At 49.5% G+C, this 141,421-nt stretch overlaps 4 protein-coding genes and 2 long non-coding RNA genes across 9 annotated transcripts; 1 reads left to right on the top strand and 5 right to left on the bottom strand.

Annotated features, from left to right (window-relative positions):
- The first annotated feature begins 274 nt into the window (after window positions 1-274).
- Window positions 275-1,652, top strand: DPM3 (dolichyl-phosphate mannosyltransferase subunit 3, regulatory). The gene is made up of 2 exons (XM_079957864.1): window positions 275-366; window positions 1,263-1,652. Exon 2 carries the CDS (start codon window positions 1,283-1,285, stop codon window positions 1,562-1,564), a length of 282 nt encoding a protein of 93 aa, XP_079813990.1. The 5' UTR covers window positions 275-366; window positions 1,263-1,282; the 3' UTR covers window positions 1,565-1,652.
- Window positions 1,653-1,776: 124 nt separating this feature from the next.
- On the bottom strand, window positions 1,777-3,127 carry LOC307205473. Its single transcript, XR_013834022.1, has 2 exons — window positions 2,469-3,127; window positions 1,777-2,106 (listed from the first exon to the last, which is right to left on the bottom strand). It is a non-coding gene; the product is annotated as an uncharacterized lncRNA (long non-coding RNA).
- Window positions 3,128-8,420: 5,293 nt separating this feature from the next.
- Window positions 8,421-18,278, bottom strand: SLC50A1 (solute carrier family 50 member 1). Of its 2 annotated transcripts, none has more exons than XM_079958478.1 (6): window positions 18,049-18,278; window positions 17,161-17,238; window positions 15,240-15,363; window positions 13,075-13,236; window positions 10,079-10,198; window positions 8,421-9,261 (listed from the first exon to the last, which is right to left on the bottom strand). In XM_079958478.1, exons 1-6 carry the CDS (start codon window positions 18,120-18,122, stop codon window positions 9,160-9,162), a joined length of 660 nt encoding a protein of 219 aa, XP_079814604.1. In that variant the 5' UTR covers window positions 18,123-18,278; the 3' UTR covers window positions 8,421-9,159. The 2 variants fall into 2 exon arrangements, with proteins under 2 accessions (XP_079814604.1, XP_079814605.1); XM_079958479.1 differs by lacking the exon at window positions 18,049-18,278 and adding an exon at window positions 17,768-17,918.
- Window positions 18,279-48,371: 30,093 nt separating this feature from the next.
- Window positions 48,372-60,408, bottom strand: EFNA1 (ephrin A1). Of its 2 annotated transcripts, XM_079957467.1 has the most exons (5): window positions 60,149-60,408; window positions 51,961-52,256; window positions 51,002-51,067; window positions 50,161-50,211; window positions 48,372-49,547 (listed from the first exon to the last, which is right to left on the bottom strand). In XM_079957467.1, exons 1-5 carry the CDS (start codon window positions 60,253-60,255, stop codon window positions 49,432-49,434), a joined length of 636 nt encoding a protein of 211 aa, XP_079813593.1. In that variant the 5' UTR covers window positions 60,256-60,408; the 3' UTR covers window positions 48,372-49,431. The 2 variants fall into 2 exon arrangements, with proteins under 2 accessions (XP_079813593.1, XP_079813594.1); XM_079957468.1 differs by lacking the exon at window positions 50,161-50,211.
- A 19,375-nt stretch (window positions 60,409-79,783) lies between these two features.
- On the bottom strand, window positions 79,784-139,255 carry EFNA3 (ephrin A3). Of its 2 annotated transcripts, XM_079958363.1 has the most exons (5): window positions 138,781-139,255; window positions 87,997-88,286; window positions 83,988-84,053; window positions 82,037-82,114; window positions 79,784-81,205 (listed from the first exon to the last, which is right to left on the bottom strand). In XM_079958363.1, exons 1-5 carry the CDS (start codon window positions 139,215-139,217, stop codon window positions 81,084-81,086), a joined length of 993 nt encoding a protein of 330 aa, XP_079814489.1. In that variant the 5' UTR covers window positions 139,218-139,255; the 3' UTR covers window positions 79,784-81,083. The 2 variants fall into 2 exon arrangements, with proteins under 2 accessions (XP_079814489.1, XP_079814490.1); XM_079958364.1 differs by lacking the exon at window positions 82,037-82,114.
- On the bottom strand, window positions 134,011-137,515 carry LOC307205898. Its single transcript, XR_013834171.1, has 2 exons — window positions 134,944-137,515; window positions 134,011-134,236 (listed from the first exon to the last, which is right to left on the bottom strand). It is a non-coding gene; the product is annotated as an uncharacterized lncRNA (long non-coding RNA).
- Window positions 139,256-141,421: the final 2,166 nt, after the last annotated feature.

Here is a 141,421-nt window from a genome sequence, read left to right as displayed (position 1 = left end):
TGCTGAGAGAGAGAGAGAGATGCTGAGAGAGAGAGAGAGAGATGCTGAAGAGAGAGAGAGAGAGAGAGATGCTGAGAGAGAGAGAGAGAGATGCTGAGAGAGAGAGAGAGAGAGAGAGAGAGAGAGAGAGAGAGAGAGATGCTGAGAGAGAGAGAGAGAGAGAGATGCTGAGAGAGAGAGAGAGAGAGAGAGAGAGAGAACTCCCAGAATGCACCGCGGCGCGCAGCCTGATGTCTATCTCCCGGAGGAGGCGGTGATTGGCTGGAAGGGGAGACGGCGTCACCCCGCGCGCGACGCGCACAGGAACCCAGCGCAAGAACAGAATCCCGAATACAGCGTCGCTGCTGACCAGGAAGGAAATTCCAGGTGGGAATTCCAGCCTAGGAGAGGAAATTGACAGTTGGTGGGGGAGATGGGCAATTGTTGCAGAAATCTGGGAAGATTGCATTGCAGAAATCATAGCATTTACCCCATTCCTTCTTTTAAATGCATAGGAAGCACGCTTGGGACTGCCTGCTTTACTCTCTTGCGGGGCTCCTGTGCCTTTCCTACGAGAGTGGGGAGCCATTAGTGTTCCTCACTTCGTCTCTCCACTGACCATTTGTCACGGATTAATCCTGCGGCCAAATGGATGCCTTGTCTGTGGATTTGAGGCAGTGTGGCATAGTGGGTAGAGTGGGAGGGACCAGGGCTTCCCAGCCAGGCAAAGCAGGGTGCAAAGCGGGATTGGCGAAGGGTGTGGCTTGCAGAAGGTCCCGCAGGGCCAGGCAGAGAAGTCTGGAGGGCTGCACAGCCCAGAGGTCCCCTACTTTTGCTCCCGAGTGGTGATACATCTCTTTTTTTAAAAAAATAATTTTTATTGATTTCCAAATTTTAACATACACAAAAACAACAACATAAAAACAAACACAAAAAATCATATTTTCTTTACCTTATTTCCATAAACCTCTTTTCCCAGACTTCCCCATACCTTCCCCTTTTTGCATCCTTAATTTTAATCAATTGTTCAACAACCCTTTTTAGCCAATTAAATGTAAGTTCATTCTCCTTTTCAATTCCACCCTAAAATCAAACACAATTTACTGCTGCAATTCTACGTCCTCCTTTCCCTCAGCATTTTAGCACTCCTCAATTTTATAATAATTCTTGAGATACGTCTTAAACTTCTTCCAGTCTTCTTCCACAGTCTCTTTCTCTTGGTCGCGGATTCTGCCGGTCATTTCTGCCAGTCCCATAAAGTCGATACATCTCCTCTTCTCTAGGCTCGCTCAGCTGCGCCGCCATGACGAAACTCCTGCAGTGGCTGTGGACTCTGTCTATCCTGGGCGCCGTCTGGGCGGCTCTCACTCTCAACCTTTTGGGGCTCGACCCCCTGCCCCCAGCCTGGCACCAAGTGCTGTGGCCCCTGCCCACCTACCTGCTGGTGGCCTTTGGCTGCTACTCCCTGGGCGTCGTCGGCTACCGTTTGGCCACCTTCAACGACTGCGAGGAGGCGGCGCAAGAGTTGCAGGAGCAGATCCGAGAGGCCCGGGAAGACCTCTCCCGCCGCGGACTGCGGTTCTGACCCTCCCTGCCGCAAGGACTTGAGCACAGCACCCCGGTGGAAAGAAGCACCCCGTCTGGAGCAATAAATAAAATTTCAGAGAACATGACTGAGCTCTTTGGTGGCCTGGTGGTGGATTTTTTAAAGAATCGAATCTGCTGGGAGTGGATTGCCTCGGTGTCGGTGCGAGGCAAGAGATTGTGAACCAGTGTCTACAATATTACACATTTCCCCCCCTGAATTGTTGAATATACACTGCCCTATTTTCAGCATTAGAAGAAGCTGATGGGTTGTCTACTCCCCGGCACTGGCACCTTGGGGCTCCTGAGATGAAGAGAATCTCATTTGTGTTCTTCAACAGGGGCGGTGATGGGTCCCTCAGCCTAGTTGGGGATAGCTGGGCTAGATCGGTTAGCTGAACTGAAGCGGGCGAGAGAAAAGCACTTTGCACATGCTCCGGATAACTCTCAGTGGTGGGTGTGGGTGTTGTTGTTTTTTTTTAAGCACCTTGTGTTTCAGGACTGACATGTAAAGAGAGTCGATGGTGGTGTAGCAATTAGAGACTAGGACCAGGGTAAAGGTAAAGGTACCCCTGCCCGTACGGGCCAGTCTTGACAGACTCTGGGGTTGTGCGCCCATCTCACTCAAGAGGCCGGGGGCCAGCGCTGTCCGGAGACACTTCCGGGTCACGTGGCCAGCGTGACATCGCTGCTCTGGCGAGCCAGAGCCGCACACGGAAACGCCGTTTACCTTCCCGCTGGTAAGCGGTCCCTATTTATCTACTTGCACCCGGGGGTGCTTTCGAACTGCTAGGTTGGCAGGCGCTGGGACCGAGCAGCGGGAGCGCACCCCGCCGCGGGGATTCGAACCGCCGACCTTTCGATCGGCAAGTCCTAGGCGCTGAGGCTTTTACCCACAGCGCCACCCGCATCCCAGGGAGACGGGTTCAAATGCCGACTTGGCCACAAAGCTCACTTGGTTACCTTGGACCAGTCGCTGCCGCTCGGCCTAGCCTACCTTCCAGAGTTGTTTAAGGGATTTGAGGAGGAGGGAAACCATGTATGCCACCTTGAGCTTCTTGGAGGAAAAGGTGGGATATAATAAATGAAATCAATCAATCAATCAATCAATCAAGATATCCCCAACCTGATCTCTGATAAGGATACACACAGTGGCTCCCCATGTGCCTTTAGGTTAGGGTGGTCGTGGAAATTTTCCTTCTGCCTTATAACTGGATCCCAAAATGGCCTAGTTTCCATGCAAACTTAAGGCTTTGTTGTTGGCACCGTAACTTTGGAAGACTGTTCCTGTTGAAATCAGGAAGGTGCTTGAAATCCTGATATTTTGTCACCTGCTGAAAACATTTCTGTTCTGCCAGGTATTTTTAGATAATTAATTTGATTCAGTGTGGGACGTTTGGCCTGCATTTTATGATTTCATAATTCCATGGTCTTTTTAACGCTTTTTTTCATACGCTGCCACGATACAGTTTTGCATGAGTCGTCAGTTCAGAAAGTTTCATAAAAATGAGGCAAATAGAACCTCCTGGTTCAGAGGCAGTATACCCTGCTGAATAGAAAATATCAAGGACACGGAGCAATGGTTCCAAACTACAAGAAAAAAGATTCCACCTAAACATTAGGAAGAACTTCCTGACAGTAAGAGCTGTTCGACAGTGGAATTTGCTGCCAAGGAGTGTGGTGGAGTCTCCTTCTTTGGAGGTCTTTAAGCAGAGGCTTGACAACCATATGTCAGGAGTGCTCTGATGGTGTTTCCTGCTTGGCAGGGGGTTGGACTCGATGGCCCTTGTGGTCTCTTCCAACTCTATGATTCTATGATTCTATGATTCTATTCTATGATTCTAGGAGGGTGAATGGGGAGGCAGGGCTGTTGCTTCTGTGCCTGCTTGTGGGGTTCTTTAGAAGTTTTGGATTGGCTGCTGAAAAGGGATACTGGGCTGTGGAGTAACAGGGAAGGAGGGTCTTGTGAGGGCCAGTGTGGTGTAGTGGTTAAGAGCGGTAGTCTCGTAATCTGGGGAACTGGGTTCACGTCTCCGCTCCTCCACATGCAGCTGCTAGGTGACCTTGGGCTAGTCACACTTCTCTGAAGTCTCTCAGCCCCACTCACCCCACAGAGTGTTTGTTGTGGGGGAGGAAGGGAAAGGAGAATGTTAGCCGCTTTGAGACTCCTTAAAGGGAGTGAAAGGCGGGATATCAAATCCAAACTCTTCTTCTTCTTCTTGACCAGGGGTCAGCAACCTTTTCCAGCCGTGGGCTGGTCTACCATCCCTCAGACCTTGTGGGGGGCCAGACTATATTTTTTTGGGTGGGGGGGAGAACGAATTCCTATGCCCCACAAATAACCCAGAAATGCATATTAAATAAAAGGACACATTCTACTCATGTAAAAACACACTGATTCCTGGACCAACCCCGGGCCATATTGAGAAGGCGATTGGGCCGCATCCGGCCCCCAGGCCTTAGGCTGCCTACCCCTGGTCTTGACTTAAGACCAAACGGAGAGTTTCCTGGAAGCATCTGATTGACCGCTGTGAAAACAGGTTGCTGGTTTGATCCAGCAAGACTTCTTCCTGTGGCTTCACAACCATTTCTCAAGCATCAGGTTGCATCCTAATTTCTACTCAAAAGTTGTTGGCGTCTGTCTGCCTTGAGAGACAATAGGAGTCAAACTGCTGCATTAGCAGACCAAAGCAGCCTCCTTGGGGCGCAAGCCTGGGCCGTGTTTCTGGAGCAGGGGTCAGCAAACTTTTTTAGCACTGTCCACTGTCCCTCAGACCTTGTGGGGGGCCGGACTATAAGCCACCCCCCCCCCCCGATTCTCCCCTCCCTTCTCCACAAGCACTGGATGAGTCACGGTGGCTGCTTACCTGTGTCTAGCGAGCGGCAGGGGCTGGCGGTGGGGGGACAATGAGTGGTGCGTGAAAGGGTTCTGGAGAGGGGCTAGCAGCAACAAAGCCCAAAGTGAGCCTGTTTACAACAAAGCCCAAAGTGAGCTCGAGCGCTGTTGCTGCTGCTGGCACCAACAAAGCCCAGTCCCCTTCCTCCTCTAGGCAGGGCGAGGAGAAGCCAGGAGGAGGGAGGGAGGAGGCGGCAGCGCCAAGGGATGGAGGAAGAGAGAGGAAGAAGAAGAAGAAGAAGAAGAGGAGGAGGAGTTTGGATTTGATATCCCGCTTTATCACTACCCGAAGGAGTCTCAAAGCGGCTAACATTCTCCTTTCCCTTCCTCCCCCACAACAAACACTCTGTAAGGTGAGTGAGGCTGAGAGACTTCAGAGAAGCGTGACTGGCCCAGGGTCACCCAGCAGCTGCATGTGGAGGAGCGGAGATGCGAACCCGGTTCACCAGATTACGAGTCCACTGCTCTTAACCACTACACCACACTGGCTCTCAGTGAGGGAAAGAATGTGTGCGCTGGCGATCCACATGGCGATTCCTGGACCATCCACAGGCCGGATCCAGAAGGCAATTGGCCTGATCCAGCCCGCAGACCTTAGTTTGCCGACCCATGGTCTGGAGGCTCTGGGCTGCCCACACAACAAGACCCCCCCCCCCATCGGCCTCAAAGATGTGGTCCAAAGGTAAGCAGAGCAAGATGTTTGGCACCAGCTTGGGTGCAGGAGATGCCGGACGGAGGCATACAAGGTGCCACCCAACTGTCTTAGGGACTCTGCTCCAGATGTGTGCAGAGTTTACTCCTTAGCCATTTCTTCTCCCGAAGATACCCTGCAAGGCAGCAGAACAACTGTAATCAAGTTTTAAAAATATGGAATGATAGGAATCAAAGAAGGCTTGGAGCAGAAAGGGATCCTTTAAAATTGTGCTGCAGCGAAGGTTTGAAAGCCAAGTTGAAGCTGTTTCAGAGCAGATCCATTGGAATGTTGCCCCCCCCCCCGAGTCAGCCATGCCCATTAACTTCAGTAGGTTTACTCTTGGGTATCCAATGTTCAATACAACCCACTATTTCTTAAACCACAGAGCCTAGGACTTGCTGATCAGAAGTTCGGCGGTTCAAATCCCTGTGACGGGGTGAGCTCCCGTTGCTCGGTCCCTGCTCCTGCCCACCTAGTAGTTCGAAAGCACATCCAAGTGCAAGTAGATAAATAGGTACCACTCCGGCGGGAAGGTAAACAGCATTTCTGTGCGCTGCTCTGGTTCGCCAGAAGCAGCTTAGTCCTGCTGGCCACATGACCCAGAAGCTGTATGCCGGCTCCCTCGGCCAATAAAGCGAGAGGAGCGCTGCAACCCCAGAGTCGGCCACGACTGGACCTAATGGTCAGGGGTCCTTTATCCAATGTTCAATACAACCCACTATTTCTTTCCTGGACTCTGCGAAAGAATCCTGTGACTCAGAAGCTTGCAACCTCTGCCCAAAATGCTAGTTGACCCAATTTCTCTTTAAAGTTATCCTCTCTCCACAGTTGCATTTCTTGTTCCGCGGTGCCAAACACATCCCGAGGCCGCGATCGTCCAGAACAGCCTGCCCTGTGCGTCAGGCAAGCTTCTGCCATAAACCAGGACCTTCCCGCCCTCCTGGTCCTGCCAAGTCTCTCCTTGTTCCAAAGCCAGGATTTCCTAGATTTTTAAAATTAGCACCTGCACAGCTGGCGTGGCAAAGTGAGTTGGATAATTAGCAGGAGCGAACTAATGACTGGCTTCCGGGGATATCGGTGGCTTCGAGGACTGGGAAGGTGTGGTACGTTTTTCCCTAGAGTACAGCACACTTGATATATTCTGAGGAGGCTGGTCACGATGCTTGGCCTTAAAATCTTGGCTCCTGAATCACGAGAACCTGTTGGCGAAGGAGGCACACTCTGCACGTGAACAGAGGCATGGCGCTGCCGTGAACCACAGGACAGCTCTGGGATTAGAAATGGGTTCAGACTCCCAGAGAGAATTACGAACGCTTCTGCAATTAGCCCATTTTGGGGCAGGAGACGGAGACGTTCAAAGGGGGGACTTCCTGCTGGGTGGTGGATGCAAGAGTCCTCATAATGGAACTGTTCTTGAAGGAAGAACTGTGAGGGGAGAGACTCCATCAGGCAAGGCCTCCTTCCACCTGCCTTGCTCTACCCTCTAGTCTCTGCTTCTCAATGTGTATTGTATTGTTTTATGTACTGTGGCTTGCCGTTGTTTTATTGATTATAGTTTAGATATTATTTATTGTAACAAGTGGATTTCTGTTTAACTTTTATATGTTGATATTATTTTACATTATTCTAATGACTGTTGAATGTTACTTTTTTGATGTAGGTTGCCTATTTTAAAGTTATCTTTTATTGTCACATTTTTGTATTGCATTAGATTGTTATAAGATGTACATTTTTTGTTTCTTCAGCTTGTATACCGCCTTGAGTATTGTAAGATAGAAAGACGGTACAGTGGTGCCTCGCAAGAGGAAATTAATCCGTTCCGCGAGTCTCTTCGTCTTGCGGTTTTTTCGTCTTGCAAAGCACCCCTATTAGTGGCTTAGTGGATTAGCGCTATTAGCGGCTTAGCGGCTTAGAAAAAGGGGGGGAAGGGAAAAAACTCGCAAGACGTTTTCGTCTTGCGAAGCAAGCCCATAGGGAAATTCGTCTTGTGAAGCGCCTCGAAAAATGGAAAACCCTTTCGTCTAGCGAGTTTTTCGTCTTGCGAGGCATTCGTCTCGCGGGGCACCACTGTATATAAATTAAAAATGATGATGATGAAGAAGAGAAAAGCAGGGTCGTTCCACCAGCTTTGCCGAAAGGGCACTCCTACCACTGGGCTCTTTCTGTGCCAGCCAGTCATTATGTAAGAACTGCTCTCTGAGAGTTGGCACCTGAGTTTGCTTTCTTTCCCCTTCCCTCCCTGATGCTCTTCCCTCTTTTGCTGTTTTTCAGGTTGTAAGCCTTTGGGGAAGGACTGCCTTGTTTTAATTGATGTAAGCTACTCTGGCAGTCTTTTTGGCCCAGAAGCAGCGTGCCAGATGCACTGAATTGTCAATAAACCAACCAACCAAAGAGCCCTGTTGGACCAGGCCAAAGGCTCGATTAGTCCAGCTTCCTGTTTCTCATAGTGGTCAATTAGATGCATCCAGAGAAGGCAACTGCCCTCTCCGGGATAAGAGAAAGGACTGGGATCTTTCTTTCTAGGGGGCGGTAGCTCCGCGGCAGAGCATCTGCTTTGCATGCAGGAGGTTCCTGGTTTTATCCCCGGCATCTCCTGTGAAAAGACCCCTTGCCTGAAACCCTGGAGAGCTGCTGCCAGTGAAGTAGAAAACACTGAGTTATGTGGACCAATGAGCTAGGCAGCTTCTCATGTTCCTATTTCAATCAACCCATGAGGACTGGAACCTTACTTTATCTCTAGGAAAGAGCCACAGTTCAGTGGCAGAGCACCCGGTTGGCAGAGAGAGACTGCCTTGCCTGAAACCCTGGAGAGCAGCTGCCAGTCAGTGTAGACAATACTGAGCTACATGGACAGCTGGCCTGACTCGGTGTAATGGCAGCTTCCTCAATTCCTACACAGAAAGAAGGAGGATGCAAGGTGCGTTCTCCTCCCAGAAAACAACCTGGTTTATTAAAAGGCACTTCGTGTGGAAAGTCACAGCTTCTTAGGAAAGTTCTCTTGCGGAGCTCAGAGCAGAAGAATCGCTTCAGAGACTGGGGGAAGAAGACAGGGGCGGAGGGGGCGTTTGTGGGGCAATGAGACGAAGGGGAAAGCAGAGGCAGAGAACTTGGTCCAAAGGCATTCTCAGAGGACGGAGGCGGAAACTGTGATGTCCTCGCTGCTCGGGCGGCAGAAACGGTTGTCCGCAGAACGGGGGGAGAAAGTTGCCTTCTGGAAGTAATGCATTAAAGCGAGGAGGCACCCAGCATTTTCTTTTTGGGGAGCGGGGGGGGGGGGTGTGTCTCCACTTTTACACCTCCTAGGCGTAGGGTGAAGAATGTGGGTGGCTGGTTAAGATGCTCCTGGACCCCAACTCCCATCAGCTCCAGCCAATGGTGAGGCATGATGGGAGTTGTAGTTCAACAATGTTCCAGAACTCCAGCTCCCGTCAGCCAGCATAGCCAATGGGCAGGGATGATGGAAGTTGTAGTTCAACAATGTTCCAGGACTCCAGCTCCCATCAGCCAGAACAGCCAATGGGCAAGGGATGATGGGAGTTGTAGTTCAACAATGTTCACAGACTCCAGTTCCCATCAGCCCCTAACCAGCACAGTCAGTGGGCATGGATGATGGAAGTTGCAGTTCAACAATGCTCCAGGACTCCAGCTCCCATCAACCAGCATGGCCAATGGGCAGGGATGATGGGAGTTGTAGTCCAGCAGCACCTGGCGGGCCACTGTTGTACCCTGGAAAAGCAGCAGAGAGAATGGGTTGGTTCCTTCATCCTTTTCCTGCTCTGGGGCAGGACGGGGGGCCTCTGGTTCCCTGGTTTTCAGTCTGCACCATACAGCCCAAGATGGAGGAGGAGGAATTGTTCCTGTCGTGGAGTCCACTTGCACAGTCCGGATGGTCGGGGGGCGGCTCCTGAGGGTGCAAGGAAAGCTGCAGCAGCCACACCCAGCCGAAACTCAGCGCTTCTCCCCCTTCCTTAGCCAAGGGCGGTCATAAAACCCATCCCCTGGGTCCTCAGGCCTGCAGCGACTTGTAGGTTTTGTTGAGGTCCGGAGGGAAGCGCCAAAAGAGCCAGAACCGGATGAGGCTGGTGGCTATGCCTGGTACGTTGGGGACCTGGAAGAGGCAGAAAGGAGGTCAGTAGCAGACCATCTGCTTTCATAGCTGTCAAGCGTCCCTTATTTGGCGGGACAGTCCCTTATACCAGCGCCATGTCCCGCTGCTGTCCCTTATTGATGATGTCCCTTAAATAAGCTACTGAAGGTAATGGGGCCCTTTCTATGTCCAGCTGTGCTTTGCCAACAAGAAATTGTTGCTGGTTTTTTTGTGTTGATTGTATGCTATATGGTAATTTATGGACCTAATAGGTATCTAAAGCCATTTGCACGCAACAAAATATGTATTTTATCAAAGTAATTGTTGACCCCTTATTTTCGAGGCTGCGGGTCCCTTATTTTCAAATCTGTAAGTTGACAGCTATGTCTGCTTTGCTTGCAGAAAGTCCCCAATGGCACTTCTCCAGGCGGGGGGCTGGGAGAGAGACCCCCGCCTGAAACCCTGGAGAGACACTGCCAGTCAGTGCAGACAACACTGCGCTCGGTGGACTCAAAAATCGGACTCTGCATAAGGCAGCATCTTAAAATCTCTTAACCCGGGAGGGAGATATGGGGAGGAATGAGGTGAAGGGCAAACAGGAGAAGGGGGGTGGTGGTGGAGAAAAACCGATTAAAAAAAATCCAATTGCATCACCACCACCCGCTCTCGTGTTCCTCTCTGCCGAGGGTGGTTTCCTGGCCTCTCCGTTTAATTAATTAAAATCAATGCCGCATGATTTATCAGAGGGCAGAGACGGAGGCACAACCGTTCAACGGACACTGCCGTGGCCACCCCCACGTGCACAAAAATCGGGCGCACACAAACGTGCGCTGCTCACCGCAATGTAAACATCCTGAAGCAGAATCCCATACAAGGTCCAGGAGGCCGAAGCCAGGAATGTTGTGACTGTCAGCGGAAAGGAGAGGCACTGTGTGGAGCGGCTCCTCACGATCTTGGCCTGTGAAGACGCAAAGAATTGTCTGGTTCAGAGGTGTCAGAACCAATAATAATAATAATAATAATAATTTATTAGTTATACCCCGCCCATCTGGCTAGGTTCCCCAGCCACTCTGGGTGGCTTCCAACCGAATATTAAAAACAATACAGCGTCAGGCATTAAAAACTTCCCTAAACAGCCTTCAGTTGTCTTTTAAAAGTAAAATACAGTGGTACCTCGGGTTAAGAACTTAATTTGTCCTGGAGGTCCGTTCTTAACCTGAAACTGTTCTTAACCTGAGGTACCACTTTAGCTAATGGGGCCTCCCACTGCCGCTGCGCAATTTCTGTTCTCATCCTGAGGCAAAGTTCTTAACCCAAGGTACTATTTCTGGGTTAGCGGAGTCTGTAACCTGAGGCGTCTGTAACCTGAAGCATCTGTAACCCGAGATACCACTGTAGTTGTTTATTGCCTTGACATCTGCTGGGAGGGCGTTCCACAGGGCAGGTGCCACTACCAAGAAGGCCCTCCGCCTGGTTTCCTCTAACCTCACTTCTCGCAGCGAGGGAACCGCCAGAACGCCCTTGGTGCTGGACCTCAGTGTCCGGGCTGGATGTTGGCGGTGGAGACGCTCCTTCAGGTATACAGGACCGAGGCCGTTTAGGGCTTTAAAGGTCAGCACCAACACTTTGAATTGTGCTCAGACCATAAGGACCGAAGCCGAGCCTGGCTGCTGGACCTGACCCCCAAGCCCACCTGGGTCCCCCATCCCAGTCTCGCAGTGGCCAACCAGATGCCCCAATGGGAAACCTGCCAGCAGGACCTGAAAGTCGCAGGTTCGATCCCTAGGTAGGGCTGGTGCGGAACCTGAAACCCTGGAAAGCTGCTGCCAGTCAGAATATTATTATTATTATTATTATTATTATTATTATTATTATTATTATTATTAACAACACAACAACAACAACAACAATTTATTTATACCCTGCCCATCTGGCTGGGTTTCCCCAGCCATTCAGAGTAGACAATACTGAGCTATATGGACCAATAGACTGTGTATAAGGCAGCTTCTTATGTATCAGGTCTGACTCTTCCCTTTGTGCAGCAGGTGATTTTCTTGTCAGTCACAGACACACACAGGTGCATCCCCCATGCACACAGGCAATTGCTATTTAAGGACACATTTTCGCCAGGAAAAAGCTCTCAAGGAGAGGGTACAGCAAGGAGGAAGAGAAGGGGGAGGAGTTTGGATTTGATATCCCCCTTTATCACTACCCGAAGGAGTCTCAAAGCGGCTAACAATCTCCTTTCCCTTCCTCCCCCACAACAAACACTCTGTGAGGTGAGTGAGGCCGAGAGACTTCAGAGAAGTATGACTGGCCCAAGGTCACCCAGCAGCTGCATGTGGAGGAGCGGGGAATCGAACCCGGTTCACCAGATTACAAGTCCACTGCTCTTAACCACTACACCCAGAGCTAGGTTTTCCCAAACTTGGGTCTCTGGCTTGTTTTTGTACTACAATTCCCATCATCCCTGACCACTAGCTCTGCTAAGCAAGGGGTGATGGGAGTTGTAGTCCAACAACAGCTGGAGCTCTAGTCTAGGAAAAGTCATGCAGGCCAGAAAAAGAAGACGAAAACCTGTTAAAGGCTGAATTTGGCCCGCAGGCCTTAGTTCCTCTCAGATCCCTGCATCAAACCACACTTCCCAGTTCCAAGTGAACTGGGACCAGTGTGTTCGTTCAACAACCTGAGTCCTGCAACTTATCTGGTTTCTCGGGATCACTCTCTCTTTCTCTCTCTCTGAACAAGGACATTTCCTTTTCACCTTAAGAAAACAATAATAATGAAGGACTTGCCACGCCGCCACCTGGCAAGCAGGCCTGGCTTCCGGAAGATTCTGGTCCTGCTGTTGTCTCATCACAGGAAAAGGCACCAGCCTCTCTAGACACCTGAGCTGCGGTGCGCAAATGTTTTGGATGGCTAAGCAGGGTGGGGATGGGATCGGGGCCAAAGCGGAGAGTTACGCAACACAGGATGAAGCCACAGGGATGACTAGGCCTGATAGCGCTATGCCATCTGAGGGCAGGCACTTATTTAGTCGTAAATTCACCTATCTTAATCATTTCCTTTTTAAAAAACCAACAAAACCCTTAATCCGTTTATATCCTAGCCCTTCCAAATAACAGTTTCCAGGATGCTATATTTAATTGGTCAGCTGAATGACCAGAGGGCGGGCACACCTCAGACTTGGGGGTCAAATGCAGCCCTCTAAACCTTCCTATCTGGCCCTTGGAACTCTCACCAGGCCACGCCTGCTTTGCAGCCTCCTGGGGTGTTTTTTTCCCCTGGCAAAAATGTGCCCTTGAAACTCTGTTCATGCCTCTTGGCTTGCCTGGGTAGAAAAAAAACCCAAACACTTGAAAATGTACGCTTGGGAAACATACAGCGTGCCAGCGGCAAACTTGAGTTCCCATTAACAATTTCAAATCAGCCCTTTTTTTATAAACTTGGGGATTTAAAATGATGGCTTTTAATTGCCTCGATTTAAACTGGTTCACCCTGAAAAGCGTAGAGCAATATAACCGCAACGCCCATTGAGGCGCCTGGTCGGCCATCATGTGAGAACTGGACTATTATGGGCCTTGGGCCCAGCCCAGCAACCAATCTCTTTCTTATATGATCTTAGGTTCACATGGTGCCTGTGGAACTCACTCCCACAAGACGGTCGCCCACTTGGATGGCTTGAGAAGGGGCCCGGAAGATTCCAGTAGGAAATGGGAATATCAGTAGCTACTGGCCACAATGGCTGCATCCTGTCTCCTTTGTTGAGAGGGCAATATTACTCCTATATGCTAGTTTATGAGGATGGCAATCTCTTCTTTTTTTGTAGCATACCAGGTCAGCCAGTGGCGAGAGGTACATGGTGATGGTGAAGAGGCTGCAGAAGAGACCCAGGCGCGTCAGGCGCACGGAAACATCCGGAACCAGCAGGTTGAAGTAGCCATAGCCAAGGAGCAGCACTGCCAATAAGCCCATGGTCTTCAACAGCACAGACCGCTAGACAAGGGAGGAGAAAAGGAGGTGGTTATTTGGAATCAACAACACTCACTATTTAAATTCTACTCCATTTATTATTATTTAAATAATTCCTTATTTAAACTAAGGATGGGACACAGATAGCCCTTTGGATGCTGCTGGCTTACAGCTCCCATCATGCCAAACCACGGATCCTACTGGTTGGGGCTGATGAAAACTGGAATCTAACCATTAGGCTGCCCATCCCGGACTTCTACATAAGATCGGGAACCTGTTTTCTGGCTCCCATCTGCACCATGTACTTAAAATATGGATACCAGATGTCCCCATTTCCTGGGGACAGTCCCCAGATTTACAAATCTGTCCCCGGACAAAATCCGTCCCTGGATTCCATTTAATGTCCCCGGATTTATATTTTAAGTGTTGTAGATTTATTAGTAGGGAACGAATGTTGCATGATTGGTTCACCGGCACAAGTCATCATATGGGGACTTCCGGCGAGGCAAAATGGCGGGCGCCATGGCAGCGAGCAGCTCCTGAAGCCAGCCAGAGCCAACTGCGCTACTAGGCTGGCTCCGGGCTGCTGAGGCTGCTGCTGCCGCTGGGGGACCAGGGACACCCGGTGCGCCAACTGGGGGAACCGCTGACACACACACACCCCACGACCCAAATCGAGCCAGGAGCGAGAGTGCCCGGCCACCCAGTCGACTGCCCAGCGGCGCTCCGGGGCCAGGAAAACCTTGGAGCCGACGCAGGGAGAAGGAGGAGAGGAGGAGAAGAAGGAAGAGAGAGAAAGAGGAAGGAGAAAAAAGAGGGGAGCCCTGCTGCCGCTGAGGAGGAGAGGTGGGAGATCACCGGGAGGGCAAGGACACGTGGCCGAGCCCAGGCCCAACCCAAGCTTACTCCACGGCGGCTAGCACTCCAAGAGAGCAGGCTGGGGCCCAGAGGAAGGCCGCGCGACAGAGGAGACCACAGAAGAGAAGATATTACTTCTTTGTTGAAAAAATAACTAATTTTTTTTTCTCTTTTTTTCAAAAAAGTGTCCCCGGATTCTTTGAAAAAAATCTGGTAACCTTAACTTAAAAGCGGTATCATAACAACCTTAAGCAGTCATGGCTCTCCCAAGGGAAGTTATGCTTGGAACCATCACCAGTTATTTTTAAGGATCAGGTCAAAATGTTTCTTTTCAGCCAGGTTTTAAATTAGCAAATTTATACAGTATATCGTGGCGTATTTTAGTATTGTATTAGGCCACCTTTGATGTCTATGCATGTTGTTAGCTTTTATTATCTTTTCATAGAATCATAGAATTGTAGAGTTGGAAGGGACCATTTAGTCCAACACCGCGAAATGCAAGAATATTTTTGCCCAGCTCAAGGTTCAAACCCATGACCTTGAGTCTTCATGCACTACCAGCCAAGCTATATTTTAGCTTGGTTTCAATTTTTCGTATTCTACTGGAAGCTGCTATGAGTTTATTTTTTCACCAGAAAAGTGACTTAAAAAGTGCAATGAATAATAATTATATACATTATGCACATTAAATATACACATTTAAAAAATCATGCAAGGCACTTGGTTGTTAAAATGCTGATTTTGTGTGTGTAATACAGAAGTCTTCCTCCATCCTTCCGCCGTGCCCTGCAAGTGACCCAGGGATAGTAAGTCAGGCGTGGCTGGAGCACTATGGAAAATTTATGGCCCATCAAAACGTGGCCTGTTGTTGATTCAAGATACCAGCCCTCTTGAGTCAACAGCCTCTGAATGTAGGCTTGAGGGTGCCAGGAAAGAGCCAATTGGAGCGCTCGTTACAAAACGGAACATGGTACAGGCATCCTGGGACTGTGCCACTTGAGCAGGTGCCAGGAAAGTCCTCCTTGTATGTAAAAAGCTAGCATCTCAGGGAGAAAGGGTTCAGGCCTTCCAGAAAGCAGGGTGCTGGACCAGATGGGCCTTCCAGTGTGGTGTGCAGGGCTCTTCCAGTGTGGTTAACATGTCTGATTTGAGCCACAATCCCCACCCACCTTCTCGGAGCTGAAGTAGAAGTAGACCAGGATGTAGAGAGTCTGCAACGTCACACCCACTGCGTTGACGAGGATGAGAGTCCAGTCTCCCTTCAGGAAGCCGTAACTCAGCCAGCTCAAATTACTGATGGGGAAAGAGAAGGTAAAAGTTGTTGCTTTTAACGAGGACAGCCATTCCGGTAACTCCAGATCACACAGTGTAGCCGGCACAGGACGTACCTCAGAAGGGGTCTGGGTGCCAAAAGAACTGCATGTCTGCTAATATCCATATCACGATTATGTACACCCAGAGCTCAAGTTAGCCTGCAGCAGAATCATGGCCTAAGCTACCAGGTGCAAGATCTCTGCGTCCCAAGAACCTCAGGCTGCATTTGTAAGATGTCAAGTCTCTAGTCCTTATGGGCAAAGCCGCCCAAACAATCATGCGTACTTGGTAAGAGGGAGGTGGGATTTCTGTCTGCTGCTCTCTTAATTACAGCACAACCCTAACCATGTCTACTCAGATGCAAGACCTGTTGAATTTAATATTATTCCCAATAGTTGGGGTTAGAAATACAGCCGGGGATCATTTTGAGTGCTTGTTGTTTTTAGATGCCCTTAAATATAATGCATTTTTCAGTATTGTTACGTTGCCTCAAGACATTTTTGTAGTAGATATGCAACAAATGAAATTAATAATGATGATGATAATAAAGATAATGTAAGAGGGGAAGAAAAATGTTCATTTCCTATCTTCTGGCAGATTGCTATTATTATTATTATTACAACTACTACTATTATTATTATCACCATCATCAGCATTCAGTGTCTTGCATGGGTAGCAAATCAGAATAAAGTATTTTAAAAAAAAAGTTTTAATGTTACATTTAAAAAAAATACGAGAGACATTGCACATACTTTTGTAAATCAAGAAAATCTTTAATAAAAAAAAAAAGAATAAAGTATGAATCAAGCAAAATAAGAAATCATGCAGCCATAGAAAAATATGCTTTATTCAGGCTGCAGAATCTGGTGCAGAACAATTGCTGGTTTTAGCAGAGCTCACACTACAACCTTGTTTACATCGCCCAGGTTGCAGCTCCAACCCCAAAAGGTAAACCTCTGCACTTGTGCAGACTTGCCCAACGACCACCCGAAGACACGCAGCAGCAGGAGCCCGCTCTGCGCAATCCCAACCACTCAGGGATCACCTATTAAATGCACCTACAGAGGTGTAAAGTAGGGATGGGGAACCTGCAGCCCTCTAGATCATGGGTAGGCACATTAAGGCCCAGGGGCCGGATCTGGCCCAATCGCCTTCTAAATCCGGCCTGCGGACTGTCCGGGAATCAGTGTGTTTTTACATGAGTAGAACATGTCCTTTTATTTAAAATGCACCTCAGGGTTATTTATGGGGCCTGCCTGGTGTTTTTACATGAGTAAAATGTGTGATTTTATTTAAAATGCTCCTCTGGGTTATTAGTGGGGCATAGGAATCCGTTCATTTTTTATTTTATTTTTCAAAATCTAATCCGGCCCCCCACAAGGTCTGAGGGACAGTGGACTGGCCCCCTGCTGAAAAAGCTTGCTGACCCCGGCTTTAGATCGTGTTGGACTCCAATTCCCATCAGCCCCTGCAGCCAGCATGGCGAAAGGTCGGGGTGATGGGAGTCCAGCAGCATTTGGAGGACCAACACACTCCCCACCCTTGTCCTAGAGACACAGGTGGTCCCAACAATCAGGGACCACCTATTAAATGCACCTACATAGGTGTAAAGCAGGGATGGGGAACTTGCGGCCCTCTAGATCGTGTTGGACTCCAATTCCCATCAGCCCCTGCAGCCAGCAGGGATGGTTGGAGGTGGAATCCATCAACGTTTGGAGGGCCACAGGTTCCACAACCACGTTAATCAGAGCTCCCCCCAAAAGTCCCAGGCCATACTTGACATCGGTGGTGAGGAACGGCAGGAACTGGATGTTCTCCACACTCTGGCTTGCAAACATCTGCTTCAGGTCAGACCTGGAGAAGAAGCGAGAGAGGATACCTTGTCGTCATTTGATTACAACCAGGCGCCTGTGTGCCCATAGCTCCATCACCCGTCCCACCTCTCTGCCCCACATCTCTTCACCCCTACGTCGGATCACTCACATACCCAGTTGACCCCGTTTTCGTATTCATATTTAAAGCACCCACGCCTGCACCAAAGCTCCTGGGAAACGTCGTTTCCTCTCACTGCACTACAATTCCCAGCACCCTGAGCAAACTACAGTTCCCAGCATTCTTGGGGGGGGTGTATGTGTGCTCTAACTGTAGTCTGTGTTCCCCATACCATCCTTGGCTCTGCCTGCCCCACATCAAAATACACCCCATGCCTTAACCCACATAAATTATAAGTGTGGCACTGAACCAAAAAGTCGTTGGGAGCGAGAGAAAACACCTAGAATAATAAAGATCTGAACCTGAGCCTCTTGCCCATATATCCTGCTCCATAGCAACCCACTTCCTGGTAGGTCCGCCCCATAAAACTGTTACTGTCAACACCTCTCACCCAGAGACACGTCGCTGGAGCTCTGCCCCACCGCGATACGTGTTACACTCCAAGCCACGTCGCATTCACACGTGAACAGGGCGGTATTTCGCTGGGGGAGCCCCACGTGTCTATCTCGGGGGCTGAGCCTGGCACCTGCTGGGGAAGAAGGGCAGGAGATCCACCTCCCCACCTGCTACAGCCCCACATCCCTGACCCAACCAGAACCCCCACCCCCCACCCCAGGCCTTCACGTGTTTTGCCCCCCACAACCAATGCCCCCCATCAAAAAATGCGCTCACAGGCCAGTCCCGAACATGCCCAGGGAGAAGAGCAGGCAGGCCCCCGAGAGCAGCTGCAGCCCCACCGGACCCATCGCCGAGGCTCCGTCCGAGATCGATCCCCGGGGGAAGCCCTGCGGGGAAGCGCTGCCTGCCTGCCTGCCTGCCTGCCTGCCTCCCGGGCAAACCCCCCGCGATGGGGCGCCCGGCCGCCCTCCTTCCCGCCTCGGCCGGATCCTCCTCGCCCGGACCCGCCTCCCGCTCCGCCTCGGACGGGGCGGACCCGGCGAAAGGGCGCGGCGTTCAAGGCTTCCCTAAGGGGCAGGAAGGATGGGTGCCCGGGCTCAAACCAAAAGGGGATCGCGAATGGTTTGGGACGGGATCTCAGCCCCTGCACCTCTTTTCTTTATTTCTTCCCCATTGGGTTTTGAAAGAGAGAGAAAGGTTCCGGGGCTCACACGTGGAGGGAAATGGGCGCCAGGGCTCAGTCCCTGAACCTATTTTCTTTATTTCTCCCCCCCTCTATTGGATTCTGAAAGGGAGAAAGAGGTTCTGGGGCTCACACATGGAGGGAAATGGGCGCCAGGGCTCAGTCCCAGCACCTGTTTTCTTTATTTCCCCCCCACACACTCTATTGGGTTTTGAAAGGGCAAGAGATAGAGGTTCTGGGGCTCACACATGGAGGGAAATGGGCGCCAGGGCTCAGTCCCAGCACCTATTTTCTTTATTTCCCCCCACTCTATTGGGTTTTGAAAGGGCAAGAGATAGAGGTTCTGGGGCTCACACATGGAGGGAAATGGGCACCAGGGCTCAGTCCCAGCACCAATTTTCTTTATTTCCCCCCACTCTATTGGGTTTTGAAAGGGCAAGAGATAGAGGTTCTGGGGCTCACACATGGAGGGAAATGGGCGCCAGGGCTCAGTCCCAGCACCTATTTTCTTTATTCCCCCCCCCCACACACACTCTATTGGGTTTTGAAAGGGCAAGAGATAGAGGTTCTGGGGCTCACACATGGAGGGAAATGGGCTCCAGGGTTCAGTCCCTGCACCTATATTCTTTATTCCCCCCCCCCCCCGCTCTACTGGGTTTTGAAAGGGAGAGAGATAGAGGTTCTGGGGCTCACACACGGAGGGAAATGGGCCCCAGGGCTCAGCCCCTGCACCTCTTTTCTTTATTTTTCCCCCTATTGGCTTTTGAAAGAGAGGTAGGGGTTCCGGGGCTCACACACAGAGGGAAATGGGCCCCAGGCCTCAGTCCCGGCACCTATTTTATTTTTATTTCCCTATTGGATTTTAAAAGGAAGATGCTCTGGGGCTCAGCCCCTGTACCTATATTCTTGTTCCTGTTGGATTATAAAGCAGCAGGGAAGAGGCGAGGCAACTCAAGAGAAGGAATACCAAGGAGGTCCGGGTGCAAAAGTATGTAGAAACTCCACCCACTTGTGCCACTGGCCCCGCCCATCACAGCATGTGGCCCCTGGAAGGCTGCTGAGAAATGAATGTGGCCCTCAGGATGGAAAAGCTCCCCCACCCCTTGCTTAAGGGGCAGGGGAAAGAGGCGCTGGGGCTCAAACAAGGACTTCATGGCTTCCAAGGCCCAGCACCTATTTTTTTCTATAGGGTTAAAAGAAAGGGAGGGGGTCAGGATGGGTGCTGGGGTTCAACCAAGGGCATAATGGGCTCCAGGATTCAACATCTGCCTTTGTTTTGTTTTTTGAAAAGGAGGAAAGAGGTCCTGGGGCTGTGACGCAGTAGTAATGGGTGATGGAGCTTAGCCCCTGAACCTATTTTCTTTTCCGTGTAAAATGGGTGGGGAGGGGCGCTGGGGCTTAAACAATGGATTCTAGGGTTCAGCCCCAGCATCTGTTTCCTTGTTGTCGTTTAGTCATTTAGTCGTGTCCGACTCTTCGTGACCCCCTGGACCAGAGCACACCAGGCACTCCTGTCTTCCACTGCCTCCCGCAGTTTGGTCAAACTCATGCTGGTAGCTTCGAGAACACTGTCCAACCATCTCGTCCTCTGTCGTCCCCTTCTCCTTGTGCCCTCCATCTTTCCCACCATCAGGGTCTTTTCCAGGGGGTCTTCTCTTCTCACGAGGTGGCCAAAGTCTTGGAGCCTCAGCTTCAGGATCTGTCCTTCCAGTGAGCACTCAGGGCTGATTTCCTTCAGAATGGAGAGGTTTGATCTTCTTGCAGTCCATGGGACTCTCAAGAGTCTCCTCCAGCACCATAATTCAAAAGCATCAATTCTTCGGCAATCAGCCTTCTTTATGGTCCAGCTCTCACTTCCATACATCACTACTGGGAAAAGCATAGCTTTAACTATATGGACCTTTGTTGGCAAGGTGATGTCTCTACTTTTTAAGATGCTATCTAGAGGTTCTGGGGCTGAAACAAGGACTGGGTGGGAAAGGGGTGGGGTGGGGGGAGGATGGGAAAGGGACACAATTCCTGAGGCTTAATGGTAGAGCTTAGCTGGTTGCAAGGCCTACCCTCAAAATCTGTTTCATTTTCCTGCCCATGGGATTTTAAAAAGTGGGGGTGGGGGGGGGAGAGATAGGTGCTGGGGCTTCTGGAGGAATTAATTTGTCCTGGGACTTTGTCATGAAGGCTCCGTCCTGCTGTTCATTTTCTCCTGCCTCCCCTTAAACAAACACGCAGTATTAAGAGTTTTAGCAAGCGAGACAATTGGCTTGAACAAAGCGTTAAGCAGCCTAAGACAACAGATCGATACGGAACACAACCGAACACAATAACAACGGAGAAAAAGGAGAAGGAAAGTTAATTGTTCGTCTTTCTGAGTCATTATTCTTCGGCAGATGCACCCAAACAGTTAGATTGCGTGGGATGAGGGGGGGGGGGGTGTGAGAGAGAGATGTAAATAGAATATTTCCAGAGGGACCCTACACGAGTCGCTATAATTAGAACAATAAAAAAGCAGTATTTATGTTGTGTTAGTGGGTTGTTCAAGGGACGCAGGTGGCGCTGTGGGTTAAAGCCTCAGCGCCTAGGACTTGCCGATCGAAAGGTCGGCGGTTCGAATCCCTGCGGCGGGGTGCGCTCCCGCTGCTCGGTCCCAGCGCCTGCCAACCTAGCAGTTTGAAAGCACCTCCGGGTGCAAGTAGATAAATAGGGACCGCTTACCAGCGGGAAGGTAAACAGCGTTTCCGTGTGCGGCTCTGGCTCGCCAGAGCAGCGATGTCACGCTGGCCACGTGACCCGGAAGTGTCTCCGGACAGCGCTGGCCCATGGCCTCTTAAGTGAGATGGGCGCACAACCCCAGAGTCTGTCAAGACTGGCCCGTACGGGCAGGGGTACCTTTACCTTTTACCTTAGTGGGTTGTTCAACATGTTCCAAGTTGCACCCAGCTAATGCCCCATCTGTACTATGCATTTAAAGCACGACTGTATCACTTTAAGCAGCCGTGCCTTCTCCCAAAGTCTCCTGGGAACTTGCTAGCTCAATTGGCAGAGCATGAGATTAATAATCTCAGGGTTTTGGGGGGTCGAGCCCCACCTCGGGCAAAAGATTCCTTCACTGCCGGGGGTTGGACTAAAGGACCTCTGAAGGTCCCTTCCAACAATATACAATATAAAAGCTGCAAAACGCATAGTAAAAATAAGGAGACCAGCCAGCCAATAACCCACCCCCTTCCCACAACTCATTTAAAAGGGCTTCGGCTGTCATTCAGTACAAGGTCTGGTTGAAAAGGAATGTTTTCACCTGGCGCCTAAAGGTGTATAATGAAGGCGGCAGGCGAACTAATGGTCATTCTGTGAGTGTTCACATTTGGAATTATAAAGCTTTACAATTACACCAACCCATTTTGCTCGTTGATATTTATAATTTTTATTTATGATTTTCAGTTTTATATATATACATTACAATAGTTTTACAATCATTCTAACATTTCAGAACTTGACTTTCTTCCTCTTCCTGCGGTTCCTTAAATTTATTTTTTTATATTTCCTGCATATTTCAAATTAACTTATTCATGTATTTATCTACTTTAAATATATACTAAATATGTATCACAGCAATCCTGCCAATGTTCTTATCTGTTTGCAGTTTGTAAATATTTCAATAAACCATTTCCATTTTTTAATAAAAAGTTTGTTACCTTGAATTCTTATTTTTTTCCAGTAAGTTTTGCCATTTCTGCATATTCCATACGTTTTTGTATCCATTCTTCTTTCATTGTGACGTCTTCTTTCCATTTTTGGACAAATAACATTCTTGTAGTCACATACATGAATACTTTTTTATGCGGTATGGGTAGTTCTGCCTCAATAATTCCCAAAAGGAGAGCTTTTTGTGGAATTTTTTTTACAAATGCTATTTTAAACATCTTTTCCAATTCATTATATATCATTTCCCAGTAAGCTTTGACCTTACCACAAGACCACCAGATAGGATAAAAAGTACTTTCTTTTTGCATTTCCAACACTTATTCGATTTTGATTTCTACATTTTTGCCAGTTTACTCGGTGTTAGATACCATGGATATAACATTTTCATATAGTTTTCTCTTATAAACCATAAGACGCTGTGAATTTTATATCTCTGTTCCACAACCGTTTCCATGCTTCCGTATCAATATTATAACCAATATCTATTACCCATTGTATCATTGAGGATTTTACTTGCTTATCCTTCGTCTCCCATTCCAATAACATCTTATACATTTTAGACAGCACATTAAAATTACATTCCAACAGATCTGTCTCCAATTGTGATGTTTGTTATTGTCATTTACTGTATATACTTTCTTGGGCTCCATGATCACTGCAGATGGTGACAGCAGTCACGAAATTAAAAGACACCTGCTCCTTGGGAGAAAGGCGATGGCAAACCTAGACAGCATCTTAAAAAGCAGAGACATCACTTTGCCAACAAAGGTCCATATAGTTAAAGCTATGCTTTTCCCAGTAGTGATGTATGGAAGTGAGAGCTGGACCATAAAGAAGGATGATCCCCGAAGAACTGATGCTTTTGAATTATGGTGCTGGAGGAGACTCTTGAGAGTCCCATGGACTGCAAGAAGATCAAACCTCTCCATTCTTAAGGAAATCAGCCCTGAGTGCTCACTGGAAGGACAGATCCTGAAGCTGAGGCACCAATACTTTGGCCACCTCATGAGAAGAGAAGACTCCCTGGAGAAGACCCTGATGTTGGGAAAGATGGAGGGCACAAGGAGAAGGGGGCGACAGAGGATGAGATGGTTGGACAGTGTTCTCGAAGCTACCAGCATGAGTTTGACCAAACTGCGGGAGGCAGTGGAAGACAGAAGTGCCTGGCATGCTCTGGTCTAGGGGGTCACGAAGAGGCGGACACGACTAAACGACTAAACAACAACAACAACAACTGTATATACATAGGAACCTAGAAGGCTTCCTTATACAGAATCAGATTATTGGTCCCCCTGAGCTATGGCCCTTTGATTCAATGCAGCATATTCAGTGTACACAGTAACACCCAGGCCGCAGGTCCCTGCCCGCAAGGAGCCTACAGTCTTTAACTGTCCAGATTATTTTGGGCATAACGTGGTGCTCCCTGGACTAGAATTATCTTTAGGCCCGTCGATATTTCTATTACACTGTATGAAAGATGTACCAAATAATCATCAAGATCCCATTTTGAAGACGCCTGCTAGGATCGGCTACGCTAAGCAATGGAGATTGCGAATCGACTGCACTCGATATTGGAGCTGGAAAATAAATTATGAGCACAGAACAGCTGCGTCGAAAAAGTATAGAGAAAGGAAAGACAAAAGAGCCAGTCAGGTGTCTGCTGCTTACCAGCAGCAAAATAAAACCCATCTGTCCACAAAAATGACTTGAAGTCACAAGTTTCCTTTTTCATATGCATTTATTATGTAACCAGGATTCCTTGCGCTATAGTCATTCTGCAAAGATGGTAATATTTTAATACTGTAGTTTCAAAAATAAAACTTACTATGCATAGATATTATATGCCTTAGCTCAAAATTGTAAGATTCCAAGGCAATCAGCAATATTAAAATGGACTTTTATTATATGATTACCCCAACTGCTGGAGCAGGTGTTAGGCCAGGCATAGGCAAACTCGGCCCTCCAGATGTTTTGGGACTACAACTCCCATCATCCCTGACCACTGGTCCTGTTAGCTAGGGATGATGGGAGTTGTAGTCCCAAAACAGCCAGAGGTTAGACCATAGACTTGACACAAGATCTCATCTTTCGATCCTCTTACTCAAAGTGTATGGGCGATTTGGGATGAGAAAATCACTCTGTACGTCCTCAGAGCCTGCATTAGTATATAGCACCTAGCTTTATAAAAGGGAAGCCTTCACTCCAATCTGTAAGCAACTTATATGAAATTAACACACACGAGCTTTTGAATGACACCTGGGTGACAGCAAACAGCATTCCAGGCTTAGGTATGTTGTGAGCCCCGTTTGACAGTTGAGAAACAGGCAGAGAGAAAGTGACTTGCCTGAGCTTAGGGCCGTTGAGGTTGAGCCTGACAGGTTCTGCGTTCGAGTCACGCAGCGACATAGTCGCAAGGTAGAGTCACTTCCAGCCAGGGCTTGTCCTCTGGTCTTTCCAGTCTGGCATCCTGTCTCTTCACACTGCTCATTACGAGATGCTTGGCGGAGAAGCCGTCAGGAATTGGGGCGACTGGGAGAGGGCAGGGGAGCCAAAATTAGCCCACTGCCGTCCACTCCCAGTTCGTGGCAGAAATGGCTTTGATGCGATGGAAGGACAGATTGATTCTCCGTCTCCTGTTTCTGTCGACCCATTCCAAAACGCTTAGGCTGTTTTATCTTTCGCTTATGGACGGTCCGATCCATCCATTCAGCAGTTCTGTTTAGTGAATGCGAGTGGGATCTGCAACCAAACGTTGCAGTGCAGGTGCCGGCCAACCAGTCCTGCCCTTCTCTACGATACTCCATTCCGCCCTACTTTTCCCCCTCTCCACCCCAATTTCCAGCAGTCTGTCAGCATTGCATGACAGACACTGAGCCTGCTCATTCCTCACTGGGCTGTTTTGGGGTTTCTGTCCCCTTCTTAATGTTGGGGAAGGGGGAATATTTGCTGTGTTTCTGGGAACCTTCCTCCAACCTTGCCTGGACAGCGCCATTTTGGCTACATATGGAAAAGCGCTAACCATGAAACGCCAGATATAGAGGGAATGGTGAATGTAGCCCAAACCTCAGCAGTGATAATAATAATAATAATAATAATAATAATAATAATAATTTATTATTTATACCCCACCCATCTGGCTGGGCTTCCCCAGCCACTCTGGGCGGCTTCCAAAAAAATATTAAAATACTGTAATGCATCAAACATTAAAAGCTTCCCTAAACAGGGCTGCCTTCAGATGTCTTCTCAAAGTCTGGTAGTTGTTGTTCTCTTTGACATCTGGTGGGAGGGCGTTCCACAGGGAGGGTGCCACTACTGAGAAGGCCCTCTGCCTGGTTCCCTGTAACTTGGCTTCTCGCAGTGAGGGAACCGCCAGAAGGCCCTCGGTGCTGGACCTCAGTGTCCGGGTAGAATGATGGGGGTGGAGATGTTAAAAAAACCTTGTGATCCCTTAGAAACAAATGAGCTTCTTTATGGAATAAGCAATCCTGGACCCACAATGCCATTATACGTGCATTTACTCAGAAGTAAGGCCCAATTGGTTGAATGATGTCCGCTCCCAGGTAGGGATGGGGAAGAAATTGGGTTCCAGACAAACTAACCTAATCTGCACTTTCTAAATCAATGCACGAACCAAAACACAGAGATGTCTGATGAAATCTGCAATGCTCTGAATTTTGCAAGGCTGTTTTGTAGCCTAGTAATGTGTACAGAAGTGAATCTCACAGGGTAGAGAGTGTACAATATCCATTAGCAACGCTAACATACCAAAAATGCTTTATATTTGGGAAAATGCCTTTTGCAAAAAATGTGTCTGTTAGACAAACTTGTTTCCAAAAACGTGCATCTTTAGGAGAATCCCAAACTAAAATACTGGTGAGGATTTTTTAAAAAATAAATAAATAAATTGCAAAGTGCTTTGGAGATGTGAGGAAATGAATTGAAGCTTGGAGACATGAGAAGCTGAGAGAAAATGAAATGGACAGATTCTCCCTCCCAGGTAAGTATGAATTGGATTGCACCCTAAAGGCCACTTCATATGAAAGGGTTCTAAGAGCTGTTAGGAGACCCCTTCTATTCCACCGAAGGCGCTGCAATTCGCAAATTGGGAAGGGGTTGATTGTTAGGCCATTGTGGGAATTTTAGCTCAGGGGGGCAGGGTTCTCCTAAAAATTCTCAGCTCTTTTAGAAAACTGCCATTCCCAGAATTATTGGGGTGGGGGAGAGAGAAGCCATAAGTGGTATCTTAGCTTTTTAAAAGTGTGTGGATATGGCCAAAGAAGGGGAAGAAATGGAGGCAGTGAGAGATTTCACTTTCTTTCCATGATCACTGCAGATCACTGCAGTCACTGCAGTCACGAAATTAAAAGACGCCTGCTTCTTGGGAGAAAGCAATGACAAACCTAGACAGCAGCTTAAAAAGCAGAGACATCACCTTGCCAACAAAGGTCCGTATAGTTCAAGCTATAGTTTTCCCAGTAGTGATGTATGGAAGTGAGAGCTGGACCATCAAGAAGGCTGATCGCCGAAGAATGGATGCTTTTGAATTATGGTGCTGAAGGAGACTCTTGAGAGTCCCATGGACTGCAAGAAGATCAAACCTCTCCATTCTGAAGGAAATCAGCCCTGAGTGCTCACTAGAAGGACAGATCCTGAAGCTGAGGCACCAATACTTTGGCCACCTCATGAGAAGAGAAGACTCCCTGGAAAAGACCCTGATGCTGGGAAAGATGGATGGCACAAGGAGAAGGGGATGACAGAAGACGAGATGGTTGGACAGTGTTCTCGAAGCTACCAGCATGAGTTTGACCAAACTGCGGGAGGCAGTGGAAGACAGGAGTGTCTGGCATGCTCTGGTCCATGGGGTCACGAAGAGGCGGACACGACTAAATGACTAAACAACAACAACATGGCCAAAGAGTTGTTTTTGGAGATATACTCTTGTTCTCAGGGAGATGTAGCGGACAGGGGCTGGTTGCCTCTGGCCCACTGGATCCCTATGGAGCCTGTGGGGCTGGTTTTTTTTGGTTCACCCCCACTTTCCCCACACCTGACATAATCTGCGATGTCAGGCGTGGAGCTGGTAAGTATGAAGGAACAACAGGAGCTTAAAGGCAGCTACTGGAATTTCCTTTGCAAGCGGGACTCACTGTCATCGCCGACAGTGAGTCCTGCTGGGATCGGCCATTTTAGGAAGTTCCCCATGGGGAACGTGAGTCACTAGAGCCCCCCGCCCAAAAAAATTAGGTCCCAAAGCCTCAGGGTAATCTATTCAGATAGGCAAAAAAAAAAAAAAAAAAATGCCCCTGGTTCAAAACCAATGAAAAAGCTTCCGTTGATTAATCTACAGTGGTACCTCGGTTTACAAACTTAATCCGTTCTGGAAGTCCGTTCTTAAACCGAAACCGTTCTTAAAATGAGGTGTGCTTTCCCTAATGAGGCCTCCCGTCGCTGGTGCCCTTCCACTGTTCCGTTTCTGTTCATTGTTGTTGTTGTTGTTTAGTCGTTTAGTCGTGTCCAACTCTTCATGACCCCATGGACCAGAGCACGCCAGGCACTCCTGTCTTCCACTGCTTCCCGCAGTTTGTTCATAGCTTCAAGAACACTGTCCAACCATCTCGTCCTCTGTCGTCCCCTTCTCCTTGTGCCCTCCATCTTTCCCAACATCAGGGTCTTTTCCAGGGAGTCTTCTCTTCTCATGAGGATCTAGGAGTCTTGGTTGACCACAAATTTGACATGAGCCAACAGTGTGACACGGCAGCTAAAAAAGCCAATGCAATTCTGGGCTGCATCAATAGGAGTATAGCATCTAGATCAAGGGAAGTAATAGTGCCACTGTATTCTGCTCTGGTCAGACCTCACCTGGAGTACTGTGTCCAGTTCTGGGCACCACAGTTCAAGAAGGACACTGACAAACTGGAACGTGTCCAGAGGAGGGCAACCAAAATGGTCAAAGGCCTGGAAACGATGCCTTATGAGGAACGGCTAAGGGAGCTGGGCATGTTTAGCCTGGAGAAGAGGAGGTTAAGGGGTGATATGATAGCCATCTTCAAATATATAAAAGGATGTCACATAGAGGAGGGAGAAAGGTTGTTTTCTGCTGCTCCAGAGAAGCGGACATGGAGCAATGGATCCAAACTACAAGAAAGAAGATTCCACCTAAACATTAGGAAGAACTTCCTGACAGTAAGAGCTGTTCGACAGTGGAATTTGCTGCCAAGGAGTGTGGTGGAGTCTCCTTCTTTGGAGGTCTTTAAGCAGAGGCTTGACAACCATATGTCAGGAGTGCTCTGATGGTGTTTCCTGCTTGGCAGGGGGTTGGACTCGATGGCCCTTGTGGTCTCTTCCAACTCTATGATTCTATGATTCTATGATTCTAGGTGGCCAAAGTATTGGAGCCTCAGCTTCAGGATCTGTCCTTCCAGTCAGCACTCAGGGCTGATTTCCTTGAGAATGGATCGGTTTGATCTTCTTGCAGTCCATGGGACTCTCAAGAGTCTCCCCCAGCACCATAATTCAAAAGCATCCATTCTTCGGCGATCAGCCTTCTTTATGGTCCAGCTCTCACTTCCATACATCACTACTGGGAAAACCATAGCTTTAAGTATATTGGCCTTTGTTGGCAAGGTGATGTCTCTGCTTTTTAAGATGCTGCCTAGGTTTGTCATTGCTGGTAAAGTTTGCAAACCGGGACGCTACTTCCAGTTTTGCAAAGTTCGTAAACCGAATAGTTCGTAAACAGGGCTGTTCTTAAACCGAGGTACCACTGTATCAATCAAAGCTTGTGGCCTGAAATGACCCCGCCAGACTATTTCATCCGCCCCTCTGCTCCTCGCTGTCGCCACTTTTCCCTTCCCGTTTAAAAACAAAAACACAACCCATATGCTTTTACCCTCTGAATAACCCCACGGCCCAGAGTACCACAAGCTAATTATATATTTGGTAAAAGCTAAACTTCCTGGGGTGTAGTTTGGATGGGCAGAGCCCTCCCGACTGCACACATCTTTATAAATATGTGTTTGCTTTCTCCTTCGGCTCCCATGTTGTTTTCTTTCTCAAAGCAAAGATAACGATTCCCAGAATGCCCTGGGAAGAGCGGTTGACTGTTTTGCTGCTCAGAGTAGACCCCCTTGAAGTGAAACAACATGGCTTACTTAGGTCCGTACATTTTAACAAGTCTGTTTTTAGTAGAATCTAGTTGGAGACAAGCCAGGGTTGTTTGTTGTCAAAGAGTACAAGTGTCTGTTCTTCTCAGAGGAAACCCATTCATAATAATGGACAGGACCTAAGTTAGACCCATTCATTCCAATGGAGTGTTAGCTTAGGCCATCATCTGCACTATATTACTTCACTATATATTAAAACAGTCGTGCCTCCCCCCCCCCACTTCAATAATCCTGGGAACTGTAGTTTCTTGAGGGAGCTGAGAACTCCCCCCCCCCACAGAGCTACAATTCTCAGAGACGCGTACAAATCAATCCCTTTTCTCAGGGAACTCTGGGAATTGTAGCTCTCCAAGGGGAATAGCGGGCTCTCCTAACAACTCTCAGCACCCTCAAACTACAGTTCCCAGGAGACTTTGGGGAGAAACAATGCCTTTTTTACAAAAGTGGTATGATTGTACTTTAAATGTGGTATGATATTGCTTTAAATCAAGATGTGACTGTGACCAAAGTCTGGCCTGGACTGACGTACAGAGGGGCTCACCCAAGCAATTCTGATTTTACTTCTCTTCACCTCTTTGCCTCAGCACACATGCAGTCGGTATCCATATCCCTTTTCTGCTCTTGCAGCTCGACGACAGAACCACCAGCCTAGCCTCAGTAGATTGCTTCCGGGCTGTGAAATGCTTTGGAGTTAATTGGGCGACGCTAGAGGAGACTGAAGCACGTGATGATGCAACTATTTCTTAAGCTTTTGGCACACGAAAGCTGTTGCAGCACTATGGAAAGAGGGGAATCTGTCCTTGCAGACAGCTTAAACTGCCCTTGTTTTTGTGAGGACCAGAAAAACCCTTTCCCTGAGGAGGACTTCCGGATCAGGCCAATGGACATTTGCAGGCAAAGCTATTGGTTTTGGGAATAAAGACTTCTAGCTATGCAGTGCCAGTCCTACTCAGAGTAAGACCATCAGAATGAATGGAAACAACTAGCTTAGGTCCGTGAATGTCAACAGGTCTACTCTGAGTAGGGCCTAGCTGGCTACCAACCCCACATGCTGCATCTCCCCCTCATATAAAAGCACATAATACACCTTCCATAATCAAGGCAATCGATTCTCTTCTCTACACTGTGATCTTAAACCTGCAGCCTCTCTTTAGGGATGGGTGTTCCCTGCTGTTTGGAAAATGAGGTAAGGGAAAATATTCCCACTCACTTTCTCCACCACTCATAATCTTGCTGCAGATTAATATTATCATCAAAGGTGTGTTCCCCACTGGCAGTTTTTTTTTCTTTTTCTTAATCGCCGCCGCACACCGCAAAGCTAATAAGTTGTGCTAGCTAAGTAGAACCTCCATGCCCGGTGGGAGTCTACCTCCAAATGCCAGCTGCTAGGGAAAAGATGTGCCCAGTTGTGTAGTGGCAAATTCATAAAAACGGGGTCCCTTTGGGATAATCGCAGCGACACCCCCTTCGAAGATTATACAGCCTTCTAAGGCTGCGCAATAACCTTCTAATTATGCAATAATCGCAACTAGGGAGGCATTGCTGTGATGCATGCAGATCTCCATGTGTGGCCTTTGAGCCAGATCTACTAGTTTACCCGTGCATGTTCATGGGCAAATGATTTGGAGCGCTCCAATATCTTATTTCAGAAGTTGTGTTTTCCTTGAGAGTTCCATTGTCTGTAAAATAACTTTCTTTCTTTTTTTTAATAATATTTATTAAAGTTTCAAAAATGTTACAAAAAAGAAAAAGAAAAAGAAAATAAGAAAAATACAAAATACAGAAAAATAAAAACAATTAAAAACATTTCCATCTTTCCATGTCTTGTCTTTCATTTACTTGTTTCCCTGACCTCCTCACACCTCCCTTTTTTGTATTCTAGTTCAATTAGCAGTTTCAGCAAATCCTTTCCATTTTTGCTTTTATCTTAATAATTTATCTTAATATATTGTAACTTTACATTCTCACCTATTCATAATCCAATTTTACCTTATTCTATAAGAATTCTACTAAGAATTTGCGTTACTTTGTTTAACCTTATCTTGCTGTAAAACACCTTGAAACTTAAAACTTAATGCTTATTTATACATAACTCCTTATATCATTTCTACTAAAGCCAGACAGTTTCATTCCAACATTTTCCCTAATATTCATTAATTTTACACTAATTCCCCAAATAAAAAAATTTTCTTTATAGACTTTCCAATTTTCATCCAACGTCCCTTTTTCCTGGTCTCGGGTTATGTTAGTCCTTACTGCCCATTCCATTTAGTCCATCAACCTGGTAGTCTTATGTCCGAGCTGTAAAATAACTTTCACCCCGTTCTCTTGAAAAGGAAGAACCGTTTGATTGCAATCTTCCTAAAGGCTTCGCTTTGGAGCATAAAACTCCTCCTCAGTGTCCCGTCCCCCCCGAGGTACTACCCTTCCCCTAACACCCCACACATCCTATGATAAATATAATACACACACACAAACACACACACTGTATTCTGTGTATAGAACTAGCAGCCGCATACTCACCATGGCTTGGGAATTCTAAGAAACTGGGGTGGGGCGGGGGAGGGGGAATCAGTGCAGTTTTGAAATCAGGGGTTAAAATCAGTCCAATCTGAAAGATTCAGCCGACCATATTGATTCAAAACAGCATCCGTTTGCATCTAAACGTAGATGAAAAGTTGTGCCTTGATCTCAGGAAATACCATGCAAAAGTTGATGACGGTATTTTAAGAGATGCCCAGGTTTACCAAGGCAGACAAATTTCCCCCTAAAATGTAGGTATACCTACCTACCTACACACACCCACACACCCAAATATAAATAATATAAATAATATAAATAATATAAATAATATAAATAATATAAATAATATAAATATAAATGGGGGATTAGCATCTTTAAATGTTTTGCAAATTTGTGTCCTGGTCTTGTGACCCTGAATCTTCCAAAGATCTTACTAGCAGCCCTGCCGTGTAGGTCTCCTCGTGACAGTTCTGCCTTCCATGGAACATGAAAACAATTCCCTGCGGTGATCCCAGCAGTGGGAAGTTAAAAGTGAAGTTTTGGCAAGGAACTCAAAGGGCCTCTGGGAACAAAGGTAGGATCAAAGGACATTCCTTTCTCTCCCACCTGCGCCTGTTTCAAAGGCACACAGCGCCTTTTCGCTTCATGTTGCGTACACCCTGTGCCAAATTTGTATACTGGCGTTGCAAGCCAAGCTTTAATTTGCCTGGCACAACAGCAAGCAGGTTGCCTGGATATATCGGACCAAATGTTCCACCTAACCCAGGATCCAGTTTCCAACAGTGGTCAGCTGAGGTGAGGGATAAATTAGATTCATTTTGCATTTAGAGGTAGGCTTTTTTGATTTGCACTTTCTGAATCAACAAACACAGCCACCCTTTGAAATTTGGGCTTTGCCACTGTCCCCTCAAATGATCATGGGAACTGTAGTTTGCCCCCCCCCCCACAGAGCTATAATTCCCTGCACCCATAACAAACTACAGTTTCCATAATTCTTCTTCAGGGTGGGTGCATTATGCTTTGAGCGTCTGGTGTGAGAGCACATTAAACCATCATGGCTTCCCCCAAAGGATTCTGGGAGCTGCAATTTGATGTAGTTGCTGAGAGTTACTAGGTGGTTCCTATTCCCCTCACAGAGCTAACAATTTTCAGAGCTGCCTGAGAAAAGGGCTTGATTGTTAAACCCCTTTGGGAAGTGTATATTTTTTTGGGGGGGTGTTGAATAAGGATCTTCTAACAAGTCTCCGCACCCTTAGCAGTCATGGTTTCTCCCAAAGAATCTTGAGAACTGTAGTTTGTTAAGGGTGCAGAGACCTGTTTGGAGACCCCCTGTTCACCTCCCAAAACTACAATTCCCAGAGTGATTTAACAATCAATGTCTCTTCTCAGGGGAATTCTGGGAATTGCATCTCTGTGCGGGGAATAGGGCAGTCTCCTCACAACTTGCAACACCCTTAACAAACTACAGTTTCCGGGAAACGTTGATGAGAAACTGTTTAAAGTGGCACAATAGTGCTTTAAATATATGGCGTGAATGTGGCCTATTGCCTGGTCTTTTTTTTTTTTAGGATTTGTTCTGATTTGTTTGCAGGGAGGGCATAAGACCGCGAGACTTCATCCAATTTTGCTTGTGTCTCAGCTTCTTTCCCATTACCTTCCCTAACCACAAAAAAGTGTTGTTGTTTTTTAAAAGTGGATTTGTTGTGCTGGGCCGGCTGCAAACATTAATCCACTTTAATTGCACAAACCTAAATTTCCAGGCACGTGCTTGACATCTCTCTTGCGAAATACTGATGCTGCTGAGACGACCTTTTTAAAAGCCACATATTTTGTAAGCTTTCTTCACGGGGGGGGGGGAGCTACTGCTCCCCAGGATCATTCTGTTTGGCCTTTCCTTGGAAATTATCATCAGAGGGAGGAAAAACACCCCTCTCTTTCCCCCTGGAAATTATCATCAGAGGGGGGGGAAATGCACACACCCTCTCTCCTCACCCTGCCCTGAAATCTTACCTAATTTTAAAAACCTGAATTAGTGGCAAAGCGCCTCGTCTCTTCCCTTCCGCCCACCGCAACAAGCGGCGCCTCACTTACCTGCGAACAAAATCTCACAACCTTGTCGCTGTGCTAATGAATTTTGAAGGTCTGAATAATTTAGCGTTTGGGAACGGCTGGCTGAGGCGTCAAAAACTGTTCAAAGTTATGATAACATGCATTATGAAAAATAATGTGCATTCTGGGGTGTTTTTTTAAATATATTTTTAAAAGGCCTCATTTGAAGCAAACGCTTTTGAAAATTCTTGGGGGATGTAATTGACAGCCACCAAAGGGAACTAGCTGTGTTGATATGTTCCTTTTATTCAACACCCCCCACCCCAAAATACAAGGCCTGGGTGGGTGGGATTTCAGATAGCTATGCTGATCCACGGCGGCAGGAGGTAGGGGTTTGAAAAGTTTCAAGTTCGTAGAATTGTAAGGCACCACGAGAGTCATCTAGTCCAGCCCCCTGCCACACAATAATCTTTTGCCCAATGCCAGACTCGAACCCACAACCCTGAGGTTAAGAGTCTCATGCTCTTCTAACTGAGCTATCTATGGATAATATCCTTCTTACTAACAGTGAACACAGGCCAATGAGTGCAGAGAGGAGACCAGGCGCCTCTGGGAAAGCCCACAAAACCAGGAGGCGCAATTTGCCTTTCCTGCGCATGCCCACCCCTCTCAGCCATCTGGTAGTCTGCCCTAGACATGGAGGCTCTGCTGAGTTTTCCTAGCACCCTCCATCTCTCTCCACCTCCCTAAATTGTCAGATCCACTTTCATAAGGCATCCGAGCCTGTTTTCCATCGCCACACCTTGTTGAAACAAATTCCACGTTAATTATGCATTGTGTGAAGAAGGCTTTCTCTCCCCCCCCCCTTTTCGCTTATCTTGCCCGACTCTCCTGAGCTGAGTTTCATCTGGTTTGATGAGAGAGAGAGGAATTCTCACTCACTTCTCAGTGCACTTCCTCCACACCAGACATCCTTTTCTTAAACCTCAATCAAGGTGTTCCCCGTAGTCGGAGTTTTCCCCAGACAAAAAAGTAGTCTCAAACGCTTTCATCTTCGCTTGTAGAGAAAATAACTCCGGAGCCCCAATTTCCCACAAACTTTACACGTTCTACAACCCACGTAGAGGCTGAGGATCATCCTCATTTTATTTTGAAGAATAAGTACAGTGGGACCTTGGTTCTCAAACTTAATCCGTTCCAGAAGTCCATTCCAAAACCAAAGCGTTCCAAAACCAAGGCGCGCTTTCCCATAGAAAGTAATGCAAAACGGATCAATCTGTTCCAGACTTTTAAAAACAACCCCTAAAACAGCAATTTAACATGAATTTTACTATCTAACGAGACCATGGATCCATAAAATGAAAGCAATAAACAATGTACTGCAGTCACACAATCAAACAATCAGTAGCTGAAAAGGGATTCCACACAGTCACACACAAAAAAGAGCCACAGAATGCAAAATAAATAGGAAAAACAGACAGACCTCAGCGTAACACTCAAAACAGAAGTGTGGCACTCAAATCGGAAGCGTAACACTCAAAACGGAGCACATTTGACTTCCGAAAAAAGTTCGCAAACCAGAACACTGACTTCCAAGTTTGCAGTGTTTGGGTTCCAAGTTGTTTGAGTACCAAGGCGTTTGAGAACCAAGGCACCACTGTAATATGCATTTTTAAAATCACCTCTCTCGTAGGTCTCATCTGTGACATGAGAAGCTTTTTGTGATCCCAACCCGAAATCTGAGGAGGATGAAAACTCTGGCTAAACCCAGTTTGACATGTGGTCCCCAGGGGGTTAGTTATGGTTCAGTGTGGCCTGTAGCAACCCCAGAATCTATTCAGCTTTCCACTGATAACAAAGTATTAAGGGGAAATATCTTGCTGATTTCTTAAAAAATGTACCCATTGCTCAGTATGACAAAAGGCAGGTGTGCATCCTGGTTGTTGTTATTTATTTTAATGAAAGACTTTCTTGGTTTACAAAAGCACACGCCTTGTCTCTCTTTTTTCAGGTTGCACAGTCTTCCTTACAAATCAGTTACATTTGTTGTGAGACATTATGCTGAGTACAGTACAAGGTTGGGGAAGAAGAGGGGGGAGAGGAGGGGTAGCGAGGCAGGCTTATATTCTTTTATATAGTGTGTGTGTCCTGCTTTTTAACAAGGCTATCCCAATTCTGAGAATGATCACTGCAAAGCAAGCCAAGAACCTAATGTTGCAAGGCAAATATAAAAACATGCCACCAAGGAAACTTGATTTTATTATGGTTTTACGATGATTAACCATTACCTACCAAACTAAAAGGTGAACAAAGGAAATTTAAATCCAGGTGAATATCTGGCTGAGTAGCTGCGCCATTGGCACCGCACTGAAAAATGGGACGTTCTGGGATCCAAGCAGAAGCTGGGATGGCTTCTGTAAATCTGGGATGTCCCGTTTAAAACGGGACAGCTGAGGGGCATGGACCCTTGGCCCACCCACTGCTGATCTGCGGCAGCTAGCCTGACGCCAGTCTTCTAGGTGGGGTGGGAAGGTTAAGAGGGGTTGGGAATTGTTGGGTCGAGGTGATTTGGTTTTTGGACTCGCAAAGGGGTTGAGGTTTCGTGGGTTGGAATATTGCTTTGTCTAGTCTTTGAGTTTCACTAATGTTCTTGGTTACTGCTTATAGGGTTTTCGTTTTTCAATACGTTGCATGTTACATGAAATATTAACGTACAGTGGTGCCTCAGGTTACATACGCTTCAGGTTACATATGCTTCAGGTTACAGACCCCACTAACCCAGAAATAGTGCTTCAGGTTAAGAACTTTGCTTCAGGATGAGAACAGAAATTGTGCTCCGGAGGTGCGGCGGCAGCAGGAGGCCCCATTAGCTAAAGTGGTGCTTCAGGTTAAGAACAGCTTCAGGTTAAGTATGGACCTCCGGAACGAATTAAGTACTTAACCTGAGGTACCACTGTATTATTCTCCCAGCTATCCCCCCCCTTACAGACCCTATTTTCCAGGTTACTGATTTGATCCCGGAATGTCCCATTTTTCCTTAAAGGTAAAGATAAAGGGACCCCTGACCGTTAGGTCCAGTCGTGGCCAACTCTGGGGTTGCGGTGCTCATCTTGCTTTACTGGCTGAGGGAGCCGGTGTACAGCTTCTGGGTCATGTGGCCAGCATGAATAAACTGCTTCCGGCGAACCAGAGCAGCGCACGGAATCGCCGTTTACCTTCCCGTCGGAGCAGTACCTATTTATCTACCGTATTTTTCGCTCTATAAGACGCACCAGACCACAAGACGCACCTAGTTTTTGGAGGAGGGAAACAAGAAAAAAAATATTCTGAATCTCAGAAGCCAGAACAGCAAGAGGGATCGCTGCGCAGTGAAAGCAGCAATCCCTCTTGCTGTTCTGGCTTCTGGGATAGCTGCGCAGCCTGCATTCGCTCCATAAGACGCACACACATTTCCCCTTACTTTTTAGGAGGGAAAAAGTGAGTCTTATACAGCAAAAAATACGGTACTTGCACTTTTGACGTGCTTTCAAACTGCTAGGTTGGCAGGAGCAGGGACCGAGCAACGGGAGCTCACCCTGTCACGGGGATTCGAACCACCAGCCTTCTGATCAGCAAGTCCTAGGCTCTGTGGTTTAACCCACAGCGCCACCCGCGTCCCTTTTCCTTTGGATGTCCCTATTTTCATTGGGAAAATGTTGAAGCATATGTCATCACGGTATTATGTATGGGCCTGTATTTTTCTTTCATGTAAGCTGCATGGAGACCTTTAGGTGACAAATGTCTAGTAGGTTTATTCCATAAAAATACTTAGGTGTTCTGTAAACTGCCTGATTGTCCAAGTCAGCCTAACCGCCACACTCATTCCTCCGCGTCTGTCATGCTCATCTAGTTGCTACTTATGCCATGACATTATAATTGCCGTGCCGGTTAGACCAGTGCTGACACTGACCTGGCTCAGAGCCGGCGCACTGTGGGAACCCAAAAAGTCTACAGGCTTGAGAAGCAGCAATGACAACATTTTGTACACAAAGAACAAGTCAAACATTTGGGCTCCTTGTTTTCTTTTGGTGGTGAGGGAGGAAGGCAGCCGAGGAGGAACATGGCAGAGGTTTGTGACATCATCCGTCTGTGTGAGTGGAGAGAGATATTGCGCTCCATCTCATAGCGCTAGAACTTCAGGGTGGGCCAAATGCAGTCCCTGCAAGTGTCCCTATTTTCCAGAGATTTACAGAAGTCATCCCAGTCGCTGATCTGATCCCTGAATGTCCCGCTTTCCCTTAGGACGTCCCTATTTTTCATCGGAGAAATGTTGGAGGCTGTGGAGTTATGCGACCCTCCGAGCCAAGGAGATCAGTAACTATACAACCATTAGAAGACATCTGAAGACAGCCCTGTATAGGGAAGTTATTAAAATACATATATACAGTGGTACCTCAGGTTATAGACGCTTCAGGTTACAGACTCCACTAACCCAGAAATAAGAACTTTGCTTCAGAATGAGAACAGAAATTGCATGGCAGCGGCACAGCAGCAGCAGGAGGTCCCATTAGCTAAAGTGGTACCTCAGGTTAAGAACAGTTTCAGGTTAAGAACGGACCTCCAGAACAAATTAAGTTCTTAACCCGAGGTACCACTGTATTAATGTTTTATTATGTTTTCATATCAGTTGGAAGCTGCCCGGAGTGGCTGGGGCAATCCAATCAGAGCGGTGAGGTATAAATAATAAAATTATCATCATCATCATCATCATCATGGAATAGCATGTCCCAATTTTCATCGAAGAAATGTTGGAGGTTATGCAAATACGGCCCCCAGACACCTCTCTCTCTGGCCCTTGGAACTCTTCCTCATCCTTTTCTAGAAAACTGAGCAATTCCAATCGCAACCTCTCTTGACTCTGCCGTGCTGTTGACGGAAGGGCTGCCATCTTGGTACAGGAGACGCCGGCCGGCCGGCCTTCACCCAGCTGTGCTTTCCAATCACTGCTTGCAACACACAGGGAGCAGTTGCCTGGGGCCTGGAAAATATAGACAGCAGGACACCTGCACAGCTGTGACTGTGGAACAGAGAGGGGGCAGGATCTTTTGTCATATTTTCTGTGTCATATTTTCCAGCTACACCTTATTTATTGTGAGATGTGCAGGTTAAAATGACGTGGGATGCAGCCTGATACTGGGTCATGACGTTTTTTCCATCTCGTTCAGTATTCAAATGTATACTGCCTCTGAACCTGGAGGCTTTATTTAGCTAATAATGGAAAATGTTAGGCTGCCTGCTTTAAAGTGCCTTTTCCCACCCTCAAAGAATTCTGGGAACTGTAGTTTGTTATAGGTGCCACCGATGGCAGCTCAATGAGGGGTAAACTGCAGTTCCCAGTATTATTTGGGGGAAATAGCGTGCTTTAAATGTATGGTGTGGATCATGAAGCCTTGCTGGGGCTCCTTGGATGAAGGGGAGCAGGGAATACAAATATAATTATTAAAAAACCTCTCCTCCATTATTTTATTTGACTGAATTCAGGGAAAGAATCCCTGAATTCTAGTTTTATGGGAGAAAGCAAAAATAAATAGATACAGGAAGAAAAGAAACAGCTACTTTCTTCAGACCTTGCATCATATATACGTAAACTTTGCGGAAAATGGGAATTGGATGAAGCATGATAATTACAAGTACTGTATTTTTTCCCTCCTAAAAAGTAAGGGGAAATGTGTGTGCGTCTTATGGAGTGAATGCAGGCTGCGCAGCTATCACAGAAGCCAGAACAGCAAGAGAGATTGCTGCTTTCACTGCACAGCGATCCCTCTTGCTGTTCTGGCTTCTGAGATTCAGAATATTTTTTTTCTCGTTTTCCCCCTCCAAAAACTAGGTGCATCTTGTGGTCTGGTGCGTCTTTTAGAGTGAAAAATACGGTACATATAATAACTTGCCATAAGATTGGAACTGTGTTGTAGAAGAGGGTTTGATGGAGCCAGGAATATTGTTGCGGACTTAATCATCCTAGCACAGTTGCCAAGCACATAAACGTTTTTTGTTAGGGGGATTGGCTGACTGTTCTCAATAGCCTGCCTTTTGAATAGCAGGGAAACAAAACACTTATCCCCACCTCCCAGCGAAGGATGATGCAATCTAGGTGTTTTTGGATGTAACAAAGATAGAGGCTGCAGTTTGATCTTGACTGAGATCTGGAACATAGGGAGATACACTGTATTATGCTGAGTTGAGCCCTTGGTTCATCTACCTCCATACTATGTCTGCACAGACTAACCGCAACAGCCCTCTACACAGTAGTTTGAGGCAGGAGGAGGGTTGAAGGAGACATTTTAATTCAGTATGCCTTTAAAACAGGATCTATTAAATTTGCTCCTTCCTTCCAGAAGCGAAAACACAGCAGTCCCTCGAAATTGGCACTTATCCGAATTTCACGACGCAGTTCTCCAAACAAACAACATTAAGAGAAATGCATATATTGGGGAATTTCCTAGTGAAAGCAACATATACGAATGCAAATTTGGGGAAATTGCTTTCTCAAGTTAGTATAAACTACATGTGTTTATTGGGAGAAATTTGCACTAACTGCAGATGAATTTTAATGACAATTAAAAAATAAATTGCTGTGGGATATGGAGGACTGGATTTAAGATTTGAAGAATGAGAAACTGAGGGCTAAAATTTGGGACAAGTTGAATTTATTTGGCTTGAATGGCCATAAAAGTGTCGTCTTCTTTTTTTGCTCTTCAGAATACAGCAACTCTACGACCTCAGCAGGAGACTTTCTGAACACTACCTGGAGAAGTTGATGATTGAAATTGCAGCCTTCTGCATGCAAAGCAGATGCTCTACCCACTGAGCTATACAACCGTTTCCCAGATCCAGAAAAGTGGCTTCCAGATTACCTTATTTCTCAAGCATTTGCCTGCACAGAGTTTGTGGGGAAGTGAGACCATGACAAACTGTTTACTGAGAATCCATGCAGATTTATTTGCAGGAGAGTCATTAGCTGGCTCAAGCAAGCATTTCCCCACCTTTCCAGTGCATTCTTCCCAGCCACTTTTGTTCTTGCAAGAAGTCCAATTGTTTTGGGAAGCAGATCTGTTGCGTAGGAGCACCAAATTGACTTTCATTAGGCCACCTGGACTTGTCAGTATCCCACGCAGAGATAGCAACAGTTTTGGTAAAAGCTCCCAGGATAAAGAGCGCTGAGATTAGCCAGACTCAGTGCAGCACATCCGGAATGACCCTTTTCAGTAGGCGAGTCAATCACATAACTGGAAAATTCAAATTCCTCTACCTTAGGTCACATTCACACCATACATGTAAAGGGAAGTTTTTTCATGGTTGGTGCTTTATTGCGTTCTTAATATTTTGTTGGGAACAAAATATGGCTGGGGCAACCCAGTCAGATGGGAGGCATATAATAATAAAACAGCAGCAAGAACATTTAAAGCACTGTGATAACACTTTTAACCGTCATGGTTTCCCCTCAAAGACGACAGCTCTGGAAACTGTCGTTTGTTATGGGTCCTGAAAATTGTACAAAGTCCACCGTATTTCCTTTCCCTGAGTTCCCCAGAGAAGAAGGATTGATTATTAAACCACTCTGGGAATTGTAGCTCTGGGAGAGGAAATGTTCAGGTCCCTCAAGAAACTACAGTTCCCAGGAACAGTTAACCCAATCAACCCCTCTTCCCAGGGAACTCTGGGAATTGTAGCTTTGGGAGGACAGCGGTCACCTCACAACTCTGGGTACCCCACGCAAACTGCAGCTCCCGGGATTCAGTGGGGGAAGCCATGGCGGTTCAAAGTGGTACCATAGGACCAAAGCCTTATTTCAGACATGTCCAACCGGTCGATCGCGATCTACTGGTCCATCGCGGGGTTGTCCCTGGTCAATGGCCCCCCCCAGCTCAACAACTTTGGTCATAACAAGCCAGTTTTTTTATACTGGGAGTAGATCGCAGTCGCTTGGAAGTTGAATGTGCCTGCCTTATTTGAAACTGGCAAGTGGGGTTGTATATCGTCCATATATCGTCTCTTCTGGAGAAACCCAGCCTAGAGGCATTTCAGTAAGCACAGCTTACTCTCGCCTCCGACCCATCGCCCTCTTTGCTAATTTTCTCTCCCCACCCCTCCCCGGGGTAATTTTCCTCCCTTTGTAAAGCCAGTTAATTAATTAGCTAATCAAAAGAACCCCAGCGGGCAGGGCAGCGAAGGTCAACAGCTCCAGCTCAGAGGGCCTCATCTGCGGAAGGCCTCATCTGCGGAAGGCAGGAGGGACGTTCCAGGCAGCTAGAAAGGGAGACGGCTTTCCAAATGTTCCAGCTGTTCCTATTTGCCATTTGGATAATTTCTTTGGGGGGCGGGTAGGGCGGGACAGAGGTAGAATGTTTCATTTTAAGAAGACCAGAGTGGGGAATCTTAGGCCCTAGGACCAAATGCGGCCCTCTAAGCCTCTCTTGGGGACGCGGGTGGCGCTGTGAGTTAAACCACAGAGCCTAGGACTTGCCGATCAGAAGGTCGGCGGTTCGAATCCCTGCAACGGAGCTCCCGTTGCTCGGTCCCTGCTCCTGCCAACCTAGCAGTTCAAAAGCACAAAGTGCAAGTAGATAAATAGGTACCGCTCCAGCAGGAAGGTAAACGGTGTTTCCGTGCGCTGCTCTGGTTCACCAGAAGCGGCTTAGTCATTTTGGCCACATGACCCAGAAGCTGTACGCCGGCTCCCTTGGCCAGTAAAGCGAGATGAGCGCTGCAACCCCCGAGGCAGCCATGACTGGACCTAATGGCCAGGGGTCCCTTTACCTTTAAGCGTCTCTTATCTGGCCCTCAGGACATTCACCTTGGCCACACCTCTCACAGAAACATGCCCTGCTTTCATCGAGTGCTTTTTCCTGGCCATACCATGTCCCTGAACCATTTTTATACATTTTGTTTCTCTGGAGGACGATGTGTGCACACATAAAATCTAGCCTACGGTAGCAGGATAAAATTTAAATTATTTGCTCTACCCACTTTTGTTTCTGGCCACGCTCACCACAGGATGCTGAACTAGATGGGTCACTGGCTGTATCCCAGCAAGCCCTCATTCTGTACTCTTCACCTTTGTTATTTCCTTTTAACCTCACGGCTTACAATAGCCCCTCAACTTTACACCCAAATATATAAAATTGCCTGCCAAAGGCGAGCATTTGACAAAGCGGATTCGACTAGTCTACAATCTATTTTCTTTTGTGCCATCACCACCTGCTTAAGTTTTTCCCCCCTGGTGCCACAGGACTTTTAGCTGTGCAAAGAGGTTCATCTGTGAGCTAAAGCATTCCTAAGTTTCAAAAGACTCTGAAACCCAGAGGGCCGAGCAGGAGGGCTGACACATTTCAGACATGATATATAAAAATAGAAATTGAGTGCGATCAGCTTGCTATAAGCGCAAGGCAGCTTCTGAAGGCTCTGCAGGACAGATGGATGGAACATTTGCAAGCGTGGCAGAGGTGGTCTGGTTGCAGACCTGAACCCCTGCAAACAACATAGGTTTTTCAAAACCAGTTCCAATCCATTTTGAAAGGTCATGTCTTTCTTCACTCCAAAGGTGTACAGCGTGTGGTTAAGTGAACAAAAAGCTTTGAGCAACATGCAATGGTGTGTGTGTGTGTGTGTGTGTGTGTGTGTGTGTGTGTGTGTGTGTGTTGGTACAAAGGCAAACACCTTTGGAGCAAAAAAAAGGGGATTTTACAAGTACCAAGGACTTTCCAATTTCATCTATCCACAGAGAACAAGGCTATATATATGGCTCTTCCCCTGGCCACCATTTGAGCCTCACAATAACTCTGTGAGGTTCAGTTGAGAAAGCATTTGGCTCAAGATCACCAGGTGAGGTACCAGACCCTCCAACATTTATCCGATGAAAATAGGGACGTCCTAAGGAGAAGCGGGACATTCTGGGATCAAATGAGAAACTGGGACAGCTTCTGTAAATCCAGGACTGCCCCTGGAAAGTAGAGACACTTGGAGGGTCTGAAGTACATGGCAGAGCAGGGATTTGAACCCAGGTCTTGCCCCACCCAATAATGTCCTTGGCTACCTTCACACCGTACATTTAAAGCTGTAGTTTGTTAAGGGTGCTGAGAATTGTTAGGATTCCCCTCCCAGAGCAACAATTTGCAAAGCGGCTTAGCAATCAATCCCTCTTCCCAGGGAACTCAGGGACTTACAGCTTGGGAATTACAGCTTGGGGAGAATAGGGATCTCATAGCAACTCTCAGCACCCTTAAACTACAACTCCCAGAATTCATGGGGGGGGGGAGCCATGGCTGTTTAAAGTGGTATTGTAGTGATTTAAATGTATGGTGTGAATGTGGCCCTTGCTAGACACCACATCAACTCCCAGAGATTCCTCTGTGGAATATTGGGAGGAGGCCCGAAGAATTTTATAACAAGTCCCAGCCAATCCTGAGGCTTCATGCTGACAGGGCAGCCAATGGCCAGGACCGATATTACTGTCTCAATACCTTTCCATACCTATAGGGGGCTCTGTGCCCGAGTCCATACAATCCCCGCACAACCTACTACTAACAGGCCTCACCATCTGCACTAGGCCTTGTCAAGCAAAGTGCAGTCAGATCCACTGCTGTTAATTTCACCCTGCTTTAAGGCAGGAGCATTAAGGGGCTTTATTTTGAGGGGGTGCAAATCCTTTCCCTCCAGGTTATTTCAACAGCCTGTGACTGCTACTGCTTCCATGAAAATCAGCACCTCTCTTCCCTTCTTTGAGGCTGCAGACACAACACACATTTAAAGCGTCTTCCCTTCCACAAAGAATCCTGGGAACTGTAGTTTTTAAAAAGGATGCTGGGAACTGTAGCGCTGCGCAGGGGGGAACTACAGTTCTCTGGATTCTTTGGGCTTAATAATGTGCTTTAAATCTATGATGTGTGTGTAGTGCTTAGAGATTGTCACACTATGGGTGTAAATCCCTACTCGGGCATGAAGCTTAATGGATGGCCTTGGCTGGTCACCATCTTTCCGTCTAACCTACCTCACAGGGCTGTTGTGAGGATAAAATTGGGAGGGGGAAAACTATATGTTGCCACCTTAAGCTCCTTGGACAAAGGTGGAGGTTTATAAATATAATAAACAAACAAACCCTCCATGATTAACAAACGGTGGTTTGTTAAGGGTGCTGGTGGGAATTGTAGTTCTGTGAGGGGTGAATTAGAGTTCCCAGGGTTCTTGAGGCAAGGCTGTGCTGTAAAAGTATGGTGTGTCTGCAGCCCCAGTCTGCTTTAAAGCACAGAAGATGAAAACAGAAGTCACAAGATCAGACCACAGATGATCTGTCTCACACCCGTCTGAGCCTGCGAATCATCAGCCTCTCCCTGATGTGACTGGAGATATGGGAAAGGAATTGTATTCCAGCTAACGAAACAAAACCAAAGGAAGCACAAGAAAACAGTGACCCTAAAACCAACTTTTGACAAAGACCACAAAAGCAGCCGCTGTGGTTCAGCTGAGTAACAGCCGCCTGTCTGGGCCAGGTCACTTTCCCTGACTCCGAATGCGCAACAAAACACAGACAAGTCCACAGCACCAGACAAATTGCTTCCATGACTTGCGCCTGTCTGATAAGCCCCCTGCTGCTGAGGCATCATCAACAAACCAATTACATTTTCACCTTTCTACAGGTTTCCCTGAGAGGTACATGGCAGAGAATCAGTCTGTGATCATCCCAGTTTTGTCTCAAAAGCCTCCTCCAAACCCTTCTCCCCTAAACACTTTGGGCGCAACTATCTTGGTCTGCCAATGGGAAACTGTTTTCACCCCAAGGGCCAAATTCCTGTCTGGGGAAGCTTCCGGGGGCCACATGCCTGTGGAAGTGGTGGGTGGGGGAAATGACTCTTACGTTTTACCTTTCCAAAGTAGGCTAGTTTCTCACACGCCCTTCTCTATCCTCCACCCAGGCAAGGAAAAGGCATGATCCGAGCTCCAAGACACATTCCAGATGGGCAGACGCTCAAGCAGGGGTGTGGCTCAGGAATGGGTATGACCTGGGGAGAATCTTGAGGGCCCAATATTCAGAGCTAGAGGTACGTTTGGCCCCCGAGCCTGCTCCTATCTTAGACCTTGTCCCTTACTAAAAGGCAAAGTTCCTGGTAAGTACAGTACATTTTAACTGAATCTCTATTCTTCCCCAAATTTTCTCTCACTTCCATCCTACCTTGGGGTAAATTTGTGATTGTAAGCTCCATGGGGCAAGGAGCTAATGCCTTCTTGACGATTTACCCTTTAACAATTGCCAGTACAGTGGTACCTCAGGTTACATACGCTTCAGGTTACAGACTCCGCTAACCCAGAAATAGTGCTTCAGGTTAAGAACTTTGCTTCAGGATGAGAACAGAAATCGTGCTCCGGCGGCGTGGCAGCAGCAGGAGGCCCCATTAGCTAAAGTGGTGCTTCAGTTTAAGAACAGTTTCAGGTCAAATACGGACCTCCAGAACGAATTAAGTACTTAACCCTGTACAGTGGGATGCGGGTGGCGCAGTGGTCTAAACCACAGAGCCTAATAGATAAATAGGTACTGCTATTGTCATCTGCAACTGGACTTAATGGTCAGGGGTCCCTAGTACGTATGTATTAAAAATGAATGTAAGCAATGTAATTTTTGCAGAACTGTTCTGGAACTAAGCAAACTCAATGCAGGTGCCCAGATGTCACACATTTCCATTATTTTTCACTCCTTTGAAAACCAAGTTAACTTGCTGCTGCTGCTCACAGCAGAAGTGCGAAACTCTCACCCTCTCCCATTACTGCAAGTCTTTATTCAGCAACTCTTCCATCTGGGGCTTTTAGAAACATAGTCTACACACTGTCAAGTGGATTTGTGCAGCTCTTAAGGACTAGAATCATGGCAGGGGGTTGTTTAAAATGAAAGCAGAGAGTTCTCATATCCACGTGCCCCCACTTGCTAGTGCAATGTAGCAGAGAGATTGGAATCAATGAATACTCTGGTTTCAAACCAGTCCCTGATTAGCATCAACTTGCGACGTTAATCATTCACCAGGTCTCTGGTCCGTAAAATGGAAACGCTCAGCTGCTTTATGGAAAAGAAAGGTTAAATGGCCTCATTGACAAAATTAATAAAAAAAACCCTGTAGAAATACCAAAAAACAGCCATTGTAGCATGCCCAAGGGAGGGGGTCACATGATACACACTGTCCCAAAAGTATATACAAAAGTAGCAAACCAATCCTAAAAGATCAGTAAAATTCCTCAAGTCTCAACATTTGACATTTTGTCCTACTTCCCTGGGTTTTCTGGAATAAAGTAAAAATTCAGGTGACAGAATATTTAACAGCAAAAGCTAGCCAGGCTTCCTCAACCTCAGCCCTCCAGATGTTTTGAGACTAAAATTCCCAGCATCCCTGACCACTGGTCCTGCTAGCTAGGGATCATGGGAGTTGTAGGTCAAAAACTTCTGGAGGGCCAAGGTTGAGGAAGCCTGAGCTAGCCTGACTTGTAGATTTTTGCTATACTTCCGTTGCTACAATTTTCCTTGTTCCAACAGGCATGTTAAGGTGGTGATTGTTTATATGATAATTTTTAAAAAATCTTCCTGTTTTCTGCAATATTTATTTTTACACACTCCACTTTGAAATGCGGATATTTAAGCGGTGCATTAATGTCTCAAATAACTAACTAAATAGTAATTATTATTTCAATCTCTTAGCTGCCCCTTCACCATCAGGTTCCAGGGAGCTGGTTACAGTAATAATAAAAAACCGTATTAAAAATCAGTTTAAAACAGATTACAATTAAGGTAAGAGGGTGGGTCCGAAAATATGTATCTGGTCTCAAAGGCCGGAGTGCATCTTCAGCAAAGGACTGATGCTTTGTAATGAAGGTGGTGGATACATCTTTGTGGAAACTCCACAACTTTCAGGGGTCAGCAAACTTTTTCAGCAGGGGGCCGGTCCACTGTTCCTCAGACCTTTTGGGGGGCCAGATTATATTTTGAAAAATAAAAATAAAAATGAACGAATTCCTATGCCCCACAAATAACCCAGAGATGCATTTTAAATAAAAGCACACATTCTACTCATGTAAAAACACGCTGACCATCCATGGGCCAGATTTAGATTGGCGATTGGGCCGGATACGGCCCCTAGTTTGCCTACCCATGACTTAGGCGCTGCCGTGGACAAAGTTCTTTCCCCCACCATGACACCCTGAACACCTGTGAGTAGTAGATATACCAAGAGGATCTGTAGGGAGAAAAGTGTCTCCAAAATATTCAAGGTCCAAAAGGAGTCTCTGCCACTCAGACTCTGCAAATAGCCCATCTCTCCCACAAAAAACAGCCAATTCCACCACCAGGCCCCACCCCTCAATATTCAAATCACCTCCCATTCCTGGGTTCTGCCCCTACACCAGAGGTGACCTGCAAGTTCATACGGATCGGCACTGCAGCGGAGCACAAACAATGATGTAGCATGTTTCTTCTGGAGTCATTTATTCAGTATAAAAATAGATATATATATATTACAGAGGTAAAAAGCTCTACAACATTATCTCCCCTTCCCCTCCGCACACAGAAATATATATTTTTGCAGTCTGTTCATTTCTCTGTCCTTGTGATTGAATATCACCCTGTGCCAAACAGGGGCATTGCCCTTTGCTGTCCTCAACGGGTTTGCGTACACAAGACACAAAATGTCCGCCATCCTGCCAGACTTGAAAATGAAACCTCCCTGGGCAGAGGCAGTATACCAGAAGCTGATAGTGGCCATGGGTAAGCAGCACGGGGAGGACTGGTAGTGCTTCCTGGAGATAAATGGCTGACCACTGCCAGAAGCAGGATGCTGGACCAGGTGAGCCCCTCAGTCTGATCTATCACATCCTCAACACGACTGGTCTTCAGTTTGATGCTTTCAGGTACAAGGCAGCGGTCTTCTGAACTCTGGGCGCAGGCAGGGGGAAGAGTCGTCGTCAAAGCGGGGCACACAAAACAGGGGATTCCTCCCCACTCCAAAAATTCCAGGGCCTGCCTGTTTGATAGTCACATATATATATTTTGCACTGTACATAGTCCCAAGGTAACTGTGTGTTTCCAGTTTCATGGTGTGCCCAAAAGTCCACAAGCACCACCAACAGGGCGTGATACAAGGTGGCATTCCTGCCCGCAGGAATCTCAGTGCCACAACCTTTGTGGCAGGGCCGGATCCATCCAAGCCTTGTTTGCCGCCGGGGAGCCAAAGCGAGTCCCCCCAATCTGGTCCATGTCTGTCTGCTGGAGGGAGATATCTGTCCACAAGACCCCTCACCAGTCCCAGACCCCACCAGCCACATTCCTCGTAGGGCTGCCAGCGATTTGATCCCGGCGCTCAGCCTGCTATAACTGACTGGTGCACCACCGCATCACACGGAGGCATTGCTGGCGCGTGGAGACTCGCGTCCCCCACACCACACTGTGTTGGGTGTGTGTGTGTGCGTGGCGGCAACAGAACAGGCTCTGCCCCCTTTGCTGATGGTTTCATGCTGGGGAATTGGGTGCCATCAGGGCCCCTGCGGCATCAGCAGCGGCAGCAGGAGGACGACGAAGGTGAAGGGGCTGCAGAGACGGGGGGCCGAATTGTGCCCCACGCTGCGAAGCATCGTTGCATCAGGGTCGTCTGCCGGGGAAAGAGAGACAAGCAGATGAGAAAAGGGTCTGGTAACCAGCAAAGTTGGGCACATAGGACAAGAATAATATGCGGCATGATGAGAGGCAGGATGACGAGGTGCAAAAAGGCTTTGGAATTCAGACCGTGGGAAGTCAAAAAAATTAAGATTACAATTTCCCCCAATGTATTCTGGGAAATCTTATTTGCTAAGGGAGCTGAGAGCTGATATGAGACACCCCTACCCTGAAATTCAGAACTGCAGTTCCCAGGCAAGAGGAACCGATTGTTAAACCACTCTGGGAATTGTAGCTCCGGGAGGGGAATAGGGGTGTGTGTCTCAGCACCTATAACAAACTACAGCTCCCAGAAGTCTTTGAGGGGAACCCACGACTGTTTAAAGTGGTACCGTAATGGTATAAATGCGTGTTGGGGCGTGTGGCCTCATTCTCACCACCCCTGTTGCCTGGGCCTGAGTGCGAGGGGGGTGGAAAAACAGCAAACGCAGGTCCAGAGGGGTCTCTTGTCAATGGGTCCCCCTGCAAATGGCTGATAGTGCCGCCCCTCTTTGCGGCACCTCCACACACCCCACCCCTACAGAACAAACTCTCTCCCATGGACCTACCTGACTGAGGTCTCCCCTTCAGGGTGGGGCTGCGGCTGGGGGGCATCCGACCTAAAAGCGAATGGAGACACACAGTGAAGGCCGGACCCCAGAACACAGCCAACCTAAATATTGAGCCCATAGTTCTCAACCCCAGCTTAAATCTCAACCTGCAGCCCCTGTTCTCTTGATGCGGGGCAATACCACTGGGGCAATACTATTTGCAACTAGGGGGCAATACCCCTTGCAAGGAACATGGAGAGCAGGCTTGCTCAAACTCAGCCCTCCAGATGTTTTTGGCCTACAACTCCCATGATCCCTAGCTAGCAGGACCAGTGGTCAGGGACGATGGGAACTGTAGTCTCAAAACATCTGGAGGGCCGAGGTTGAGGAAGCCTGGTGGAGAGAGTGCAGGCAAACAGTTTTGAATACTGACGTGTGTCAGGTATCATTATTAGGCTCAAGAGCAGTCACATAAAAAAGTGGGGGGTGAGATTAGACATCAGGGAGAGTATAAACCTTCTCCCCCTCTCTCACACATACAGTTATCCCAATTTATATTGCTTCCCACCAAACGGCCAAGTATCTCACCTTCTTTTCATGGGATAGGAAGTGGAGGGGAGACAGGGACTCATATCAGATCTGTCTTGTTTCTCCAAGGCAGCCTTCCCCAAGCTGGTGCCCCCCCCCCCCCCCGATTTCACTGTCATCCCTGGCCCATTGGCCATGCTGGCTGGGGCTGATGGGCACCAGGTTGCAAAAGGCTGTTGCAGAACTTGGCAGATAGCATTTGCAGGCCGGACTAGAGACGGAGAGACAGACAGATGGACAGACAGACAGTGTCAGGCACTAGAAAACTCACCATTCTTTCCAACCACTATGACTTTCAGTTTAAGGCAAGATTCTCCGTGGTGATGGATAGGTTTTGCTAATAGGGAGGAATTGAGAAAGAGATTTTTATTGGCGAGAGTTGAAACAGCCAGGTGGTTTTGTGTAGGTATTGGGGGACATCTAGTCTATATGAATCTGAGACCTGGTAACTTGACACGGACTACAGAAGCTTTTGTTAATTTTTATTTACTGGTGCATCTATTTTGGGTGGGTAGGTGGAGGCTAAAATTATACAACACATAACTTATCTTCAATTCTTCAATTAAACTACACCCCACCACAGATCACCCCAAATCAGCTCCTCTTTCATTCGTTACCCTCCGCCCAAATTAATTCACCAACAAATCCTGTTCCTATCAAGTTTGATTAACCCCAATAACCGCCCCCAAATTTCCAATAGAGAAGTCATTTTAGTTTAGTTCAATCCGCAAAATTTATATCCTACTCAGTAATCCTGATCTATTTCCCTCAAATTCATTACCAGGCCCAAAACAAGAGATCTGGGGGCCCTCAACTCACAAACCCGACCCAATTCCCTGCACTGCTGAAAAATTCAGTCTTGGCCTCTGGCTGAGATGGATTTAAATGAGGGTTAAACACAAACCTTCCTACCCCAGTGGATGTTCTTAACCAACACCACAAACATTAGGAAAAACCCGTGACAGATCTCTCTTATAGGTCAGCCCTTAAAGTCCTATAACCAGGGCCTGTTAGAAATAAAAACCACCATGTAGCTCTTAGGCTAGTTACTCTCGTTCCCAGCCTCCTCTTTCCCCATCTGTAAAATGGGCTTAAATAAGTGACCTTCCACCATCTCAGAACGACACAAGATAAGAAATCTTAGGAGCGCTAAAACGGAAAAATAAACGACAGCCGGTAAGGGTGTGTGTGTGTGTGTGTGTGTGTGGTTTCTCTGCCACGGACACTTACAGATATAATAGTATTCGTGGCCCTCCCGGAACTCTTTGCCCAGCGTGAAGGGAGTGTAGCGCTGGAATTTTTCCGAAAACCGCTCAGGGCCGTGCAGGGCATCTGGCTTGTTGCACTCCCACCGGATCTGCTCCTTCGAGCGCGGTTTGCAGGTCTCGTACTCCTCCTGCTCCACCAGGTATAGTGTGTAGCGTTCCATCGAGTGAGGAGCCACGCTGCTGTCCTCGTAGTGTGGGCAGATGATGTCCAGGTAGTCGTTCAGCCGCACCTCGACGGAATAGCTATCCCACTGAAACCTGTATCAGGAGCAGGGAACGACAGCGACATTAGTGCTTGCAAACTAACGCCTGCGTAAACTTCCTCTAAGAAATCCTTACAAGCAACCCTGTAAAGTAGGCACTTTCAGACAAGGTTGGTGGCGGTGGAACAGGCAGACACAATTTTGAAGCCAATGCTGTTTCGTCTCCATCCTCCAATAAAGTTAACGTTGCGAGAAATGTCTAGGAAATTCTTACAAACTATCTCCTAACCCCTTTGTAGGAGGCTTGTGGGCGGGGGCAGAGCAGACACTGTTTGGAAATCGATACCATTTCAATTGCCCCAGCACCCCAATGAAATAAAAGTGTCACAGTTCCATCGCCTCCCCGCTAATAAAATAAAAGTTACAAGAAATCCTCACAAAACAGCCTTGCAAGATAGGAATCCCTTCGTAACTCCCCCCTCCCCCCAATAGCTTCAACATCCCAGGCTGGAAAAGTAAAATTTACAACAATATGGCTATGACAAGGAACCAGCCAATTCTATTCAGATGAAAAGAGGGGAGAAAACGGACTTTAAAAAAATGGAAACCCATTGATTCAGTCGCTAACAAAGTAACGGCATGCTTTTCTATGGATTCCGTGCATTTCTTTCATACGTTACTCAAAGGGAGCTTTTGTTAAGCTCTTCCTGTATATCTTTGAGATGGATTTTTAAAGAATAGAATAAAAACAATGCATACAAACAACTTCCTCAAAGTGGGAGACTGCTGAAACACCCCTCCCTCGGGTAATTATTTGGGGCTGGCTCTTAACCTAAATCATTGCCACTTTACCTAAGTGTTACTATTTTCTTAAGTTGACCAAATGCATTTAAATAAACCTTTATGCAACTCTCTCTTATAGCTGCAAGGCAGATGCTCCCCTACCCCCCCCCCCGGCCCAAAAGAAAGAACAAACTTCAGCCTGGCCATTTGCTAAAAAATAAAATAAAATCCACTTTTTTTTACAGCGTTTATGAGCCTTGGAACTGCTGCACACATGTTAATCCGGCTGACATCTTTACAACAGCCCCAAGGTAAATCAGTTACATTATACCCATATTGCAGATGGTGGTGGGAGAAACACTGAGGCCAAAGGCTAATCAAGCGAGCCCATCACAGAGGGGAGATTTGAACGGGGGAGTCTGGATGTCACAACTTAGGTTGCAAACCTGCATGTGCTTAGTGTTTTTATTTTTTAAAAAAACAGGTTTTTATTAAGGATTTTGTGATACAAAACAAAGAAAAGTTGTGAGTAAGACCCACTGAAGTCAGCAGGCTTACTTGTAAATTATCTGGAGATAATCTCCAGTGGCATAACCTGGTAGGATGGGGAATTTCTCCCTGCCTGAAATCTGGAAGAACTGCTGCCAGCCCGTGTGGACAATATTGAGCTAGGCGAGTGGTAGAAGGCAGCTTCCTCCATGGGCAAGTTTGCGGCACGAAAGCTCAAGAAAGATTCCAGTCCTCACAGTTCAAAATAGTTTAAACGGGAACGCAGAAAGCTCCCTTATACAGAGTCAGAAAACTGACCCATCTAGCTCAGTGCTGTCCACACTGACTGGCAGCAGTTCGCCAGCACTGGAGACAGGTGATACTCCCAGCCCTACCCGGAGATGCCATTGGGGATTGAACCCAGGATCGAAAGCAAATGCTCTACCCACTGAGCACACGACACAAGAGCACTGCTTCCCCCTTTCAGGGCTGGCCCTGGAAGTTTGCTGGGCTAGCCCACATTCCCAGCAGAGAGCCAAGGTGTTTATTAAAGCCAAGACAGCTGTGGAAAGAGAGACTCCGCCCTGAGTCACAGAAGCCTTTGGAAACCGAAAGACTCCTCAGGAGAACGAACCCACAAACCGGTTTGGCCGCCCGAGGCAGGTGGCAACGAAGGATCCACCTTATCTTGGCCTCAGGTGCAGAGATAGCAGCAGGGTCTGGGTTGGGGGGGGGGGTCGCCCACCCACCCTCCGTCTGTCTCCTCGCCCCAGGGCACCACCCAGAAGTCTTGACCCCCTGGAAGATCCCGAAGCAGCTGGCTGATCCTTGTCAAAACAGTGCAATCAAATGCAACAAGAAGGGCCAGTGGCCCTTCTGAGCCTCATCCATTTATTTCAGGACCTTTATGCACCGCTGGGTTGCCACAAGCCCTCAAGACAACAACAGAAGTATCCTCTTTTAAAAAAGGCAAGTGTTTTTAGACACTCCCAAAAAATAACAACATCAGCTATAAGCGAAAACCAGATTAACAACACACGGCGGTTTCTACATGTCTGAATAGGCTTGACGAAACAAAACAAAAAAAATTCGCTTTTAGCAAGCGCCCCAAAGGGTACAGGGAAGGCGCCTGCCTGATGTCACAAGGCAGCGGGTGCCAATCCTGACAGGTCCAGGGTGCTGTTCTGCAGGGGCACACCAGATGCTTATGGGGAGCCTGCAAGCAGACCCTGAGAACCCCTCCAGCGGTTTCCAGCAACTGGGATTCAGAAAGGCTGCGGGCTGGTGGCAGAAGTTTTAGATGTGGCTGGCACCCCCAAATTCATGATCCAAGGGACAGCAAAGTGTAAAACTGAGTGATGCACTCAGGGACAAATGGTGCCTGGTGACATCAGGTCCGGTGGTGGCGGTTTTCGAAGGGTTTTTGCTTTTTTCTGTTTTTGGCAGGAGGGGTATTTATTGGCATGCAAAGGCTGGGCATTTAATTCTACACAGCAAAGATCTGGCTAAGGTGATCGTTATTTTGCACCAGTGACCCAAAGCCACTTGCCGGGATAGCATAGCACTGATGTGTTGTAGTCAATTGCTTTTTACTTAAACGGTAGGTGTGCTGAAATTAATGGAACCAAGTTAGTCCAGGTCGTGAATGGGTCTGCTCTGAATAAAAGTGGAGTACAACACGGAATGAGAAACTGTAGATCGGGGTGGTGAACGCAGTGTTACAAACTCATGTATATAAGCTAAGCGCCATATAGCACCTTAAACCCTGGTTACTAGTGGCCACAATGGAATGTCTATCCACCAGGGGGTTGATGCCCCATGGTGTCTCTTCCAAAGCTACGATTCTGTGATCTCAACTGCAGCACTTGGCTGTCGCTTGCTCTTACAGCAATTCGCTTCTCCCAGTATGCAAGAAGGAGAAACACACAGGGGAAATGATACTAACTATGCAGAAGTTTCTAAACTGTGGTCGCCAAACCTGGCACCCAGAAATCTCCATGTAGTTGCAATTGGACCCGCACCAGTAGCAAACACACCTGGCTAGTTTAGAACACTGGTCCTCCAGATGTTTCAGGCTACAGATCTTATCATCCCTGACCACTGGGCATGCTGGCTATTTGGGGCTCAGCAGGGCTGGCGTTCAGCAGCTTTCAAACTCCATAATCTGCAGCCAGCATGGGCTAGCGGCTGCTCCAGAGAGTGATGAAGTTGACCGTGAAAGGCAAAGCCATGGTAAGTCCAATAGTTCTTTAAGGAGTCACAGCTGGGGAGCCTGTGTCCCCTCCCAGATGTTTGATTCCAATTTCCATTGCTCCCAGCCTGGGAACTGTAGTTTAAGGGTGCTGGGAACTGTAGCTCCACGAGGGATAGGATCCTTTTGGAAAGGAAGCAATGTGCTTTGAAAGTATGGCATGGATGTGATCACTGCTGTTTTTGACAACCAACAGGCCAACACAAAGCGATTAAGGCTGCCCTTCCTGGAAGGAAACTGCGGCCTCAGGGTTTTCCACCCTGCCAGAGGTGGCCACATCTGGGCCCTGCAATCTCCTCTGCCTGGACTCTCACCCGCCACAGCAACTGCCTCCTCCCTGCAGGGGCAGGAGCTGTACACCCCCCCCCCGCTTCATCCCGCCCCTCCACCCAGGTTGGCATCGGACTTGGCCATCTCTTAAGCCTCCGTGCCAAAAAGACGGTTTCGCCTCCAGCGTCCTGGGCGGAAAAAACACACGTTAAAATATATATCTTAACAACATGTTGGTTTTTTAAAAAAGGAGAAAGATTTCCTGCCCCGCGTGCCCTTGGCGCCTTCCCTTGGGCTCTCGCCAGCGCCGGGCGGGAAGGAAGAGGCCCACGGCTAGCAAGGAAGGGGGGAGATGGACCCTGGGAAAGGAAGGAGCGGCTGGCCAGCTGCGGCTTTGCTCTCTTCCAACTTTCTCCAAGCTGATTCAGCCTTGCTGGCCAAGACCCACCACCTGCTGCCTGCACCGCTTGAGAACTCTGCCCTCTTGGCAGTGCCAGCCGGCGGGTTTAAGGCACCAGTGAAAGGCAGAGAAGAGGCCAGTAATATCTGCAGGGGGCAGACAGGCTCAACTTTGAAATCACCACCCGATTCATCTTCTGCAATGAAGTAAAACTCTGCAGATCATCCTCAAGGGGCCTTTGCCAACTTGGCACTCGCCAGAGGCCAACTCACAGCCAGCCAGCATGTCCAGTGGTCAGTGGCAATGGGAGGTTTTTTTGAACTCTGGAAGCTCCTTTATATTGAGTCGGATCCTTGGTGAATCTAGCCCTTCCCCTAAAAATACACTAAGATTCTAGTCCTCATGGTTCTGAGTCCAATAGGAGCACAGAAAACTGCCTTATACAGAGCCAGCGTCTTCACGCACCTAGTCTGCACAGATTGGCAGCAACTCTCCAGCAGTTTCAGGCCAAAGTTTTCCCCAGCCCCTCCAAGAGATCAGTTGGGGTTGAACCCCAGTATATTCTCCATGCAAAGAAGATGATCTACCTGAGCTATAGTTGTAGTCCAGGGACGTATTTTTTCTAACTCCCCAAAGGATCTCACCACAGGCACGCCCCTCCCTAGGGCTTACAAGGCATCTCTTTTTCAGTGCCAAGCTGGGAACATTCAGTTACAAACAGACTAAAGGAACCTCTGCGCATTTGCGAAGTGCAATTCCTACACCACTTATGCTACTGCAGAGAATCTGACATGCGATGGGGATCATTCCCTCCCCCTCAGTTAACCCCTACAATGACCCTGTGAGGTAGGTTGAGGGTCTGCGACTGACTCCAGCAAGCTTCCCAGTGGGGATCTGAACCCTGATCTCCCAGGTCCTAGCCTGACATTCTAACCCAGGCTTACCTCAACTTCAGCCCTCCAGATGTTTTGAGACTACAATTCCCCTCATCCCTGACCACTGGTGCTGCTAGCTAGGGATCCTGGGAGTTGTAGGCCAAAAACACCTGGAGACCAGAGGTTGAGGAAGCCTGCTCTAACCACTGCACCACACTGTCTTCCTAGAGTAGTTCTGCTATGGGGCAGCTCTACAAATTAAGCAGGTAAATAAATACTGTATGGGAAAAGCCAGATGTCACTTAGAGAAGGATCTGAAATATTTCTCTTGAAGCCTGAATTTGTTTTATTCTGCATTTTTTTAATCTGATGTTTTAATGTGTTGTAAACCACTCTGAGATTTTTTTTTCTTTAGGACATAAAGCAGTATAGAAATGAATAATAATAATAAATTTCATTGCAAAATAAAAATGCTGCCTAGACTTTCCGTTCTGGCAACCATAACCAAGGTTTAAGGTGCCATTTGGCAATCAGATTATATATCTGAATTTCGAACACTGATGCAGAGCTCTGATGGATCACAGTGCCCAACGAGATGCCTCTTCTAAGAATCCCCAAAGCAAGACCTGAGCTCAACCGAAAATCTCCCCACATGCGATTCCCAGCAGATAGCCTCAAAAAACTTGCCCAAATTGCCCAGCGTTCTGCTTTCAGAAATGGCTAACCCAACACCTCTGCTTTGTGCTCCCCAAGCAGGGCAACAGCCCTTCCTCCCTGCTGGCTGCCCCCACCTCCCTGCCAGCAATGTTATTCAGAGGTACACTGCCCCTAGGCGTGGAGGGTTTACTTCTCCAATCACTCAGCCTATTACAAAGACTCAGTGCCAGCATTTACAAAAGCTCTGATTAAAGCAAGATCAGAGCCACCCAAGGCAGCAGCACAGAGCTTACCTGACCCGAGGCCAGGGGGGGCGGGCATGGGGAGGGGGGGGGGAGGAAGGCCACCTGGAAAGGGCCAGCCAGATCCCTGGCCTTGAGGTTTGCACAACAGGACACAGATGTCTGTGCTTCTCACACACAGGCTGAATGAACAAAGGCACCAGAGCTCGCTCTCCCTCCCTCCCTCCCTCCCCTCACCTTACCTTCCAGCATAAAAACAATGGCTTAATGCGATTAACTCTTCAGTCCCCGGGAACTGGCTGGAAACCCTTTGCGCCCACCAATCTCTGGGCCTTTTAACAAATGGGAAAAACCGTGCCGCTATTCAACAGATATGCCAGGGGGCGTACCTGTTGGATTTCAACCTAAGCCCCTACAGCTCTTATTAAAAAACGAAACAAACTGCAACAACTTCTCAAGAAGCAGAGCTTCTTCCTCCTTCCCTAATGCATCTTGTTGTGAGTCTATTTTGAGGGGGGTATTAGCCAAGTTATGTGATCGATTATGTGGGATGAGGCTTACTCCCCCCCCCCCAATATTTTATTCAAGTTGGCACCCCTGGTTGTGGGCCACTTTTAATGCCCCACCCCACCCTCCAATTCCCAGCATGCAAACAAAAGCGTCTCCTACAAGAGATATCTCCTACAAGCGCCATCAGAAGTACAGATCTGTAAGCTCCTTGGGGCAGAGAACCTGTCTTTTTCCTTTTCGGTCCTTTGCGCGTCATACATAAATTATAGCCGGCGTGACATAACTCATTAAAAAACCACGAGCTCCTCAAAAATGCTATAAACTGGACCCGGGAACCCCAAGGGGCAAAGGGGGTGAAGAAGGCGTCCCTCTCCCCACCTCGGCAAGCAAAGGGTCCTTTCCGTCCGCACTGCCCTCTCTTTCCCAGCAAAGACCTGATTCATGCCTCTGTCCCGGTGCCTAGGTACGGGCTGGGTGCCAAGCGCAGGCCTACCGTGTGGATGTTTACGAATTCCAGCTTTTATGCCCAACCAGCTCCTCCTCCTTCCAAAGGTCCAGGAACCCACCCCTCACCCCCATTTTGCAAAGCTAAACCTGCCTCCTTCAAAGAAAGGGTAGCAGCAGAGGCAACCTGAATGAAACATGAGGCTTGGGGGCTGGCAAGGGAAATCTGTGCCAGGCTGCCGGAGGTGGGCAGCCCTGGGTGGCCCTCGCCCCAAATGCAGGCGCAGGAACAGGAGGGGGCGAGCTAAGGCAAAGAGGCGGAGTGGGGGGGGGGAAACAAGGGAGAAAAGAAAGGGAAAAACTTTCATCTGCAGAGCCTTCACGCCAGATTTAAAGGGCCAGCTGCCCCTTTTCCCTTAACAGGGGCAACGACCGAGGCTGGAAGGTCGGAGAGTGCCCAAAATCACACCATCAGGGGGATGGAAGCAGAGTCCTATTTCCCTCCCAACTGTATCCCCACCCCTCAGAATCTCCACGGCCCTTCCCCAGGTGTATTCCAACTTCTAGGGAAAACGACCCCTCCATGGCTAACTTCTAACCGAAGGGGTTTCTAGACGAAACTCATTCTTTCCCTGAACGTCCGCACCCTCTTTCAAGAAGCCTCTGCCCGCAAAAAAGACACGCACACCTATTCAATACACGGCAGATTTTTCAACAACGGGGCGATCGTTGGCCAAGGCTGGCCGCGCTCCCCGCCTGCAAGGCGCCTCCAGTGGAACACCCCCTGAAACCGGACCCCTAAGCGTCCCCTGGGTGCCTGGTTAGAAGGCGGGGATCTCCAAATACGATCCCTCCAACACAAGCCCATTATCACAGGGTGGGGCGGGAGCGACGCCAAAATCAAGGGTCATCCCTTTTATACACGCGCAAAAAGTAAATTCTGGCTGGGCATTGGTGACGACGATAACTCTCCAGGCCCTGGCTACGAAGGCTTGGTTCTCCCCTCCACGCTCCCCCCAAACTCACTTGGGGTTGGTGCTGTTCCAAAAGACGGTGTGCCGCTCTCCCGACGCCACGCACAGCCCGCACCAGAGGCCCACCAGCGGGGCCCACAGCAAAAGCAGCAGCTCCATTGGAGAGGACGCCTGGGGTTCTCTCGTAAAAGAGTAGAAAACCAAAATTGTGCTTGATGCGCCTTTACGCACAGCCGCGGCTGAGTGGCGCCTGCTCGACGGCGCGGACAAGCGCTCTCTCCAAACTGCTCCTCCCTCGCTTCGCGATCTCGCTCTCTCTACAAGCTGGGCAGCTTGCCCAGAGCCGAGCTTTATACACCAGGGAGGCCCCCGCCCCGGGCTGGGCTGGGTGGGGCTGGTTAGGACGGGGAGGGAAGGCGGAGTAAGAGCAACACTCGCTGCGGAGACTTTTGCGCGCAGAGAGAGAGAGATAGACGGGGAAAGAGCGCGGGAGAGACCCGCTGGGAGTCAGCCGCTCACACACCCCACCGCTAACAACAACAGCCGCTGCCACGCCCTGGGTCTTTGCACGTGGGTCAGAAAGCAAAACACAACAGCAAAGCTGTCTGCTTTTTCTTGGCGCCATCTGCGCTACAGTTTTTAAAAGGCATGGTGCCGCTTTTAAAACAGTCTGGTTCCCCCCCCCCCTCGAAAGTCCTGGGAACTGTAGTCTGCTGAGGGGACGAGGAGCTCAGAACTACAGGTCCCAGAGTTCCCCGTGAAGCGGGCTTGGCTGCTAAACTACTCTGAGAATTGTAGTTCTGTGACAACACAGTTCTCCTAACAACTCTCAGTACCCTTCACAACCTGCAGCTCCTATAATTCTTTTGGGGAAGCCATGACAGTTGGAAGTGCTAGCATAGTGATTTAAATGCCCAGCTTTGCATCCTTCTTGAGTGTTTCTGGCAGGGATGTGCCTTGAACCCAGATCTCTTGCTTCCCTGGGTGAGTCTCTGTATGTAGAAACTAGCCTAATGTAGAAACGTATTACAGTATTTGCATTTGTGGCTATACCCACTTTATACTCTGGCACTGCCCACCACTGTGCCCCTGGAAGGCTGCCCAGGAAGGAATATGGGCCTTGGGCTGAAAAAAGTCCCCCAGAACAAGGGTCATAGTTTGTATAATGCAACTTCCCCACAGTGATGGGGATCCCGCGGCCCTCAAATGTTGTTGGACTCCAGTTCCCATCATCCATGACTGTTGGGCCAGTGCTGGCTGGGGCTGATGGGAGTTGGAGTCCAGCAACCTCTGGAGGGCCACAGGCTCCCCATTCCTGCTTTACACCAGGGTCGCCCAAACTCGGGTCTCCAGCTGTTTTCAGACAACAATTCCCACCATCTCTGCCCACTGGTCTTGCTAGCTAGGGATGATGGGAGTTGTAGTCAGCTGGAGACCCAAGTTTGGGGAACAATGCTTTACACCATCGTAGGGAAATTCGGTATGTGATCCCTGAATGGTTAGGACCTGTGTCTAGATCAGGGAAGGGGGAACCTGTGGCCCTCTAGATGTAATGTTGAACTCCAGCTCCCATCATCCCTGACCATTGGGCTTTGCTGCCAGGGGCTGATGGGAGTTGGAGTCCAGCAATATCTAGAGGGCTCCCCAGACTCTCTTCTCCCTATGCTCAGTTCAGTCTTTTGTTCAGAACCATGAGCACAGGAATCTTTAAAAAGAGATTCTTGGAAAAGATTCAGAAGAGGGTAATCCAAACTGATCAAGGCGATGGAAAAACTCCCTTACGAGGAAAGGTTGCAACATTTGGGGCTTATTGAGTTCCGCAAAATGATGAGTAAGATGTGGACGTGATTGAGGAATATAAGATCATGCACAGCCTGGCTGGTGGGAGTTGTAGTCCCAAACAATTGGACTACGTATTTTGGGCAAGGCTGTTCCAGTAAGTACGTTTTAGAATTGCAGCACCAGCCACTATTTATCTACTTTGTGCTTTTAATATTTCATGAACAATTGCATTAAATAATTGTTTAATAGACAATGATTGTATTTCAGCTTTGTGCTTTATTGCTGCGGACCTATTTGGACAGAAAGCAAAATATTGATATTTTTTAATAAAGGGAAATAAGTAAATATAGCAGCAGTTATAAATCAAACACATGCAATCTTAGAAAAAGACACACAGCAAGACAACATAGCCCTTCATACGGCTGGTCACAGTTTTACATTTCTATTTTTTAAAAACATTTTTATTGATACTCATCAAAAGAAACTTAGGGGTCGCGCCAGAGAAGCAGGGCATGGAGTCACGCGTAGCTTTTGCGGCGACCTCCTTAAACACAAGCAGGCTTGTAAACTCGAGGGACCCAGACACTCATGTGCTGGAAGGGAACGGCAGCAGGAGGTGAGTGGGCAAGCCCAGGCTCGCACTATGCCTACATGCGGCCTCCCATGTGCCACAACAACTTGTTGCACAAGGGCTGATCCAAGCAGTCACACCAGAAAACATGACACGGCAACACCAGCGCAGTCTGACAGGGCCTTTTTTGACCCAGAACAGTTAGGGCCCAGGGAACTTAGATTTAAAGCGCGGTGATACCGCTTTAAACAGTCATGGCTTCCTCCAAAGAATTCTGGGAGCTGTAGTTTTTGACAGATGCCGAGAGTTGTTAGGGAAGTTTGATGTTTTATTGCGCTGTTAATGTTTTGTTGGGAGCCGCCCAGAGTGGCTGGGGCAAAACCAGTCAGATGGGCAGCACATAAATAATAAAATTGTTGTGGTTGGGATACCTCCCCCTTCCCCTCACAGAGCTACGATTTCCACAGTGGTTCAGCAATCAGTGCCCTCTTCCCAGGCAACTCTGAAAACTAGCTCCGCGAGAGGAAGAGAGGAGGGTAGCCTAGGGTGAGTTAAACTAGAGAAGCCGCTTCTACAAGGCAGTAATGGCCACCAACTTGGATGGCTTTAAAAGAGGGTTAGACCAGAGGTCAGCAACCTAAGGCCCATGGCCCAGAAGTGGCCCACAGAGGCCATTTAACCGGCCCATGAGCCACCCCTGAACCGAGCCGCCCGCTTGGTGAGTCCCCGCGCACTGTGCTAAACCAGCGCAGCTTGGCGTGGGGACTCTCTTCCGAGGCTCCGGAAATTGCTTCTGCGCATGCCCAGATGCCAGAAATTGCATGTCTGTGGCACCGGAAAATGCTTCTGCGCATGTCTGTGGCACCGGAAATTGCTTTTGCGCATGCCCAGACACCGAGAATCGCTTCTGCACAGGCACAATTTTCAGCATCTGGGCATGCGCAGAAGTGATTTCTGGTGCTGTGGACATGCGCAGATGAGATTTCTGGCATTGCACTGTGCCAGTCTGGCCCACAGAGGATCCCCACAGGAGTGATCCGGCCCATGCCCAGTAAGCCTTGCTAACCCCTGGGTTAGACAAATCCATGGAGGAGAAGGCTGTTCTCCCTCACAGAGCTACATTTCCCAGAGCTCCCTGGGAAGTGGAATAAAACCACTCTGGGAATTGTAGCACTGTGAGGGGAATGAGGGCAGTGAGGTCCCTAGCAACCCTCAGTGCTCTGAGGATCAATTGTTAAACGACTCTGAGGGTTGTGGCTCTGTGAGAGGAATAGCGGGGTCTCCTAGCAATGCTCTGCACAAACTACAGCTCCCATAATCCTTTGAGGGGGTGTAATGACTGTTTAAAGCAGTATCATAGCACTTTAAATGTAGGCTGTGGATGTGGCCAAAGAGATGCTCACACTGAATAATCCCACAAGGATGTCCTCGCAGCTCTGTCCTTTTTAGCTCAGTGGGGGGATTCAGTTTGGGCCCCTGTGGCTTTAAGTCTTAGGGCACAGTTGGGGAACCTGTGGCCCTCCAGGTGTTGCTGGACTACAACTCCCATGAGCCTTGTCCATTGGCTGTGCTGCTGACTGGAGCTGATGGGAGTTGGAGTCTATCAGCATAGGGGGGAGGGCTCTATAGACATTGTCGGACTCCTGCTCCCATCATCCCCAGCCAGCATGGCTAGTTGTCATGGATGATGGGAGTTGTAGTTCCGCACCGGAAGACACCATGCCAGCTAGCTCTAACCTCAATTAAGTTATTAGATTTGGTGCTTCCATGCTTGAGGTGGTTGCCTTAAATTTCACAGTGACCTGTGTGTTTTCCTCCAAGCTTGACTCCCCCAAACAAAACCCTTCAAAGCTGGGGTCAAAATCCTTATGTTTCTGTTTCCCAATTTTGAACGGGAATTATGAGTTTCCAGCGCTCTCATCTCCTTTCATCTCCTTCCACTTAATCCGAGAACAAATAACCCATGTGAACAGGGCAAGATCAGACCTTGGTCTGAACGTATGGGGAACTGGTAACTAATCTGAGCAGCCCAGTAATAAGCCACCCCCCCCCTCAATAGAGCATCAGGCCTGCCCAGTAAACACAGCAGTTCTGGACAGGCATCACTTGGAAAAACAAACCGCCAACCCAGCAAAGCAAATTTATCCCAGTTCAAGGCTGTGGCATTGATCTCATAATATAGATAGATAGATAGATAGATAGATAGATAGATAGATAGATATAGATATAGATATAGATATAGCAACACTAAACAGTGTTAGAAAATAAAATTAAAGCAAAAATATAATACGAAACCAGTAAAATAGTAGTATAAAAGCATATGAAAATAGGAATTCATATGTGTCTCTGTGTTTATATATGCATATACATATGAATGTGTGTATAAATATACACAATATATGTATATGCATTTATAGATAATATCTGCATTTCGAAAAGTTCTTCTTGTTAATATTTTATTTAAAGGATTTCAGTTCTACAAAATAAAGTGACGAAAGGAAAGGAAAGATAAAAAGTGAAAAAACACATTAAGAAAGAAAGACATAAATATAACCAGTTACATCTCCATAAATTGTTATATAGATATATAAATAATATTATTGTCCGAATGCATATGATTATTAGAAACCTACTATATTCTGAATAATCTTGTCCCAAATGTGAAGATATTTGTCAAAACAATGCCTGTGCTCATAAGTTGCGAGTGTCGTCATGTCGTCAATCCATTGATTAAAGGGGATCCTATTCTTCCAGTTCATCCAGAGTTTCCCAGACTTGGGCCTCCAGCTGTTTTTTTGGACTACAACTCCCATCATCCCTGAGCACTGGCCTTGCTAGCTAGGGATGATGGGAGTTGTAGTCCAAGAAAACAGCTGGTGACCCAAGTTTGGGAAACACTGACAGTCCTTTGCTTGTTTGCATGTGGGCACCTCTCAAGACATCGCAACCAAATTTTGTGCGATGGTTTCCTGAGACCGAGCTTCTTCTTTCTTGCTTGGCTGGACGCCATTTTGAATCAAGATGGCGGATGGACCCTTCCAAACCTATGCTGAAAAGAACCGCTGTTTGGAAAAACTGCTCTTTTTTTGGGGGGGGTGTAGAATTCCCAAGCCTACGAGGATGCTGATATATGTATGTGTGTATGCATGTATAAAACACGAGTTTCATTGATCTATTGGGGAAGAAGCTGCTAAATTTTGTGGTCTACTCAAGGCAGCCCCACCAGCCATCAGCCAAGATAGGCTGCAGCTGAGTCAGGGTGGAAGGGCAGCTGGACTGAGGCAGCAAATCTGATGGGCTCTGATGGCTTCTACACAGAGGAGATGGAAGGGGAGAAGGAGAAGACGGAAGCTGCTTCTAGAAAAGAGGTAGGAAAAATGCGGTGGAGCGCTGGGTAGGTTCAGGGCCAGATTTCGGTTTGATGAGGCCCTGAGCTACTGAAGCTAATGGGGCCCTTTATATGTCCAGCTGTCCTTTGTCAACATCAAATTGTCGCTGTTTTTGTGTGTGGAATATATGCTACATGGTAATTTATGGACCCAATCGGTATCTAAAGCCATTTGCACATAACAAAATATGTATTTTATCAAAGTAATTGTTGAACTGAAATACAGTTAAGAAGAAGTATATTAATAGTGAAATAATTATTAAGCTCTAACTCATGGGTAGGCAAACTAAGGCCTGGGGGCTGGATCCGGCCCAATTGCCTTCTAAATCTGGCCCTCAGACTGCTGTGTTTTTACATGAGTAGAATGTGTCCTTTTATTTAAAATGCATCTCTGGGTTATTTGTGGGGCCTGCCTGGTGTTTCTACATGAGTAGAATGTGTGCTTTTATTTAAAATGCATCTCTGGGTTATTGGTGGGGTACAGGAATTCGTTCATTATTTTTTTTCAAAATATAATCCGGCCCCCCACAAGGTCTGAGGGACAGTGGACCGGCCCCCTGCTGAAAAAGTTTGCTGACCCCTGCTCCAACTTAACATGATTGGAGACCCGTTACTTACATCATAGGAGCCTACACAACACAAAACATTGTTGCTGTATGTAGGTTTTATTTTATGTTTTTTCTCTTATATTTTGGAAATGTACGTCCAGTTTTTTCCCCCTTTACATTTTTTTTGGGGGGGCCCAAGAGAGTGGGGCCCTAAGCTATAGTTTGTTTAGCTTATAGTAAATCTGGCACTGGGTAGGTTTGCTTACTCTCCACCCCTCGCTCAAATGCTAAGCAGGGCTTCTCAAGTCTGACAAGAAGACAAAGGAGAGCTGATAATGGCCCAACTTCTGATGGGGCTTGGACCTCGAGATTGTGACATCCCTAATAGCCTGTTATCTGGATAAGCAAAGGTGTTTCGATGAGATAGGAGCTGCATGATCAGAGGGCTCCAACTGCCCTGTTTCTTAACTGGACAGTTTGTGTTGCTCTTAATTATTGCCATTGCTCTATGGACAAGCAAACAAGGAAGCAGAATTTGAACCGGGCACCGGTAACTGGGGTTTGAACCATACTGTGGCTGCTTCAGCAAAAGTGCTGTGCAGTGCACGCTGCTGGCCTAGAGAGCCCTCTAGTGCCCACTTGGGGTAAGTCTGGCCTAGAGTGGTATATGTTTCCTTCTGCCTGGCTCCCCACCTCTTGACAACAGCAGCTGTGTGTTAATTGACAGCATTGACGTAGCTCATGCAGTGCCCTTCATCCCTGATGTCCGGAGGGCACTGTGTTGGCTGTCTCTGGCAAAGCACCATTCATGAACTTGCACATCCATTCAGGTGCGTACCAGTTTCCTCAGGCCTGCTGTTTTTAATTAGCAACCCATGACATATTTTGGAAAGGTATTTGCTAGCGGTGCATTCAGACACCTTTTAAGATTGGCACAATGGCTCCTGAGATCCTCTATTTCTGGATATGACTGGATGCCATTTTGAATCAAGATGGAGGACAGAAATGTTTGAAGCCGCACTGATTTTAACCATAATTTCACACAATGGTTCCTGAGATCAACAAGTGGGTTTTTGTTTACGTTTTGAGACAGTCGGATGCTATTCGAATCAAGGTGGCTGACTGAGCCTCTGAAATCTGCACTGATTTTAGCTGCTGTTTTCAAAACTTTACTGGGTTTATTGTTGTTGTTCCTTAAAATTCCCAAGCCGTTCCAGGTACAAGACTGCCATTCTGCAATACAGTGGCACCTCGGGTTAAGTACTTAATTCGTTCCGGGGGTCCGTACTTAACCTGAAACTGTTCTTAACCTGAAGCACCACTTTAGCTAATGGGGTCTCCTGCTGCTGCCGCGCCGCTGGAGAACGATTTCTGTTCTCATCCTGAAGCAAAGTTCTTAACCTGAAGCACTATTTCTGGGTTAGCGGAGTCTGTAACCTGAAGCATATGTAACCTGAAGCGTATGTAACCTGAGGTACCACTGTAATTCACTTCTTTCAGAATGTGCTAACGTTTGCAGGACTCTCCTGCTTATTCTGTTGAGTCAGGGCAAAGTTTTATCCTGAGCGCGCCATTTTGGTCGACTTGATCTGATAGTTCAGTTGCAACTTGGGGAAAGTCAATGTTTTTGAGTAATTCCCTCCATACAACAAAAGCTGGAACAGCTCCCTGGCAGTAGAAACATAACCCCTCACAGAGAAAGGTTCTAACTTGCTGTGCTAGCTTTCTGCTTGCTGGGAGTTCGCTTTGTTTTGTTTTGCTTTGTTGTTTTAAGGACATAGAGGAGCACTCCAAGTTATTCCGAGCCGAACAATCCATCCCGACTGTACCACTCCGTTCCGCTGCCTGTGTCGATAGGACCAATAAGTAAGAGCCTCTGGCGGATTCCCCAGAGCACCTAAACATGGCCGTCCGTCAAGCTCTCCTTACCGGCACGGCGGCGCTTGTCGGTCCCGAACGCCGATCCATTCTCGTTTAAACAGCTGCCGGAGAGAGCGAGAGGCAGAGAAAGCGATAACTCCTTGACGTGTCTGCAAAACAACTTTCCTCTTGTTTATCGCATAATGATGCATTGATTGCGGGTAATGTTCCATGCCCAACACGGAGCAGGCAGCGAGCGAGAGAGAGAGAGAGGGAGCAGGAGCTGGCGGCAATCCTGACACGCCAGACAGCAGGCCGCAGTAAGCCGATTCCCCCTTGGCGACACGCTGGAGAGGAGGCTACCTTCGCAAACCTCCCTCTCCTCCTGCCCTTCCAAGTTTCGAACTGCCACAGGGAGCAGCGGCCAGAGCACATGCTTTGCATCTCAGGTGGTAGGACTGAGGGAAGAGGACAGGTCCTGGGTTCGAGGGCCTTCCCGGCAAAGTAGGCTCTGGGAGGGTCCTCCACTACGGTCTTGAGAAGAGCTCCGATGAATCAGGCCAGAGGCCTGTTCTGGTCTTGGCATCTGTTTCCACAATGGCCAACTCATTAGGAGCCCGCAAACAGGACCTGAGCTCCACAGAAACCCCCTTCCTGCAGTTCCCAGCCACTGGCTTCCAGAAGCACATCGCTGCCTCCAAACAGGGTCATTAGAAAACTAGCCGTTGTGGCTACGAGCCATTAATCTAAGTCCAGCATCTTCGCCGGGGGAGGACGTGGGGAAGGCTTCCTCAAAATTTGTGAGCTGGAGGCAGCAATGCTACATCAAGCAGGAACATCTTATGAACATAAGAACATTGAAGGTGGAGCAAGCTTCTTTTCCCCTCTCCTGCTTGAACCCGTGGCTTCAAGTCGCAAGAAAAGAGATTCCGACTAAACATCGGGAAGAGCTTTCTGACAGCAAGAGCTGTTCAGTGGGAATGGTCTCCCTTGGGAGGTGGCGGACGCTCCTTTCTTGGAGGTTTTGAAGCAGAGGTTGGATGGCGTCTGTCACGGATGCCTTAGTTGAGACTCCTGCATTGGACTAGATGAAACATGGGGTCCCTTCCAACTCTACCGTTCTGTGATTCTACGACAGTGGAGGGAGGACATAGCCATTGTTGCTAGTAGCCATTAGCAGCCTGATCCTCAGTGGATTTGTCTAGTACAGTGGTACCTCGGGTTAAGAACTTAATTCATTCTGGAGGTCCGTTCTTAACCTGAAACTGTTCTTAACCTGAAGCACCACTTTAGCTAATGGGGCCTCCTGCTGCCACCACACCACGGCTGCGCAATTTCTGTACTCATCCTGAAGCAAAGTTCTTAACCCGAGGTACTATTTCTGGATTAGTGATGTCTATAACCTGAAGCGTCTGTAACCCGAGGTACCACTGTACTGTAGTCCTTTTTCTATTTCCATGCCCTATTCCGAGGCAAAAACTTTTCCAGACTTTGCAAATCCCAAACACGTGGTGACACTCCTTTCCCTTACTTCCTTCTCTTGTCCAGAAACACACCAGGTCCATCCGCTAGGCCATGGGTAGGCAACTAAGGTCTGGGGGCCAGATCCGACCCAGTCGCCTTCTAAATCCGTCCTGTGCATGGTCCAGGAATCAGTGTGTTTTTACATGAGTAGAATGTGTGCTTTTATTTAAAATGCATCTCTGGGTTATTTGTGGGGCCTGCCTGGTGTTTTTACATGAGTAGAATGTGTCCTTTTATTTAAAACGCATCTCTGGGTTATTTGTGGGGCATAGGAATTCGTTCATTTTTTATTTTATTTTTCAAAATATAATCCCCCCCTCCACAGTCTGAGGGACAGTGGACCGGCCCCCTGCTGAAAAAGTTTGCTGACCCCTGCGCTAGGCATTACAGTCCCAGTTTTGAAATCAAACAAATGTTTTCTCTTTCTGGTGCCACCTTCCTGAACCTAGGCATGTCAACGCCCCCCCCCCCGCACTGGACCCCGTAGCCTCCCCTCCCCTTCCCTTGAGCTGCCAAAAGGCATTCGTGCAACCTCTCTAGAGTTTTCTTCACACAGTGACCTTCTATAAAAGCAAACAGATAACAAGAGTTTATGGCCGGGGTTTTCACTCCCAAGGCTTTTTCCGCACGTCCCGCATGTAAGAAGAAGAAAACACGTAAGGCGGAAGGGGATCACTTTATTCCGGCTAAGTTCCCAGAAATTAAGAGACATAATTTCCCCCTTTGCAGGGCAGAAAGGATTTAACCAGTAGGTCATAATCTAGGGGGTAGGGCCGTGGAGGAGGGAAGCCTTGGAAACCCCCTTCTGTCTCTTCCCCCCAACCCCCAGAACTGTTTTAAATCCCTACACCAGGGATCTGCTGAACCCAGGGCTCACTTGTGTTCTTTGTCCAGGGGCAGGTGAGGGAATAATAGTGCCATGGAGCATGCACAGAATGCTCCCTTGCCAATAAAAACATAGATGTTCTGCAGGGGGGAAAACGATTTTCCCCATGTCTATGGGCATCCAGTGTGGCTTTCTGCAGTCCCAGTTCTGCTTTTATGCCCCCTCGCCTGTCTGTTGCACCAGGTTCAAGGTTTCCGTGCTCATGACCAAAGTTTGACATCGCTCGAGTCCTCTTTCCCCATCTTAAGGGCGTCCAATAAAAGAGATCCAAACTGAGTTTCGATTGGTTAGCTGATGAAATATACTGACTGTCCAACTCTCGCCATTCCTGACCATTGGCCAAGCTGGCTGAGGCTGATGGGAGTTGCAGGGTCCAGCCACATTTGCCCTTTGCTGGACTAAAAGGGGGGGGGGGATTATTTCATTTTAGATTAGACTTTGGTGTGTGGCAGCAGCTGCCATCTTGGAAGAGGCATTCCTCTTTAAAAAGGGCAGAACCAGCTGCAAAATTGGTGGTTCAAGGAACAAGGCCACTGACCTACTGGAGCCACACGCTGGGGTGACCCACATATATCACATCGAAAGCTACCTTTTGAGTAGGTCCCAAGGACCCAGGGATCCATGACAAATAGCTAAAAGTTGCTATTGGAGCTGCTCAGTGGTCACCAAGTAATGTGCCCATTTTACACATGAGGAATGCTGAGGCTGAGAGATGCACAGCCCCAGTTTTTAACCCATAAAAGGCATCAGTCTTTTCTGTCCATCTATCAGATCTCCAACTATTTGTCTCCCAGGCCTAGAACAGCCTCTCTTTGCTCACAATGCTGCCACAAAGGTGCTTTCTGCAGACGAATTGGGATCTGACCGTGTCTGATCTCTCCTGTTTCCTGGCGCTTGTAAACCAAGCAAGATTTAGCACTTTAAAATGCATACAGTTTTAAAGTACTTCTTCTGGTATTGGGAAAGGCATAATAGGATTGGATCTTGTTGCTGGAGTGAGAAAAATGATTTATGGAGAGGTTTGGATCGATGGAGGGGTCAGTTGATGAAAATAATCTGGGCTCCTGTAATTTTTCTCTCCTGTTAACACCTGTGCTTGGCTTCTTTGCGTATCACACAGCAAACCCTGCTCTCCAAATGCTAATTTGGAGAAGTGGAGGAAGGGCAATAGGGAGGGGAACCCCAGCCAGCATAGCCAGTAGTCAGGGATGATGGGAGTTGTAGTTCTGCAACATCTGGAGGGCAACAGAGCCCCCACCCATCTCCTACACTAATCATGTCCTAGCCAATCAGGGATCACATATTAAATGCATGGAAAGCAGGCATGGGGGAGTTGGTGGCCCTTCCAGATGTTCCTGGACGTCCACCTCCCATCAGTCCCAGCCAGCATAGCCAACGGCAGGGGATGATGAGATCGTTGCTCTGCCCAGTATACCTGAAGGAGTGTCTCCACCCCCATCGTTCTGCCTGGACGCTGAGGTCCAGCTCTGAGGGCCTTCTGGCGGTTCCCTCATTGCGAGAAGCAAAGCTACAGGGAACCAGGCAGAGGGCCTTCTCGGTAGTGGCGCCCGCCCTGTGGAACGCCCTCCCATCAGATGTCAAAGAGATAACTACCTGACATTCAGAAGACATCTTAAGGCAGTCCTGTTCAGGGAAGTTTTTAATGTATGACATATTAGTGTATTTTTGGTCTTTGTGGAAGCCGCCCAGAGTGGATGGGGAAACCCAGCCAGATGGGCGGGGTACAAATAATAAATTATTATTATTATTATTATTATTATTATTATTATTATTATTGCTCAGCAATGGTCAGAGGGCTGCAAGTGTCTCACTCCTGTCCTAGACCAACCATGTCCCAACCAATCAGGGATCACATATTAAACACACCTACAGAGGTGTAAAGCAGGGATGAGGAGCACATGGCTCTCGTGATACTGCTGGGCTCCCACTTCCCACCAGCCCCACTCAGGCAGTGTGGCCAATGGCCAGGGATGATGGGAGTTGTAGTTCATCTGTGGCTTGAAGGTCCGGGCAGGTTCCTCCATCCCTGTGCGAAGACCACAGCAGGCCGGCACACACATACCCTAGAGAACAAGGGAGCAGTGCCAGCTTGGAGGCAGAGCAAGGGTGAGGCGAGACTTTACTCTATCGTAGCATTGTCAACAGAGTCACCAGGGGAGGAGTGAGATTTCTGCGTACGTGCACCTGCCCAGAGCAAGTACACACATAGCCAAGGAGTAGTGAGGAGCATGTTTGCGTTGAGCTTGTAGTCGCAAGGGCAAGGATCTCGTGATCAACTTACTTTATAGCTCACAGGGAGTGAGGGCAGTGCCCGGGTGAGTTGGCGGGCACAGGGGTTGTCACGTGGGCAGGTGGCTGGGCAAAGGGCACAGCAGCCCAACAAGAGCACTGGCATGAAGCCAGGGCGCTTTGCAATTGGGTTTGAGTAGCTCTCAGGCTCGGAACATGAGCAAGAGCACCACTGAGCATGTGCAGAGGGTCTCTCCCTTCTCTTGGGGAGAACACAGCCTCCCATTTCCCTAGAGACTGAAGGGAGCTCCTGAGTCCCACTGAACAAACCAGCCTGGGCTCACCTTAATGACTCTCCCTGAATCTCTCCACAATCATGCATGGTCCTGGCTGGAGGTGGAAGGATCATAGAATCATAGAGTTGGAAGAGACCACAAGGGCCATCGAGTCCAACCCCCTGCCAAGCAGGAAACACCATCAGAGCGCTCCTGACATATGGTTGTCAAGCCTCTGCTTAAAGACCTCCAAAGAAGGAGACTCCACCACACTCCTTGGCAGCAAATTCCACTGTCGAACAGCTCTTACTGTCAGGAAGTTCTTCCTAATGTTTAGGTGGAATCTTCTTTCTTGTAGTTTGGAGCCATTGCTCCGTGTCCGCTTCTCTGGAGCAGCAGAAAACAACCTTTCTCCCTCCTCTATGTGACATCCTTTTATATATTTGAAGATGGCTATCATATCACCCCTTAACCTCCTCTTCTCCAGGCTAAACATGCCCAGCTCCCTTAGCCGTTCCTCATAAGGCATCGTTTCCAGGCCTTTGACCATTTTGGTTGCCCTCCTCTGGACACGTTCCAGTTTGTCACTGTCCTTCTTGAACTGTGGTGCCCAGAACTGGACCTTTCCATTTTAGGTTTTCTCAGCTTCTCAGATTTTCCCATTTTAAAGTTAGCTCTGCATATTTCTGCATAAATTAGTGGGTTAAGACAAAATCCTTATGAAAACTCATCAGCGTTTTAATGTGAATTCTTCCTGATAAGCACTTATGTGGTCATGGGTTAGAGTCCCACACTGGGTGAAAGATTCCTGCACTCCAGAGTTGGATTAATTACCCTCATGGTCCCTTCCAACTTGACAAATCTAGGATTCTATTATTTCTATGTGTAGATGCGGTTTTGAATTGGGTACCCATTTTTTTGCAAGCGGTCTTCCGTAATATACCGTATTTTTCGCTCTATAAGACGCACCAGACCACAAGAGGCACCTAGTTTTTGGAGGAGGAAAACAAGAAAAAAATATATTCTGAATCTCAGAAGCCAGAACAGCAAGAGGGATCTGTGCGCAGTGAAAGCAGCAATCCCTCTTGCTGTTCTGGCTTCTGGGATAGCTGCGCAGCCTGCATTCGCCCCATAAGACGCACACACATTTCCCCTTACTTTTTAGGAGGGAAAAAGTGAGTATTGTAGAGGAAAAAATACAGTAATTCAGTCCTGATGTATTATTTTCACAAATAGATTCCTTTTATGTACAATTTTCCCTAATACGATGCATTTTTTTTTGTGTGTGTGTGGGGGGGGGAATGTTGGTTTGAAACCTGTGTCACAAAATCTGGAGAAGTGCAAATCCCGATGGATGCCCGAATTCTGCTTTGCATATTGTTTTGGGAGGTTTGGATTTGGTAGCGTTGCCTTTCATCGAATTAGGTAATTGTAGATGTGGAAGAGACCCAAGGGTCATCTAGCCCAACCCCATGCTGTGGTGCAGGAATCACAGCTTCCACCTTCCCTTAAATGCAGGCCGAACCGATTCACTCCCTGATCCCTTTCCCTGATGACCATTTTTTGCCCAGGATGGAGACTTTCTGGGGCAGAGACTCTGTCTGCATCGCCTTACACCTTAAGGTTCTCTCCTACGCAAATGAGAGAACTCTTTACGGTTGAACCCTAGAGAGTTAAAAGCAGTCCTTTGAGGCCTCTCACATGCAGAGGAGCCACACCCACAGACTCAGACACAGCCAAGTTGGCGGGCACAGACTTTGCCCCATGCCAAGGCTAGGGATTTCCCCCTCTTTTCCAGGTGGGGGATTCTGGGGGAGCCAGGAGAAGATTGGGGGCGGTCCCCTTCCTCTCTGCAAGAGGCTTTCCTTCCCCCCCCCCCCGGCCCCTATCCCCTGCCACCAGGTCTGTGGGAAGGAAGCAGCCTCCTCACCCCCACCTCTGCTGACAAGACCCGTCCAGCCAGTTTGCCAGCTTCTCCCTCCCAGGGCAGGCTCTGACATGGCAGCACCCTGTGCATAAACCCAACAGTGTCACCTGGCGAGGCAGAAAGAGAACACAATGGCGCAGCTTTGCAGCTTAAGTGCATGTGCGGGGAAGTCCCGGGTTCGAATCTTGGTGCTCCTGTGACCTCAAGGCGGGATAAAGCATTTCGTGTAAAGGTAAAGGTAAAGGTACCCCTGCCCGTACGGGCCAGTCTTGACAGACTCTGGGGTTATGCGCCCATCTCACTCAAGAGGCCAGGGGCCAGCGCTGTCCGGAGACACTTCCGGGTCACGTGGCCAGCGTGACATCGCTGCTCTGGCGAGCCAGAGCCGCACACGGAAACGCCGTTTACCTTCCCGCTGGTAAGCGGTCCCTATTTATCTACTTGCACCCGGAGGTGCTTTCGAACTGCTAGGTTGGCAGGCGCTGGGACCGAGCAGCGGGAGCGCACCCCGCCGCAGGGATTCGAACCGCCGACCTTTCGATCGGCAAGCCCTAGGCGCTGAGGCTTTAACCCACAGCGCCACCTGCGTCCCTTTTCGTGTAGCATCCTGCAATCACAGTGGTCAGCAGGGCAAACAAGCAGGACTCGAACCAGAAACTGGCATTCAGGAGGCATCCTGCCTCCAGCAGTGGAGGCAGAACTTAGCCATCCCTCTCCTCCATGAATTTGTCTAATCCTCAGCAATGCTTCTGAATACCAGTTGCAGGAGGAGAAAAGGCTCTTGTGCTCTCATTCTGTTTGCAGGTTTCCCATAGGTATCTGGGTGGCCACTGTGAGAACAGGATGCTTGACCAAATGGGCTGTTGGCCTGATCCAGCAGGCTCTGATGTTGTTGTGTGTGCAGTCAAACCAGCACCCCACACACAGGTAAAGGTAAAGGTACCTCTGACCATTAGGTCCAGTCATGACCGACTCTGGGGTTGCGGCGCTCATCTCGCTTTATTGGCCGAGGGAGCCGGCGTACAGCTTCCGGGTCATGTGGCCAGCATGACTAAGCCGCTTCTGGCGAACCAGAGCAGCGCACGGAAATGCCGTTTACCTTCCCGCCGGAGAGGTACCGATTTATCTACTTGCACTTTGACGTGCTTTCGAACTGCTAGGTTGGCAGGAGCAGGGACCGAGCAACGGGAGCTCACCCCGTTGCGGGGATTCGAACCGCCGACCTTCTGATCGGCAAGTTCTAGGCTCTGTGTTTTAACTCACAGCGCCACCCGCGTCCCTTACCCCACACACAGAGGGAGGGATTTAAGGAGCCAGACATTTCCATCACAGCCAGTACTGCTTCTCTTCTACCTTGGCCAAACCCTACGCTGTCCCCCTTGCTGCCTGTTGGGGCCAAAGCTGATGCAGTTAATTTTGTAGTGAGTTAATAAATTGACTTTGGTGCCTGGAAGGGAAACATCAAAAGTAACACAGGCAGTAACACGATTATTTACGTACGGTTTTTGTTGTAAAGAAGCAGCAGCAGCAATGGTAGTGAATACTGGCTTAGGCAGTTTGTGCTCCTGACCTCGGACCAATGTGTGGGTCACAGCAGTTTCAATTCCTGTTTCTGATGGAGCTTTCCAACACCCCTGCTTGCAAGGGACCCCAAAGTTGGCAGAAATAGGAAGTCTTTATGTTGGGGTGGGGGAATGGGACAAAAATTGTATGGGAACGGGGATACACCCCAAATTTTCTATGAGGAATAAGAGTGTTCAGGAAAAAAACATGGGTGCATGTGGATAACGGTTGGAGAGTGGGAACAGAACAAAGTGTCTGGAAACCTGAACACGGCAACATTTTGTTACAGTTCCGCTTCTAAGGTTCTTTATTATACAGTGGTACCTCAGGTGGCGCTGTGGGTTAAATCACAGAGCCTAGGGCTTGCCAATCATAAGGTCGGCGGTTCGAATCCCCACGACGGGGTGAGCTCCCGTTGCTCGGTCCCTGCTCCTGCCAACCTAGCAGTTCGAAAGCACGTCAAAGTGCAAGTAGATAAATAGGTACCACTCTGGCAGGAAGGTAAACAGCGTTTCCGTGCACTGCTCTGGTTCGCCAGAAGCAGCTTAATCATGCTGGCCACATGACCCGGAAGCTGTACGCCGGCTCCCTCGGGCAATAAAGCGAGATGAACGCCACAACCCCAATCGTTCACGACTGGACCTAATGGTCAGGGGTCCCTTTACCTTTACCTGGGTTACAGACACTTCAGGTTTCAGACTCCACTAACCCAGAAATCCCTGCGGCGGGGTGCGCTCCCGCTGCTCGGTCCCAGCGCCTGCCAACCTAGCAGTTCGAAAGCACCTCCGGGTGCAAGTAGATAAATAGGGACCGCTTACCAGCGGGAAGGTAAACGGCGTTTCCGTGTGCGGCTCTGGCTCGCCAGAGCAGCGATGTCACGCTGGCCACGTGACCCGGAAGTGTCTCTGGACAGCGCTGGCCCCTGGCCTCTTAAGTGAGATGGGCGCACAACCCCAGAGTCTGTCAAGACTGGCCCGTATGGGCAGGGGTACCTTTACCTTTACCTTTAACCCAGAAATAGTACCTCTGGTTAAGAACTTTGCTTTAGGATGAGAACAGAAATTGTGCGGAGGCGGCACGGAGGCGGGAGGCCCCATTAGCTAAAGTGGTACCTCAGGTTAAGAACAGTTTCAGGTTAAGAACGGACCTCTGGAACGAATTAAGTTCTTAATCCAAGGTACCACTGTTTTGCAAACAACAAGGACAGGTCCCTGCCACAAGGAACTTACAATCTAGAAACTGCTTGAGAACATGGGAGTCAAACAGAATAGCTGGGGAGTGTGTGGTGTGTAAAGATCAGAGACTGCGTTTAGGGGTGATTAGCGTATGCCTGCAGATGGTAACAGTTGCCACTGTTTGTGTGGGGGAGCAACTTCACCCCCTAAAGGTTTGAGCAACGATCGTGCAATTAGGTGATTCAAGATGGGCACCTGAGGACTTTCTAGGTTCTCCCCGGCTGTCTGGGCAGCCAGAATCCTTCCAGACTGTGACTCACTCAAGGGGAGGTGGGCGGATGAGGTGTCACTCTGCCCTTTGTGTCTAATCCTTGGAGGAGCACCCTGACCTCTGGCTGAGCCCCAGAAGGAAAGAACTCAGTTCTCTTGTGGGAGCAGCAGTGAGCTGTTGGAAGGAGAGAGTGCTGGGGGTTCCCTGCAGCTGGCGCAGGAGGCTTGGAGCAAGGAAGGGGGGACTCATTTTCTCTTCTGCGCCTCCTGTAGGGTGAAAATCTCACAGGGTCCGCGGAAAACTGGGAAAGTGGGCAGAGCTTGTCCGATCTCTGTCCCCCTCCTCTGCAGGCTGCATGAAATCGAAGCATATGGAATTATTCCAAGCAAAAAACATTTCAGCGGACTGCAAGAAGATCAAACCTCTCCATTCTGAAGGAAATCAGCCCTGAGTGCTCACTGGAAGGACAGATCCTGAAGCTGAGGCTCCAGTACTTTGGCCACCTCATGAGAAGACAAGACTCCCTGGAGAAGACCCTGATGTTGGGAAAGATGGAGGGCACAAGGAGAAGGGGGCGACAGAGGACGAGATGGTTGGATAGTGTTTTCGAGGTTACCAGCATGAGTCTGACCAAGCTGCGGGGGGCAGTGGAGGACAGGAGTGCCTGGCGTTCTCTGGTCCAGGGGGTCACGAAGAGTCGGACACGACTAAACGACTAAACAACAACAACAACAATTTCTTGGGGTCAGAAGGGTACAGCATCATTACAAAGAAGGCTTTCTGACTTCTCTCCCGGCCCTGCCTCCCAAACTTGGATGGCTTTAAGAGGATTATACAAATTTGTGGCAAAGGCTAATGATGGCTACTAGACACGGTGGCTAGGCTCCCTGCTCTCAGAGGCGTTGCACACCTCCGAATACCAGCTGCCGAGAATCAAGGGTGGGGCGAGTTGCTGGGGCCCTCAGGACTTGCCCAATACTGTATTGTTTTAATTAGTGTTTTTATAGTTGTTCTGATTTTGTGTGGAGTGCCCTACCTGGGTGGATGGAGCAGCCAAGTAATTTTCGTTGTCCCCGAGAGGGGGCAATGACAATAAAGATATTATTATTATTATTGTTATTATTATTATTATTATTAATAGAAGCCAGTGGGCTTTCTCGTTGCCCATTTCAAGAAACTGCAGTGGATCGATGGCTACTAGCTAAAATAGCTATGCTTTACCTCTGCTACCCATCACCTCTGGGTAGCGCTTGCTGCCAATCAAAAGAGAAGAGAGCTCAGGTCCTGTTTTCAGGTTTTCTGGAGGCACCTGGCTGGGCACTGTGAAAACAGGATTTTGGACTAGCCAGGCTGTTCTTACAGGATGAGGCAAATTCACGGAGGACCGAGTTATGTTCTGCCTTCTTTGTCAGAGGCAGTGATGGTTCTGAATACTCGTTGCTGGAAGCCACAAGTGGGGAGAGCGCTCGTGTTTGAATTCTGCTTGCAGGTTCCCCACAATTGTCTAGCTGGGAGAACAAGATGCTGGATGTAGAGGAGCCACTGTGTCTGATCCAGCTGGGCTTTTCTGTTCAATGGGTCTCCTCTGAGTAGGAGCAGGAGTAACAGCCTTTGCGAAACCACCGCAAGGTGACGGCGCAGGGAAAAGACAACTATCTTTATATGTAATTTTTTTTTCTCCACCTTTTATTTCATTTTTTTTAATAGACTAAGAGCAAGTATATGAAAATCACCAGCCAAAGCTCTCATGGGGTGGGGGAGGAAGGGGGCACCAAAAAAAAAAAAAAAAAAAAGGAGAACCCTACCCCCACCTCGCCACCCCCAAAGTTCCTTTGCTTGTTTTTTTGTCCGTGTAGTTGGTTGGTTGGTTGTTTTTTTGCCCCCGGGAACGAAAAAAAAGTGTCCGTGCATTTTGCATAGGTTCGGTCTTCACAGAAGACAAAGGGAAGAATCGCGCCCCCACCCAAAAAAACCTAAAAAACAAAACCCCAAAAGACTCTGGCTTAGACAGGCGGGCCGGTGCCCGCCCCGTGCCCACCCCACTACATGATCAGTTTTTTTTAATATAATCTATAGACACAGATAATAGAGCCTCTCTCTCTGTACAGGACACATAAAGAGATATGTACAGGTAACCCCCCCCCTCTTGTTGAGGGCTAGGAGATCACACACCCCCACCCTACACGCACCCTCCAGCTTGAGAGTCACCAGGAAGACAGTGTATTTTGCTGCCGCCGCCACCTATCTCTGGGGTGGGCATTCCTGGGGCACGGTGCCCGCACCCCCTACGCAGGGCGCACAACTCTCCTTTGCAAAAGTTTTCTCAGGCCGTGCAAAACACTCCCCGTGTCCTGACCTGAGCCATTTTTTAAAAGTTCCTGAAGGTGGTTCTGTCTCTCCAGATGCCTTTTTTTCTTTTTTTTTTGCAGTGGGGGCATTGGAAAAGGCGGGCAGGTTGCCTATTGCTGCGGTCCTCAAAAGAGACTGGGAGCCCGGCAGGAGGAGGGAAATGCCATATTCTGGTTTTTTTCCTCTCCGGGACACCAAAACAAAACCCTGGCCGCCCCTCCGAAGTCCGCAGGAGAGCGAGGGCCTGCTCTGAAATACCCGCCATTCCCCTCACACACATGAGCAGCCCCAGCGAGCGGCAGACGAGGGGGGGGGGGGGAGAGAAAAATCAGAAGCGGATAACCCCCCCCCCCAGCTGGTGGGGAGGAGCAGGAGCAGGAAGAAGGAGCAGCACAGCCAGAAAGGTCAGTCGTCCTCCATCTTGGGGCCTTTCCTCCTCTGCATCACCTCAAGCTGCCTCCCTTTGGAATTGTATTTCTTTTGATATATAGATTAAAAAAAGGTCTGGTGTTTTCTCTCTTTTTCTTGTCCTCAGAAACAAACTGGGGAGGGCCGCTGGCACAGGCTGGGTCGGTGAGCTTGAGTCGGGGCCCCTCTCCTGCGGCGACTCGCGGGCGGCTAGGAGGCCAGCAGGGTCATGAGGAAGAGGGCAGCAGCCACCGCCAAGGGTAAGTGTTCCCGCTTCGGACTCGTCCCGCTGATGCTTTTCTCCAGCTTAGGCATCTCGGGGTTAAAATTATCTGCAAGGGGGGAGAAAAAGAGAGAGAAAGAGAGAGAAAAGGGGAAGATTGGACTCTAGCAAGGAGTTGGGCACCCTCTCCCCTCCCCTGGCAAGTGCCTCCTGCTCAAAGCGCCTTCAAGATGGCGGGCAGCAAAGGATTCTGGGTATCAGGGAGGAAGACGGCTGCTACCTCACAGCTCAAGGGTCAGGGACCCTCTTCCTGCGGTGAGTGTCTCCTGCTCAAAGCGCCTTCAAGATGGCGGGCAGCAAAGGATTCTGGGTATCAGGGAGGAAGACAGCTGCTACCTCACAGCTCAAGGGTCAGGGACCCTCTTCCTGCGGTGAGTGCCTCCTGCTGAAAGCACCTTCAAGATGGCAGGCAGCAAAGGATTCTGGGTATCAGGGAGGAAGACGGCTGCTACCTCACAGCTCAAGGGTCAGGGACCCTCTTCCTGCGGTGAGTGCCTCCTGCTGAAAGCACCTTCAAGATGGCAGGCAGCAAAGGATTCTGGGTATCAGGGAGGAAGACAGCTGCTACCTCACAGCTCAAGGGTCAGGGACCCTCTTCCTGCGGTGAGTGTCTCCTGCTCAAAGCGCCTTCAAGATGGCGGGCAGCAAAGGATTCTGGGTATCAGGGAGGAAGACGGCTGCTACGCCACAACTAGAGGGCTTTATTACCCAGTCCAGGACAGATAGAATTCTGGAGAAGTTCTTGCCCTCTTTCCAGCAAGTGGAGGGGGGCACTGCCAACAGGGAGGGGCTGGTGTTTTGCTGAGTCTCCGGGAGAAAAACAAGCGCCCTCTGCCGCCCCCCACCCCAGCAGAGAGAGAGCACTGTGGGCATCACTCACCCAAGTCCTCGATCTTCACCTCGGGCCCTATAGTGAACTGCGGGAGGGTCGGAACCGCTTTCTCCCCAGAATGCGACGCTGTGGGCAGGAGAGGGTGGGGGGGAAGAGGGTTATGCCCAGGGGGGAGAGAGGACGGCGACCAGGCCCCAAACCCCACCGCCCCTATGTTGTGGTTTTCACCCACCCCACCCCAATGAAGCTTGCTGCCCCCCAACCCTGGCACCCTGGAACTCCCAAACAAGCCGGGTGCCCCTTGTATGTGTTGGGGGTGTGTGTGAGATGTCAATTGAGGCCACTGGGTCACGTGAAACACAACGTAGGTTTTTTGGGGGAGAAAATGGAGCATGCACCAGGAGGCCTGTGGGTGTGTCAGAAATGATGAACAGCACCTTGTAGGGAGTGGAGTATTATGGGGTGCACAAAGAGCACAAATCTGTCACTGCGTTGCTTTTTGCTGAGCCTTAGTGTGGATTATCATTAGCGGGCTGTTAAGCCTTAGTGTCCTTTTCAAATTGATGCCATCAGTACATAGGCAGCGGCCCTATTGAGAGTCAGCCCAATTGGTCCACCTGGGTCAATACTGTCTACACTGGCTGGCAGCAGCTCTGCAGCATTTCAGACGGGACATTCCCAGCCCTTCTTGAAGATGCTGAGGACTGAGCCTAGGATCTTCTGCATGCAAGGCAGGTGCTCTACTGCTGACCTCCTCTTAAATATAATAGTATTGTTCTAGTCCTCATGGTTTTGACCAAACAGCTGCTGTAGGAATGTAAGGCACTGCCTTATTCTGATTCTTGGTCCATCTAGCTCAGAGATCTCTGCGCTGACTGGGGCTGATGGGAGTTGCAGTCCAAAAATAGTTGGAAGGCCCCAGATTATGGGATGGAGACACAGAGGCATGGCTGGTGCTGAGTGCCCTCTGGTGCTCACTGCGCCTCTCCCCCACAAAAAAAAATTATTCATGCTGTTCTGTGTCAGAAACGCTTTGGGTATTTTGATAGATAAGCCAGTGTGTAAATACGTAATACAGCAACCGTATCATTGCATGGAAGTATTGGGTAAATGGCATAGGCTGTGTAGAACGCGATTAATAAATTAACGGCGACGATAAATGTTATGAAATATTCAACGGATTTATGCACTTATTTAAACAGCCGGAGGTCAGTCTCACAGGCCACAGGGAAGGAGGGGCTGTTTGTCACTGGAAAGTGAGGAGAGACAACTGCCGCCGGGGTTTGTCTGCTCTCTCCGAACGCGCCCCGTGCGCCGAATGAGAGAAAAGTAAACATTACGAAATCCCCTTTTCATCTGGGCATGCCGGTGACCTTTCCTTCTGTTGCACTTCCATTTCACCACATGGGGGCGTGTTAGCAAGAGAGAGCGCAACCATGAGGACTAGTGGCTTGCTTTTGAAGGGGGGGCGGGAGCAGCAGGTAAAATTTCTAAGAAGTATCTACACAGCGCCCTGTTCAAGAGGGCTTGCAATTCGCTTTGGAAAATAAAAACAGCGCAATGATAATGAAGATTCTCAGCATGCTTTGCTTAGCACCAGGTTCTGTGGTGCAATTGCAGAAAGCATGGAAACACAAACAGAGTGAGAAAAAGTCGGCTGCTTGGAACCTCTGCAGGCTTTTGCACCCCAGATAATCCTTGCTCCCTTTGGTCAGGCACAGATATCTAGAGCAGCACAGAAGAAGAAAAATGAGGGGCTTGTATCCACCTCTCAGAGTAGACCCATTAACTTGAATGAGCATGACCATTTTTCCTAACAGGTCTACACTGAGTCGAACTTGGCTGGATGCAGCGCAGTTGTGTGTTTGCATGGGATGAACGTGCTCAGAGCGTTTGGGACAAGGGATGTGTCTTGCGCACACGGGGGGTGACGGGGGTGCCCCAGGGAGGTGGGGGTGCCAGGTGGGGGTTCAAAAGAGAAAAGGAGCCAGGCACTCACGGGAGGCGCAGCAGACAAAGACCTTCATTCGGAGGCAGGCCCGGCGGTGGTTGTGCGTTGGAGTCGCTGGAAAGGAACAGAAAGCAACGTCAGAAGAGGCCGCTGGATCAGGCCAAAGGCCCATCCAATCCAGGATCCTGTTCCCCCATTGGCCAGCTGGATGCCCCAATGGGAAGCCTGCAATCTACTGTTCGGTGGTAGACTGCCGTAGGACATGGAGGTTCTGCTCTGAACTGCTGTGACATCAGAAGAGCCCTGCTGGATCAGGCCCAGTGGCCCATCCCGTGCAGCATCCTATTCCCCCGGTGGCCAGCCAGTTGGGGGGGGGGCATTTTTTTTACCTGCTTTCTTAAGAAAGAAAGGAAGAGGTATATTTGCAGAATAGGCACCCACACACCCAACAGGGCAGGAGTTCTATTAGATAAGTCAAAAGGAACCTCCTTGGGCAAAGGCAGTCTACCTGAGCCATATGCTAAGTTCCTCCCCAGCACCTAAGATCATTTGAGTTGCAATTGCCAATGATTGCACCTGGGGGCCCTTTTGCAATGAAGGTGCTATGTTTCAGCAGCAGGAGACTGACCCTGCAGGCAGAAATCTCCCTGCCCCTGTTAGGGCAGACAGTACCGACCTGGACAGGCCAACAGTCCAGGCAGCTTCCTATTTAAATCAGCCCTTCGTCCAGAATCTTGAGGACTAGCATCTCGCTTTTATTTCGAGGGGAAGGGCACAGCTCAGCGACAGAGCACTTGCTTTGCATCCAGAAGGTGGAATCCCCAATGGCATCTCCAGTAGGGCTGGAGAGGCACTGCAAGACAACGACTGGACTTAGATGGAGCAATGTTTTGACTCTGTGTCAGCCAGCAGCTCCATGCTGCCCCCACCCCTTGAGGGGGGGGGCGCCTTGGCTGTTGCCCAACAGCCCAGATTTCTGGCACTAGTCCCAGAAACGCACCTTCCACCTGCTGACATTCTGCAGATGAGAATCAGGGCAGCCAGCCTTGTTTACTTGATCCGTATCTGTTTGCACCCCGGAAGGATCACGGCCTGAACTAACCAACCCCCACCTTTGCACGTTCCTCAAGGCTCCCCCCCCCCCGCTCCTTGGCCGCCTTCAGGATCCGGCCCCTTGGCAAGGGACCCCCCCGCCTTTCAACGCAAAGAGGAAGCATTAGCAAATTGATCAACACGGTCCTCCGTCTCTCCTTCCCTTTAAAGAAGGCGAGGAGCGTAATCTCTAGTAAAAGGTTTAATCTCGCGCTCGGATCTGGTTGTACTCATTATAGACGTGCTCAGCAACATTTGCTGGCTGGATAGGCAGGGGGGTTTTTTGAGGGGGGTGGGAGGAGAAGGGAAAGAGTCCACGGGCAAACTTGGGTCTTCTAGTTGGCCCGCTGGCTACAGCTACAAAAGCCAGTGTGTTGCAGAGGTTGAGAAAATGAGAGGGGGAAACAACCTATTTGATTATTCCATTTGCATTCCACTTTTTCTCTTATGTACAGTGGTGCCTCGCAAGATGAAAATAATCCGTTCCGCGATTCTCTTCGTCTAGCGGTTTTTTCGTCTTGCGAAGCAAGCCCATTGACGGCTTAGCGGATTAGCGCTATTAGCGGTTTAGCGGCTTTTAGCGGCTTATCGGATAAGTGGCTTAGCAGCTTAGAAAAAGGGGGGGGGAGGGGGAAAAAGTCGGAAAAACTCGCAAGACATTTCGTCTTGCGAAGCAAGCCCATAGGGAAATTTGTTTTGCGAAGCGCCTCCAAAACGGAAAACCCTTTCGTCTAGTGGGTTGTTCGTCTTGCGAGGCATTCGTCTTGCGGGGCACCACTGTACACACATAAACTGGGATAGCTCTGCTGGTAGAGCACGAGACTCAATCTCACGGTTGCAGGTTCGAGCCCCACGGTGGACAAACGATTCCTGCACTGCAGGCGGTTGGATCCTTGGGGTCCCTCCCACCTCTACAATTCTAATGATTCTTTCCCTTTTCCATTTCATCCTCATTTCCATTTCAACTCTCTGAGGGAGGTTAGAGAGAGAGGGAGTGACTGGCCCCAAGTCGCCCAGTGGGCTTCATAGCCGAGTGGAGATTTGAACCCTGATCTCCCAGGTCCTAGTCCAGCACTCGAACTGGTACTGTTGGCCTCCCAGCAGCCAGCCCAACCAAGCATCAGGGATAATGGGAGTTATAGTCCAAGACTGGACCTTGAGGGCCACAGCGTTCCCATCTCTGTACCAGACACACATCCCAACCAATCAGGGATCACATATTTAATGAACTTAAGAGAGGTGTTAAACAGGGATGGAGAACCTTTGGCCCTCCAGATGTGGCTGGTCTCCAACGCCCATCAGCCCCAGCCAATGTGGCCAATGGTCAGGGACGATGGGAACTGTAGCTCAACAATGTTCTTGGGCTCCAGCTCCCATTAGGCAGCTAACAGATCCTTCCCTCCACCCATTCACGCTGGAGTCACCCTGTCCCGTATCATGTGATTCTTCTCAAGGTGTAGATTGGGCCTGAGCAAAGCTGCGCCAAAGTTTAGCCAGGGCTGCCCCCTGGTGGACCCTAGAAATACATGCGACCACTTAGCCCTGCCAGGTGACACGAGGAGTAAGAGGTGTGGAGGGCAGAGGAAATGTGTGCGCACGCATCTGAAAGGAAGAATTTCCTTTCAAAAATTGGTCAGGTGGAGCAGAGAATCAGCTGTCTTTAACTATCTTGACCTTTCAGCAGCCTTAATGGGAGATAGAGGCCTCATCTGCCCCAGACATTTATAGCACTATGATACCACTTTAGATAGTCATGGCTTCCTTCAAGGACTCCTGGGAACCAAACCTTATTCAAGGTGCTAAGAGTCCTTAGGAGTGCTTTAATTTTAAGGTACAGATGTGGCCAAAGCATTTAAGATTGTTGGATTAGGACTGGGGAGACCCTGGTTTAAATCTCCACTCAGCCACTGAGCTCACTGGGTGACCAGCCACTCTCTCTCAGTCTCAACCCTAACACTCCTTGCCGGGTTGTTGTGAGGATGGGGGAAAAGCAGGGTTGGAAAACTGTGTGCATCCTCAAACTCCTCAGAGGAATGGTGAGATATAAACACAAAGCAATCGATCAGAACTCTACTGTCTACTCAAATCAGGAGCGGGAGATTGGACACAAGACCTTCTGCATGCAAAGCAGGTGCTCTGCTACCAAAGTAAGATTCTAGTCCTCATCGTTCTGGATAAAAGGTTCACTTAAACAGGGACACAGGAAGCTGCCTTATCCTGAGTCGGACCACTGGTGCATCTAGGTCAGAAGATGAAGGGAATTGAACCCAAATCCTTTACCATTGAGTTTATGGGCCCTTTTCCAAAGTCTTGCCCGAGTTCACAAGATGTTTCCCTCTACTGAATAAGCCCGCTGCACCATCAAGCTCATCCTTGTCTAGTCTTCCTGAACCATGGGCCCCCGGCCGATGTTTTGGACCTCAGCTGGCGCTGATGGGACTTGCAACCCAAAACCTCAGCCAGGGCCCAGTGCAAGAAGACTACAGTGGTGCCCCACAAGACGAATGCCTCGCAAGACGGAAAACTCGCTAGACGAAAGAGTTTTCCGTTTTGGAGGTGCTTCGCAAAACGAATTTCCTATGGGCTTGCTTTGCAAGACGAAAATGTCTTGCGAGTTCCTGCGGGTTTTTTCCCCTCCCCCCCTTTTGCTAAGCCGCTAAACCGCTAATAGCGCTAATCCGCTAAGCCGTCAATGGGCTTGCTTCGCAAGACGAAAAAACCGCTAGATGAAGAGAATTGCGGAACGGATTCTTTTCGTCTTGCGAGGCACCACTGTACTTCGGTTCTGACTAGCTGAGTGCTCTCCCAAATCCTTCAAGCCTCAGAAACAGGTCCTTCCGATCACTTGCTAACAGAGACCCTTTTCTCCCTCAACGGATGGTGTCAGGGATGGAACTCAGCCCCATCCCTGCACCCCACCCCTTGCATTTAAGGACTACAGGACGGTTGCATCTCAAAGACTCACAGATGTAGTAATACTCGTGTCCGGCGTGGAACTCGTAGCCCAGCGAGAAGGCGCTATAGCGCTGGAACTTCTCCGAGAACTTGATGGGGCTGTGGGGAGCGTGGGGCCGGTTGCACTCCCAGCGCTTGAAGCCCTGGCTGATGTTGCACGTCCGGTAGCCCTCGTGGTTCACCATGTAGAGGATGTACTGCTCCATGCGCCCCTCGGGCACAGAGGCGTTGTAGTGCGGGCAATAGATGTCCAGGTAGTCGTTGACGTTCACCTGGACCGTGTAGCCTTCGCGGCGCAAGCTGGGAAGGAGAAGGAGAAAGGGGGGGGGGGGAAGACTCAGGATTGGTCCCAAACAAACAAACAAACAAACCGCTACTTCCCAGTTTGTGGAAAGAGCATTCACGCACGTGTGTCATTTTCAGATTTTGCACACAGGCGGAAATATTATTATTAAAATAATAGGAATCCAAAATAGGATATCCAAAATACTCCGAATCAGCAAAACGCAGCCAATATTAGAATTACAGAGTTGGGAGGGACCCCGAGGGTCATCTAGTTCAACTCCCTGCAATGCAGGTATCTTTCGTCCCAACATGGGGCTCAAACCCCAAACCCTGAGATTGAGTCTCACAGCGCTACCTACTGAGCTGTCTTGAATAGATGTGGCTAATTTAGATTCATTCATTTCGACAGGTCTGTGCTGATACAACCCATGGTTGTTGTTGTTATTATTATTATTGGCAATAATAATCTATGAATTATTAATAGTTAATAATGTCACTTTTCCATTGCCTCTCAAATGCCAACAACACAGTGACTAATTAATTATTCAATTTATCTCCTCTTTCCACCCAAAGGAGCCCAGCCCTTGGATAGCTCAGTTGCTACAGTATGAGACTCTTAATCTCAGGGTTGCGGGTTCAAACCCCACATTGGGCGAAAGATTCCTGCATTTGCAGGGGGGTTGGACTAGATGACCCTCGTGGGTGGTCCCTTCCAACTCTGCAATTCTATGATACAGCAAACGCCAAAGCAGCCAATAAACCCAATTAAAAAAAAAGCACACCTTTCAAAATCATGTAAAAATGATTAGGGGTGATGAAGAACATCAGATGTGGTATGCACTTTTTTGGGGGGGCAGGGGGGAGGCGGAGAGGAGAAAGAAAACGCAAGGCTGCTACATGCAGGTTGTGGCTCCCTCCTGAAAGGTACCTGCTGTCTTAGATAACAAAGCACAGTCACAGCCCAAGTTTAAATTAACATAAAAACTGATCAATGTATTAAAAGTGTTAATACATTTGCACAGAGACTACAGTCTGCCTCAATACCTTTGAATGTAAAAGCAAGGAAATGGGTATAAATGCCAGTACTTGACAACTGCACCCCCAGCCCAAAGGACCCCCCCCCAATCAACAGCAAGGAGTTTGGGGTTCTCCCAACGCCCAAGATTGGGATGAAGTTCCAAGAGGCGACCACTAGAGGCCGCAGAACGCAACCTGGCACCTTTTCCACCAGTTCGGGATGAGCTTGCCATTCATTTCAACGAAACACGTCCGCTGGGCCCTCCCAATACAAACATCACCCCCCAGAATCAGAGCTGTGTCTGCCCCAAGTCCCTGCAGGAGCAGAGAATACAGTACTGGGGGTGCAGCGCTCTGAAATCCCTCACCATGTTTGAGGTTGGAAGGGACTCCCAGCCCCATCTAGTCCAACCATCTGCGCTGCAGGAATCACAGCTAAGGAATCCCTGACACACGGCCACCAAGCTCTGCCTATGAAGGAGCACTTTCCGAGCGAGTCCGCTCCAATGTTACATAGTCCCACTCAGAGCAGGGCTAGAATTTGTCCCCCAGGCCCCTCTGTTTGTCCCTTGAATAATGGGGGTGGAGACGCTCCTTCAGGTATACTGGGCAGAGGCTGTTTAGGGCAGGCACAGGCAAACTCCGGCCCTCCAGATGTTTGGGACTACAATTCCCATCACCTCTAGCTAACAGTACCAGTGGTCAGGGATGATGGGAATTGTAGTCCCAAACATCTGGAGAGCCGGCGTTTGCCTATGCCCGGTTTAGGGCTTTAAAGGTCAGCACCAACACTTTGGACTGTGCTCGGAAACGTACTGGGAGCCAATGTAGGTCTCTCAGGACCAGTGTTATGTGGTCTCGGCAGCCACTCCCAGTCACCAGTCTGGCTGCTGCATTCTGGATTAGTTGTAATTCCCGGGTCACCTTCAAAGGTAGCCCCACATAGAGCGCATTGCAGTAGTCCAAGCAGGAGATAACCAGAGCATGCACCACTCTGGCGAGACAGTCGGCGGGCAGGGAGGGTCTCAGCCTGCATACCAGATGGAGATGGTAGACAGCGGCCCTGGACACAGAATTGACCTCTATGGACAGCTGTGAGTCCAAAATAAACCCTAGACTGCACACTTGGGAGGTAACAACAACAACAACAACAACAACAACAAGAAGGAACCTTTGAAGGTAAAATTGAAATCTGTTGCTCCACGTGCTTTTCCCTCTGTCTCCGCCTACCACCAGCATGTGGCCCTCAGGAAGGAAAAGGCCTCCTTTGCTTTCGGACCCTCAGGACTAAAGAGTGTGGGGACGTCATCTGACGAAACAGCAGAGGCCTGATGAGTGGCTGAACAAGCTTCCTGGTGGCTGGGGTTGTGTTTGTGTGTGTGCGCGTGCAGGGTGGAGATTCCGTCTCCCGTACAGCTGGCAAAACCAGAATAAATAATAATGCAACGGCAGGAGTTATGTAAATGCACTCTCATTTGCACGACTGAGACAGGCAAAAAAATTCAGTGCTGTCCTGCTGCGGCAGGGGGGGGGCGAGGAAAGACCCGGGTTCAAATCGCCACTCAGGTGGGTTTCCCTCCAAGCAACTGCTCTCTCTCATTCGGCCTGTCCTACCTTGGAGGGTTGCTGGAAAGCCGAAAAGGGAGAAGGGTTGGGAGACAGAATCATAGAACCGTAGAGATGGAATGGACCCAGGGGTCATCTAGTCCTGCAATGCAGGAATGAAGTACGTCACCCTTGCTTCTCATTTGAAACAGTTACAGTGCTAGAATAAAAATAAAACGGTGCATTGTTTTCACACCCACACCATACAACGCAAAGCATCATTATACACTCTTAACAGTTACAGCTCTCCCCCCTCCCAATGAATCATGGGAACTGTAGTTTGCACCCTCACAGAGCCCCAGCACCCTTAACAAACGACGCTTCCCACGATTCCTTGGGGAAAGCCTTGTGTGCTTTAAATGAGTGGTGCGAACACCAGAGTGGCATCAGGGATGCTTTCCGCTGTGAGTTCTGTATTTCAGGGGGTTGGACTGGATGAACCTAGCGGGGAGGTCCTTTCCAACTCTTAAAACTCTTCTTGTTGTTGTTTAGTCATTTAGTTGTGTCCGACTCTTTGTGACCCCCTGGACCAGAGCATGCCAGGCACTCCTGTCTTCCACTGCCTCCCACAGTTTGGTCAAACTCATGTTTGTAGCTTCGAGAACACTGTCCAACCATCTTGTCCTCTGTCGTCCCCTTCTCCTTGTGCCCTCCATCTTTCCCAGGGTCTTTTCCAGGGAGTCTTCTCTTCTCATGAGGTGGCCAAAGTATTGGTGCCTCAGCTTCAGGATCTGTCCTTCCAGTGAGCACTCAGGGCTGATTTCCTTCAGAATGGAGAGGTTTGATCTTCTTGCAGTCCATGGGACTCTCAAGAGTCTCCTCCAGCACCATAATTCAAAAGCATCGATTCTTTGGCGATCAGCCTTCTTTATGGTCCAGCTCTCACTTCCATAAAGCTCTAGGATGCTACAAATGCGGCCTTAGTTGGACGCCAACTGAACTGAAAGTCTTCCAAATTTTGCTTGAGGCCAGGGGACAAGCAGTGCTGGGCGGTCATTTTGCAGGATGGCTTTGTATCCGTTTTATAATGGATATATTTTTTAATCAAGCCAGACCATGTACCTACCTTCCAACCCCCTCCCCGTCCCCCCCTCGGCCCGCTCCCAGCTCTGCAGGTTGCCCGTGTATAAATGACAGGAGTCAGCCTAACGCCATCGGGCGTCTAGGGCCACGTTGATTGACACCTCGCGAGATCGGTCTGGACAGCAACAGTCATCTCGATGCGCCTGGAACGGACGCGACCTGCAGATGCCGGGCTGGGAAGACTCTGGTGCCCCTTCCTGAGCCACGAGGTCGTCCGTGTCGTCCCCCCACCCCTCTGCCTCCCCCAGACCCTTCCAATCCTCTCGCTCGAACCTGCGCAAGGCACCCTCCCCATGTTCTCCTTTCCCAAGCTTGTGTCAAACGGAGGGCGCCGAACATCAATTGGCCACAGACACACATGCTGTGCAGATGCGCTCTGCAAATTATTTATGTATTTCTAATTTGCAAAACGCAACTTATGTTAAGACTCCTGGGCGGTGCTGGAGGCGGCAAGGGATTGAGGATGAGAGCCGGTAAGCTGTTGGAATAGGACCTGGGAGAGAGCAGGGTTCGAATCCCCACGCAAAAGAGAAGAATGCTGAGTGACAGCTGCTTAGGCTGGAAGTCCAGATTTTGGGGCAGGAGTCAGTAAACTGTGAGTTGCAGCTTTCGTTTAGAAAGAAAGCAAACTTCTCATCTATATAATCGGCATGTTTGTGGCCTCAGCCTAGTCACTGTCTCTTAGCCTAGCCTACCTGTCAAGGTGGTTCTTGGGAGGAGAGAACCATTTATGCCAACTTGGGTTCCTTAGGGTGTGGTAGGGGAAAGCGGTATATAAAATGCAAGAAAAATAAAAATAAAAATGGAGAGCAATGCAATTTTCTTGGCCCACCAAACATATTTGGGGAAAAGTTTCCTGCAATGTAGGGGGTTGAACTAGATGACCCTTGTGGTCCCTTCCAACTGTGTGATTCGAGATGTGCAAAGACGCGTGCATATAACAACAACAACAACAACAACATTTATACCCTGCACGTCTGGGTTTCCCCAGCCACTCTGGGAACGGCATCCAGGAAAATGCACACATTGGTGAAAATAAGATATAAAGTTTCCTTGTATTAGAGAAAGCTGCTTGCAAAATTGTATGAGCCAAAACTGCATGCATAAATGTGTTTATCAGGAGAAAGTTGCGCAAAAGAAATGAATTGCCAATTGCTGTGGAAATGTGGAGAACTGCATATAAGATTGGAAAAATTAAGAAAACAAAGCTAAACTGAAATGGACAAATTCATCCGTCCACCCAGGGTGGGGTGGGGGCTCTCTTTATTCCTCCACCTGTAAAAATGATGCCAACATATCCACATATAATCAGTCAATGTGGACCACAACTCCCATTATCCCTGCCCATTGGCCATACCGGCTGAGGCTGATGGGGGTTGTAGTCTGAGAACGACGTTGTTGTTGTTGTTGTTGATTCAATTTATATACTGCCCTTTATCCAAAAATCTCAGGGCGGCGTACACAGCGTTAGAAACTCCCATTGTTCTAGGCGCATTTTGCAATAGGGAATTTCATTAGCGTGATCTGTTTCTGAGCTCTGGGCGCAGTCCTGTGCCTAAGATTTCCGAAAACTGCAGAGTGGAAGGAAAGGAGGACCTTTTTCTGCCTCCCCACTTCCAGCCACTCTCTGAAGACTGGAGAAAAGACCCTCTTAAGAACATTAGTGGCGGGGGTGGGCAGAGGAAGAACTAGACCATGTGAAAGTTCATTCATTTTCAGCTTCGTATTCTTGTTATGAAAAAAAGCGTGCCTAGTTCCGTTGTTGCACCCATAACCTGGGTTTGTGGTGCCATCTAACACTGGGTGTACACCATTAAGAACATTGTTTTTCACTGCATTGTTGAACTACAACTCCCATCATCCCTGCTTTACACCTCTGCAGGTGCATTTAATATGTGTTCCCTGATTGGTTGGGACACGTGTCAAGGACAGGGGTGAGGAACCTGCGGACCTCTGGATGTTGCTGGACACCCGTGGACACAGGCCACAATGGCTGCAGCTGATGGGAGCAGGAACCCAACAATATCCTGTCTTTCAGGGTTATCACAGGCTGGTATCTTGGGGCCACTGCGTGAAGAGATCAGTCCTAAGCACGGGGAAAACAACATATTCAGGACCACCTTTTGTGTTGTTATGGTGCACAAAACCAGACTGAAGTATGAACCAGGCCAGCCACTAAAAATCAGATCCTTCTCTGTGTCCCATCCCTCCTTCAGGAGGTGGGTGGCAATCAATTACGGGGCCTTTGTGGTGGTGACCCCCCCAAAAAACCCTCTGCTTTATCCCCTCCAGAAAGAGCCACCGGTCTCCTACTCATTTTCCCCTTTCCAATCCCAACGTGCTATTTAAATGCTGCTGAGTGTTCTGTTTATAGCCCCATGTGTGTGATTTTAAAGATGGATTTCATTTTTAGTTTTTTTTAATCCCGTATCTAAATTTTGCCACAAATTCTATAAGTTGTGCAGCCGCCCAAAAGCCTCGCGAAACAGGAGGAGGAAAGTGGGGTGTGGGGTGGTGGTTGGTGGATTCATTATTTACATAAAACGCACTGCCGACTCTTGTGATTTGAAGGCAATCCCAGGAATGATTTTTTTCAAGGGGGGAAAAACACACCCACACACTTTCTGCCAAAAGGGAGAAAATTCCAGCAGCCAGAAGGAAGATGTGCCAAAGAGAAAGGAGTGTGTGTGTGTGTGTGTGTGTGTGTGTGTGTGTTTGGGGGGGGGGGGTTATGAAGAACTTGAAAAGGGATGCTGAGGAGCTGGGAGGGGGAAAAGCCCTTTAAGCCGCTCTCCAATCTGTTGAAAGACAGGGAGGGAACAGTTGCAGTCTAGCTCTAAGATAGCTTCCTTGCAAGGATAATGGCCCTACCCACCCAGAGGGCTAGGCTGCTGATGGGGAGAGGCTAACTGCAAGCAGCTCACTCTGTTGCAGGATGAATCCCAAGCTCAGTTGGTAGAGCATGAATCTTGTAATCACAGGGTTGTGGGTTCGAGCCCCACGTTGGGTAAAATATTCCTGCACTGCAGGGGGTTGGATTAGATGACCCTCAGGGTCCCTCCCAACTCTAGGATTCTGTGAAGCTTAGATCAAACACTCTAAAATGTGGTTAAGGGCTCTTTCCAGGGAGAAGAAAGGTCATCTCTCCCAGCTCACAAGCCCCACTTAAGGTAGCCCCAGAAAGGCTGGAAGGAGAATCTTAATACAGTGGTACCTTGGGTTAAGAACTTAATTTGTTCTGGAGGTCCGATCTTAGCCTGAAACTGCTCTTAACCTGAAGTACCACTTTAGCTAATGGGGCCTCCTGCTGCCACCGTAGCGCAATTTCTGTTCTTATCCTGAAGCAAAGTTCTTAACTCGAGGTACTATTTCTGGGTTAGCGGAGTCTGTAACCTGAAGCGTCTGTAACCCGAGGTACCACTGTACGTTTGTGTGGAAAGAGGAATTATTATGCTCAAGACAATCCGTCCTCTACACAATTATTAAGCTTAATAGACAATTTTATTTATTAGATTGAGGCTTCCTCCAAAGGAAGAAAGGGTATCCATGCTAACACAATTAAAACATATCAATCCTGATTCAATTAAAATGTCCACAAGGCAGTTTAGAACAACGTTCAAAACTTCTAAGAGCAATCACCTAGGTCGCATTCGTGCCATACATTTAATGCGCTGTGATACCACTTTAAACAGCCATTGCTTCCCCCAAAGAATCCTGGGAACTGTAGTTTGTGCAGAGAGTTGCTAGGAGGCCCCCCTATTCTTCTCACAGAGCTACAACCCCCAGAGTGGTTTAACAATCGATCCCTCCTCCCAGGGGGAACCTGGGAATTATGGCACTGTTGTGCTATAGGGCCTCCTAACAACTCCAGCAGCACCCATAGCAAACTACAGTTCCCAGAATTCTTTGGTAGGGGAAGCCATGATGGTTTAAAGTGGTATCGTGGTGCTTTCGATGTGAAGGTGGCCTCGCTTTCCAGTTAAGAATTTCAGGACTGGCAGGGACAGGATGTTCAGTCATCAAACGCCTTGGCAAACAGGAATGTTTTTTACATTTCTCCTCAAAGAAAACAGCGAGGGAGACTGACGCACCTCACCAGGGCAGGTGTTCGTTCCACAAATGGGGCACGGCCACCGAGAAGGCCCCGTCATGGGTCATCGCCAACTGGGGCAAATCATTTCAATAGCAAACTCGTGGAAAAGTGTCAATGTCCCAGGAAGCTAAAGGGGGCCGGGGGGGGGAGGGAGGTCCCATCATGTTTAGGGGATCCTCAAGATTTGCAGAATCATAGAATTGTAGAGTTGGAAGGGACCACGAGTGTCATCTAGTCCAACCCCTGCAATGCAGGAATAAGCAGATGTTCCATACGGGGCTCGAACCTGCAACCTCGGCGTGACCAGCAACAGGCTCTAACTCACTGAGCTATCCAGGCTGACTGTGGCGATCACACAGAGTTCCCGGACATTTAATGGTCTATTGATCCCTGTGCCACCACTGTGATTGCTTTCCTGCTGCCACCAACCCGTTTCTCTCGGGTACACAAGGAGTCCAGACAGTTGTTAACATTAAACCAAATAAACAAGTTTATTTTATAAGCATTAACAAGTTTATGGTTTCAGATAATTTTCCCTTCTCATTTTCTTAATCTTAGTTTCTTTACTGGCCTATACCTTCCTAATAACTTCTAACTGATTATCCCAACTGTCTATCTGACTCCTCTTAACAGATTCTCTCACTCTCTCACGTCAAACTATCCCAACCCACAGACTTAACCTCCCTCTCCCTTCTCTAACACCCTACCGACCACACTAACTCTAACTCCTCCCCTTGGGTCCCCACTTGCCAATCACTTCACACTCATTTAACCCTTTCCTTATGACCCAGCATGATGTCACCTAAGAGGGCAAACGCCACACTGACCAAGTACAATTTTTATTTTAAAAAATCCAAGGGGAAAATTCTCCCCTAAGGAGAAAAAAACACACAATGAGAACGGATAGCTGTGGGCTGTTGCAAAATTTGCCCATTTGCAAAACTGGGGTAGGGATGGAATGGAGTACCCTGGCGTAAGGGCATGGCTGGCACCCTTAGGAGGCGGGAAACAGACCCACTTAATTGCATGTGTGTGTATTTTAGTGATGCATCTGTTCTTAAAAGGAATCGGGCCTCCCCTCTGCTTGATCTCATTTATTTTCCAGGGCAGGAGTTGCAAATCCCAGCCTGGTGCAAACCCAGCCGTTTGCTCAATTTGTAAAGCCGAAGTTGACAAGGGGAAGGCACAGGAATGCCGGCTGCGGCCCATCGTCTGTGTGCCCCCCCCCCGCCCCGCGAAATAAATAAATAAATTCCGGCAGCTTGTTTTGCCAGAGCTGGCTGGCAAGGGGGCAGCTGAGTCTCCCCACACGAGCCTCCTCCTGCCAGTGGCCAAATCTCAGGGGGTCGTGTCGGAGAACGCTCAGCTTCACACACCCCTCCCTGTCTGTTTTGCCCCTCCAGGGTGCCAGCTCCTAACAGGGCAAGAGGGATTTCGGCCTTTGGGCAGGCGCCAGGGAGTGCCCAAGGGGGTTGTGCTGTGCCAAAGCTTTCCCATCAGGGGCTGCTGCTGTTGCTGCTGCCACCCAGCAAGGGGTGAGTGTGTGAAAAGAGGAAAAAAGCTCACATAAGGGCCGCTGAAGCTAATTGCATCCCACTGAGCAATTAAGATAACTTTGCTGAGGAGCAAGAGCAAGGGCAGGCGAGAGCAGAGGTGGAGGTGAAGGGTGGGGTCCCTGGCAAAGAGAGGAGCAGGAAAGTGCTCCTCTACCCTCCTCCTCTCATTTTCCTCTATTGAGGTGTGCTGAGAGAGAGAGAGAGAGAGAGAGAGAGAGAGAGAGAGGGAAACATAAACATCTGTACAGAGGTCTGGGCTGAATGGCCACGTTGACGCACACACCATATCTTGAAAGCATGTTTTCACCTCCAAAGAATCCCGGGAGCTACAATTCCCAGCGTTCCCTGTGAAGAGGGACTGACTGCTAAACCAACTCTGGAAATTGCAGCCCTGTGAGGTTCTCTACCTCCAATAGCCAAGGCATGAGCCCAGAGCAATACTTTCCCCCCCCTCCCACCATTGAGATGGTATTACCCAGAGACATTTGGGACAGAGAAGGATAGAGAAGGCTATTATTTGCATGACAGCTAAAACCAAACCATTGTGTTCAGGGGCAAGTCTAAGACTACGTAACAGTGCAAGAAACTCAGATATATAAGCTGATCACCAAATGGCACCTTAAAACTCGGTTACCATGACCACCACAACAGAATGTTTTTGTCAGTAAGTTGTATTATTATTATTATTGTTATTATTATTTGCATTTCTATACCGCTTTACATTTTAAAGAAAACATCTCAAGGCAGTTTAAAACATCAGATACAACAATCCGGATTAAAACAAATGCAAACTTCCAGGAAAATATTTCAGATCTAAGGGACATTTTGCTTTCCCCATATTTATTTACCTCCTTAATTTATAGAGGTGCCCAATAGCAGAAGTACTCTAGGAAGGAAGTGTGGTGTAGTGGCTAGAGCGCCAAGCAGGGGGTGTGGCCGGGGGACAAGGGGCTGCCTGCAGCGAGTTCAAATCTCCTCCGGTTTTTATGCATTTGGGGAGGCACAAACTGACTCTGGCCATTGCCTTCTCTGCCTCAAGGAAGCTGCCCAAAGCTGGGGGCAACTTGCAGAAGGTGCGGGTGCGAGAGAGAGCCTTAGAAAAAGGGGAAAATCTTGTTTTCTGTGTGTGGAGTGTGGAGGAACGGCAGCCAACCCGCCCTTGACGCCCACCCCTTCTTCCCCACTTTCTCCACCACTGCTGGCACTAATCCTGTTACCCGTTAATGCTCTAAAAGGGCGCCCCTGGGGAGCTTCCATTACGCTGATCCTGCACCGCAAGGCCCCTCTGATGTGCTCAGGGGAGGCCCCAGCACTGCCTAATCCTGCCTGATTGGGAGCCCGAACTTTGATAATCCTGACAGGCCGCACACCAGCACGCATGCACGGCTCCGCCAATTAATTAGCCACGGTCTCCGCGCAGCACTGAACCGGCGGCACGGAGGGACGTAACCCTTTGCGCCTCCAACGGGGGGGGGGGGCGAGATGCAAGGCTGGGGACAGATTCCAGGGGGCGGCTGGGCATGAGACACACGCACCCCAATGTGTGTGTAGGTGTGTCTCATGCCATGGGGGAAAATGGCTACAGGCTGCAATGGGGAAGCAGAACCTCCACAACCAGTGGCAGTGTATCTTTGACGGTCAGGGGAAATGCAACACGGGAAAGGCCTTTGGATGAAAAAAGAGGCTGGATTAAAAGAAGCTTGTCTGGCCAACGCAGCAGAGCAATCCTTCTAAGGAGGGCTGAGATTCTAATTCATAAGCTGCTGAAAAGAGGTGTCTGCCATGGATGCTGAGAATGGAGCTTCCTCGTGCAATGGCAGCCTACCTCCAAATGCCAGCTGCCAGGGCTTGGCTGCTGTCTGTGTGCCTGTTTTGTGAAGTTCTCAAGCGCTGGAGGCCTGGGATCCAAAAGAGAACGAGGCTGTTATATACTTCTGGCATGTCTCCTATTCCCCAGTCTCAGATTCCAAATCTGATGCTCTTATCATGCAATGTAGTTCTGCTCTTGAGAACTTGCACACTGTAGCAGTGGAGACAGTAAGCGGTGAACCTGAAACTCAAGCGATCACATCTCTGCTCTGCTACTGTCTCAGGCCACGAGGCCAGGCCTCCTTACTAAAAAAACCTTGGTATTGATAGCACTCAGAAAGGAGGAAAAGCACTCATTACATGTTCAGGGGACTCCCCCTCTCTTCTTACTGAAGTAGCCGTGTTTGTCCACTGCCCTGCACCCCAGGAACTGAAACTGATGTAGAAGGCTAATGCCAACTGACCTAACAGCATCATTGTAAGGATTATCAAAATCAAGAACACAAAGCACAGTGGAAGCTCAAAACGACAGCAAGCTAAGTCTGGTGGGATATTCTGCACTGTTGAACTACAACTCCCAACACCCCTGACCATTGGCCCTGCTGGCTGGGACTGATGGGATTTAGAGTCACACCTCTGAGTTCATTTAATATGTGATCCCTGATAGGTTGGGATGTGTGTCCAGTATGCAGTGGGGGAGCCTTTGGCCCTCCAGGTATTGCTGGACCCCCATCACCTCTAACCATTGACCATGCTGGCTGGGGGTTGATGGGAGTTGCAGTCCGGCAACATCTGGAGGCCCACAGGCTCCTCGTTGCTGCCCGACAACAATTGTTCCGCATGACGTTCGTACATGGACAGTTCACCACGTCCCCGTTCTGTACCCATGCTAGGAAGCCAAGGGCAGGTTCACACACAAACAGCCTTCAGCAACTCCCTGCTGGCCCATCGCTTTGCCACTGTCATCTCCTCCAGATTTCCAGCCCAACGAGCAAAAGCGCCTTGTGTGCACATCTTGAAATCGGAGGCCTTGACAAGAGTGACAGGCAGCCTCTCTCTCCACCTTCCTTTGATGCATGCGGAGGGTCCGCCACACTGTGGCTGGAGGTGCTGCCATTGTCGCCTCTCCAACAAGTCCCTCTTCAGCTGTTTAGAGGAACAAGGGTTTGCAGCTGATGCAAACTGCATCTCTTTTCAGCTGCTCAAAAATGGTCCTCCACAAGCATCAAAAGCAGCATCTTTGGCCAGGGATGTGAGGTCTCTGGGGCCCTTCAGACTCCATCTCCCATCAGCCCCCAGCCAGCATGGCCCATGGTCGGGGATGATGGGAACTGGAGTCCCAACAGCAGCAGCAGCTGGCGAGCTTTCCCTGAGCAGAGGAGCCTAAAAAGTCCCGGGTTCAAATTTTGCCTCTGTCACAACCTCTCTGGCTGAATAAGCCACTGTCCGACACACACACACTCTCACACACACTATTAACATCTGGAGAACTGCAGGTTCCTCAGCCCTGCTCAAAGAAGCAGCATGGCTCAGTGGGTAGAGCATGAGACCCTTAATCTCAGGGCCATGGGTTCGAGCCCCACGTTGCTCAAAAGATTCCTGCACTGCAGGGGGTTGGACCAGATGCCCCATTCTGTGCTTCAGTGCTGCACGGGAGAGATGCAAGAATGCCTCTCTTTGGAAGAGGTATTCGCTCTCAAGATAGGTGGATACCTCTTAAGGGCTGAGAAGGGAGACCTGCAGCTCTCAGGACAGTGCTGGACCCAAACGTCCAGCAGGGCTAATGGTCAGGGGTGCTGGGAACTGTAGTCCAGTGACATCTGGAGGGCTGCAGGTTTCCCCACACCTGTCTTTGGCACACCTCCCAACCAGTCAGGGATCACACATTCAGCTGCACCTACAGAGGTGTAAAGCAACCATGTCTTAAGACTGCCAGGGTACTTGTATAGAATTCTTTTAAAAGCACACACAGGCCCAGATTCAGGAGAGACCTCATGTTTTCGCCAGGGTACAGGAATCCACAGCAATAATATGCATGTTCAATATGCATCTCCCCCTCTTTCCTGGTCCCCCCAGGAACCTGCAACGCGGCTTCCATGTTAAGATCCGTTTAAATAATACAGAACGGTGCCCACACAGCTCCCTCTTAAAATTTGGCAACGGGAGCTTTTTGCAATCAATGGCCTATTCTGTAGGCGTTTAAAAATCGATGAACGCTTACCCCCAAAACCCAAGAGGTAGAAGAGGATGAAGGGGAGGCAGAAGAGGGTTTGCAGCTGGAACAAATCCAGCCTCGCAAGTCCATCTGCACAGGCTGGAGAAACACCGTCGATCGGGGTACAAGTGGGGCTGCTTAGAGTGGCAGGTCTCCAACCTTTACAGATCCAGGACCTGCCTTCAGCCCAGATGTGCATAGAATCACAGCACTGTAGAGTCGGAAGGGACACCCAGGGGCCATCTATCCCAGCCAACGGCAATGCAGGAATCTCAACTAGGTCATCCCTGACAGATGGCCATCCAACCCCTGCTTCAAAACCTCCAAGGAAGTTCTCTCGCACTCTGTGCTTCTCCCCCCACCGTCAGTTTCAGCTCCCCACCTGCTCCTAGATTTCCCTTGCATTAACGCAGGCCCGATGGGTTGCAGAAGACCAGGCCTCATGCCATGCACAGCCCACAGCTTTCACCACCCCAGGCTCCCAGCCTAGGAGAACGGCACTCTGCTAGTGTTCAGAGGCACCATCCCTGGTTGCTAGGCCTGAGGTGGGGCAGCAAAGACGCAGCTTCCTTGGTCTGCCTGCCCTTTCTCAGGGCTGTGCCAGTTAGGCGGGCAGCACCACACAGGAGACAACGCATTCCCCCCCCCCAACCCCACACACATCAAGGTGCAATGATCCGCCCCAGAGTGAAACGTTCAGCCTTCCATCACCGGCTGCCTTTGAAGTGGTGTGAAAACGGCGTCTTCTGAAAAGGGAAGAGGCCAAGGTGGGACGAGGGAGGGGTCAGCCCTCATTGCGCCAGAGGAGCAGAAAGCGGCTGGCAGAAGGCCGCAAATAAAGTCAGGCGATCCCGCCCCGGACTAGCCCCTCACCGCCACTGCCGCACCCAGCCAAGCGAAATTCCTAAGCCAGCACCTCAAAGGGCAGTGCCCGGATTTCTGCAAGAAGCCTTGGCCAGGCTTCCAGACCTGCCTGGGGCGCACGACCAGGAATAATCCCAGGCATTCAAGATCCCTGACAGGTTGGGACCTGCTTGTGTTCATCAGAGAAGCGTACGAAGGTGCTGTCTGTTGGGTCCAGCGGCTCAGCCTGTCAAGGCCAGCGTTGTCTTGTCTGGGCTGGCAGGGACTCCCCAGCTTCTCCAGCAGAGGGCAGGCTTTCCCTTTGCCTCCTACCCAAGTTCCCACATCAGGGGCAGGGACACTCTGGTCCACAGGCCTCACTCTCTTGCCCGCAGATTTTTTTCCACCAGGCCCCGCCCCTCGCTGGCCAGTGCCCCGCCCCCTGCTTAGAACCATAGGAAGCTGCCTTTTGCCACCAATGGTCCTTGAGCTCAGTGCTGTTTGCACTGGCTGGCATCACCCAGCGAGGCAGTTTAGGCTGAGGGGCTCAGTGAGCTTCATGGCTGAGGGGGGAATTTGCACCTGGGTCTCCTCAAAGACCCGTGTGGGACATGGGTGCACTGTGTTCTAAACCACAGAGCCTGGGACTTGCCGATCAGAAGGTTGGTGGTTCGAATCCCTGCGGCGGGGTGAGCTCCCGTTGCTCGGTCCCTGCTCCTGCCAACCTAGCAGTTCGAAAGCACCTCAAAGTGCAAGTAGATAAATAGGTACCGCTCCAGCGGGAAGGTAAACGCCGTTTCCGTGCGCTGCTCTGGTTCGCCAGAAGCGGCTTCGTCATGCTGGCCACATGATCCGGAAGCTGTACGCCGGCTCCCTCGGCCAATAAAGCGAGATGAGCGCCGCAACCCCAGAGTCATCCATGACGACCGAATGGTCAGGGGTCCCTTTACCTTTTACCTCCTCAAAGTACCAGGCGTATGATGCAGAAGGCCCAGCTTGGCTGCAGTCAGTGTGGGAAAAGGACCCAGGCACTACCTCGAAGCTTGAATTTGTTTTATTATGGATTGCTTTATTTGATCTTTTTAATGTGTTGTAAACTGCTTTGAGTCTTTTCCTTTAGGATATAAAGCGGTATAGAAATGAAATCAACAACAACAGCAGATTTCATGGGGGGTGGCACCTAGACATTCTGTTGTAGCAAACGTAACCTAGGCTACAGGTGCCATTTGGCGATCAGCTTATATATCTGAGTTCCTAACGCTGCTTGGGCTATGCACCCTTTGCTGGGAATAAAGTCGCACTGAGCTCCCTTCTGGATAGGCATGCATAGGATTGCACTTTGTAGCTGATCCAAAGCTGAACGTAAGACTGTGTTTGGGGAGGGGAGACAGCATCCCTCGTGCTCAATGGAAATCATATAGTGAGCTCAGATCACTGCTCTCTATCCTCTCGCCAGAGAAAACTCCTTTTTTGCGCAGGGAAGACGCAGGCCGTAATTCAGCTCAAACACCGCCTCCCTTTTTTGTAAGTGAAGCTGCAGGCAAAATTCAACAGGGACAGCAACCTTTCCCCTCTACCCCAAGTGAGGGGAAGCATCCCCTGTTGAACCTCTGCCTGCATCCTTACCCTGGTAAGCAAGCGGGTTCCGACCCAGCCGCAAACTTCTACTTAGATGCAAAACAACAGCCAGAGTCCCAACCCTCGCCTCTCCCCATGGCTCAGGAGAGAGAGAGAGAGCGCTGCTGAGGGTGCAAAGCACCCCCCCCACAGGGATCGCTTCCTGCAGTGGGACCTATTAGAACTATCAGCAGCCTGGTAAACAGTCTCAGGAATAAACTGAAGGACTGGAGAGGAGAATAAATTTTTCTCAGGGCTAAAAATCGGAGGCTGAGCAGCGATTTGTCTAAACCAGGGGCAGAGGGGTAACCTGCGGCCCTCTGGATGTTGTTGGGACTCCAAACCCCATCATTCCTAGCCTGCATGGCTGGCTGTCAGGGGTGATGGGAGTTGTAGTCCAGCAAAAAAAAATAAAAAATCAGCAGGTCCCACATCACACTTCACCCCATTTCCAGAATTTAAAGGAATCCAACTAGTGCCAAACGGGGGGGTTGGGTGATTTCCAATGGTTTATGTAAATGAGTCCATTCACATCCATGTGGACTAGAAACTGCCCTTTTCTGTTTTAGGTGAAAGCTGCAGTTTGCCTGCACTTCCTGTTGGGGCAACTGCTGAGTAGGGGAACTGAACCCTGGGTTCCAAGGTCCTCAGGTCCACTACTCTACCACACTGAATATCCAGCTGTTGCCACTCATTCTTCCCTTGCAATCTCCCTCTGGGTAGTGGGGGTCACCTGAGGCTCTGGTCCATGTGCCACCTCCAAGGGAGATCTGGAAGGTGGAGAGCACTCCCCCCAAAAAAAACCTATTCAATTCTCTCCCCAGGGCATCAACTTTCTCATCACTTCTGGACCACACAACGGCATTTTTATTTTCCCAACCGTTCAGATAGCACAGATCAATTGATGTTATACAGTGGTACCTCTCTGGATGTGAACGGGATCCGTTCCGGAGCCCCGTTTGCATCCTGAAGCAAACACAACCCGTGTTTATGCATCTGCGCGGGCGCAGGTTGCGATTCGTCACTTCTGCGCATGCGAGTGACAGCATTTTGAGCGTTTGTGCATGCGGTGAAACCCGGAGCTACTTCAACCCGAGGTATGATTGTAGTCTTATGTTTCGGACACGCTAATGCACGTCAGGGGGAAGGGCTCAGGGGTAGGACGCCCCAAGTTCAATCCTCCAGTATTGCCAGGGAGGGCAGCCTGAAACCCTGGAGAGCTGCTGCCAGTCAGTGCAGACCAGCAGTTCCCAAAAGGGGGTGGCCAGTGGCTACTAGCCACAACGTCTATGTTCTCCCTCCACGCTCGGGGTCAGTGATGTGCCTCCGTTGCTGGGAGCAGCGAGTGGGGAGAGTTGCTCAGGTCCTCTTGCAGGATGATGGAGGAGACGGGACTTTGGCCTGATCCAGCAGGCCTCTTAAGTTATTATGACTCCTCTACACACACACACACACACACACACACACACACACACACACTGCAGTGTGGTTCCTTGCTCTTCCGAAAGGACCTCGAGGATGCTGGAGCCACACCTCGACTTCTCCAAAAGAGAGTGCAGCTGCAAACTGCCAACAACCAACCCAGCACCCCCCTCAGGCCAAATCCCCGCCCAGGATGACGTTCGGCTCCTGCCCAGGCGAGTACAACGTGCTGCTGTGCCCAGCCACTTGGATGCTGTGCGGAAAAGGACACCCCTTCCTGCCATAACTCACTTGCGCCCGTGGCATCCCTTGGCTCTCTTCCCTGCATGGAGGGATCTTCACCCCCCCCAAACCTCTCCCAACTTTGCAGCAGAGCTGGGGAAGGGAAGAGCTCTGTGGGTAGGCGAGGGAGAGGCTCAAGGCCTGGGACCTTCTCTGCACCATCCCACGGGATATGGAAAAAGTATTTTAAATAAAAGACAGAGAGAAAAGAGCTGGGGGCTGGTTACTATGCACCACACATGCCTATCAGTTGTTGGGTGCTATATAGCAGGGTATAGAGGAGGAGCTGATGACAGGCAGAACCTCCATGTTCAGACGCAGTCTACCCCCAAAAGCCGGTTCTCCCCAGATGCAGCTGCTGGGGCCTGCAACTCCCCTCGTCCCTGATTACTGGGTGACACTGCCCAGGTTGAGGGAGACTGTGTTAGCAGGAGGGTCGTTTCTTTTGTGCCCTTCTTGGGGCAGATGGTTGGCTCCTTTCGGAAAGAAAATACTAGCGACTAGGGGGGACTCCTGCAAGAGGGCGGTCCTAATAAGGCACAGAAATGCCTCTTAAGCTCAACGCAGTGATGGTCAAGCATCCATGTCCAGAGATAGTCTACCATGGAATAAAGGTAAAGGTAAAGAGACCCCTGACCATTAGGTCCAGTCGTGGATGACTCTGGGCTTGCGACGCTCATCTCGCTTTATCGGTCAAGAGAGCTGGCATTTGTCCACAGACAGCTTCCAGGTCATGTGGCCAGCATGACTAAGCCGCTTCTGGCAAACCAGAGCAACGCACGGAAACGCCGTTTACCTTCCCACCAGAGCAGTACCTATTTATCTACTTGCCCTTTGACGTGCTTTCGAACTGCTAGGTTGGCAGGAGCAGGGACTGAGCAACGGGAGCTCACCCCGTCACGGCGATTCGAACCGCCGACCTTCTGATCGGCAAGTCCTAGGCTCTGTGGTTTAACCCACAGCGCCACCCGCATACCTCTATCCTGGAATACCGGAGGACAAACAGCTGGGGAGGGCACAACATCTGCTTTGTACACAGAAGGTCCAAACCCCAACGGCCCCCCAGGTGGGAGAGAGACTCAGTCGGGTACCCTGGAGAGTGGCTGCCAGTCAGAGCAGGCAGTACTGAGCTAGATCTACCAATGGTCTGACTTAGTATATAGCAACCACCTATGTAACTCCTGCGATTTCACACCCTGCCGGTGAGTTTCCTGGGAGGGGTCTGGAGAGCCCCACCTGGACCCAAGATGCTGGAACCAGGACCCCCCCCTCAAACTACTCAGCAGCAGTTTTCTGTTAGCTTCGGCAGCATCTGGAGGTCTCGCAGCCCCTTCTGCCGGTGCGTGGAGGGTTAAGGCACCGCGGCGGAACAGGAGCGACATCGCTTCTGCACGGCTGGGTTTTTAGAACAGGCGCTTTCAGGGCAGAGGCACCTTCCATCATCCTGTCGGAGCCGGGCAGATGGATTTCCCCTGGCAGAACCGCCAGCGATGAGCGCTGCCCGGGCACGGCGTCCGGCAGCCCAGGAACCCGCCAGTGCCCCCCGAGATTGCTGGCAAGTGGCAGAGGACAGAGGGTGGGGGGGTGGAAGGAGAGGTGCCAGGGGTAGCCCATCTGCCAGGCGAAAAGAGGGGCTAGTGGGGCAGTGCAGTGGGGACGGCCTGGTGCTCACTGCGGCGATGGCAGAGGGTGGCCACGTGGCAACAGAGAAAGGGCAGGGCTTGGGGAAGCAGTTGGTGGGCGGGAGAGAGAGGATTTTGTACCCAAAATGACACATTGAGGAGAACTGGGCTCTTGGAACAGGCCAAGAAACCTCCTTCCTCAATGCATTCCTGCTCAATGCTACAGCGGCCAATGAAAACGCCTCAGGGAGGGTTACCAGCAGGGCATGATGGGAATATCCTTCCCTCGTTATTAGGCCTCAGCATCAGGCAAGTCAGAAGCAGGACGTGGGGGCTTGTGCTCTCCGGCAGCTCGTGGTTTAGTGGCAGAGCATCCACTTTGCACACAGAAGGTCACAGGTTTGATCTCAGGTGTAGGACTAGGAAAGGCTGCTGCCTGGACCCTTGGCGAGCCCCTGCCAGTCAGTGTAGGCTGCACTGGGCTAGATGAGCCCATCGTGTGACTCAGTACGAGGGAGTTTTGGGGAAAAGAACATCTGCTTCACATGCAGAAGGTGCCAAATTCAAACCCCGGAAGTATCTCCGTATAGGACAAGGAGAGACCCTCTCTCTCTCTGAAACCAAGGAGAGCTGTTGCCAGTCAGTGGAGATAGTACTGGGCAAGGCAGACCAATGTTGCAAATAGATAAATAAACCCAGTGGCGGTAAGTTCCATAGGCTAAGTGTGCATGAAGAAGAACCTCAGAGTTCCATTTGCCCCTTGAGTTTTGGCAGATGGCTCAAACGCAGGTGAACGCCAAGCAGGCAAGGACAGGCTAGCGTTTAGGCCCTTGCTTAATATTCTGCTCATCCCAGACCTTCCCTGAGGCGTGATCCAGCTATGCTGCTGTATTAAATCTGACCCACTGATTTTGTGAAGTTGTTTTGTACTGGTTTTATGAATGTAATTCTATGGTTGATTTTATGCTGTTTATCACCGTGCTATATATATATATATATTCTCACCAGGTCTGTGACCGCACAATAAAATTTGCTCTTGGGTCTGTGACTAGAGAATAAAATTTGTTGATGTTGCTAGATTTATTGTTGTTGTGTGGGGTGGGTAGGTGTGTGTGTGCGTGCGTGCGTACACACACACATACACACACACACACACCAAAGGAGCTGTGCCCTTGCTTGCCCCACTCACTGCCCTCCTGCCATTCTGCCCCCCACTAAACCCCTATACAACCTGCCACCCTAACGTCCTGCAAATCTAGGATTGTGAGGTGCTGCTACAAATCCTCCAAAGAGGGCCGCGTGGTGACAGCCTTACATTTTTATGTATATAGGAAGATATACTTAGGTATTCTTAATGTCATTGAAAATTTTGCAGAATAAACAAGCACACCATCTGAAGCCTTTCCGAGTACAGATCCCTCCCACATCCAGCCTTTTACCTCTTTTGAAAAACTTTCAGGCCATTTGTGCCATTTAAGCTTTGCGGGTGGGGGGGACCGGACACAAACAAACACACACACCTCTGTTGGCCTTCTAGCAGCGAGACATCGCAAAGAGCCAGTGCACATGTGGTTATGCCAGAGACTGTATGACACTGGCTCAGAGGAGACCTCCACCCCGCGGTGCAGGCGGCCACTCGGGCCTCCGCTCCAGCTTTGCCTTTGTGCATGGAGAGGTGGGGGGGGGGGAGGAGGGTATTGATCGGCTAAGAGCAACACAGCTCATTGATTTTACACTTTCTTTCCCCGACAGAGTACACAGCAGCAGAGACTTTGCTGTGGGGGGAGGCGGGAGTGGGCAGGGGAGAAGAGGGGAACCTAGTTATTGGAGATGGGTGAAGGGTGGCCCACTTTTATGCCTCCCCCCAAAAAGCTGGGGGGGGCACAGGTTGGCCTGCTGAGCTCAACTAGCCAACAGAAACACTGAACTGGAGATGAGGGACTTCAAGCCTGGAGACTAATTGTGACCCCCCCAGGCATCTCCATCAGGCCCTTGGGACCCACTGTAAGGCCCCCAGAACACATCCTTCAATAGGCTGTGCTCTGTACCTTCCTTAATGTTTTTTGCCCTGCTGGAATATGTCCATGAACTCTCATAATGTTTCTTGCCTGCCTGGATGGAGGAGAAGACAGAGGGTGGGTGAGAGAGAAACTAGTCTTTTGTATAAAGGTGAAATTTACATTTGCTGCTCCACCCACCCTCTGGCCCCACCCACCTGCATGTGGCCCCTGGAAGGGAATGCGGCCCTTGGGCAGGAAAAAAATACCCCCACCCCAGCATTAAAACCTAGGCTACCAAAGGACATTGGGAGAGAGCCCTGCCGGACAAGGCCTCATAAACAACCCCCTAGTTCAGCATGTACAGGGGGTATTCGGGGAGGGGTGGTACCTTTGGGGACCCACACATTGTGCTCCTTCTGGGCTACTTTGTTCACCTTCAGTCCCCACCCTGAGCTCAGCTCTCACCTGTGGCTCTTAGAAGCTGGCAGCATGCGACAGAGGCCACACCTGGGGAACAGCTTTGATTGGCTGACTAAACCAAGTCATGGGTCTCAAACCCTTGGTGAGTTAGGGACTTTGGTGCCGCTAACACAGCGGTTTGGCTTCATCCCCCGGAGGCACACTCCATTGTCCAGCATCGTGCTCTCCCAGTGGCGCACCAAGATGCCTCGAAGGGAAGCCTGGCAAGCCGGACCTGAGAGTACCCAGTTACCCTCCCCACTTGTGATTTCCACCCATTAGCCTTCAGAAGAACCTCTGCCAGAGAAGCCTGCCTGCCCCCCCCATCTCATTTATTGGGGAAGAGCCGATTAAAAGCTTCCTTGCCTGCCCTACCAATTTGAACAGGCGACCAAGCGCACTATTTACTACAAGTCGGATTTATTGCAAATAAATTAATTGATCTGGTTGATTTCTATTTAGCGAGGAAGAAAGCAGAGGCCTGCAGGGCGCAGGGAGAGGGCCTGACTTCTCATTTGTCTGCTCAGGCCTTTGTGTCTCCCGTAGGAACGCAGGAAGGTGCCCTATACAGAGTCAGGCCACTGGGTCCCTCTAGCTCAATAGTGTCTACACTGACTGGCAGCAGCCCTCCAGGGGTTCCGAAAGGGGACGTTCCCAGTCCCTCTGGAGATGTCGGGAGATTGAACCTGGGACATTCTGCATGCAAAGGTGCTACCTTAATCTTTTGTTGGAAGCCACCTAGAGTGGCTGGGGAAACCCAGCCAGATGAAAGGGGTATAAATAAATAAATTATTATTATTATTATTATTACTACAACTACTACTACTACTACTACTACTACTACTACCACTGAGCTACAGCTAGATGACTCAAGTATATGATGCAGGTATGGTGTTAACACAGTAATAGCCAATGCACAGTCTTCCAGATGGACTACAATTCCTACTATTCCCAGCTTGCGTGGTCAATGGTTAGGGATGATGGGAGTTGCAGTCCAGGAGGACACCAACCCTTGGTGTAGCACAAAGGTGATGAACATCTGTGGCCCTCCAGATGTTGTCAGGATCCGATTTCCATCAGCCCCAGCCGGCAGAGCCGATCACCAGGGATGATGGGAACTGTAGTCCGTCGCCATCCCTGGAGAGTGTCAAGATCAGGGGCCGGGGGAGACCCAGGCTCTGCCATACAGCCTTGGGCACTGAGTCATTCCTCCTAGGCCATCTGGCAGGCTTGTTGTGGGAAGCAAACAAACCTTTTGGGAGGAAAGATGGGAGGGAAATGTAAGGGGCAGAATGTTTGAAGAGCCAGAGGCAAAGGCTGAGATGTTTGCATCAGGAATGACTTCACTCCTCAAGTAAATACACCTCAAGTTTTGTGCTTTGGGGAGAGGGAAACAGAAAGCAACATCAGCCTGGCAAGAGAAGCAGACTAGAAACACTTTCTTTTATTTCCTCCCTCTCGCCATCGTCAGCCCAACAACAGCCACGCGGGTAAATCCCTAGTAAATCTAGAGGCTGCCCGCTTTGGCTAACAAGATCAATGGGATTTTTAATTGAGTTTTAATTAAGCGATCAATCTGCAGCTGGCAACTCAATTAAGGGGTCCGTGTGGCACCAGGGAGAGCACGGCCGACCCCCAGCGGTGCTCAGGTTGCCTGCCACAGGTGGGGAACGCCCGTCTGGACACCCCGGCCACCTGCGCTCAGGGACCCCGACACCCCAGTACTGCCCCCACCCTGGTTAAGCACTGCAGCCCCATCTCTCCCCCCGCACACATGTCTCCTTTGCAGGAACAGCTATTCACACTCAGCAAGGCACAAGGCACCCAATGCCACACTGCAAGCCTTTTGCACAATTGCAAACTTAAAAGCAGCCCTGTTGGATCACGCCAAAGGACCCAGCTACTTCAGCAAACTCCCAGCAGCCAAGCTGGTTCTTCCCCAAGTAGGGGAACAGGAAGTTGCTTTTTACAGAGGTCAGACGACTGTGTTAGAAATGCAGGTATATATAAGCTAGGTGCTAAATGGCTCCTTAAGCCAAGAGTGCAGTCGCCAAAATGAAACGTCTACAGTGGACGCTCGGGTTGCGAACGTGATCCATGTGGGAAGCACGCTCGCAACCCAGTGTCCGCAACCCACAACTTTACATCTGCGCACGCACAGATCACAATTTGGTGCTTCTGCGCATGTGCAAAGTGTAATTTAGCACTTCTGTGCATGCGCCAAAACCCAGAAGTAACCCATTTTGGTACTTCCGGGTGCGGTGCAGTACGCAACCCGAAATCACACAACTCGAAGCGTCTGTAACCCGAGGTATGGACTGTAGTTGCCATTTTGGGGCAAGACAGCTCTCAAGTCTTACTTTTCAAATGATGGACTGCGATTGATTCTTTGTTAAACATCTGGCTAGTTCAGATGACAACCTGAACATTTATCTTGGCTTGTTCTTACCTCTTTGATTGTGCGGATAAAATATAACTGATCAAATTCTACAGGATGTGTCGCTAGTATGTGAAAGCAGTCCAGATCCAATGATCCCCAGGCACGCACCTCCATCCTGGAGGTGATCTTCACTTGATCACAAGTGGTCAAAAGCCAGGTGCAAAATGTGCCCGGGGCCTGGCTAATTTCAAACACTGGTCCACCTTAGTTCAGTATTGTCTACACTGACTGGCAGCTCTCTACGATTTCAGACCAGTTCTCTCCCAGCCCTGCCAGGAGATGTCAGGTATGGCGGAAATGTTTCTCAGCCCAAATTCTGGCACTCTTGACAGGCCCTGGGGCTCTGTCCTCGTTCACACAGGCATAAGCACACCTCCTAACTCCCTTGGTTGACATTTTTTCCACCTTGCTCTGCAGAGACACCCAGTTACCAGCAGTCAAGTCCTGCTTGCTTGACACCCATGAGTCACGAGCTCAGTTTTGGGGAGCTGCCTTGTCCTCGGGGACCTAGTTCCACCTTCACCTGCTGAGAAAAGGAAGAAAGCACCACAAAACTGGGCGCAACAACCGGTCGACACCTTTGCTGATGAAAGGCATTTCGTTTTGAAGTATGGGGAAAACGCTGGGAACAAACCCTGCCCAAAGTCAGCACCCTCCTGTGCTTCTGAAATTCCCCTCCCTCCTCCCATGTGCAGGAGCTGGAGAGCGGAAAGGAAAAGCATTTTGCACATGCTCAGGAAGCACACGGTTAACTGTAACCTTGTTCATTGCTCCTGCTCAGGCCGCACAGAAAAAGCATTTTGGTTCCAGAAATTCTTTCCAATTGTGCAGATAAAATATAATCGATAGAATTCTATAGGGTGGGGTCCTGGTGTGCGAAAACAGTCCAGATCCAAGGATCCTCAGATGATGGAGATGTCAGGTCTTCACTTGGTCGCAAGTGGTTGAAAGCCACGTGCAAAATGCTCCTGGCACCTGGCTAATTTCAAACACTGGCAGTGGCTCTCCAGGGTTTCAGACAGGGGACATTCCCAACCAGTGGCATAGCGTGGGTTGTCAGCACCCAGGGCAAGGCAAGTAATTTGCGCCCCCTAACCCGTGGATTTTAGTAGGGGCAGAGAGCTGCGAGTGCGAGCGCCCCCCCCAGATGTTGCGCCCGGTGCGGCCGGCCCCCCTGCACCCCCCACGCTACGCCACTGTTCCCGACCATACTTGAAGATGCCAGGGACTGAACGTGGACCCTCTGTTTGCAAGGCAGATGCTTACCAACCCTTCCTTGGCTTCACCTTTCCCCCCCAGAGACACAGATCCAAGCCTGGAGGCTTCCCTTTCTGCCTGCAACCCCCCTCATCCCTGGCCCCTGCCTGCCTCCCCCCTCCATCGATGGGGATTAAGGCCCCGGGCTTTTGACCTCTCTCTGCCCAGCATCAGTGGCAGCTGCGAGGCCATGGCTCTCACCTGCCCTGAGAGCGAGGAGCCAGCCAGCCAGCCGTTCAGGGCGCACAAAGGAGGCTGAGGCAGCGGCCCCCGCAGGAGCTGAGAGGCTGCCGCTTTGAAGGGTTCTCCATCTCAACAGCTTGCGGCCTCCAAACACATGGCTGCTGTGGAGCTCGAGCAGATAAGAGGCGCCTTGAAGTGGAAACGCCGGGCGCTGCTGCAGGCGGACGGGTCTCCAGTCACCACGCGCGGCAGCAGAAGGGACCACGGGACGGGCGCTTAAACGCTCTGGCGCAGGGGCATCTCAAGAGGGAAGACGCTGGGCCGGAGGGGTGGAGGGACAAGGTGGGAAAAGAGGGTGTTGTCTCACCCTCTTTCAAAGCCATCCAAGTTGGCCACTTCTTTCCCTTGTGTGAGCAAATTCCACAGTTTAACCGTGCAAAGAAGCGCTTCCTTTCGTGGGTCCTGATCAAAACGTAATAAATCCTGCTAAGTCCCCCATATAGCGATCACACGGGCTGAGCACCAATAAAATCCACGCACCACAAAAAGGATTCACCTTTTCCCCACAGAACACAACACCAGGATGCCACCACCTCCCCCCATTCAAGATTCCTATTCTGCTGTGAGTTCTGGGGCTTGCGAACGTAAAAGTTCCCCAAACATGAATGGGATAAAGAAACCCAGCAATGTTAATAAAAGAACCTGTTGGATCAGGCCAGACACCTCTGGAAAGCCCACAATTCTAGGACCTGAGTGCAACAGCAACTCTCCTTACTGGAGACCTCAGATATTCAGAGGTCTGCTGTCTCCAAAGCTGGAGGTTTACCTCGCCTGGGCCAGTTCACTCCAGTGGAGATCCCTCTGTGGGCCTGATTGTGCGCGCGCATTAGCACATGCGCCCGCGATTTCCGGCGTCTGCGCAGACGTGATTTCCGGCACCGCGGAAGCGAGTCCCCATGCTGTGCTGCTTTAGCGCAGTGCGCAGGGACTCGCCGAACGGGTAGCTCAGTTCGGGGGCTGCTTATGGGCTGGTTAAATGACCCCCATGGGCCGCTTGTGGCCCATGGACCTTAGGTTGCCTACCCCTGGTCTAGCACATCAAAGGACAAACAGCTTCCGGTGAGTCAAGTAAGCCAAGCTATTTACTCAAGAACATAAAAGCCAGGTCAGTGGGCAGTGTGAGAAGCTGAGGTATATAAGCTGATCCCCAAATGGTACCTCAAACCTGGGTTGTGGTAGCCACAACAGACTGTCTAGGTGCCATCCCTATCCCCCGATGGCATCTTCACCATCACCATTTATTATTATTATTATATTATATTATTATAAATATATTTTATATTTATATTATATAAATATATTTTTAGATTTTAAATAGATTTTAAATAAAATAGATTTTATATTTATATTATATAAATATATTTTTATATTTTCAATAGATTTTAAATAAAATAGATTTTATATTTATATTATATAAATATATTTTTATATTTTCAATAGATTTTAAATAAAATAGATTTTATATTTTAAATAAAAATATAAATAAATATTTTATATTTTAAATTAAAAAAAAACCAAAGCACTTGACAACACCTTAAAACATCAAATAAAACAATCAAGAATAAAATAAATACAAGCTTCAAGGAAACTATTTCAGATCCTTCGCTAAAGGACATTTGCCCTTTTCTCCATAATGATTTACCTACTTAATTTTGTAGTGCTGCCCCACAGCAGAAGTACTCTAGGCAGCCAGGGTGCTGTAGTGGTTAGAGTGTCAGACTAGGACCTGGGAGATCAGGGTTCAAATGCCCACTCAGTCAGGAAGCCTGGCCTTCAGCTTCTTGAGTCCTTGGAGAAAAAGGTGGGGTTTAAATGCAATAAAGAGGCTCTTCTACTCACTGGCTTAAAAAAGCCGGAGATGTCAGTCACCAACCAGGCATGCAGAGATCTCCACGGGGTTGCAATTGGACCCCTGCGCCAGTCGCAAAATGAGCCTGGCACCGGGCTAATTTCTAACACTGCACAGTAGTGGCCCGTCTAGTCCTGCATTCTGTTCTCACAGTTGCCAACCAGATGCCTCATTGTGAACCCCACAAGCAGGATTTGGCCACAGGAACACTCGCCATTCCTGCAGTTTCCCGTAACTGGCATCCAGAAGTATTACAGTGGTACCTCAGGTTACATATGCTTCAGGTTACAGACTCCACTAACCCAGAAATAGTACCTCAGGTTAAGAACTTTAGCTCAGGATGAGAACAGAAATCGTGTGGCGGCGGCAGGAGGCCCCATTAGCTAAAGTGGTGCCTCAGGTTAAGAACAGTTTCAGGTTAAGAACGGACCTCCAGAACGAATTAAGTACTTAACCCGAGGTACCACTGTACTGTCTTCGACAGAGCCCAGCTGTTGTGGCTACCAGCCCCAGGAAGCCTGGTACTCCGTGAATTCTCTTCCCAGACGCGGCCATCCCAGCTGAGCAGGAAAACCTCCCATTACCAGTCCAGCCTGTTGGTAACCCTGGTTCTAGTGCCGCAGGTTTTACCCAGAACCCTCCTCTTCTTCCCAGTCGCACCGCCAGCCTTCGCTACCACCAGAAGCTGTTCCCTCTTACTGGACGGGGACCAATTCCTCTCAAAGACGCTTCATTGGCCTGACAAGGTAGATTTGAGTGTTGCTGACATAAACGCAAAGAGGCAAGGCTCTCTCCGCGGACGAGGCTGGTGCGCTCTCTGACCGCAGTGAGCCAATGTCGTTTCGAACGCTCATGGCGGGGCTGAACTCGTTCTTAACTGGAAGGGAGAGGCTCCACCGCCCGACCCATCCCAGAAAAGAATCTCCTAAAAGGCTTGCAATTTCCACCCTCCCCACAATTTACTTACTTTGGGGGGGGGGGTGCGTGTGTGCGCTGGGGCTTTGGTATCTGAAGCTCACGGGGTTGTCTCTCAGCCTAGCCTACCTCACAGGGTTGTTGTGAGGAGGATACTGGGAGAACCACATGCAACCAGCTCCTTGCTTGGGGTTAGGTAAGGTAAAGGTAAAGGGACCCCTGACCGTTAGGTCCAGTCGTGACCGACTCTGGGGTTGCGGCGCTCATCTCGCTTTATCGGCCGAGGGAGCCAGCGTACAGCTTCCGGGTCATGTGGCCAGCATGACGAAGCTGCTTCTGGCGAACCAGAGTAGCGCACGGAAACGCCGTTTACCTTCCCGCCGGAGTGGTACCTATTTATCTACTTGCACTTTGATGTGCTTTCGAACTGCTAGGTTGGCAGGAGCTGGGACTGAGCAACGGGAGCTCACCCCGTCGCAGGGATTCGAGCCGCCGACCTTCTGATCGGCAAGTCCTAGGCTTTGTGGTTTATAATGCCATTTAAAAAAATATGCTAGGATGAATAATCTCTACTGCAACATCAGGGCTGCGGATCCTTTTTCAGACTGAGGGCTGCATTCTGTTCTGGGGTGGGCGGGGCTGGAATCAAAAGTGGGCGGGACAACACATGCAAATCAAACCTTTGTACTAGGCGGCTAGTTCTACACCTATAGACCCCTCGCTAGGAAGGGGTGTGGCATGAAGAGGCTCCCAAGGGCCAGACAGAGAGACCAAAGGTCCGAATGTGACTCTTGAGAATCAGGTTCCCCACACCTCCTCCAAGCAGTAGTAGTAGTAGTAATTTGTATTTATTATATTATCGCTTCTTTCAAGACAAAAGACTTCAAAGCGACTTACGGAAAGGGAGTGTGATTTCTGCAGAAATGGAAAATGGGGGGTTTTGAAGGACGCAGCTTCTCACCTTGCTTTAGGGGCCAGTGGAAATTTGAACGCAGGGCCTGCTTGCTCTGAGACACTCTGGATGAGGGACCTTGGCCCTCCAGATGTTGGATTCCAACTCCCACCAGTCCCAGCCAGCAAGGCCCGTGGTCCAGGATGATGGGAGGTAGAGTCCAGCAACATCTGGAGGGCCACAGGTTGCCAACCCCTGACCTTGACACACATCCCAACCAATCAGGGATCACATATTAAATGGACCCACAGAGTATATAAAGCAGGGATGGGACTCCCATCAGCCCCAGCTAGCATGGCCAATGGGCAGGGAGTTGTAGTTCAACAATGCTGCACATATTATGTTTTTAATGTTGTACACCGCCCTGGGATAAAGGGTGGTATATAAACTGAATAAACAACAACAATGTTCTTGGACTACAACTCCCATCAGCCTCAGCCAGCACAGCCAATGCCCAGGGATAATGGGAGTTATAGTCCACATTTGGCTGTCTGTACTTTGAGCTGTCTGGGGTCAATTCACCTTGGGCCAAAAGGAGCTTTCCTATGTGGAAGTACTGTGCCCAGAGCTCAAAAACTGATCACATTAATGAAATTCCCTCTTGCAAAATGCGCCTAGAACATTGGCAATTTCTAACGCTGAGATTTTTGGATAAAGAGCAGTATATAAATTGAATCAACAACATCGTTCTCAGACTACAACTCCCATCAGCCTCATCCGGCATGGCCAATGGGCAGGGATAATGGGAGTTGTGGTCCACATTGACTGACTATATTTGGATATGTTGGCATTATTTTTACAGGTGGAGGAATAAAGAGAGCCCCAACCCCACCCTGGGCGGACGGATGAATCTGTCCATTTCCGTTCCGCTTTGTTTTCTTAATTCTTCCAATCTTAAATGCAGTTCTCCACATTTCCGCAGCAATTTGCAATTTATTTATTTTTTAAACCTTCCCCCCATGATGTCATGATGGCAGCTGGAGGGCCTCAGGTTACAGGACAGGGTCAAGAGACTGTGGGGACTTTTGTGGGATACAGAGGGGACTTGCTGGAGATGAGCCAAACTACAGGTGGCATCGGGGTGTGTGTGGAATCACAGAACCATAGAGCTGGAAGGGACCCTGAGGATCATCTAGTCTAACCCTCCTTCAATGCAGGAATATGCAACTGTCCCATACGGGGGTCGAACCTGCAACCTTGCCATTATCAGCACCACGCTCTCACCAGCTGAGCTATCCAGGCAGACCAGAACTCGGGTCTCCAGCTACTCCTCACAACTTGGTCCAAAAGAAACAACTGCTCTCAAGGCATTATATAGAAGAGCAGACAGACAGACAGCTAGAAATTAAAAAAATACAGAAATCCCAGTTCCCAGAGATTTCTCTCCAAAAAATGCTAAGTTGGTAGTCCTCACTAATCACCCCTGTCAGTAATTGCAACTCAATGGAAAACAGCCTGAAATCTTACACCAAACGCTTGTTATCACTCATTCTGGAACATAGCTATAATGGAGGAAATTGCACAGAATTTGAGATTTCAGCAAGGACTACAACCTCCAGGCACTTTTCATACGATCTGACATCCCTTTATTACATACACAGCTGAACCATCATTTTCAAGGCACCCGTCGTCACAAGCCTGGCAACTCTGGAACTAAACTTGACAATCAAATAACACTAATATTCTTTCTTTCTTTCTTTGAGGACAACTTTTGTTCTTGTTTCTTCTTTTTCCGTGACTGGGTCTTTGTGCCTCAGCCCATGTGGAACAGTACTCATTCCGCGTTGAGTATTTTATGGTTCTGTTTTTCATGTTTACGTTTTCAGCCGCTGTTATAATTGTTCTACAGTGGTACCTCGGGTTAAGTACTTAATTCGTTCTGGAGATCCGTTCTTAACCTGAAACTGTTCTTAACCTGAAGCACCACTTTAGCTAATGGGGTCTCCTGCTGCTGCTGCTGCACCGCCGGAGCACAATTTCTGTTCTCATCCTGAAGCAAAGTTCTTAACCTGAAGCACTATTTCTGAGCTAGCAGAGTTTGTAAGCTGAAGCGTATGTAACCTGAAGCATATGTAATCTGACGTACCACTGTATATTCATTATAAAATGAAGGGGGGGGATCTGCCCCAGAAGGGCAGGGAGCAGCAATTGATTTAGGTCAGGGCCCTCCAGGAATTGCTAGATATCGGCTCCTGTCATCACTCCTGACAACTGACCAGGCTGGCTGATGGAGCCTAGCCCAAACACTACTCCTCACTAGCCTAGTCCTCACTACTCAAACCTGGGCCAGAAGCGCATAGAGCTGTTATTGATCTAGGCAGTGCCTGAAATTAGCCAGGCTCCAGGTGTGTTTTGCGACTGGCGCAGGTCCAATTGCGACCATGTGGAGATATCTGGATGCCAGCTTGGCAAATGACATCTCCATCAGGCTGGCCCCTCCAGATTTCTTAAGCAGGTAATCAGAACAGCCTGTTTATTGCATTTATGTTGTTGTTGTTTAGTCGTTTAGTCATGTCCGACTCTTCGTGACCGCACGGACCAGAGCACACCAGGCACTCCTGTCTTCCCCTGCCTCCCTCAGTTTGCTCAAACTCATGCTGGTAGCTTCGAGAACACTATCCAACCATCTCGTCCTCTGTCGTCCCCTTCTCCTTGTGCCCTCCATCTTTCTCAACATCAGGGTCTTTTCCAGGGAGTCTTCTCTTCTCATGAGGCGGCCAAAGTATTGGAGCCTCAGCTTCACGATCTGTCCTTCCAGTGAGCACTCAGGGCTGATTTCCTTAAGAATGGAGCAATTTGATCTTCTTGCAGTCCATGGGACTCTCCAGCACCATAATTCAAAAGCATCCATTCTTTGGCAATCAGCCTTCTTTATGGTCCAGCTCTCGCTTCCATACATCACTACTGGGAAAACCATGGCTTTAACTATATGGACCTTTGTTGGCAAGGTGATGTCTCTGCTTTTTAAGATGCTGTCTAGGTTTGCCATCGCCTTTCTCCCAAGGAGCAGGCGTCTTTTAATTTCGTGATTGCTGTCACCATCTGCAGTGAACATGGAGCCCAAGAAAGTAAAATCTCTCACTGCCTCCATTTCTTCCCCTTCTATTTGCCAGGAGGTGATGGGCCCAGTAGCCATGATCTTTGATTTTTTGATGTTGAGATTCAGACCATATTTTGCATTTATAGCACACCTTTTTCTCCAAGGTGTACATGGTTCCCCCCCCCCATCAGTTAATCTCCACAACGACCCTGTGAGGTAGGTTAAGAGTCTGTGACTGACTCGAAGGTCACCCAGTGAGCTTCGTGATGGAGTGGGCACCCAGCCATTGTCCTGTGGTGACCATAACCTAGGTTCAAGGTGCCATTTGGCGATCAGCTTATATAGCTGAGTTTCTGGATCTAGGTCTAGATGCAGAACCCCAGTCCCTCCAGTTCCAAGGCTGATGGGAGTCCAATGTGCCTCCCCTGTCCCTGATGTGAGTTAACCGATTAGGCACGTGCCAAACTGACTGCCTGAAATCAATTTGAATCACCCACGAGGGGCTGCAAGAAAGGGCGGCTGTTATTTCAAGCTCCTTTCTCGCCGATCAAACATAGGTAGCCATGTCAAAACATTAAGGGGCATGGGGGAAAGCAGGAAAATGTTCACAAGGGCCGGCCGGGCAAGGTGTTCGAGAAGAAAACAGTTCCTTTGGTCACAGCCACGACATGCACTCAAAGCACTCTTACACCCTTTTAAGGGCCGTGGCACATCCCCCCGGAAGACTGCTGGGAACTGTAGTTTGTTAGGAGTGCTGGGAATTGTAGCTGAGAGTGGAATCCCCCCCCCAAAAAAAAAAAATTCAGCCTACAATTCCCAGGATTGGGGAGGGGAGCAGTTGGAGGCAGAAAGGGAGGGATCCTGCACTTGGGTTCCGCTTGCTGGGTTCCCACTGGGACATCTATCTGCCCAATGTGAGAACAGGATACAGGGACTAGAAGGGCCACTGGCCTGATCCAGCTGGGCTCTTATGTTCTCGACCCAGGACCTTCTGCACCTACTCTATGCATTGAGCAGCAACCTCTTCCCTTCAACATTAGACATGAGCAGGGATAGGCATGGAAAGGGGCAATTCCCGGGGCAATTCAGAAAGAAAATAGGTTGAAAATATCCCTTTATATTGCGCCCTGTTCAGCAAAGAACATTAGTCACATCGGAAATATATCGTGGAATCCGATGACAGCCCTAACAAAAGACTTTGATTTATTGTTCCGGGGTATCTTTTTTTAAAAAACAAACAAACCCCAAAGTAATAATAATAATAATCACCAAAACAACTTCCAGGCCTTACTCCTACGTTGTGGCATCAAATTCCCAGCCAGCATGGAGGCAGCCCTATGATACTTAACAACGCTGCCTCTAACACACGCCTGGGAGAAGCTTATTTATTGTCCTTCTAAGAAAACTGTACGATTCTTCTCGATCCTGGCTCAAGACTTCAGAGCCTGGCTGGGTCGGCTGTATGAAGAGAGAGAGAGAAACAGAAAAAGAAAAAGAAAGAGAGCGCGCAAAAGGAGAATTTGAAAAAAGGAGGAGGAGGAGGAGAGGGGCTTTGCTTAACAGGATTAAGATGACTGTAAAAAAAATACCCTTTAATCTCCACCCTGGGGTTAATCTGGATTAAGGTTCCGTGCATTTCCCCCCCCCCAATTTGCCGATCCGGATGGAGTGCTGCTCTCTTCCCTGCTCGCTGCAACTGGCACTCGCCTGGCGTGTCAAAACCGCACCTCTCTGATCTCCCGCCAGCCACCACCATCTCCCCCCCCCCCGAAAAAAATAATAATGATGATGATGAGAGCCCCACCTTGGCTGCCCTCAAGTTGATTCCTCCCTGTTGTTAAAAAAGGCCCGGCTCCTTGAACTGGTATTAAAATCGGGGATTTTCTGCTTCAGATGCGTAATCCCTCTTTAAACAGGTACAAATGGGTGGGATGGTGCTGTTTACACAGCGCTGGAGCTCTCAACCTCTCCTCCGTCTGTGTCCGGACGCAGGGAAGGATGCGGCTGCTGCTTCCAGGTGACTCGGAGAGAGAAAAAACCTGTAGCTTGGCAGGAGCACCTTTGTATGCAGAAGGACCCCGGTTCAATCCCTGGCATCTCCGGGTAGGACTGGGAATGAAGTCATAAATCAGCTCCCAATTAAAACCAGCCCATTCATCAGAAACAGGAGGACCAGAACCTGAACTTTATTCCATGGTGACGCATCTGCCTTGAATGCCAAAAGTTCCAGGTTCAGACCCTGGTGGCATCTCCAGGTAGGGAAACCATGGAGAGCTGCCGCCAGTCAGTTTGTAGGTGACACCGATGGACCAGTTGGACTGACTCTGTATAAGGCAACCTTCTTCCTGCTGTCTGGAAGGGTCATAGATCATCAGTGGAGCTAACTGGATTTAGCAATGCGACGTCAGCAAACATTGGAGGGGAAGGGCTGCAGCTCAGCGGAAACGAGTGCAGGTGACGCCAGGTAAGGCTGGGGGTGCCCCCTGGCCTGAAATCCTGGTGGGTTAGATTCTGGCTCATTATAAGCCTGGTTCCCATGTTCCCCTGGCTTCTCACAATGACGGGGCAGCCCTTCCTCCAAATTTAACTCGGAAGCATTTGGATATACAGTGGTACCTCTGGTTGCGAACAGGATCCGTTCCGGAGCCCCATTCGCAACTTGAAAGGAATGCAACCCGTGTCTGCGCACGCACGGGTCACAATTCGCCACTTCTGCACATGCGCATGGTGTCATTTTGCGCTTCTGAGCATGCGGTGAAACCTGGAAGTAACCCTTTCCGGTACTTCCGGGTCGCCGCGGGATGCAACCTGAAGCAAATGTAACATGAGGTATGACTGTACAAACAGCCTGGCTGTTGGATCAGGCCAGGGCATCATCCTGCTCACACAGTGGCCAACAGTGGGTGCCCCAATGGGATGCCCGCAAGGAGGACCTGAGTTCAAAAGCAACTCTTATCACTCGTGATTCACAGGAAACTGGTATTCAGATGCACATCACTGCGAGGGAGAACAAAGCCATAGGGGCCATCAACTATCGATTTGGCTTTATCCTCCAAGAAGTTGTCTAACTGGGTGCAAAAGCGGTAAGAGGAGCCGATCCGGTGCCATGACAATTCCCTGCAAAGCAAGGGTGTGTGTATGTGTTGGAGGGATGATTTTAAGGATAAAATCGATCTGCTTATTTCAAGGGGAGCCAAAATTGTGCCCTCCGAACTCCCATCAATCCCAGCTAGCATGGCCAATGGTCAGGGGTGATGGGAACTGGGGGTTCAACCATATCTGGAGAACAGAATGTTGGGTAACCCCTGGTTTATTTCCTTTCCATGTCCATTTCAGAATCGTTCATTCATAAGTCTGTTCTGTGCCGTGCCTGCGCAAAACATATACTATCTTTATTTTTCAATCTTTAAAAATCCACAGAAACATTAGCATTCGAATCCAGCTTTTGGGTTGGAGTCAATGTTAGTCATACTCAGGAGTAAATACATTGAAACTGATAGGAGTGACTAAGGTCCATTCATTTCAGTGGGTCGGCTCTAAAATATGACTAACCTCAGATAAAACCCGAATCCTTTTTGCATGCATTTCTAAACATGTTTTGTAACGTAAAACAACACTTTCTTAAACACATTTCTCTCCATATGAACCTACCCGGACCCTGGGATCACCTTCTGAGGCCCTTCTCTGTCTGCCTCCTCCACAAGAGGTACTGAGGGTGGCAACACGAGTGTGGGCCTTTTCTGCAGTGGCTCCCCATTTGTGGAATGATTTCCCCAGGGAGGTTCGCCCGGTGCCTTCATTATACACTTTTAGGCACCAGGAGAAAACATTCCTCTTCAACCAGGCCTTTGGCTGATTAACATCTGATGCCCTTTTAAAATGTGTTGTGGAAGAAGGGATGATTGGGTTGTCTATGTTTTTGTTTTTATTACGTATCTTATGTTGCATATCTTGTGATTTTATGTTGTGAACTGACTTGAGATCTGTGAGTACATAACCTCCAACATTTCTCTGATGAAAATAGGGATACCCTCTTCCCTAACAACAATAATAATATTTTTTTAAATTTATACTGTACCCATCTGACTGGGTTGCCCCAGCCACTCTGGGCGGCTTGCAACATACAGTGGTGCCCCGCAAGACGAACGCCTCGCAAGACGGAAAACCCGCTAGACGAAAGGGTTTTCCGTTTTGGAGGCGCTTCGCAAAACGAATTTCCCTTGCGAGTTCCTGCGGGGTTTTCCCCCCCCCCCCCCTTTTCCTAAGCCCTAAGCCACTTATCAGCTGATCCGCTGATAAGCCGCTTAACAGCTGATCGCTAAAAGCCGCTAAACCGCTAATAGCGCTAATCCGCTAAGCTGTCAATGGGCTTGCTTCGCAAGACAAAAAAACCGCTATACGAAGAGCCTCACGGAACAGATTAATTTCGTCTTGCGAGGCACCACTGTATATAAAAACATAATAAAACATTAAACATTCTCTATACAGGACTGCCTTCAGATGTCTTCTAAAAGTTGTATAGTTACTTATCTCCTTGGCCTGGGGGTCGCATAACTACATACCCTCCAACATTTCTCAGACCAAAATAGGGATGTGCTTAGGAAAAGGGGGACATTCTGGGATCAAATCAGAAAGTGGGGCAGCTTCTGTAAATCCGAGACTGTCCCTGGAAAATAGGGACACTTGGAGGGTCTGCAGTTATGGGGTGGCATACAAATTTAATAAACAAACAATAGGGAATGAGGCAGCCCAGAACAGGGAATCATACAGAGACACAACAGGCAGGAGGGGTGCTCGGGCTCACGAAAGCCACAATTTCTTTCCAGACCGCTCAGCATTGGGGCACACGCCGCTTGCGAGTTATTGAAGCAGAAGGCAGGTTGACAGGTTGGGACTTTGCACAGATTCCCATCAACTCACTTTCAATCATTTCTATGGCATGCGCCTTAGCAGAGAGAAAGTCAGGCAACTCGAAAAGATCCAAGCGGCTGGTTTTTGCTCGGCATTCCGCGGCAGAGACGCCACTGCACAAAACAAAGGAACAAGATTGAATTTAAGATCGGTCACGAGCAGTTAGGTTACCGTAGCGGAACAGAGAGCGGAAATGCGGTGTGTTTGGGAAGGGTCAAGAGGGCACAAAACCCCTTCCACACAAACGGAGGGTAGCTGTGGACAAAATTGCGCACCACAATAAAATGTGTTTATCTTTTTAAGACGGCGCCACACTCTCAGCGATTGCTTTTGCTACAGCCCAAAGCAATGATTTCCAAAGTGTGCGTTTGGGGCACATTAGCACACTGCAAGCAACACACCAAAAAATTATTTAAAGGCTCCCATGAGCGCCAATGGACCCACCCCCAGAATAAGAGGCAGCTGCCTCTGTAGGATTTGCTTCCTTCCAACTAGACTCCACTTTGGCTGTAAACCGGATGGCAAGCAGAAGGAGACACCCTCAGGCGAGGCTGCCTGTTGCACCTCTGGAACAAGCCAGCCCAGAGCAGAGGCTCTTGCAGAGACACAAAAGGAGGGTAATTCTTCCCCATCTTTTTGCAATGGGTGAAATTAGGCTCCAGTGGAGAATTACAAGCCCTGTAAGGAAGCTGAGCCTGTCGCTTCCAGAATGCTGTCTACGGCACTCCAAAGAGGGTGTTGACGAAGGGGCGTGTGTTCGAAAAGGAAGACGGGTTGACGGAGAGGATCTGGAAAGCAACTCCTATGAGGAATAGTTGGGAACAGCTAGGATACTGCGGGAAAGGTTCAGACAAGGGCAACCGAAATGAACCAGTGGATGGAACAACTCTTGTCTGAGGAAAGGCTGATGCATTTGGGGATAAAAAATTTTTTAAGTTTAGAGAAAAGGGGAGCATTCGATTGTGGGTGTCAGGAGTTGTGTGTTATAAGAGAGTGGGAGAAAAAAATCCAATCCCGCTTGCAGAATACTGGACGAGATAGGGCCTCTGGACTTCACCACCTGCCATGGTCCTGCTGTGACGCGGGTCAGGGTGGGTGGGAAGGCAGAAGAAAGAAGCATCTCTCCATTCAGGAATGCTACCCACGCAGCCGCTGACAGATCAGCACACGCCCAGCCAGCCTGCTCTTCCTCACTCCCCACCCTGCTCTTGTGAAAGGTTCAGGAAGAGTCAGGCGCACCCAGAGAAGAATCACAGGAGATGTTAAATAGGATGGTGAAAGCAGAGCAGTGATGTGCCAACAGAAAGGAAGTGTGTGTGTGTGTGTGTGTGTGTGTGTGTGTGTTTGAACAGAGACAGGCAGGGTTTTAATTAAGATCCCTGAAACACTGTGGTGTGAATTTTATGGGGAGAAAATTAGCCACAGACATTTTTCTGGAGAATTTTCTCAGCCACATTAGGCTAATTCCCATAAGGTCATTTCCACCAGAAGGTTTCGCATTGGGAAATTCATCGATGCCCTTGTGATCTAATTTTGCAGATTTATTTTATTTGTATTTAGCAAAGGAAAGCTGAAAACTTTTGAACCTGCCAGCCGCCGTGTAATAGGGCACTGGCAATCAGCATTTGTTACTAATGATGTTATGAAAAAGGAAAAAAATTCCGGAGAAAAAATTAGCACAGGAAAAAAATATATATATTTGGCAGTGGAGTGAAATCCCATTCAGGAAAGTTTTCTACCAGTCAGAGATTCCCATAGGATATACCCTTGACCACATTTTAATCCATGGTGTATGGATTGAGCCCAGAGCCAAAACATCACAGAAACCAATTAAACCTACACAGTTTTTCCAGAGGGTGAACCGTGTTATGAGGCAAACTCTGGCCCATGAAAACCGATGCCATAATAAATTTGCCTGGGTTTAAGGTGCCACAAGACTTCTTGTCAATGGTTTTTACACAAAGTTTCAGTTCTTAAACTCAGGGTGTGTTTGTGTTAAGCCTCATAGCAAATGGGCCAGGAGGAAATTTATCAAAAGACCACTCTCCTTGGCGACTTCTAGCCGCCATTGCTCCACACAACTGACGTCTTACAACAATGTCATGCTTGTAGACCAAAGGTCACAAGTCGAGCTCCAAGCGATCCCATGCTGATAATCTGCACACCCTCTAACACTTTGAAGCCAAAATCTGGGATGCCATCTTCTGGACCCCATCTTCATATTTTTGTATTGTGGGAACACGGCAGCCATTTTGGTTGCTGTGATCTTGCGCGATTTCACATCACAGTTTCCCCCCAAAAAAAGAGTGCTTTTGGGGGCACCGTGCCCCCAAAAGTATCTTAGGGGGTACTGTGTGCCCCCCAATCATGTTTGAGGGGAATCATGCTGTGAAATTGCATGAGAAAACATCAACCAAAATGGCCGCTGTGCTCTTGTGATAAAAAACAGGATGGGGTAAGGGGTAGCAGAAACTTCAAGATTCTGGAAGTTGGCTGTCAGTTGGAGGAGGGCAGGGATGGGGGGACCTGGTCGTCTTCCAGATGTTGCAGGACTCCAATTCCCATCATCCCTGACCATTGGACATTGCAGGGGCTGATGGGAGTTGGAGTCCAACAACGTCTGGGTGGCCACAGGTCTCCCCCCCCCCTTACTAAAGGCCCTTCTCTGGCTTTAAGCCTGATTAAATAAGCACAAATTGGACTCAAAGCACCCACAACCAGCCAGGCAAGGCACAACACAAGCACAGAGGTAGACCTCAGAATTGACACATGGGCCTCAGAAACTAAGGCAGGCTGCACACAGTTCGTCTTGACTCTTAGGCAGAGGGCAGCTGGTGCCTTTTGACCATTAAAAAAAAAAAAATTTTACTACCAATAATGCTCTGCTGCTCTGCTACAGATTCATTGCACTTAAACAAAAAACTATTCTAGTAGGCTTATATTTTAAGTAGCATTTTGCATTACAAGACAAACACACACATACGTTTTCACTGCCAGGTTTTATTTCATTAAGCCAGAGTATAAAAATATTGTAGTATATAGATATTAGGAGCTGTGCCCCTGCTTGCTCCATTCCCCGGAAATGCCTCCTAAATATTAACCCACTACAGCAGTGTTTCCCAAACTTGGGTCTCCAGCTGTTTTGGGACTACAATTCCCATCATCCCTGACCACTGGTCCTGCTAGCCAGGGGAGGGGCAACAGCTTGGCTTCTTCCCCTGCTTGGTTCCCTGGCTTCATCCTCAGCAAAAACAGGTGTGAGGCAACCAGTGCCCCCCAGATGTTGCTGAACTACAACTCCCAGCCGCCTCTGCATGGTCAACAGCCAGGGATGGTGGGAGTTGTAGTGTAGCAGCATCCAGAGGACCAAAGGTCCCTCACCGCCCAAGTTGAAAGGATCAGGCAGAAGGGGCAGGGGAGATCCTTCGCTGCTTGGGATCCAGCAGAGCAGCATTCTGTCAGAGCTCACCAAACCAGGCTGGAGGAGTCAAAATCACTCAGCCCAGGACAGCTTCCTATTTCCCCTGTTTCATTACGGCACCCTCCTGCACATCAGCCCCCTGCCAATAATTCATGCACTGATGCTTGATATCGCTGATTCCACATGGAGCATTGACACGGTGAAAGCTTTTTAACAGCGCTGGAGAGAAGGCAATCATGTTTGAAAGTGGCCCTAAGAGCGATCTGGGCGGGTGGAAGGGGGAGAGCAAGGAGCAAACCTCTCCTGGGTGTGGAACATCTTAGAAGGCGCAGCAGAAACAGATTTTCCGAAAGCTCCTTCATGGCAACACCTCCCGCACCCCCCAAAAAAACACCATCCTGGCCTGCAGTAGCCTGACACATCATGTGAAGGTGAAAACCTTTTCTTTTCTTTTTTTGTTTTTTCCCCACTGTTTCTTTTCTTAATTATTTTTTAACTTTTATTTTGCTTTAAACAGGTACATATAAATATAGATATATAAATATAAAACCTTTTCTACCTCTGCCCCTAATCAGCTCATCTGTTGAATCATCCCAAAATCGGGAGACCACATTCACAAGAAGCACGATGGGTTGGCTGGTTTTTTAAAAAAGCTTTCGCATTATACAGTGGTACCTTGGGTTACAGGCGCTTCAGGTTACAGACTCCGCTAACCCAGAAATAGTACCTCGGGTTAAGAACTTTGCTTCAGGATGAGAACAGAAATCGTGCTCCAGCGGCGCAGCGGGAGGCCCCATTAGCTCAAGGGGTGCTTCAGGTTAAGAACAGTTTTAGGTTAAGAACGGACCTTCAGAACCAATTAAGTACTTAACCCGAGGTACCACCCGATGGAAATTATCCTCCATCAGAAACTATTCCCTTCACAGAGAAAGCTAGCTTCTCAGGGAGAAGTGAGGCTATAACCTGTCTCCCTAGTTTTCTACCTGCAGGGAATGTTTGTTTGTTGTGGCTGGCACACAGCAGCATCCAGGCATGTGGACGCTCACCAGAGGTCTGGAAGCAGCACAGACAAGGCACATACTCATCACCTCAGATGAGAACTAGACCTTAAAAAAAAGGGGGGGACGGAAAGTCTGTCCCTAGCAACAGGGAAAAGGATCATCTACACAAAATAAATAACCGCAGTCCCATGGGACCAGCAGTCTGATTAAGACTGGCTTTTTCTGGCATTCTGTGTGTTACATCGCTGGATGCGCCGGTACATAAAAGAAGATGCTCTTAGGAGCAAATGTGCTTTAGCACTTAGCGAAGAGAGCTGTGCTGGGTTGGACCACAGGGCCGCCAAGCCAAGCATCCCATCTCCCAGGATCCTGACCAGCGATGCTGTCAGGGAAGGACTTGGGGCAGAAGCCACACACACCCCCTCAATGCATCAGGGATGCTGGCTTAGTTCCTAGAGGAAAAGGATCATCCATGGCTGTGTTCCTACATCGGCTGCCAGAGACAGTGCGCCGCTGAATGCCAAATGCTAGGAATCGCAGGTGGGGAGAGTGGATGCTGCTGTGCTCAGGTTCAGCTGGGGGCTTCCTACTGAGGCGTCTGGCTTGGGGCCGTAAGAACAGGAGTCTGGACTGGATTAATGGCTACGAGATACGAAGACTGTGTCTGCTTTGGTTGGGGCGATATATCAATATATCACCCAGGACCAGTACGAGAAGCAGACCGTGATGTCGGCTTCACTCAGCGGTATATCGCTGGTGAAACGGTCACCGCTCCCTCCAGCGAGCGTTGCTAGCAGAGGGACTCAGGAGCGGTGGCGGTTTTACCAGCGATATACGGCTGAGTGAAGCTGACATCCCCACTCTGACCTCATAACTGTGCACAGGGAGAAAAAAGCTACATTGCTGAGGCACCAATACAGCTTGTTCCTCCTTCTGGATCTTTTAACTGCTCAGCTGAGAAGTGTGTGGTTGCCACTCCCCTCCAAACAATCAAAGGACCCCCCCAGCCCAGCACTGGCACCCACCCACCACAAGCAAGGGACGGGACACCGGGGATGGTGAAAGCTGTGGCAATTTCACCTGGCACCTTGCAGGCTAAGGCCAATGCGGCTTATGTTTCCAACACCACGGTATATCGCCAGTTGTTTGGCTGGTGATACACTGTAATGTTGAAAAACTGTTATCGCCCAGCCCTAGTCTGCTGTTGGAGAGTGTACTGTAGTGCTCAAAGTCCTGCTTGTAGATTTCCCATAAGCATCTGGTTGGCAGTGTTAGAAATTCAGGTATATAAACTAATGGCCAAATGGCACCTTAAACCTAGGTCATGGTTGCCACAACGAAATGTCTAGATGCCGGGTTTTTTGTTTGTTTGTTTTTGCAATTGGACTTATTATTATTATTATTCATTTCATTTCTATACAGCTTTAGATTTTAGAGAGCAACTCTCAAAGTGGTTTACAACACATTAAAACATCAAATAAAAACAATCCAGAATAAAACAAATTCAGGCTTCAAGGAAAACATTCCAGAGCCTTCTTTTCTAAATGGCATTTGGTTTTCCCTAGTCGCCAGCCTGGCATCCAGAGATCTCCATGTGGTTGCAATTGGACCCACGCCAGCGGCAAAATGCGCCTGGCACCTAGCTAATTTCTAACACTGCAGAGATCTATGGAAATAGGATGTTGGGCATGATAGGCCCTGATCTAAGCCAAAAGGCCGAGAAGCGATCAGGGCGAAGATCTCAGGGTAAGAATACTGGATAAAAACCACAAAATATATAGTTAAAATAAAAACAAAAGAATAACCCGCCCCCCAATCCCACAAACACATTTAAAAGGCCATAGAATCAACCAAAGGCCTGGTAAATAAGAACATTTTCGCCTGGCACCTGAAGGTATATAATGGAGGCCCCAGACATTCCACAAATGGGGAGAACATTCCACAAATGGGGAGCCACCACAGGAAAGGCCCGTTCTCCAGACCTCTCGTGGAGGAGGCACATGAAGAAGGGCCTCAAAGGATGATCTCTGTATCTGGGTTGGTTTATATCAGGAGAGGCGTTCCTTGTGGTCCTGAGCCATTTTACAGAATCATAGAATTGTAGCGTTGGAAGGGACCACAGGGGTCATCTGGCCCAAACCCCAGCAATGCAGGAATCTTCTGCCCAAGATTAAGAGTCTCATGCTCTACCAACTGAGCTATCCCAAGGATGAGGAACCACATTGCTGGACTCCAGCTCCCATTGTCCCTGGCTACTGGCCATCTTCCTTGAGCATCGGCCAGGCTAGCTGGGCCACAGCTTGCCCAACCTTGCTGCAGGGTGTTGAGCGCTGTGATTGTATACACAGGCTCTGTGGGTTTGAGATATGCATCACATCTGAATCCTGCCTTTCCTCCGGGGAGCTCCTCCTCATGGTGTGCACATGGGGTTAGGAGCCCAGCCTCACCAGCATGTCCACACAAGTTCCTAGTCCACAACATCTCCTTTCCTAGCTGGTCTGGCTGCCCAACTTTATGTATAAATAATTGTGGGTCTGAAAGGAAGACAACCGGCTTTTGTGTAGCTTCTCTGCATCATCGCCTGGAAGGGATTCCAAGTTGCCACCAGGAAAATGGCCTTGTATGAGCCTGTAGATCAGAGAAGGGGAACATTTGGTCCTCCATTCGTTGCTGAACTGCAACTCCCATCACCACTGGGCATGGGCAATGTTTGATGGGGCAGATGGGAGCTGAAGTCCAGCAACATACAGAGGGCCAAAGAGTCCCTCCCCTGCTGTAGTCAGTCCACCACAAGCCCATGAGATAGGCAAGGCTACCTGAAGACGCCACAGATCGAACTTCTTCCCAGGGACCTGTGGGAATTGTAGCTCTATGTGGGAGTGCCTCCTAACAACTCTCAGAGCCCTTAAACTACAGTTCCCACGATTATCTGGGGGACACAGCGGTATCAGAGTGCTTTAAATGGATGGTGGCGAGGATGGGGTCTGAAATGCTCAGCACACATTCGCAAGCCATGTGAATCCACATGCGAGAACACAGCTTGCAACAATCTTTCCGCGGTTTGTGTGTTAATTTCCTGCGTAGAAATTCCTCCACAGGAAGAAGCTGTGAATGTGACCTACCCGCCAAAAAATCCCTCTGCGCCAAAGATGGGGAATCAGTGGCTCTCCAACTCCCATCAGTTATGGATGATGGGAGTTGTAGTCTCAACACTTCTGGTGGAGCACAGATTCCCCACGCTTGGCTCAACAGGGCTGCGAAACACAGATTTGATAGCCCCATAAAGAATATTGGGAGTATTTCCACACACACACACACAATCTTACTCAGATGTCTTACCCACTAAAATGTGGCAAAATTTAAGCTGGTATTCTTCTCCCTCCTGTTAAGATAATGCCAGTGTTCCACATACCCCCATACTATTGATGTTTCTAACACTGTTCCCTGCTTGCAGAGCATGAGGACCAGAAACCTTCCATGAATAACATGCCAGACTGTCTTTTTAAAAGAAAATGGTAAGAAGTTTAAAGGTTTCCTAATTCAAGCTATTCCCCAACCGACTCCAGTTGGCTCTCTGTTTTTAAAGGGGCAGGGAGCGTTTGAACCTTGTCTGAAGACTGAGAAATAAGACTGAGAGATGTGCGGAGCTTTTGTATGCAGGACCCTCTAAAGAAGACCACCTCCCAACCTTTCCTCCGCCCACCCTGGACCAATCAGCAGCTCTGCAGCTTATCAGCACACCAGTCACATCTGCCCTTGTCCGGAAAAACACACACAGATACACACCAGTGTGACACAGGGACCTGCTTAAAAAGCAAGAGGGGCGTGGACCCCAGAGATTTTTGGGGAGCAGAGGACACCTTTTCTGCAGGGAGTCTGAGGACAACAATAACAACCGCCACCATAATCTCGGAGCAGGCACAAGAGACTTAAAAATAAAAGGGATGGGAGACCAAACTCAGGCAGGTGGCATCAGTATCATCTCTAATACAATATTTGGAGGAGAGGATCGGGTTGCGTTGATGTCCGATATGGGAAAATCCCAGGCTGCAGTTCACCCAAGTGCCTAAAAAAATAGAACAATGGCTCTTTTGAAACTCTGCAGCCAATTTTAATTTTTTTTTAAAAACCTATCAAACTCCCAGAAATGCAAAGCCTTTCTCCAGCTTAGGGGTAATCCACTAAGGCCATGCCGGTTACTGAAAGGTGATGGGACGGGTGATGGAGCGAAGACCTAGCGATGAAGCCATCTTGGAGCCCCCAAAACCAATGGCAAACCTCCATCTCGTTGTGGGTTTACAGGAAATGTGGTCCTGAGGAGAGTGGCACAGATAAGTCAAAGCAGGAAAAAATAGACCAGTGGGGCACGTTCTCTCTCTCTGTGTGTGTGTGTGTGTGTGTGTGTGTGTGTAAGACGCCGCATTGATGAAACGGGTTTGGAGGCGGGGGACAGGGCAGACATCAAAAAAACTCATCCCCTCCCCGATCCTGGATAATAAGAGCAACTTGCTTCAGCAGCAGTTGGAATGAGAGGAAAACTGGATATTCATAAACACAAACAAGCTTTGTACGGAGGGGAAGAAATGCTCCCTAATGTCTCTCCAGGGGTATGGGGGAAAGCAAGCAGCTTCTCAGAGGTGGAAGAAATGGGGCATCGTCTCGTCTTCATCCCAAGAAGGGCTACTGCGCTCTTTCTCAAAGCCCAGCACCCTAAGGCCGCAGGAACAGCTTTCAATGCTGTCAGGTCAAAATGTCTCCAGAGCAGCCTCATCCCCATGAGAGCTGTCTCGCGGGGGCTTGTTTATGGCATGTCTAAACACCCAGTGACCAGGGCCCCACAAGGACCAATTCCGCCAATAATTTATCCCCAAAATCCCGGCGCGCAAGGCTATGTACGGCGCGTGCAGCTGCAGTGAAACCAACACTGCCGCACTGCTCCGCCATAAATATCCCCGACGCGCAGGCAACTCGGCTCTGCGGCAGGGACCCCCCGCCCCCCCCACAACACGCCTCGGCTCACCACAAAAGGCGGGGGCCCAGCACCCACAGCGCGGTTGGCGGGGACGTAAAGACCGAAGGGAAAGGGAGCCAAACCGAAGCCTTTCCCCGACACCCCAACAAAGGCAACCATCGAATGGCTAGGCCCAAAAAAAAAGAGTCCGCGGCGCCAAGCGGGGAAAGGTTTGGTTTGGGGTGCCGAGGCCTCGCGGGAAATAAGCCAAGCCAGGTGAGCTAGGCCCGTTGTGACCACTGCCATCACTGCCGCCAAGGCAGCCCCAGTGCATTGTGGGTCAGGCTCTGCAGAGCAGATCTACCTGAGCCCTTGATACGGCTCCTTAGCAACCATCCTCTCTCTTCAACTGCCACCCCCACCCCTGCGCCGCACACACATGCACACATACACACACACACACAACCACTAAAAGTCAGGCCAGGTTAGAAAGCTTTTTAGCCGGAGGAAGGGGGCTGGGTGTGTGGGGAGGTCCCCCCCCAGCAAAGGGCCCCGCGTCCGCTGCTCCGCCATTGTGTGGCGCCCGCCAGCGCCCAATTCAGAGGCGCAATTTATGGGGCCTGGGCTTCCGCCTCAGAAGACATTCTCAAAGGAGACGGTCCTCCCTCGAGGCACACAGAAAGGAGGCGCGGGAGAGGGAACGGACGGAGGGCGTGAGACCCAGACGCACCAAGGACGGACGGACAGATAGACACTGGGGAGCAGGAGGGAGAGAAATTTGTAGACAGCCGGGCACACGTGGACTCCAGGCTCGACCCGTCCTTCCCAGCGTCGGTTAACGGCCAAGTCCCAGAGAAAATGAAAGCCACAGACGCAAAGCGGCACGGATATGCCACCGGGGAGTAGGAAACAGGCACTGGCCTGAGTGGGCCTCCAGAGGGTCACCCTGTTCCCAAGCCATGCCAGCACCCAGTTTTAGGGTCCTGTGCCTGCCGCCGCCCACTTACGCTGCCACCCTGGTCTCCCCACAGCGGCCGTGTCCCTTCCTCTGCTTCACCCCATGGGCAGAGCATTAGAGATGCAACACACAGGCGCTGTTAACTCCCCCATTGATCTGGCTCCCTGTGGCTCTGTTCGGCGGCCATTACAATTTCCAGATTATTACTTAAAGCCCCCATTGATTGGGTGTTTTTTTTTTTTTAAAAAAGCGAAGGGTGGAATCAAACAGAGAAACAGCGACTCGGCAAGGTGTCCCACCTTGCAAAATAACACTTTTCTGTTCAAGTCTCTAGATCTGGGCCACTCGTGGCACCAGCAGCCGCCGGTCAAGCCAAATGCACTTGGGAATCAACGCCGCTGCTCGTTGGAGGTTCGATCCCGGAGCTCCACACGTAAGTAAAAGGGGGGTAGGCGTCCTACCCAAGCCGAGAACCACGTCTTCCTCGGCCAAGGATTGCTGCCACACAGCAGGCCCTGCCTGGGCCCTGTAAAGAAATCAGGTGGCTTTGTTGGTTAATCAGCCTCCCGCCACATGAGAGAGAGAGAGGGGGGGGGGAAACATTGCTGGCCACCAGGACTCCACCAGGAATTTGAGTGGACCACACATGAATGAATAAAGAGGGATAGGCCAAATTATATACCGCCCCCCATCACACTTCAGCATCACTTCAAAATACAAGCGGCAGGCCCGTGGAAGCAGCTCTGACTGACTCATATTAAGCAAACTGGGGGGGGGTGTACAATCCCCCTCTCACTTGCTATCTATCGCCAGCGTGTAAACACGGAGCCCAGCAGTCAATAGAGCTGGCTAAATGACGCTCCTTCTGAAACAAAAGAGAATCAAGAGATGGTGTGTGCGATAAATATCTCTCAGATCCCTCCCACTTGGGAAAACAAAAAAATATGGAGCAGGAATGCCCTTAATGCCTCCAGCTTTCAAACCTTGCGGCTCCCCACTGTCAGACCCCCTGGTTAACCCCCCCCACACACACTACACACCTTCTCTCTGTGTGTGTTCCCAAGCACTCACATCCAGGCAACCCGTTTCCTTTGTGGTGTCCTGGCAAATTTACAAAGGAAGGGTCAGGCAGGTGAGCCCCTTTGGAAAGGGTGAAAAGGTGAGGCTGAAAGGCCTCAGCTGAGCAGGAGGAGCCTCTGTCCTTGCATGCAGGTGGTCCTAAGTTGGATCCCTGGCATCTCCCTGCCTGAAAGAGCTGCTGCCAGCCAGTGTAGACCGCACTGAGTTAGAAGCACCAAGTCTCTCTGTGACTCCAGAGAAGGCTATGCTAGGATGAACACCGGCCTTGCTGCCTTGGATGGTTTTAAAAGAGGCATTTTAAAAAAATAGGTGGGGGGTGAGAAATGATTAGGCATCAATCAGGCAGCTTCCGTCCCTGCAAACACACACACCAAATCCCTGCATGAATGTTCAAGAGAGACAGATTCTCCCTTGGCACTTTGCCTTTCTCTTTGCAATAAACACCCCACAGCCTTCCCTCTCTCTTGCTAAGCAGCAGCCAGTTAGGAGGAGGAGGAAGAAGAAGGGGAAAAAACCTCGCCCAGTTCCCAGAGGAGCCCCGGCACTGCCTGGGCACGTGCCACGGGGTGCTCCGGGGATGCAAGGCGGGCAGGGCGCTCGACGTCCCCCTACAGATCGGTAGGCGTGTGTCTTCTCTGCCAGTCTCGCGGCTCAGCCCCAAACAGCCGGGGAACCCGTGCCAGGGCTGGCGAGGGTTTGGCACACGGAGTCACACCTAGGCTCGGATATATAGGTCACGCCACACACACACACACATGATCAAGGTTGGGCATCCTGTCTGTGGCGAGAGTCCTGGGGGTAGCAGCAGGCATGGGGAGATCTCGATCGGGAGGGTTATATATAAAAAAGAGCAGAGCGTGCCCCCCCAATAGTGTGTGCCACCCAAGTTTTGGGTGCTGGTAGTGCCCACGGGGGTGCAAAGGTCACGTTGTCTCTCTCTCTCTCTCTCTCACACACACACACACACACAGGGCTCTGTTGTCCTTCAACCGCGGTCTGATCAAGCCCCCCCCCCAAAAAAACCCCCTGAACTAAGGAGAAATTGTCCTTTTTAAAAAAACCGACGGTCAAGGAAATAAACAAATAAACTCGCTCGGAAAGCGCAGACGGTCCCGCTCCCCCTCTCTAAACACACCTCACTATGGAGGCCACGGTGCCTGGATTTAGGGGAATTTGGCGGCGGGGGGGGGTTAAGAAGCGGAGCAGAGCTGAAATTGCAAAAACTACTGTAGAGGGGAGAAACAGACGGTGGGGGAACGGAAACGGGCAAGGAGAGACGGGGGTGCCGGTGAGTTGCGGGGTGGAGAGAGAGAGAGAGAGAGAGAAGAGAGACTGGGGTCCCAGTCCAGACAGCCGCCAGACTGGGGGAGGGGGCGATTAGGAAGGAAAGAGGGTGGAGAGAAGGGGGGGGCAGAGGAAGCTTCATATTCTGCAGGATCTCTCCCGACGCACAGACAAAAAGCAGACAACCCCGCTCCCCCCCCCCGATGAAATCTCTGCTCCCCCATCCCTAGGTTCCGGCGACGCGCGGACCCCGATCCCCACCGCGCACGTGCCCTCACCCCGTCCACGTGCACGCGCACCCCTCCTCCCAGACACCCACTCCCCCCCCCCTTATGCAGTGCACGCGCGCCCTCTCCCACCTCACCCGCCGACCCCTCTTTGCCTAACACCCACCTTCGCCTCCCGCGCCGGGGCAAATTCCGGGGGTCCAGGGATATACAGGCGCAAACGGACAAACGGAGCCCGATCTCTTCTCCTTGAGCAACCCCCCCTTAAAAAAAAAAACCCCACCGTCGTCCCCCCATCCCTTCTCCCGCGACCCCACTCCCACCCACCCCCCCCAAACCCCCGGGTCCGGTACTCACTGCGGGTTGGAGCTGTTCCAATGCACCGCATGCCGGTTGCCGAGGCTGCCGGCGGGGCCGTGGCACAGCAAGCAGAGCAGCGGGAGGAGCAGCAGGAGCGGCGGGGCAGGCGGCGGCGGCGGCAGCAGGAGCGCGGCCATCCCGCCGGCCGGGGCAGCGCAGCGCCAGGCGCGACCGGGCACGAGAGGCGAAGCCGCCGGAACGGAGAGCGAGGGCGAGAAAGAGATCCAAAGGCGATCGGAGCCGCCGCCGCCGCCGCCGCCGCCGTCCTCCTCCTCTTCGCCGCCGGAGCCCCCAGCGCCGCCGAGGCTCCTCCTTCCCTCCTCCTTGCGCGCCTCCGGCCCCGGGACCGCCCCCCTCGCGCGCTCCCTGCACGCCGCGCGCGCCCGATCTTTCCCACGGGCTCCCCACGCTGCGCGCCCGACGCGTCTCTCCATCTATTGGGGGTCCCTTTCCTGGCGCGCCCTTTGCTTTCGATTACAGGCGGGGGGGGCGTGTCCGTGTCCGGCCACTACGTCCCGCCCCTTTTGAAATAAACCCCTCCCTCTCGCAGAACATCTGGAGAACCCCCCTCCCTTTCAAACACACACCTTTCCTTCCTCCTTCTCCCCCATATAAAATATTACATTTGTGCCAAGGCTGTTTTGAATTCTGCGCGGAGTCAAAAATCACAGGGGCAGGCCCCTGGGCATGGGCAGAGTGCCTTTGCCTCAGCATTTCCCCGGGGCTTTGTCCTTGGGACTCACTTGTGAATGAGAGAGGGGCTGATGTTAAAAACATCAATAATATTTTTAATTCCGTGGAAATAGGAGAAGGAAAGGGCCTCTGAGTGCACCTTATCTGCAAAGGTTTAAAAGGTGCCTTTGAATGCCGCAACTTTGCAGCGCTCAGTATGTGGGGAAATCCAGCGGGGACGCAGCCTCTGAGCACGGGCAGAGGGCCTTGCCATCAGCAGCCACTGGACATCTGGGAAGTGGAAGGAAAGTCAGGTTTATAGGGCAACAATTTCCCGGCTGGAGCGAGAAGGCCCCCCTTGGCCCCTGGCAAACTCTACAGTTTAGGAAATAATTGTTGCCAGGTGGCGAACATCTGGAAGAAAGCTAGAGGTTGTCTTTTATCTCCCCACTTTCCATCCATCCCCCAAACAGAACTAGGAGCAGGCTTCATCCTGAGAGGTGGGGGGACAACCCACCATACTCAGCTGCAGAACTACGTAGTTTCTATGCCGGAGGGGGGAGGGATAATGAGAAGAGAAAAGTGCCTCTGAGGTGGTGCAGAGTGCTGTTTCCTCTCCTTCCTTGTGGAATGGCAGCCAGCCTCCCTGCGTTCTGAGATCAGGAACCACAGCTTCCAGGGGAGAGGGTGTGGTTTGCTTGGCACCTATCCTGTTAAGCAACCAGCAAAGAATGTCCTGGAATGGACTCCGGAGTGTGGAGTTGGCAGGGTCCTAATGGTAGAGCATTTGCAGGTTTGAAATTCACCACCACCACCTCCTCCCTGGCTACTGTGGTCTCATGCAGCAAACTGGGGAGGCCTCCCTGTGATCCCCAAAAAAGCTGATCCAGAAAACCTGGGAGGCAGACAACACCTTCCCGCCCACTGGGGAGAAAATCAACGCCAGCCGGCAGGGCCCAGCCCTTGCCTGAACATGTCTGGGGCTGTGGCCATGGCTGCGGCTCAGGCGCGTCAGGAATGTCGCCCCAGGTCCTGGGCCAAGGTGCGAATGCTGGCCTGGGACTGAGAAAGGAACACTGTGCCAGGGTGACTCCACCCTTCCCTTCTGCTTGGCAAAGCAACAAAGCACAGGCTACTTCCCTGAAGCAGGGGAAATCTATGGCCCTCTGGATGTCTCAGGACTACAATACCCATCGTCCCTGACCAGCGGCTGTGCTGCCTGGGGGTTGATGGTGTCAGAAGTGCGTGCGGGAGCCAGGCCCTGTGACCAGTAGGGCTTTGCAGGACTGGGGCCTTCCTAGGTTTGTTCTGGAGAGGCAAGGTGCGGCCGCACAAGTGAGGCCGCTTGGTAACTCACTGCACCTGGTGGCAAGAGCCAGGAAGGGATATAAGGTCAGCATGTCCCTTCGACTCTTTGCCACAGCAACACACTCCCTGCCTCGCTGTGTTTGGCTTCTTGCTTCCTGATCCTCGGACCTCGGCTTCCTGACTCCCTGCTTCTTGACCCTCGGACCCTTGACTTTGTGACTCCCTGCTTCCTGACCCTCGGACCCTTGGCTTCTGGACTCTCGTTCCTGCTCCCACCCCGCCATCTTGCCCCCGGTCCCGATGTCCTCAGCCGGGACTTTGATTGCCCGCAGACCGGATCGTGACAGATAGGAGCTGCAGTCCAATGATATCTAGAGTAGCTTCTAGGCAGAAGAACAGGGAGGGGGATCCTATTGCCCTCTAGATGCTGTTAAGACAACAACTGCCATCAGCCTTGACCACTGGTTGTGCTGGCTGGGGGTTGATGGGAGCTGGAGTCCAAGAATGTTGCTGGACTACAACTGCCATCATCCATGACCAGTGGCCGTGCTGTCCAGGGGCTGATGGGAACTGTAACCCAACAATATCTGGAGAGCCACCAGAGTAGCTTCTGGGCAGGAAGCCCACGATGAGGGCCTCTTTCCCCTCTGAATGCTGT

Source organism: Podarcis cretensis (assembly GCF_951804945.1).
Source record: "Podarcis cretensis genome assembly, chromosome: 16".
In the NCBI taxonomy this organism is placed as follows: domain Eukaryota; kingdom Metazoa; phylum Chordata; class Lepidosauria; order Squamata; family Lacertidae; genus Podarcis; species Podarcis cretensis.
The sequence above is the reverse complement of the archived record's forward strand: the minus strand, read 5'-3'. Positions and strand labels throughout refer to the sequence as shown.

What these genes read in the sequence shown, in the direction of transcription:
- EFNA1 (XM_079957467.1), bottom strand. Translation starts at nt 60,255, where the DNA reads ATGGAGCTGCTGCTTTTGCTGTGGGCCCCGCTGGTGGGCCTCTGGTGC. An exon ending in CCACGAATACTATTATATCT is followed by an intron (nt 51,068 to 51,960) that starts GTAAGTGTCCGT and finishes CCTCCCTATTAG; the next exon opens with CAAAACCTATCCATCACCAC. An exon ending in CATAGTGGTTGGAAAGAATG is followed by an intron (nt 50,212 to 51,001) that starts GTGAGTTTTCTA and finishes ATTCGCTTTTAG; the next exon opens with GTCGGATGCCCCCCAGCCGC.
- DPM3 (XM_079957864.1), top strand. Translation starts at nt 1,283, where the DNA reads ATGACGAAACTCCTGCAGTGGCTGTGGACTCTGTCTATCCTGGGCGCC.
- SLC50A1 (XM_079958478.1), bottom strand. Translation starts at nt 18,122, where the DNA reads ATGGGTCCGGTGGGGCTGCAGCTGCTCTCGGGGGCCTGCCTGCTCTTC. An exon ending in GGCATGTTCGGGACTGGCCT is followed by an intron (nt 17,239 to 18,048) that starts GTGAGCGCATTT and finishes CTTCTTCTCCAG; the next exon opens with GTCTGACCTGAAGCAGATGT. An exon ending in TTCAGGATGTTTACATTGCG is followed by an intron (nt 9,262 to 10,078) that starts GTGAGCAGCGCA and finishes TGCCTCTTCCAG; the next exon opens with GTCCCCAACGTACCAGGCAT.
- EFNA3 (XM_079958363.1), bottom strand. Translation starts at nt 139,217, where the DNA reads ATGGAGAGACGCGTCGGGCGCGCAGCGTGGGGAGCCCGTGGGAAAGAT. An exon ending in ACACGAGTATTACTACATCT is followed by an intron (nt 84,054 to 87,996) that starts GTGAGTCTTTGA and finishes GTTCCTTTCCAG; the next exon opens with CGACTCCAACGCACAACCAC. An exon ending in GGTGAAGATCGAGGACTTGG is followed by an intron (nt 81,206 to 82,036) that starts GTGAGTGATGCC and finishes CCCCCCTTGCAG; the next exon opens with ATAATTTTAACCCCGAGATG.